This window comes from Acartia tonsa, chromosome 1 (genome assembly GCF_053477335.1).
Source record: "Acartia tonsa isolate MP-2025a chromosome 1, ASM5347733v1, whole genome shotgun sequence".
NCBI lineage: Eukaryota > Metazoa > Arthropoda > Copepoda > Calanoida > Acartiidae > Acartia > Acartia tonsa.
The window spans coordinates 24,496,574-24,640,752 of NC_137260.1; the positions used below are offsets into that span (position 1 = coordinate 24,496,574).

The following is a 144,179-nucleotide window of genomic DNA, read 5'->3' on the forward strand; positions in this document are numbered from 1 at the left end:
ATTTGTGTACCTAGACTCTTTTCAAAATTTTTGCCCATTTAGCATATGATCTTATTGCAGTATAGCAGACAACCAACCCTAATTTTGATGATCTTTTTTACTGATATTATTGATCTAAAACGTCTTTCATAATTGAAGTTTAACGTCTTTAGTACAAAGCCGTGCAATATATATAGTTCGCAATTTTTCGGGCTATTTCTTACTTTTATCCAAATCAATTATTCCTATATTACTGAATATTATGCTTCCTTTCATGCGATCTCCCTACCAATGGTCAGTCATTATACAAAAGAGAATAAATTGGGTTTTAATAAAGTTGTATGTGAGGCGTGGAGGGGGGAGGTGGGTATAGGTAGTTTATGCCTCTTACATGGTGGTCTATTGTTTTTCATGGCTATGTATACAGTTGGCTTTGGTTAAAACGCCTACTTGCGAAGATTTTGTGCGTTTTAGACAATCAAGGGAACCTTTATTTGTAAACTTTACTTAGAAATTTGTTTCCTTCTTTAAGGTTATTACGTCAAAAAAAGCTCCAGGCAAATGGATATAGGATATTATTGAAAACCAATGAGATTTAAAAACCAGGTATTTTGTATTCAATCTCAATGATTTGACCTATTGTTCTTTAAAATTAAAATCTAATATTTTTTCTCAAAAAATCAATTATATTACAAGGTGTATTTTCTTGGCATACTACTGTAAGTACTGTACTTATTTATCATAAAAAATATACATATTTTGAAAGGTTCCATTCTTCAATGTACAAGTTAAATGTCCCTGTTATTCACTTATGAATTTTTTAAAAATCGAATCATTTATTATTTTGCTACTTTTATACATAATCTTGAAACGTCTTGTGCCTGCTACCCGTAATAAAGTCATAATACGGTCATAATGTATCTATTATAGTGCACAGCACATTATACACCCATAAAGTATCCAGTCCTAATATATTCTCTTATGATATCAATTAATCGGTCAGTGAAAAAGATCTTGAACTTTAAGCGTCAAAAAAAGGGGGTGAAGTTTAAAGGTGGATATTAAATTTTGATTATTAAGAGCTACTCTATAATTAGGATTTTGTATTTTTTCTCCCGATTCCATAATAAATTGTACAAAATTGTTCATAACTCAAAATAACAAATGAAATATTTTTTTCGTGATTGCTCCATTATAATTTAAATCTTAAATCAAAGTTTAGTCAAAAGGTTTATGATCGGGTAAATTCTTTGCATCTTTCACCAATATGTTACCCTCCCAAAATTCAAATTACCCCCCTCCCCTCCCTTAAATAAAGCTTGGACGTCCTAGGACAATTGTCTAGATATAAAGTGCGACATTGCTTTTTTCGGACATTGTGACGAATGTTGTAAGTTCTAACATTTTCAAGATTATGCCAAATTCGTACAAGAATCTCCATGAACACTCTAACATGTCTAAATTTATCATTACAGCAAACGAATAAAATTATTGACGTACAGCCGAACACATCCCAAATGTACAGATTCTCTGCTTTAAACAATGGGGGGTAACACAGGGGTAGCATTTTATTATAATATTGTGGTTTTAACAACTATGCAAGGTTTTTGGTTTTGTGTAATAATAATCATTTTGATAATTCTCCAAGGTCGCATAGTTGTAAAGCCACAAGACCTGGTTAATGTCATAATCTTAACTTAAAAAGTTTTTATTTTCATTTTTTAAAAAGTTTCCATTTTCATGATGGTCGATTTATAACTTTTCAACCCTATCCTTTCTGGGTTCTCCTAATTCTTACATAACCTAGTCTAACCTAAAAAAGCATGTTGCTAGATAAATTTTCTGAATTTTAAAAACCTATTATTTTTATGCCAGTACATTACATAGAGTCTAAAAAGAGGCACATGTTGCAAAATTATGTATAGCAGGTTTATTCCTTTTTTTTTACATTATTAGATTAGTTGATTTATGTTTGTATCAACAGGTGTTTGGGTTCTGTGTTTGGCTCTTGTATATCATTATCATTATTCAGGGAGAGAGGGGATATGTTCTTGAAAACTATCTCTCAATTGTTGGCTATTAAACATTGGGGACTTTTTATTCAATCTTGATTGGATAGTACAAGCCAACAATGTTCGAACTAAAGGATTGTACTTATCTTCATCTACAATGGGGGTAAGCATTATGATCGTGGTTAAGGGCGTACATGATTTTTTTACCATAGTCTTATCCCTTTAGAACCCTGGCATTATCGTAGTTGTTTGTTGCGGAGCTTCTCTATATCTTACTATGTCCCTAAGTTGGTTGTAGATTCGTCTGAAGTAAAGAGTTTTTGCAAAGTTTGCCATGATATTATATCTTAAAAATTTGAAGATAAACAAGATAAAATATGTGAGAAAGAAAAGTAAAGTGAACAAAAAGTGTAATAATGGTAAAAAAGAAGGAATACAAATTGTTTTTATTTTCAATGGACTGTCCGTATAAATATTTTTTTCAGATATCGTAACCTACCTAAAATGTTCTAGATTTTTTTGATCATTATTTTTTGAAGTTCATAATATTCTTCTTTCAAAATTTCCATTATCAAAAATTTTTGATTGGACAGTCTTTTATTTTGTTATATAATTTTGATAAAAAGTGGAAGTAAGGATCTATCAGCTATATGTATAATTTGATAGATTACAAAGTTTCAGTTAAAAATATAATAGAAATACGTACAATTAGAGTGTCTGATGATTCCACAAAGGTTGATTTACCCGTGTCCAAATTTCCTTTCAACATTATAAAAGCATTAGTGTTTGGAGTTTGGGGTTGTTTAGTTAAATAAATATTTTTAAAGGTTATAGTATGTTTTTTTTTATTCGAAATGAAAAGTAATATTTAATATTTAGGTTAAATTATTACCAATATCTAGATTCTAAATTTATTTATAAGCCTGGTTTAGGAAAGTATGTATTTTATTTTGAGTTGACATGCTTTCTATGAAACACTGTAAAGAAACTGTCCACCTGTATCCTTTACAGGGCAACCAACCATCCTATGCAGTTCCACAATCCACACCCGTTATGGAGCAAGGTGGTAAGGCGGTTAGAACCTGTAAAACGGCCACCATCACCACCTGTATAGCATATCAAATTGCGCCATAAAAAAAAACTTTACCTGTTTTTTAACAACAAAATACTAAATTGAAAAATGCAGTTTAGCAGGCTAATTTTTTTAAATGCTTATTAGAAAAAGTTGAATTTTTATGTATAATGTATTTTAGATTTCATATGCAGGTTGACTGATTGATAAACTATAAATTGGTCCAGAGTAGGATTCTTTTTTTTTTGAGTGTGAAGAGAGAAACTCATCTAAGGACATGATCCGCATGGGGCGAAGCCACCATTTTTATTATTGGTAAAACCAACCTCCTAACCATTTATTTGACAGAATTTATTCAAACCTCTGACGCAATGGTAAATTTAATTATACATTTATATTTAGTACTAGAGGGGTTAACCCGTTAAACGGAAGCAGGTAAATCGGATGTTCCAATAGTTCTAAGATGGGGGTTAAATATTCCTAAACAAGGATGATAAAATCCATAAATATATTGAGAAAGGGAGCTTTTGATATAATTTTTTTTTGTATGTTTAAACATTTTTTTAAGCTTGCTACAATAACACTAAAATAAAGGTTCCTCAATATTGTCATTTTAGGATTTGATTATAGAGATGCTGTGCTTTTAACATTGTCCCTAACTGTTTTAGGAATCTGTATTCCAAAAGTTCAGAACAATTTTTGTACAGACATTTATGAATTTTTGATACATATTTTTTTCTGAATATATTTCCATGTCACAGATAAAGCCACAGGTTTTGAAAATTATCCTTCCTTTGAAGTAGCTCAGCTATTGACAATAATTACATAAAGATGAATTTTCCGCTAGCTTCAACCACCCTTCCTTTATCTCCCCCTCCCAGAGACCTCTACTCTACCAACTAATATCCTTCCCCGTATTTCTCCTTTTTAAGCAACACAGCTATACAATAACTAGGGTCTATACGTCAATACGTCCAAGTATGTTAAAGAAATTGATTTTATCTTAAAAGAAAAAAATGATATCTTTTTGAAACACCTTCAAATACAAATTCATTGATAATTTATCTTTCATTACGTTACTTTTCCATTCTTTTATCATGACTGTTGTTAGCTTTTAATTGCTGTGCTACATCTGGATATAGTTGTTCTAGTTGGAAAGAAAATAAGGAATTATAAATAAGTTTAAAATCTAATTGATAAATCAATAACAAGTTTAATTTTAGAATTTGTTCATTTACTGGAACTTAAAGTATAATTCAAGAGAGAGATATTTTCTTTTTACCCTTATCCCTGGCATGAAGTCCACCTTGCAACCTAATCCTGTAATTATCTAGTAAAATATAAAACCAAAATTAAATTAACGTTTTTTTTTAGTAGCGAAACTTACTTTGTAAATGATCAAGTCTGTCTTTTCATTACTTTACTTCTCCTAGAGCGTAATCACCCCCTGAAACAAAATATCAGTTAGAAAAAAGTTAACCTCTTCTGGATCAAAGCTCATTATTGAAACTGTAATATAGATATCAAGCCTGTCTTAAAGTGAATAGTTAAATTTTATCTAACATTAAAACATATTCTTAAAAAATATATATATTAAATTTCTAACAGATAATTGACAGTTTTAATCCTTGTGGTAATCCTCTTGAGAAACTTACTTATTATCTATTTTGTAAACCTTAAAGATTACTAATAAGGTTTAAATCCTGTCAATTGACCGAAAATTTTAGTGGAAAGATTTTTTTAAACAATAAAAATACAAAGAATTAGTGCATTTGGATCATGTAAAGAAAACGAAGTTGCTGGTTTCATCGTATTTTCACAGTAGCTTTTGAAGGGTTATTTTAGGTTAGGTTAGGTTAAGTAAATGTTAATGATTGCCCCGCAGAGCTAGAGCCCCCCGCAGGGGCTAGAAATAGGAGAAAGGCCACTGTGAAAAAACGACGAAACCGGCAACTTCGTTTTCTTTCCATGATCCGTTCATTTTTATTAAAAGTGACGATTTTAGGGTTACTATGCTTTATAAATCCCAACTAACTGTTACAGGAACCGTCACATAAAGTTTGAAATAGATTATACTACAATTCTGACATGCATAGATTAACAGCTATCTCTTACAGACGGACGCACGGACCGACCCAAACCATAGAAAAGCATTGCTTTTAAAAATTAGGGAAATAGAAAAACGTAAATTGCAACACAAAAAAATTTGAAATCTCAACTATATTTTTTGGTGCTTAGGTCTTTGTATACATAAATACATAATTATAGGATGATATAATTCCTGCACAACAAATGAAATAATGTCTTTATCTAATTAAAAAGATATTTTGTCCTGTTGCTTTTCTTTATAAGAAACTATATTTTTTATTTAATAATACAATTTATAAGAATAATTTTATTAAAGAAGGAAGTCAACATTCACTTTATCCTTTATTTACTAAGTATATTTGCGATTACTTTTATTTAATGAAATCTTCCAATTTTTAACATGTACAAAACGGCCTGCTTAATTGCTTCAAGATCCATGTCAGATCTATATAGGAAATAAATGTCTATAAACGAGCTCAAGTTTTCCAAGGAATATATGATTAAAACTCATAGTGCTCCAATAATCCATAATAAACTCTCATTGCCCAGAACGATAAGACCCATTATTTTACTTTATTAAAAATAAATTCATTTTTTTAATTTCATGTTGCTATTTACCTTATATTGATGTATTTAATTTCTAATCATAAAAAAGAAAATTTAAATTTATAATATGATAAATTTAAGAAAACTATGTTTTAAAAGAATTCGATTGTGGCGACATTTTGTGTGTTCAAATATTAAACTAAAATTGTAATCATCATCATTAACCCTTTGGTGATGGTAATGTAAAGAAAAAAATATAATTTAAAAAAATCTTTTAAAAATCATTTAAATTGTTAAATATTTACTTTCTTTTAGATAGTAATGCCGGGTGAGGAAAATAGATTTATTGAGAAATAGATATGCATATACAGCATGACCCTCGAAAAAGTATTTTTAAGCATCTGCAGCCTATATTTCTCAATAAAATATTAAAAGATTCATATGTACTTGTTCTCTATAATTTTCTACATCAAAGGATATCAAAATATTTTTTTTACATCAATTAACAGCCGAGATTTTTAAAGCCAAAGTTTGGAAAAAGTGTTTGAGAAACTGGATATTGCTAAATATTTCTTAGTTTTTTATTAGTATATTACTTTTTATCAACCAGTTAAAAAACAAATAAGAAAGAAGAGCAAGTTTACAATTGATACATTTTTTATTGCATTAAAAAACGTTACTTTTACATATAAAAAACTACTTTTCAAATTTTACTGAATACATTTTTCTTATAACCATTTTCCCTCAAATCTTATAATATCTCCCACTTATTAATATGACCTTAAATAAACCCCTCCCCAATTTATGCTCATTACCAGAAGGATTAGCGCAACCTTTACCAATAAATTCACGCCCACTCATCAAATTAATCTAAGACACATAAAAATCATTTCAATTGTTAAATGTTTAATAAAAGTTTGTAGCTGTAACTTTTTGGTTTTTTAACTTATTTTGATAAAATAAAAAGTGTTTGATTTCTGTTTATGTAAACTTTCAATTTGCTACTATTTTTATAAGATTTCTTTCTGTAAGGGTGTTTTTGCAATTTACACTAATCTAAAAATGCCTTTTAGAGCAAGTGAAAAAAGTGCTTTCAGCATGAAATAAATTTCTTGGAAACATCTTTATATAAGTTTTATAAAAAGTATTGAAATTATGAAGAAAACACGTCATTTCACTTTAAAAAAACATTTTCTTGAAAAGTTACTTTTTCCTCAGCCACTTTTTCAAAACTTTGGCTCTAAAAAGCTCAGCTGTTAATTGATGTAAAAAAAATATTTTTATATCTACTTATGTGGAAATCTACAGAGAACAAGGACATATACATTTTTTGATAATTAATTGAGAAATAAGGGCTGCAGATGCTTAAAAATACTTTTTCGAGGGTCATGCTGTAGAAAACTAGCCAATAGGGAGATAATTATATCGAGCCAACTCTAGTTTATAAATATGATATATATTTATATGTTAGGATTAAAAATCAACAGTTGAAGCAATGAACATTGTGAATAGAAAAGGCAGATGTGTCCTAGCTCTAAGTTCACATGCACATTTAAAGGGTGTACAATCACTTTCCCAATTTTATAACATCTGTATAGAGTGTGTTATCCTATTACTTTTTGTCTATAGCTTAAGAGTTCGGTCAATGAACCAATTGATTTTTTCACTTTATGGAAAAATCTTAACTAGGTCTTTTTTTAGATTTAAGTCTTGGGATTGTTGTAAGATATGTTTCTGCTTTTCTTACCCTTATATTTTTTAAAACAAAGACTCAATAGCAAATGATTAAACGGGGGCATTAAAAAATGAGAATGAATCATTAAAAAGATGAGGCCGTGGTTTAATTATATGCGGTCGTTATGATTTGTGCGGAATCCAATGTTTACCCATTTATAAACCCCTCCTTGCTCCCATATTTAATACCCCGAAGATTTTTTTCAGGGGGGGGGGGGTAAGAAAGGAAAAGGACAAAATCAGGCATTTACCCTTCTATATATATATATGACGTGGATAGGTAAATGGATTTTTAAAATTATATTGTGATGACCAACCTATTAAATTTTCATTCTGCTTTAAAATTCCCCTAGGTTTTTAATGACAATATTTCAAACTATTTAATCTAGTGTTATTCTTAATATTTTGTCAAAATCCGAAAGTTTTGCCAAAAAACGGTTTAAAATTAGCATTCTATATCTCTGAACAATTGTATTTTATCCTAGATCAATATATATATAGAATATATGTCTTATACACAATGACACATACACAAAGAAATTAAATGGAAGATTATTTGGCCAGTGTATGGGTTGGGTGGGGGGACGAGTACCCCTCCCCCTAATTTATACTAAACCCAAGACCCAAGGGAGCAGATGAAAGTTAAAGAGGAGGGTGTGGGGGCCCCCATATTACCCATTAGACATTTATTTTTAAGCAACCGTTGAGATTTAAGTTTTGAATACATACAATATTTTATACCCATACAATCTATTTAGCCTGTTGTTATGGAGATTTTATAAACCATTTGCACAAAGGATAAAATCAAAAGACAAGTTGAATTAAAATTGGAAGAAGCGTTTTCAAAATAAGCGAAGAAAAAATTGGTGTGCTTATCTTTTGATGAGTCATACTTTTATACAACAAAAAAATACCAATAGAAAAACAATATCTTTTATATCTGGAGTAGGTAAAATAGAAATAAAACAAGGATAGAAATATCCAAGAAAGCGAAGCTCTGAAATCAGAAGGGAGGAAGAAGATAGGAATCATCACGCAAAGTTTGAAATCGATATGATGATTTTAACCATGTATATCTTCATAAATAACTCATACAAAAAATTTGGTCCAAAATATTAAAATCTGCATGTTTTGAGTTGACGTACGGACTTTCTGATAACGATTACTACGCTTTTTGATTCGTACCTAATCACCATGCAAAGTTTGAAATCGATGTAACAATGTTAACATGCCTAAATTATCGAAAAGAGCCAACCGTTACAGACGTACGGACCGACCCTAATTATAGAAAAGCGTCGCTTAAAAAATATAAATTTTCTTGAAATTTAGGAACAAAAAAATATAATTTATAAGATTAAGACTTGAAAATGACAAAAAAGTGAATTTACATAGTAGCAAATTGGTGGAGAATTAGGTGGGCAAAATTATTTAATCTACAGGTGCCACATCCTTGTACCCTCCCTCCCTGTTAAGAAGGGATTAGACAGATGAAAAGCTTACTTACTTCTCAACAATCAAAGGAAAAATATATCATGTATGGGGGGGGGGGGGGTGGCCTGGGGTACAGTACTTACTTGCTTTACAAAAGGAAAAGGAGGGGGGGGGGACAGGGAAAGCACGTGCCCCTTTGAATGCTAAATTTTGTGTTATCTCCATTTCCTTCCAATTTAATATATTGAATACTGCACACACACAGGAATTACGAATATGGGTTAAGGTAGACATTAAAACTAAAAATAAGTTGGCTTTTTGGACGAAATAAAAACAGAAAAAAAATCATAAAAGTTAATCCTTTTTTTTTAAAAGAAAAGATTTCAATTAACTTATCAACCACATTTTGCAATATAGTTAAAAAACTACTTTAATCCAATTTTTCAGCAAGAAAATGGTAACGTTTAATATGCGTATAAATTCTTAATAACAATAACAGCATAATAAAAGGATATTTTGGAGAATGTGAGATGAGAAAATTGTAATTTACCAGTTTAAACAGTTCTCAAGCAATCAAATTAATTTGTCCACCTAAAGTATGAGAACCTTGATTTGAATCCACATGTTGAAAAAAAATTGCCAGAAGGATGTTGAGAACTTGTTGTGTAAAGACACATGTTCCTAGCAGGCTAGTGTACACACAGAGATATCACACATCTATATAATATACCTGGAGTAACTTGTTGTGTAGAGACACATGTTCCTAGCAGACTAGTGTACACACAGAGATATCACACATCTATATAATATACCTGGAGTAACTTGTTGTGTAGAGACACATGTTCCTAGCAGACTAGTGTACACACAGAGATATCACACATCTATATAATATACCTGGAGTAACTTGTTGTGTAGAGACACATGTTCCTAGCAGACTAGTGTACACACAGAGATATCACACATCTATATAATATACCTGGAGTAACTTGTTGTGTAGAGACACATGTTCCTAGCAGACTAGTGTACACACAGAGATATCACACATCTATATAATATACCTGGAGTAACTTGTTGTGTAGAGACACATGTTCCTAGCAGACTAGTGTACACACAGAGATATCACACATCTATATAATATACCTGGAGTAACTTGTTGTGTAGAGACACATGTTCCTAGCAGACTAGTGTACACACAGAGATATCATACCTCTATATAATATACCTGGAGTAACTTGTTGTGTAGAGACACATGTTCCTAGCAGGCTAGTGTACACACAGAGATATCACACATCTATATAATATACCTGGAGTAACTTGTTGTGTAGAGACACATGTTCCTAGCAGACTAGTGTACACACAGAGATATCATACCTCTATATAATATACCTGGAGTAACTTGTTGTGTAGAGACACATGTTCCTAGCAGGCTAGTGTACACACAGAGATATCACACATCTATATAATATACCTGGAGTAACTTGTTGTGTAGAGACACATGTTCCTAGCAGACTAGTGTACACACAGAGATATCACACATCTATATAATATACCTGGAGTAACTTGTTGTGTAGAGACACATGTTCCTAGCAGACTAGTGTACACACAGAGATATCACACATCTATATAATATACCTGGAGTAACTTGTTGTGTAGAGACACATGTTCCTAGCAGACTAGTGTACACACAGAGATATCACACATCTATATAATATACCTGGAGTAACTTGTTGTGTAGAGACACATGTTCCTAGCAGACTAGTGTACACACAGAGATATTATACCTTTATATAATATACCTGGAGTAACTTGTTGTGTAGGGACACATGTTCCTAGCAGACTAGTGTACACACAGAGATATCATACCTCTATATAATATACCTGGAGTAACTTGTTGTGTAGAGACACATGTTCCTAGCAGACTAGTGTACACACAGAGATATCATACCTCTATATAATATACCTGGAGTAACTTGTTGTGTAGAGACACATGTTCCTAGCAGACTAGTGTACACACAGAGATATCATACCTCTATATAATATACCTGGAGTAACTTGTTGTGTAGAGACACATGTTCCTAGCAGGCTAGTGTACACACAGAGATATCATACCTCTATATAATATACCTGGAGTAACTTGTTGTGTAGAGACACATGTTCCTAGCAGACTAGTGTACACACAGAGATATCACACATCTATATAATATACCTGGAGTAACTTGTTGTGTAGAGACACATGTTCCTAGCAGACTAGTGTACACACAGAGATATCACACATCTATATAATATACCTGGAGTAACTTGTTGTGTAGAGACACATGTTCCTAGCAGACTAGTGTACACACAGAGATATCATACCTCTATATAATATACCTGGAGTGACTTGTTGTGTAGAGACACATGTTCCTAGCAGACTAGTGTACACACAGAGATATCATACCTCAATATAATATACCTCTGGCATCAAAGGGCTATGTGTTCACTAAAATCGAGAGCTCAGTCGGCGTAGTAGTTATTGCTGTCATAAGCTATATGCAATAAAATCCTTGTAGACTGTTGGTCGGTATCTCCTTTATCTGCATATCTCCATATTTCCTTTCACTTGTCTGCTAGTTAGATATTCTATAGTTTGGTATTAGCAGGTGGCTGAAAAAAAATACTTTTTTATTAACGAAGCTATAGTTTACTTTGTATGTCCGTCAGCCAGTCAGTAACGCTAAAGGAGAAAAGTGATTTATCAGCTGCTTTGGAAGATAACAGCTGAAATTTTCATTGAAGATTCCTATGGGATTTGCGCATCTATTCTATATATTGCTTTTGTCAGCTATGCTTCAAAAGAAATACAGCATTCTTATAAAACTTTGAGTCTTTGCATATTCTCCTTATTATCTTTGTTATGACCATTAAGCATCTTCTCTATATCTAAATTTATTTGTTTGTCAATCACATGATTTTTTGTGCTTCGCTACTGATTGATGTTGTCATCCTTGTTTACTGTACTCCTTCCTTTACTTATACTTTGTAATTCAATGAGACTGTTCTTGAATACTTGAATAAATTAATCTCCAGGAGAATCTAAGACTATATGCTGCATAGCCTACCTATAAATCCTATCCTATTACCTCCTACGGTCGAGGCTGCTGTCCCATAGAGAAGTGGTTAGCGTACTACGCTGTAGTTGGGAAAATCTGAGTTCAAGTCCCCTCATAGATATTGCACTTGGATGACAAATGCTGTTGCAATTTGTCAGAATATAATCACGCAACCTTCCCTGAGATGCCCTTAGATTGTAAGGAGGGAGATTTGTAGGAAGTTAGGATCCTACCTATCAAGCAACTGTCATCGTGCTTTCCCTCGTCCATGCTCCTCATTCATATAAGAGTACCATTAATTAGGGTGGCTTAATATGGAACACCTGCCAAAACTCTAGGCCAGGGTGATGTAATAATTAAGTAGCTTTCACGATGAATGCGGGTCAGCTTGTAATGTAACATAGAATACACTCAGCTGTGCGTGAAGCTTGCCAATCTAGGATTGGTCAAAGGATTCTAACCTCCAATCTTCTCGTGCATCTGAATCCTAATTTCAGAGAATCAAGGCTACATACATACATGACACTCTAACATCAGGCCAAGGCATTCCCTCTACTCTAACTATTAATGACATAGAAGCCAACTTTTATATGCTTAGCCTAGGTTGTATAAACGAACATACAATTCCATTAATTGATTGTTGATTAAATATGTAAGTTCAGAGTTAGTTGCATTTTTAAAAGGATTCCTTAGAGAGTGATATCATGATGAGATGAATGTTGAAGAAATAAAACAATATTTATTCTTCGTTTAAAATTTTAAAATACAAAAGCATTACATTTTATGCTTAGAAATTTCTATACCATGTACAAAGAATAAAATACTAAACAATGAATAAACAAAATTTCACTATACTCTTAATGCTTAAGGAATTTTTCTACTTTTTTCTAAAGCTTTTAACTTCAATATGAAATTCATCAGCCAACAATGTAATAAATCTCCAAAGAATGGCAGCACTTTCGAAAATATGTAATCCCAAACAATTTAAATTAAGCCCTTACCTAATTTAGGGCGTGAAAAGAGCTTTCAACTTAAAAAATGCTCACATATGAATGTGTAGGAAAAAAGGAAAAATATATGATTTGAAAAATATAAAATAAGCACGCAGTCCAAACCCTGAGTGGCTACTCAATACCCAATATAATCTAACTCAACCTGACCTAATGAAATAAACAAACAAAAAACTATCCCCTCCCCTTTTATCAGTGCTAAAAGCGCCTAAAAGTCAATTTATGACTTTTAATTAAGTGCAGTTACGTTATCTTGAATTTGCTATCAATATCAAGCTTCTCTAAAAAGTACAATGCAATATGTTTCTAGAAATTATTCAAATTTTAATATGACATTTTTTTATCAATTTACTTTTCTTTTGTACTATGTCCAGTAAAACACATAAATACATATAATTCTTGAAGAACACACACATATTTAAGTAAGCATTGTGTATACATAAACCACTATATTTTAACAAGGATAACAGCATCCAAAAAAAGCCAAATATAAATACAAATGTTTGACTTAAAATTTTGCAACGCACTTGTTAATAATCATATTACCTTGAAGGTTAGCAAAAAAAGAAAAATTAAAGATACTGCCCCCAAGGGCAAAGACGTCCAAAAGGAACGGGAATGAAGGCTTGTTTACACCCCTCAAACTTTAAAATACCATTTCACCCCTCTCAAACCTTTGAAATTTTATCCCCTCAGAAAAAATTGGATGTCCTTATCCCAAGAGGTTACAAAGTTATGTCATTTCTTTTGAAATGCCTATTTGTCTTTTTAATCTACAGTACTTAACCGTTATTCTTCAAAATGTTCTAGTTGATAGGACACGCCAAACATTTTTTTGTTGCTGGTGGATATCAGAATAGCAGAAAGCTTCGCTGAAATATTCTCCTGTATTCTTAACTAGGAAAGTATGTATAATCTGATGAAAAATATGTGTTCTTGTGTTTAACAAATTAATGGCTTACTTATATGCTTGTGATCGAGAAAATGCAGCGTGTTTTAAGGTTAACATGCTTTCGATGGATTAAGGTCGGCATTAAAATACTTTTTAAATGAAGAAATGGTATAGTTATTAAACATTATATGCACTAAACGACATGTTTAATGTTTATAAGGTTTTTAAAAAAAATATGTTCTTCGCATCCTTCCTTCTAATGTCTTAATGTGCAGCCAATAGTACCTTATAATAAAAGTAAACTATCAAGTTAAAATTATAAAAAAGACATTATCTTGTATCAAATTTTTACTCTTCAATAATTTTTTTACAAGCGTCTTAGTTTGACCTACATTTTATTGTAGACAATGTACTGTATTATGGCTTCTAAATTTCTTGAAGAATAAATAACTACATATGTGGCCCTCAAGAATGTTTCAAAAAACACTAAATAACTTTCTAAAGACATAATTCAAGATGGTTCTAATGTCTGTCTATAATTTGGCTACTACTTTTGAAACACCTAAAATTGTAGGAAAATGGTTTAGGAAAGTTTAAGAATCAATACTTAATATAAAAATAGGATATAGGATGTTTGTTTGTCTGCCTCTTACAATTTATCTCCTGAGTGCAAGAGTTCATCTTTTCATGGAGAGCTTTTAGGGGAGGCTAGACTAATGCCTCCAACAAAAAAAAAATAACCAGAAGGAAATATATAGTATTTGCTTTTTTATTTTCAAACTAAAATCAATCGGCTATATATTATTAAAATTATATATAAATTTTCATATAATATATAAGTATATGAGATTTAACTAATTAGACATGTTTATCAACCCTTATAAGGTAAACCATTCAGAGAATTGATGACCTGTTATTGGATTCCAGAACTAAATTATCCAGTATGGCTTCGAAACCGATTAATGCTGGATTAGAACCTATTCTCAGCCATTGTAATAACACTGACTTTAGTCTTATAATTTTTCGTTTAAATATCCTCGGAAAGCTGTGTTTAATACGATGCGATAGATTACTATTCTACCATCCTTTATTGTCCAAAATCACCCCCCACCACAAAAAATTGTTAGATAAGATAATTGTATAAAATTGATGATTAGAGAGTGCGCTCTTCATTGATTTACAAAAAAAATGGTTAGCTAAAGGTGTAACATTTTTAGGTGGCCGAGAGACTAGACTGGTTCGTTTTTACTTAATCTTAATTTGTGCAAAAATATATTTTATTAGAAACCATTGGACCATATTACAGCAAATTATAATTCAAGGAGGTAAATCATTAAAAAAGAACATAAAAAAAACTAGGAAAAAAATATTTTGCCTCCTACTTCTCCTACCTAAGTGTCTCGCTTACCACTGTTCCGGTAGAATTCTCCTTTTTAAAAGCGAAGCTTTTCTATAATTAGGGTCGGTCCGTCCGTCCGTCCGTACGTCCGTCCGTCCGTCCGTACGTCCGTCCGTCCGAGATAGATAGCTTTTATTCGTTAATTTAGGCATGTTAGAATTGTCCTATCGATTTCAAACTTTGCATGATGATTCCTGTAGTAGTTGGGTACGATTTAGAAAGCGTAGCAACTCTATAATCATTACCAGAATGTCCGTACGTCCATTTTAAACATGTTGATTTTTCTACTTTTTTAACAACAAATTTTCAAGTGTTTTCATTATCCGTTTGATCTGATTTTTGGTATATTGATTCCTGGGACAACAAAGAACAATATTATAAGCGAAGCAACTCTATAATCAAGTCTAAAAATGTTTGTATGTCCATAAACATTATCCTGTTTTTAAGCAGTTTTTCAACAAATTTACCTACAATTTTGATTTGACATTTATACATTTATGTTTCGATTTTTGAGTTCAGATACTATACAAGTGTTAATGTCCGTTTGTCCTACCGTTTCAGTGCTTCGCTTTTATGGATGTTGTCATCCTTGTTAATACATACTTTCTCAGATGGCTAGAGATTGTTTATAACTATAAATGTACCCGCCTTCTCTAAAATGCGCCTAGGAGCCACAACTGCTAGAACTCAGTTCCTAATTTTAAAATGAATATGAACCATTCTACTAAAAAGTGTAATATACAAGTAAGGAATTTAGATTACATGATTGGACACACGAGGTTAGTTCTGGAAACCATTTTCGTATAAATATAACAGCTAACTTTTAGTCTAAATTAGTTAACAAGTTTTCTGTCATACCAACAAAATTATAGTTTTAGAATCGGCTTCAGTAAATGTTAATGCTATCTAATTCCGACTAATCTTAAGCATTTAAAAAGCATCTTTTTACTTCTTGATAGGTGAAAAGTAATGTATGAGTGTGTACACTTCAATTTTAAGAGGATAAAACATTCTTGCCCTACTTTTATACAATTTCTTTCTCTTATTATTAAATCTAAATGAATTCTAGTACAAAGCCAGGATACTAAAATTTTAATTCGCCAATATTTTTTAAAAGGATTTATTTTCTAAAATATATAAAAAAGATTTTTATAAACCAAACATACTCGGTTATCTTTGAAATTTTAGGACTTAAAAAAAAGTGTTTAAAGTTTAATTAAAAGTAATTTATTCAATAAAATAAAGAGGCTAGAGCAAAAATAAAATATAAAATTTTGTTACATATAAAATATTTTGTTTATCACAATGAAATATTAAAAACTAAATAGAAAAATTGAAACAGTTCAATCAAAATATCTTTGACAGCTAGAATTTAAATGGCTCTATTGATTCAAACTTATTACAATTGATTTTCCGAATTTTTTATTCGGTTTTTGCATTCGTGTGATTGATAAATGTTTGATTGTCATACATTTTACACCAGTTATAATCTCCCTGCTTGCTCACACAAATAATATTTATTCATGAACGAGACTATCTAATTTAAACTTAAACATTAGAATCTTTTAGTATTAATCATTAAGCAAATTTTAATTTTTCCTCCATTGTTAACCCCACCCTTCCCTCACAAAACAGGAAAATTAAATTAGTGAACGTCCTTCAGCAACGTGATTACAGATATCAAATAATACATTCATGAATGTTTTATAAGTGAGGGAGTAAGGGATTATTGGACTGGTACTTAAAGTTTTATGACAAAATTAACTTATTTGTTGGTTAAAAATATTGGGTAACTTTTCATCCAGTGGATTTAACCAAAAGAAGGGGAGATTTAGTTAATCATCATACAGGATGTATATCAATTTAATCTTTCATTGACTTATCCCTCCTATAAAATGGCTCAATAGAGGGAAATTAAATTGCTAAAAGATTGATCTATTGTCATAAAAGTAATTTATGAAATATATACATGCATACTCTAACATATTATTATTTGATGTGTTTTGGACTGTTAAAGAACACCAAAAATCCTATTATATAACTTATTATATGTATAAACACATTTAATTTTTTAACTATTTATTTGCGGAATACATATGTTTCTCTATAAAAATAGATCATCAGTTCCAATTAAGATGTATAAAATAAGAGTTAAAAAGATATATGTCCATGCATTTTGAATCCTTTTTACAGACTAAATGAGAAAAAAGTGTTAGAAAATTGTGCCCCCTGCGGGGTTTTTTTACTGCCTATATCCTCTTGGGATTGGGGGGGAATTAGCATCTTTACATAAAAAGGGGGAGGTGTTTAAAGGGAATCTTTAAATAGACAAAATTAGGTCATATTTATCATTTGCAGTTTTACAAATTAATACATATTATATAAAAAAATACTGCTTTGAATATGTTTCACGTCATGCACTTTGAAAGAAGGAACTTTTCTCTGTGTGGACACTTGCTGAAGATTTCATTTCTGGTGTTTAAAGTTTGTATGTTAGATTTGAAAGCTTTCATTATTTCGAAGCTTTCTGTCAAGCAAAGATTGCATTTTTTGGAATTTTGATTGTAAGGGTTTGCTAGTTTTTCAATTGACCATTCAATTTTATAGTTTGTGTTTTTCTGTCTTTGTGTTTTGATGAAATCAGATAGCTTTGTGCAAGCTGTGTCTCGTGCGAAAGAGGTTTTGTGCCTACTATATCTTTGCTTGAAAGTTGCAGAGGTTAGGCCAATATATTGATGTTGGCTCTGGTCTGAATCTAGTGTCACAGTGGCTCTATAGACCATGTTTGAAGTTTTGCATTTACCATCCAATGGGCATGTTTGGGGTTGTCTACAGTTGCATCCTTCAATTGTAGGTATTTTGGAATCGCCAAGGATGCGCTTATTGTGAGTAGAAATTATACTCTGCATGTTTGGCATTGTGCTGTAAGAAATCTTGATGGTGTTTCTATTGTAATATTTGTGTAGTTCTGAGCCTGGAGGAAAGTGCTTATCTACTAGTTTTAAAAACTCTTTGGCTATGTTTGTTTTAACTGCAGCGTTGTAGGGAATGGTGAACCAATTAACTTTTCTTTTGCGTTTTTTTCTCGCTGTGTTGGTTGTGTGTTGTGCTTGTTGTTTGTATTGTATGTTGTGCTTGTAGCCTGCTGTTTTCAAGGCCGTATTATACAGGTCCTTTTCTTCATTAAAAAGAGTTTCATTGCTAGACAGATCAGAAATGCGTTTTTCAATCATTAATGGTAATTGCTTAATGATGTTTGGTGGGTGGCAGGATTTTGTGTTGATATAACAAGGGAAATTTGTTTCCTTTCTAAATGGTTTGAAGCAGCCTGTAGTTAGGTCAAGGGTGACATCTAGAAAATTTACAATTTTGATGTTTGTATTGGTTGTGATTTGTAGTTTGTGTGTTTTGAAGAATTTTGTTATATCTTTTCTCAATCTTTCAATTCTTGGACCTGGTAAATTTATTGCAGCCAGTCCATCATCCCTGTAAAGGCCAATGTGTGTTTTAGGGACGAGTTTTTCTAGACCATTTAGAATGAATAGGCCTACAAGTTCGGAAATTTCAGCAGAGTCAAATCCTCCCATTGGGACATCAAAATCTTCACTGTTGTTTTTGACCCAGGCTTCGTTTGAAGAGAATAAGAAAGTTTTTCTGGCATGCATAATAATGTTGATATCATTTTCAGTAATTTGTGTAAATTGTTGAGCAAAGTTAATTGCTTGGTTTACCAGTTCTTTCGTAATGCTTGGGTAGAATGATTCAATGTCAAATTGTAGGAATGTTAGCTGGTGCTTGTTTTTAAGTCCTTTGAACCAGTCTAATGTTTGGTAAGTGTTTTGCCATTGGTTTGAACCTGTTTTTGTTTTGACAGTTTTATTTATTTTGTCAAGAATAGTTTTGCTGATTTTTCCAATTTCCGTTTTGGATGGGTTTATAAGTCTGCATTCAACATGCCCTGGAAAATTTGGTTTGTGGTCTTTGATAGTAATAAAACAAGGTGAGTCTGATAAAATTTCTGCCTTTTCTGCTACATTAAGCTTCTTAGCTATTTGTGCTGCCTCCTTGTTTGTTTGATTGACTTTGTTATTGCTTGACTTTTTATAGTCTTTTGTTATGTTGTTTCTCAGGTGTGTTTTATATGTCTCAACAGGTATGCCATACATATTGGAAGTTTTATCTGCATTGACAATAACTTCCTTGGATTGTTTGATTCTATTACAGTCTTCTTTTAGTTTTTTTTGGAAGTCATTAGCATGTGGGCGGTATTTAATGTTGGCAACTAATTTGACTAAGTCTTTCTTGAATGGTTCAAGTTTATGGTAGTTAGTGTAGTATGGTACCTTGTTAGTCTTGAAGCCGAAGGATGTTGACTCATTTGTGCTGTCATTTCTTTCCTTGCATTTGAAGTAAAAATCCCAATTTAATCTGTTATAGCCATTGTTAAGTTTGTGTATTACTTCTTTCTCGTACAGGTGACGTGGTGGGATAGGAATGTTTTTTAATGAATAAGGAAAATTGAATTTATTCATTGCTTTGGTTGTGCTTATTGTTTCCTTGAAGAAGAGAGAGCTCTACCACACAGTGAACTGTTGATGGGAGCAGTGTTTATAGCTGGTTTCCAGGAATCACAAGAGTGCTCAATATTCTTAATCACTTGAATAGAGCTTTTAATTATTATATGTATAAACACATTTAATTTTTTAACTATTTATTTGCGGAATACATATGTTTCTCTATAAAAATAGATCATCAGTTCCAATTAAGATGTATAAAATAAGAGTTAAAAAGATATATGTCCATGCATTTTGAATCCTTTTTACAGACTAAATGAGAAAAAAGTGTTAGAAAATTGTGCCCCCTGCGGGGTTTTTTTACTGCCTATATCCTCTTGGGGTTGGGGGGGGAATTAGCATCTTTATATAAAAAGGGGGAGGTGTTTAAAGGGAATCTTTAAATAGACAAAATTAGGTCATATTTATCATTTGCAGTTTTACAAATTAATACATATTATATAAAAAAATACTGCTTTGAATATGTTTCACGTCATGCACTTTGAAAGAAGGAACTTTTCTCTGTGTGGACACTTGCTGAAGATTTCATTTCTGGTGTTTAAAGTTTGTATGTTAGATTTGAAAGCTTTCATTATTTCGAAGCTTTCTGTCAAGCAAAGATTGCATTTTTTGGAATTTTGATTGTAAGGGTTTGCTAGTTTTTCAATTGACCATTCAATTTTATAGTTTGTGTTTTTCTGTCTTTGTGTTTTGATGAAATCAGATAGCTTTGTGCAAGCTGTGTCTCGTGCGAAAGAGGTTTTGTGCCTACTATATCTTTGCTTGAAAGTTGCAGAGGTTAGGCCAATATATTGATGTTGGCTCTGGTCTGAATCTAGTGTCACAGTGGCTCTATAGACCATGTTTGAAGTTTTGCATTTACCATCCAATGGGCATGTTTGGGGTTGTCTACAGTTGCATCCTTCAATTGTAGGTATTTTGGAATCGCCAAGGATGCGCTTATTGTGAGTAGAAATTATACTCTGCATGTTTGGCATTGTGCTGTAAGAAATCTTGATGGTGTTTCTATTGTAATATTTGTGTAGTTCTGAGCCTGGAGGAAAGTGCTTATCTACTAGTTTTAAAAACTCTTTGGCTATGTTTGTTTTAACTGCAGCGTTGTAGGGAATGGTGAACCAATTAACTTTTCTTTTGCGTTTTTTTCTCGCTGTGTTGGTTGTGTGTTGTGCTTGTTGTTTGTATTGTATGTTGTGCTTGTAGCCTGCTGTTTTCAAGGCCGTATTATACAGGTCCTTTTCTTCATTAAAAAGAGTTTCATTGCTAGACAGATCAGAAATGCGTTTTTCAATCATTAATGGTAATTGCTTAATGATGTTTGGTGGGTGGCAGGATTTTGTGTTGATATAACAAGGGAAATTTGTTTCCTTTCTAAATGGTTTGAAGCAGCCTGTAGTTAGGTCAAGGGTGACATCTAGAAAATTTACAATTTTGATGTTTGTATTGGTTGTGATTTGTAGTTTGTGTGTTTTGAAGAATTTTGTTATATCTTTTCTCAATCTTTCAATTCTTGGACCTGGTAAATTTATTGCAGCCAGTCCATCATCCCTGTAAAGGCCAATGTGTGTTTTAGGGACGAGTTTTTCTAGACCATTTAGAATGAATAGGCCTACAAGTTCGGAAATTTCAGCAGAGTCAAATCCTCCCATTGGGACATCAAAATCTTCACTGTTGTTTTTGACCCAGGCTTCGTTTGAAGAGAATAAGAAAGTTTTTCTGGCATGCATAATAATGTTGATATCATTTTCAGTAATTTGTGTAAATTGTTGAGCAAAGTTAATTGCTTGGTTTACCAGTTCTTTCGTAATGCTTGGGTAGAATGATTCAATGTCAAATTGTAGGAATGTTAGCTGGTGCTTGTTTTTAAGTCCTTTGAACCAGTCTAATGTTTGGTAAGTGTTTTGCCATTGGTTTGAACCTGTTTTTGTTTTGACAGTTTTATTTATTTTGTCAAGAATAGTTTTGCTGATTTTTCCAATTTCCGTTTTGGATGGGTTTATAAGTCTGCATTCAACACGCCCTGGAAAATTTGGTTTGTGGTCTTTGATAGTAATAAAACAAGGTGAGTCTGATAAAATTTCTGCCTTTTCTGCTACATTAAGCTTCTTAGCTATTTGTGCTGCCTCCTTGTTTGTTTGATTGACTTTGTTATTGCTTGACTTTTTATAGTCTTTTGTTATGTTGTTTCTCAGGTGTGTTTTATATGTCTCAACAGGTATGCCATACATATTGGAAGTTTTATCTGCATTGACAATAACTTCCTTGGATTGTTTGATTCTATTACAGTCTTCTTTTAGTTTTTTTTGGAAGTCATTAGCATGTGGGCGGTATTTAATGTTGGCAACTAATTTGACTAAGTCTTTCTTGAATGGTTCAAGTTTATGGTAGTTAGTGTAGTATGGTACCTTGTTAGTCTTGAAGCCGAAGGATGTTGACTCATTTGTGCTGTCATTTCTTTCCTTGCATTTGAAGTAAAAATCCCAATTTAATCTGTTATAGCCATTGTTAAGTTTGTGTATTACTTCTTTCTCGTACAGGTGACGTGGTGGGATAGGAATGTTTTTTAATGAATAAGGAAAATTGAATTTATTCATTGCTTTGGTTGTGCTTATTGTTTCCTTGAAGAAGAGAGAGCTCTACCACACAGTGAACTGTTGATGGGAGCAGTGTTTATAGCTGGTTTCCAGGAATCACAAGAGTGCTCAATATTCTTAATCATTGAATAGAGCTTTTAATTATTATATGTATAAACACATTTAATTTTTTAACTATTTATTTGCGGAATACATATGTTTCTCTATAAAAATAGATCATCAGTTCCAATTAAGATGTATAAAATAAGAGTTAAAAAGATATATGTCCATGCATTTTGAATCCTTTTTACAGACTAAATGAGAAAAAAGTGTTAGAAAATTGTGCCCCCTGCGGGGTTTTTTTACTGCCTATATCCTCTTGGGGTTGGGGGGGAATTAGCATCTTTATATAAAAAGGGGGAGGTGTTTAAAGGGAATCTTTAAATAGACAAAATTAGGTCATATTTATCATTTGCAGTTTTACAAATTAATACATATTATATAAAAAAATACTGCTTTGAATATGTTTCACGTCATGCACTTTGAAAGAAGGAACTTTTCTCTGTGTGGACACTTGCTGAAGATTTCATTTCTGGTGTTTAAAGTTTGTATGTTAGATTTGAAAGCTTTCATTATTTCGAAGCTTTCTGTCAAGCAAAGATTGCATTTTTTGGAATTTTGATTGTAAGGGTTTGCTAGTTTTTCAATTGACCATTCAATTTTATAGTTTGTGTTTTTCTGTCTTTGTGTTTTGATGAAATCAGATAGCTTTGTGCAAGCTGTGTCTCGTGCGAAAGAGGTTTTGTGCCTACTATATCTTTGCTTGAAAGTTGCAGAGGTTAGGCCAATATATTGATGTTGGCTCTGGTCTGAATCTAGTGTCACAGTGGCTCTATAGACCATGTTTGAAGTTTTGCATTTACCATCCAATGGGCATGTTTGGGGTTGTCTACAGTTGCATCCTTCAATTGTAGGTATTTTGGAATCGCCAAGGATGCGCTTATTGTGAGTAGAAATTATACTCTGCATGTTTGGCATTGTGCTGTAAGAAATCTTGATGGTGTTTCTATTGTAATATTTGTGTAGTTCTGAGCCTGGAGGAAAGTGCTTATCTACTAGTTTTAAAAACTCTTTGGCTATGTTTGTTTTAACTGCAGCGTTGTAGGGAATGGTGAACCAATTAACTTTTCTTTTGCGTTTTTTTCTCGCTGTGTTGGTTGTGTGTTGTGCTTGTTGTTTGTATTGTATGTTGTGCTTTTACCTGAATTGTGATTGAGGTTTTTCTTATTAGGGAATCTTGACATTAATGTTGATAATCTTGAGTGGAAGTGCCTATAAATCCTTGTCCCCTCTCTGCCTTCTGTTTTGGTATATTTACATGTGTGGTCCTACAACTATAGAAAATTCAAGGAAAAATAAAGTAATTATAACCGATTAATTGCCTTTCAATTTCACCATATAGTACTATAGTAAGGAGTATAAAACGAGGATAAAACAATAATCAAATTAATTAATAAAAAATAGGAAAATAAATAATAGGTAGTAATCTTTATAATGAGGTTTATTTATAATTTCTATAAATGAAGTACCAAACCCCCTTTCCGTATCTTAAATTTGTCTAGCCCTAACTGTAAGGAACTCTAACCCAGTAGGGCCCTGTACCAAAAGACATAAATGGTCGATTTTATAATTTTTGCATATCCCTTTATTACTGGAAGAGAGAAAGTAAGATTATAAGAAAATTTAAAGAAAGTAAAATTATATAATTAAATAAAAAAATATCCAGAAATTTGAAAAAGTGCTGTATGGCTGTATCCATAAAAGCGAAGCTCAACAGTCGGGGAAACGAATATCCTATGATTTAAAGAAGTAGGTTTTTAAAGCGATGATTTTCTATAATTATGGTCGGTCCAAGGTATGAGGTATAACCAACAAGAGAAATAAATCTTAAATAATATTTGTGGGAAAATGGAGATGTCGTCAATTTCACTATATGTTTCCCCCAACAACAGCTGAAATTACTTTTAGGTTTCGTGATTTTTTTCGAATATATTTTGTTATTGGTATAAGCTAGTCGGTCCGTCCGTACGTCCGGAACGGATAGCTTTTTCGTTAATTTAGGCATGTAAGAATTATCCTATTTTTGTATTTTTTTTCAAGGAAACTTTATTAATGTCTAGTGTTGGTTTCAAGTTATCTAAATAGAGACTTCTATGACTATAAGTCAATAAAATTCTAATAAAAAATTATAATTTTACTTTTGTTATAGATAATATTCGTTAAAAGCCTACCTTAATTAAACATCCCAAGGCATTATTTTAATATTTTCTGTTTTTGTAAAAATTTTCACTGAATTCACTTCATATTTACACTTTCATTAACCTACTTACACTTTATAAACATAAAAAAGAAGGTAGTTCAAATTAACAAAAATGTGTAAAAAAAAAGTTAGTTAAAAGTTTAGTTTTTATTTGTAACTTTTTATTTCTTCATCTATCATGATAAACCTATAAAATTGCCTAATACTTTTTACAAATTCGATAGATTAACAACTTTTAAGCAGGTAATTCTACTTAAAAATCAACAAATAAAAGTCAAAACTAGTTAAGAGATTAAATTATTTGAAGCACGTCCAATTTTTCAACTTTCTCGCTAATTAAAATATTAAGAGTTAGGCAATTAACGCCTAATGAGAATAAATATAATAGCCCTATCTGTGTTAAACATCCATACATTTCATAGTTGTATATTAAGGTAGGAGAAATAGAATCAAGCTAAATTAGAAGGTTTATTTCTTAAGATCACGGAAAATACTTCACTGAATTGGTTGTTCTTTTCAGGGAAGATTTATGAATGTCTTGGGTTGGTTTTATGCTATCGTACCTACACCGTCCTCCCCTATTAAAGTATAAAGGAAGACATGCAAATTAAAAAAGTGTGTCTTATTGGTGTGTTACTTCAACCCAAAAATCCAACATAAAGAAAAATAAAACTTGTTATGAGACAATAACTTCTCTTAAAAGCAGACAAAATTCTAGAAATACCTACAAAATAAAGATTCAGCAATTAATAGGTTGTTAAATAGGATTGTAAAATTGATTTATACTATCCTTTTTAAAACATACAATTAATTGTTGTAAATACAGTCCTTTGTTCTAGAATTTACATTTTTAAAACAAGAAAGGAACTCTTCTAACACAGCAAAGCAATAAACATTAAAAACCTGTTAGATCTGAAGTAGAACGATGTCTTCCCTTATATTTGTCTGAAGCTTAAGATCTCGCCAACCGCTAGAAGGTTTGAGATATGCATTCAAGAAAATGCATTCAGATTAATTGCACTTTGTCGTTATTTTGTCAACATTATGTTATTAATCGATATGTTATTTAATAGAACCATAAGTCAACGTAAATATTCAAAAAAAATATCATGTCGATATATATGTCATCCACGACCACTTTTTATTAGAGCCATAAAGTCGAAATAAATTTGAAATTAAAAATTGATAGAATATTTTTTTCTTTTTTTATCTAACATTTGGAAAGCTCTATTTCAGGTGATGATTACATGGCAAATTAACTGTAGTGAAGCTATGCTATTCAAATTTTATAAAAAAAAAGTAAAAATGTCTAAAATTTGAAAAATCATTGTATTACAACCTGCTACTATGTCTGTCGTAAACATCGATAGCTATAGATGGAAAGTCAGGTTTCTTGTTATTTTGATATTATTTGAGGCTAGCCATTGGCTGTATAAATTTGATTTTATCTCGTTTTGATTCATAAACTTTGAACCATAATACGACAAATATGAAGATAACACATATTTATCACCATGTTTGTCCGGCTGTCTGTTCATCTGATAATCATACAATACTAGTATTTATTGTAAATGTTGGCCATAAAGTTGACTTTAAAATGATGCTAAATAACATCATATTCATAGATATATGCCAACATGATATGAGATTTTTTATTTAATAAAGCTTTTTATTACAATTCTATCATATTCTTTGATTTTAAACCATACAGGCACAGTGGATAAAACAAACCCATAAAATACAGGGAAATGAAAGTCAGTCAAGTAAGTTCAAAAATAATATTGTTTATTTTATTCATTTGGATATTAAACGTGCCTTATATAACTTGCGGTGGATATTTTGTCGAAAGAAAATATTATCCAACAATATTTGCAAATCTAAAAAAAATGTGCAAAAATTATCCCACCCCTTCTTTAAAAAAACACCATTAACATTACTTTTACATAATTTTTGCACATTTTCCTATCCTTTTATCTAGCTTTAAAAGGGGATGACTACTATTTAGGTAAAACAACAAAAAGGTTTATTTTCTTCCTAAATGAAAAGGTAAAAGGGGTTAGACCGCCCTGATATAATTGGTCATGGACATACAGCTACCTTTTAAGATACACTCCTCAGGTTAAAAGCCATTTAAAAATCTAATATTGTAGAAAAAATATGTAAATTTTCAAAATGAAATAGATGTTTTTGTCTCGCCGTTTAGAATTTTCATCAAATTTATCTTTTAATTTCAGGGAAGCCTTATTTAGGTCCGGGTATTTTTTTCTAAGGGTGCAGCCGCTGTGTGATTTAGGAGTGAATTAACAAAGATTTAAACCTTAAAAAACGAAATTTTATACGGGCTGCTCATAACGGGAGGACGGGGTATTGAGTTATGAACTATATCATTATAGAAGATTGGATTTTGCATCAGATTTTCATGTACTCTGATATAGTGATGTTAGCTGCTGGCTAAACTAACGGTACCCCCCATTAAATCCCTTCACCCCATCCATCTCATCCCCTATCACTGGTTAGATGAACTGACCAATAAGCGAGTCCCATATTAGCAAGCTAAAATGAAGACAAATTTCCCCTGTCAATATATCCACGTATATACTGCGTCCATTAATGAGTTTGGAGATAAAAAATGAATTTGGAGTGTCCTTCTCATACTAAAATCGTATTAGTGGTAGTAGAATGTAAAAGTGACTACGAATTAGTAACCAGAGCCGGTGTTTTAGGGATAAAGAGATAGGATAAAATTCCAAATGCATCATACTAAAGATTTTAGAATAGTAGAATATCTTGAAACACTTACAACAACAATAACATTAATTCATTTTAGTGTTATTTGACTTTAAGACATAATGTTTTGCTTTTAAATATTGATTGTGATTTCTTCTAATAATTGACCATTTGCATCTTCATATTCGGGAAAGCTTTTAAAGTATTTTGGGTGAGGGAAGGTTAACCATCAAAAGAGAAATAATAGCCTTAATAATTATAAATATTTTACTTGTTTACAAATTCTAAAAGAATGGTGGGAAACGAGTAGTTATCATTGTTTTGTTTATGAAAGTTATAACTTTTATCTTATTTACCATCCCCTCTATCTTTGACTAACCCTCAAAGGATAAGAAAAAGTTTAATTAAAGGGCCGGGCTCGCGACAATACAACTTTTTACCGCTAAATTTGGGAAAAGAATGACATGGGGGTGGGGTTAAGTTCTTTTTGGGGTTTGAGGTCATTATTTACATGACATCACTGTGCAATTGCAGAATTATCAACACTTGAAATCTTATGTAATAAAAAATCATCTAGTAACTTAGGGAATATATTTGGTTGGTTCTTTTTATTTCAATTGAAAGACATAATTTTAGATTTCTTTGTTTTTTTTTAAACCTTGAATAATCCTTTTAAGGGTTGTTTTGTATATTTTTCAACATAAAATAATTGTGAGCGAGGCGTATTTTGGATAAAGAAATCTATAAACTTCAGTTTAATAATTTTTAAAACAAATCAAAATCAGCTGTTCTTTTCTGGGAAGTTTTGTTATAATTTTATCCCAAATTTATCTATATATATTAGGCTTAAAACGTGCATACTTTCATCCTAGTTATTGACATGCTTCGTTTATAGTATTATGCCTAAAAATCACAGAAATCGAAATTACACATAAAATCATAAATCAAGGATGAAATCGATATTACACTCTAATATGCCCAAGCTAACGATAAGAGATATCTGTTACGGACGTACGGACCGACTCAAATAATAGAAAAGCTTCGCTTTTAATAATTTACAATAAAAAAAACGAATATAATATTTCAATGGTTTTTATTTTATTTATCACAAAAGAGTTTGATAGTTTTTTTATGGAAGTACAATAATATATTATTCTATTATAAATATTTATTATATGGAATGGTTTTGTTGTTATACATTTTTTAAGAAACAAGGTCCATTTTTATAAGACAGTAATAATCAGAGTAATAATAATAACGATAATGGAAGGTTAAGTGATTTTTTTAACACAATATTTTTTACAAAATTGATGAGGATGTCAAATAAAATAATAATGATTGTAAAATCACTATAACGTGACAAGATGTAATAAACAAAGATGCATAACATCAAAATGAAATGAATAACTTGGATAAAAGTTTTGAATAAAAATTATAGCTGGATCTTTAAATAGGCGCAAATGTAGATAACAAATTTTGCTTATATGTTGTATTTTAACTATAAATTAAAGGCAGTCGTGGCCGAGTGGTTAAGGCGTCTGACTCGAAATCAGATGGAGTCTCTCCGCGCAGGTTCGAATCCTGCCGGCTGCGATATAATTTTATACAATAAAGAGGAACACCATCAACAATAATGTTGATTATAACTTATATTTTGTTGTATTTAATTTTGCGAGGTTTCGTCATGCATCCTTTAGACCTTTCATTACAACTCTAATCGATACAAAATATTTTGATAAAATGAACTGTGGATTTCTGAAAATAATTTACGCAGCCGGCAGGATTCGAACCTGCGCGGGGAAACCCCATCTGATTTCGAGTCAGACGCCTTAACCACTCGGCCACGACTGCTCGTATAATATTTTGAAAAAAAGGACATTAAAATAAACAATGCAGTTAAAGATTCAGGTTCCAGATTAAGAATTAGTATTTTTATAAATATTCTAAAAGACTTTAATTATAATTTAGATTCAAGTAATTTTTAAGAAGTTAGAAGTTTCTTGAATTTTTTCATTTTTATTCTAAGAATTTTTAAAAATATATGCACATAAATCTTCAATAAATATAAAAAATACAATAAAATTACTCGAATCAAAACATATTTAGAAATGCATAAAGTTTTTACAGCAGTCTTGAAGCAGTCTTACTCCTTCCTCCCAATTATCACTATACTTTGTTATAAACCCATCTAAAAAAGCAACATCGGTTTAACGGTTAGCGAGATTCTTCGCTACATTAAAAAAAATAGGATAAACTGCTGCATTTGGCGGCTAACAACTGAGATGGAAGCATGTTTTTTTTATAATATGGAGATTATATGTTGGTTATGGTCTTATAATAAAAAATACATGATTGGCAAAACTATAAAAATAAATTTTACCTAATAGTTTATCGTAGTATGGCAGCTTTTCAAAATACTTGAAATATTTGTAGGTATCTCTAAAAAATATATCATAAAAGTATAAAAAAAATATTTATGTAAACCAAACAAAAATTATTATTTTTATAATATTTCTTCACCTAGTTGGGAAAACACGGATAAAGCCTTTGGCTTTGTGAAATTCTTCTACTGATTTTACTAGCATTCTCACATCAGCTCCTGAAATATTTGCAACATTTTTAAAAACAAAATCACGCAACCTAACTTCTATAATAATCACGCAACCTTTTATTGCAAATTCTATCTACAATTTTATTGTTAATCTATGGCAGTACCTGTTAATCTATCTACTCTATTATTGTTAATCCATGGTAGTACCTGTTAATCTATCTACAATATTATTGTTAATCTATGGTAGTACCTGTTAATCTATCTACAATATTATTGTTAATCTATGGTAGTACCTGTTAATCTATCTGCAATATTATTGTTAATCTATGATAGTGCCTGTCAATCTATCTACAACATTATTGTTAATCTATGGTAGTACCTGTTAATCTATCTACAATATTATTGTTAATCTATGGTAGTACCTGTTAATCTATCTACAATATTATTGTTAATCTATGGTAGTACCTGTTTATCTATCTACAATATTATTGTTAATCTATGGTAGTACCCGTTAATCTATCTACAACATTATTGTTAATCTATGGTAGTACCTGTTTATCTATCTACACTATTATTGTTAATCTATGGTAGTACCTGTTAATCTATCTACAACATTATTATTAATCTATGGTAGTACCTGTTAATCTATCTACAATATTATTGTTAATCTATGGTAGTACCTGTTAATCTATCTACAACATTATTATTAATCTATGGTAGTACCTGTTAATCTATCTACAATATTATTGTTAATCTATGGTAGTACCTGTTAATCTATCTACAACATTATTATTAATCTATGGTAGTACCTGTTAATCTATCTACAATATTATTGTTAATCTATGGTAGTACCTGTTAATCTATCTACAATATTATTGTTAATCTATGATAGTGCCTGTCAATCTATCTACAACATTATTGTTAATCTATGGTAGTACCTGTTAATCTATCTACAATATTATTGTTAATCTATGGTAGTACCTGTTAATCTATCTACAATATTATTGTTAATCTATGGTAGTACCTGTTTATCTATCTACAATATTATTGTTAATCTATGGTAGTACCCGTTAATCTATCTACAACATTATTGTTAATCTATGGTAGTACCTGTTTATCTATCTACACTATTATTGTTAATCTATGGTAGTACCTGTTAATCTATCTACAACATTATTATTAATCTATGGTAGTACCTGTTAATCTATCTACAATATTATTGTTAATCTATGGTAGTACCTGTTAATCTATCTACAACATTATTATTAATCTATGGTAGTACCTGTTAATCTATCTACAATATTATTGTTAATCTATGGTAGTACCTGTTAATCTATCTACAACATTATTATTAATCTATGGTAGTACCTGTTAATCTATCTACAATATTATTGTTAATCTATGGTAGTACCTGTTAATCTATCTACAATATTATTGTTAATCTATGATAGTGCCTGTCAATCTATCTACAACATTATTGTTAATCTATGGTAGTACCTGTTAATCTATCTACAATATTATTGTTAATCTATGGTAGTACCTGTTAATCTATCTACAATATTATTGTTAATCTATGGTAGTACCTGTTTATCTATCTACAATATTATTGTTAATCTATGGTAGTACCCGTTAATCTATCTACAACATTATTATTAATCTATGGTAGTACCTGTTAATCTATCTACAATATTATTGATGTAAGCTTCTCTATTTTTATTTACTCTTGGATAATCATTTTGTTTCTTGATATCATCTTGGCGTAGAGATCTGGTAAGTTTACATTAAATTGAAACAAGAACAGTTATTTACATAGTAGCGTAGACATAACTGTGATAACATCAATGATGTCAAATATATATGGTATTTTTTATAAAGAAATTGACTGATATATTGTTTTCTAGTTGTTTCGCCAAAGTCTTTAGGTGCTTAGTCCTACTATTGATGGGGTCAGCAGGTATTTTTCTTAAAACAAAACAAAATTGCTCGATACAGCTTCATCCAGACGGACAGTCATTTGGTGCCCTTATATGGAAGGAGATGGTTGGAGGCAGGAAATTGGCCTAAACTATCTTTATACTTAAATTCAAAACTAAAATAGACTAAAACTACGACCCAAGGACCTATTTGAAGCTGCCTTTTAAAAGAGAACTCAATCGGATAAGTGGTTAGAGAGATCTCAATTGACAAGCAAGTAAACCATCCTATGACCCTACTTTAATGAGTGTTGAACTCTGCTTAGGTTGATTCAGGGTTTTTAATAGAATTGATTTTAAAAATTAATGTAGTTCCTTGAGTAGACATTGAATTGGTAATCTAGTGTATTAAAACAATCTTCAACCAAAAAAGTAAGTTAGAAAAAATGAATAAATTTTGAAAAAGAAACAGAAAACTAAAAATCATATTTTATGGTAAAACTTTAATAATTTAAAAGTTGTTAAAGAATATTTGCCTAGAACTCTGTATTTCTTGTTAATATTCAGAATCTTGCAAGTCAGGTCTCTAAAACAATCACACTTTATTCAAAATTTCAACTGAGCTGGATCTTTAAATCATTTTAGTGGTGAGCCAGATCGGGATGAGCCGAATTTCAGCCAATCACAGCGCGGCATTTCATAAAATGCTGTGGTCTCATTGGTGGAAAGTTGGCTCACCCCGATTTGTCTCACCACTAAAATGATTTAAAGATCCAGCTCTGGTTGCAAAATTGCTAAAAGAAAATGTCAAGCAAATGACTATTGAATTAATTTCTTTGCAAAAAGATAATCATATAATAGTTATTTCTCGCATCGTATTATAAACAACTTTCCGTGGATATAGAATGTACAAATGTATGTACATTTTTATATTCGTAGAAAGCTGGATATAATACGATGCTAGACATAGTTTTTTCATATGGATGAGAACCGGTTCCTATCCACCGGATTCGAATGAATACGAGAAAATTCTTTCTAAAATTTAATACTAGAAAATAAAAAAAAATTACCTAAGGTTACTTTCAACCAGGGAAGGGGGGATGTGGTAGCCAATGATATCAAACATTTCTTGAACCTATTATATAAATTCAATTTACATAAGTCTTTATTTTTCCCTCTAATATGGCCATTTTATTCAATTTAAGAATATTTAATCAAACAACAGAAGAACATAAGCATTAGAATTAATTTTGGTATTAAAATTGTAGGTAGAAAATTACAAATATTTTCTGTGAAACTTACCATTGGTCTATTTACAAAGGCATCAATTGTGTCATGGAGCGCTGCAGGCCTAAATAAACATACATGATATTATATGTTTTTACGTAAAACGAATAGGTAAATTTTTTACTCAAAGAATTGCGCATACTGCTTTAATATTATTATGCTGTATTGATATCACAATTGGTAATGCCTTGGCGCAAAATGGGAGCAACTCTCTGGAATGCCCATTAATCTGTCAGAATCAATAATTGACCAATGATACCTGGAATTAATTTCTATAAGATGTGGTTTAAGGTTTGAGTCCAGCAGAATATCATAACCAAAGAATTTGTAGAAATTGTAATTCGAGTTCTGACTCAATGGTCCTCCGATATCCACTTCTGCTCTAGAAGAAGAAAAATATTGTTCGTAACTGATTTATATTAAAAGAATAGTTATATGAATAGATATAATAAGTTAGATTATGATGTTTTCCTCTTGTTTGCAATATTCAAAAGATTTATCATTTTTATCCCACTTAGGCAACTTTAAATCCAAGAACTGTTAAGGGTTAATTACTACCTCATAGATTCAAGACCACACAGTACACTTTTAACTACAACATCTTCAATATCTGAACACAGTGTATAGATATTCTTGTCTACATTTTCCATGTTTTCTGCCAGGTAGTTCCATAGACTATGTAATCTAATAATAGATAGAAAATAATTTTCCATTTTTCTGTGTTAAAATAAGTTATCAAATTAATTTAGAATACATATAAAAAAGCACAAAAGCAAAAGAATACTTTAATACTTACGTCCATTTGTGGCCATCAGTAGAATCAGGGGTTTCATTCACAATGAAGTTATCTGAATCCTAAAAGAATCAATAACTACATTTTTTGTTGACTTTTTAAAGGAGAATTTCCAAATGTCTCTGTCATATTGTCAATTTTTATATTTTTTAATTGTTAATATTTTTTGTATTTAATTGCTATAAAGACACACTTTCCTCAATATGGTTCAGAACCTCTTATAATTCAATCGGGATAAAAATTGTAGATAAAAAAGTAGATTTTAGATTTGATAATGTCAAAGATAAATGAGAAATATGCATGAAAACTTAAGAATAAAATATAAAAAATAAAATTTCACCTTATTGATTGCGTAATTTGTAACATGTATTCTGTTATTGTCCAATTCGTCTAGATTTAGGTTGTACTTGTTTGTTGCAAATCTCACTAAAAATAAGCAATAAAATCTAATTAAAATAATTTATTTGTGTTATGTTCTTAAACATTAAAGGCGAATGTATATTTTTTTTAAAAACGTAATATTTTAAAACTGAATCAATATTAGACATATTAAAACGTTTGATTTTAAAATGACTTTGTTTCGGAACGCAATGCCTAGCCGTTCTCGAAATCTTATCTCGAAGCCCTCCGAATGACCAACATAGTGAAGTTTACGAATGTGTATTTATTACCATGAAAACAGTAAGTCTAAAACAAAAATATAAGAATTAATTACATAAAATTAATGGTTATTATTTTTGTAACATCGAGGTTGCGTGATTTCAATTTAATAAAAAATATGAATTTTCTAAAAAACTTTAAATTGGCACGAAACATATTAAATCGCATCAGAAATTGATAATTTTAGAATAAAATAATCAATAATATAAAGGAAAATATTCGTATATCAAAACTTAGCAGTTAAATGGTCTATTTGTTGAAAAATTAATGATTTAAATTTCTTCATAAAATTGTACCATTCTACGCTTATTTTCAAGAATTAAAAATAAATTCTTACCACATATGATGTCAAACTAAGCAGGAAGGCTTATTTGAGATCTTCCACGGATTAGAGCGCATGTATATTCAAGCAATACATTATTTTCATTCACGTAGCTCCTCACATGGGAATCATCAAAGGAAAAGTGCGCGTCTTTTTTGTTTGTTTACAAGCCACGCGCGGAGATAGTTAGGAATGCCTCGTAACACACTCATTCTCTGGGGAACTCTGGTGTAAGGAAAAAAGGGATTAATGGGTTCGAACTTGCCGGGGAATACAAGAATTACATACCGACACACACCCGTCTATTCACTGGGAATCGAACACAATACTCATCTTTGCAATATACGTGCAGACAGTGTCCACGAAATCACAATCTCACAACACATAAACCACAAGAGTTTAAAATGTCATGGCCATAAGGCCTAAAATTAATTATGGTAACTTACGAATACCACAATAACTCAAACCGCCTCAGCTACCACATAAGGACAGGAATAAGGAATGGGAAAGCATTCAACATTCATGAATTGCACATTTACCACTCACACATCTCATTATATCATGGCCTCATAATCTCAATAAAATTAGAATTACAGACCATGTAATTGCGAATACATGAATTAATATCGTTAGTACCTAAACTTTAATTAGGTACCTACATAATAAAATAGGTAATGATTTTTATACTAAAAATCGCATCGATAATTAAATAATCAACTCAAACTTTTTTCATCAAAAGAAAGAAGGATTAAATAATGACATTTCTTCTACTAAATCTTTTTGCTAGAAAAGAAAAGTAAAATTGCATAAAAAACTTCTCAACAATTAGAATTTTTCTCCGATAGAAAAATAACTTGCTTACATCTCAACATTTTTCAGATAAGATAAGTAAGATCCTTAAATCTAAACATGTTTTAATAAAATAGATACTTAAATCTAAATAAAATATGACTGTAAAAATCATCAAACTTCGGAAAATTAAAATTTCATAATTTTAAATCTTCCTGAATCAAAATTGCGTAAAATTAAAATTGCAATTGAAATATGCAAATTAAATTTACCAAAATAAAACAAAAGCTCAATATAAGAAAAGAACTTCTCTAAATGCTGAATCTGCAATTTCTCTCTGTTTTAAGAAGAAAGCAACATATACATATTCATACAGTCATAATTAAAGGCAATTTGGGGCCTCAGTTAGAATGAATCCCTCAAGATACAAACTAACATATCCATCAAATATTAATAATTGCCATGTTCCAGCTATCCTGTTGGACGTTATGACTTTCCATCACAACTTTTGATACTGCGTAATTTCTAACAGGATTTCTGGCGCAGGGCTGCATCAACTGAAACAAACATAATTAGTGATGTTTAATTCAAATCAAAAAATAAAAAGAATCATGAAATAATTCAAAGAAACTTTTAAAATCATCAGTCAAAGCAATCAAATAAAATATTTTATGCTTTAGTTTTGCCGTTTTGCGTCATGCCTGGCCGAGGAAACAGAGCTTAGGTACGGCGTAAAGCGGTCTTATTAAGCTTAATTCTACGATACTCAAAGAATATACTTAATTCAAGGCGAAAAAAATCTGCATTTTTTCTTTAGGTACATCGGTTAAAAGGTAAATAGTAATAATTTTAATATGCATGTAATATTAAATTATTTATGTGATTGTAATAAATCTTAAAGAAATATTTAAATGATGTAAAAATCTCATTTTGTTAATTTCTTATCATATCAAATTTCAATCCAGCAAGGATAAAAATATTTATATCTGCGTAGGTACCTAGGAAATTTTCCGCGAAAAAAATCCCTGGTCCCGGAAAGACTTAAATCATTGAAAGAACTTGCGTAAACGTATGAAAAAAACTTAAGTTTGCATTTCAAATGAAAAAATCTTGCGTCGATTTGAAAGTTTAAACGAAATTGTATCAAAAATTGCGTTTTTTGTCTTTCGAAAAAAAATCTGATAAATCTACCGAGAAAAATAAAAAATCAAAGTTAAACAAGAACGATACTTATACTAAACTTTGGGTAGATTGATCTTGAACAGTCGTCTCGCGGAAGTCTCGTTACTCGTGGCGGCTGTGTCATCTGACAATTTATACTTGGCAACCACGGTCCTCCCACCTGGGCGCACTTCTTCAACACGTCCCAATCTGAACTTCTTCATCAAACTTGTGCTGTCATCAACCAGCACCACGTCTCCTGGCTCGAGCAGCACCTCGTTGCGGCGCCACTTGATGGACTTGAGTAGCTCGGGCATGAGCTGCTCCTTGTACACCTGATGGAACTGACGGGTCAACTCCTCCAAGTTCTCCAGCCTCCTGGTTATGGGCTCTTTGCAACCCGTTTCAAACGTGCAGATTGCATCATTTGTCCTGCCACCTAACAGATCAGCAGGTGAAATTATCCTCCAGGTATTGACGTCTTCTCCTGCAGTGGCATACGTCAATGGTTTCGAATTCAACACTCTAGCGGTCTCAGCACACAACACCAATAAATCATTGAAGGTTACAGTAGCACCAGCCAACTTCTTGTTCAACACACGCTTGACCAGCCCAACCTGCCTCTCCACAGTGCCAACGAACGAATGTGCTGCGGTGGGCACAAGATGCCATTCAAAATGCATCCTGGTATCCTTCAAAAGTTCATCTAGAATGCGTTTGGTACCAGCCATATTGGTACCACGATCTGTAGTAACTCTTCTAGGCATGTTATAAAACGCCTGAAGTTTCCTCAAGCCGACCAGCACGGCTTCAGTAGAATAATCGGTCAACACATCAATAAACACAGCCTGTGTAAATCTACAAGCTACAATCAACAACCAGACTTTGTACTTAGTCTTGGTATTCCTGGTGCCAACGCCAGGTTTCACAACTTCTATGGGCCCCGCAAGGTCCATGTGCACCTCTTGGAAGGGCACTGACGGCTCCACACGGTCTGGCAGGATATTAGCCATTGCGGGACTCGAACGCTTGGCATATTCAATGGAACATGCAGCACAATTCTTGACCACTTTCATAGCCTCCATGCGGCCATGGGTGATCCAAGCATATCTTCGGCTTTGCGCCAACGTCTTACGGTGGCCTCCATGTCCCAGCTCATCGTGAGACTGTTGGAGGATGAGCTTCGCCAGCCTGTTGTGGCGGCTAAGCAAGACAACACCTGGGCTGTCCTTCATAACTTTCCTGGGGCCTCCAGCTGCGGCCTCAAGAGCTTCATCACCTCTGGCGGCCATTTTGAGTATTGTAAATGACCGAAGAGGAAAACATCCATCATGACCCACTATGGGCCAACAAACCTGGACCTTGTGATGATACGGTTGAAGGGAGTCGAATTTCCCCTCGGCGTCCATGGTCATCTCCTTCTCTTGGTTGAAGGATGTCAAAAACAGATCACAAACAGAATCCATGTAAGTGTTTGTGAAAGTATAGTTCTCATAATACCTAGAACTATCATTGTTGCTAACACCATCCTCATTTGTTGCAACACCACGTTTCTTGACAAGCAACATTTTAAAGCAGTTGGCAGCCTTAATAACTGCAGCTACAGTCCTTCTTGCCTGCCTGTAGGTCCTTCTTGCCAGCGACCTCCAGAAATCATTGTCCACTGCTTGTGTGAACATTACCTTGAGCTTCGCCATCTTTGGATTTAGCTCACTCTCAGGAATAGATGCATTAACCTCACCCGCCGTTTTAACGGGCCACTGGTCCTGTTCCAGGCGCAACCAGCTTGGACCTTCCTGGTATGTAGATCCAGGTTGTACATCCTCAATTGTACACAAACCTCGCGTAGCTAAATCGGCGATGTTGTGTTGGGTTGGAACCCATCTCCAATCTTCAGGGCTCGTCAACTGTTGTATCTCAGAAACACGATGACTGTTGAAAACATTTAGCATAACACTGTCACTGGATAACTGCGCCAGGGCACAGCTGCTATCACTAAAAAATACTTTGCCAGAAATGCTGAAAGGTAGAGCTCTGACAACTGTATCCACAAGCCTTGCCAAAATCAGACAACTAAGCATTTCTAACCTTGGTATAGACTCTATCTTCACTGGTGCGACACGTGACTTGGCGCAACACAAAACTACATCAAAACCTTCAGCAACTGGCCATCTCAGGTAGGTGATGGCTGCATAGGCTGAGCTTGATGCATCACAGAAACCAACAACCATTGGAAGCCCCAATGGCGTATCAGGAACCATCGAACGTCTGAACGACACATTTCCAAGTGCCCCCCGGTCCTGGAGGCTGCTCACGAACTCTGACCTCAACTCTCCAGGTATGAAATCATCCCAGTCACAGCCATGTATGCAGACTGAGCGCAAACATAGCTTGGATTTAAGCAGCAATGGTGCTGCAAGACCCATTGGGTCATATAATTGTTGCACGATTCTCCAAACTTCTCGTTTAGTTACCGTCTCAGGTAGACTTCTCCAGAGATCCTCCAAATCCAGGTCCTCCAGCAGCTTTCTACCCTTAATCTTCGCGCCGTGGTTGGCTCTGACAGGTAAGAACAATATATCCTGTTTAGGGATCCAAACAATGCCCAAAACTTTCACACTGTCAACATCATCTCCAGAATAAATAACAGATTTAAATCTGAAATTTCCAGGTTCAATCATCTGCTCCAGCTCTTGGACCAGCTGGACAGCTTCAGGTTTACTGTTATGACCGCTTAAACAGTCATCCACGTAAGTACAAGTCTCCAATTTGACCGAAGGAGGATCTTGATACAAAACAAATTCAGATCTGAGTGGCTGCTGAACATCTCTCCACACATCTTGCTGGGCTACAACGTCAGAACCTCTAATCTTCTCAGATCCATAAACATCTTGAACATCCTGCAGGGATCTTCCACCAAAAATACGACCAGTGAGTCTGAGGGCGGTCACGGCCAAGGCTTCACCAAAATTGATGGTTCTGGTGAGATAAACCTCTGGCTCTCCATCAACTGTATCAGCGAAAAAAACACGTTTCAGCTGAGAATCTTCATAGGTAGCTAACAAACTATTATAAAACTTCTGAATGTCAGCCACGAATGCACACTTGTAACTTCTGAACCGAATAAGATTGTGCATCAGGGAATATAATGGAACTGGCCCGTCCATCATAATACTATTGAGGCTTAGCCCCTTGCAGCAGAGGCTAGAATTGGCGCATATCCTCAACGGCGTGGAAATGCTTTCTTTATATGCGCAGACTAGGCTCGAATAATACACAGGCCCAGTATAAGACAGATCTTCTGGCGACGCTCTTGTATACACGCCACGAGAAACAGCTTCTTGAAACACTTGACAGAAAGTGTCGTATTCGCCTTTTTTGACCATCCTTTGCCGGTCACGTAGGCAAATCTTGTACGCCTGCTCTGAGTTATCAAACAACACACTTGGCGGCGTCTTATAAGGATATGAGGCCGTCCAGATATGGCTCTCAAGATCCAACGTCAAACCTTCTTCAATCAGCTGCCGCTTACGCACGTCCAAGGCGGACTGCCCGGCGGCAATGGCGGCGCAATGACGGCAGTTCTTACAACCGCTGCACATTGATGGCGGCTGTATCCCCAAACTTTCTGTAGACAGGAACTCCATCTTGCTGACCTCCAATTTAGTAGCTTTACAAGCGACAGGATTAGTAACAGTCCTGCCATCCGCAGACACAACTAGATAACCTGTACCAAATAAGCTTCTGTACAGTCTAGAATCACCAACCATTTTATCTGCACACGGGAACATAGCTGGTGTAAGATGACCGATAAGAATGTCAATCTTACCGTCGACCTTAGAGAAATTATCAGGCTTCATATCAAAAATTTCGGCGGCGGCTGCAGGATCAATAGAACGTAACCCTTCTTCAGTACCAATGCTGGGCACTACCGCCGCCTCCAGAATATGGCAATTCCGGTTGCGGTCAACCAAGCAGATTTTAACTGTAGGACATGCTTGGCTCTTTCCATCTGCCAAAGAAATAGTAGCTGTGCGACCAGTTGATGGCAACTCTAACTTCTTGGCGATACTTCTAGAAATCAATGTGAGATTTGCTCCAGAATCCCACATAGCATTGACGGTGACTTGACGTTTGTCAGCCGCCAATGCTGGGAGCTGCTGCAACATCAGCATATAATTGTTCTTGCTGAACAACTGTGATTCATAAACTGCCGCAACTTGTCCACTAGCAACAGACTCATGAATTAAACTATTATGAGGCTGGTTGCAGCTGTCTATGGTACAGCTGCCAAGTCTGTCGGCCTTGGGGCAATCAGCAACCCTATGCCCTTTTTGCAAGCACAACAAACAGGCTCCTATCTTCTTGATGAAATTCTTACGTTCAGGAACAGACAGATCCCTAAACTTGGAACACTTAAACAACAAGTGTTCAGAACTACAACCTTCCGACGGGCAAGGCTGTTTCTTCTTGGTCTTAGCTGGAGACCCAGGTTTACCTACGGCTGTAGCTGCGGCCGCAGGATTACCTTTCTTCTTGGAGGGGGTGTCTACATCAGTCGAGCACCTCATCAAAATGGCGCCCCTCTGTTCCTCAATAATCTTCAACAACTTTGGCACGTCTGGGACATCCATCGAGCCCAACGCTAGGTTGAGCTTATCTTGAAAATCACGGGGCAACTTCTTGGATAACATCTCCAGAAGGATCACGGTCAACCACTGGCTTGTGGTAACCTCATCATCATCATCATCTTTAGTCAGCTGCTCGAGCTGGCTAACTGCACCACCAAACTCTGCTAACACAGTCACAATCTGGTTGGAGTCCGACGGTTTAGACTTCTTCTCCCATTGGTTGAAAAGGCAGAGCATCTGACGTGTCTTGGACTTGAAACGCGCATCAAGGTAAGCCCACTGAGATTCATGCGATTGAATCTGAATTAACTGGAGTCTCAGCTCTTTATTTTTACAGACCTTTTCACTGCTCAACAATAACTGTAAATATGACGGGTCCTGTCCTACAGTAAGCTTTTTAAAATTGTCTTTGAAACTTACGTAGGCTGCTTCCTGGCCGTCGAAGGAGGGAAGTAAACGTTCGTCGACACGATTCATATATCCTGGCGTGAACATAGAACCGGCGCCGAACTGTGGTGTGCCAAACGGTGACACAAATGGCGATGCTGTCGAGGCACCCGCCATCGTTGTGGGTGGCTTCACAGGTTCAAGCTTAACCTCAGCCAAACGTTTCATCAAAGCAGACAAAGTGTTTATAATTGGTTCAGGTAAGGGAAAATATGACCCTTTAATAACTTTCACAATCGCTAAGCATCGATCATATAGTTCAGCCTTATGGTCAGGCAAATTATCACCAATTAAATCAACAACACTTTGAATGTCACTAAGCTCTTCTATAGCATCAAGAGCATCCTTCAAAGCACTATAGTCTTTTTGCACAGTAACTATATCAGAATAAATGTCACTAAACTCATCAAGCTCTTGGATTCTCAAACCAAGCTTGCTAAAACCGACCATGATGCTATCGAATGTTTCGAACTTGTCATGGACAAGGATTGACTCCTTAGTGAAATGTCTAACGTCAAGTTCTGAAGAATCACTGACCAACTTCATCACTCTACTTAGTTCACTGGTTAGGGCCTCAACGGCTGGGCGCAGCCGCTTTCCCAATTGTTCACCTTTATTCTTTTTAGGACCCATGATTGTCACTAAAGTTAACTGTACTGATCATGACTATAATAATGTGTGGTAAGGTATCACAACCAACACATTCACAAAACTTCACAGATTCTTCTTAGCCGCATCTGTTCTGTCTTGTTTTCATTGTTTCGGAACGCAATGCCTAGCCATTCTCGAAATCTTATCTCGAAGCCCTCCGAATGACCAACATAGTGAAGTTTACGAATGTGTATTTATTACCATGAAAACAGTAAGTCTAAAACAAAAATATAAGAATTAATTACATAAAATTAATGGTTATTATTTTTGTAACATCGAGGTTGCGTGATTTCAATTTAATAAAAAATATGAATTTTCTAAAAAACTTTAAATTGGCACGAAACATATTAAATCGCATCAGAAATTGATAATTTTAGAATAAAATAATCAATAATATAAAGGAAAATATTCGTATATCAAAACTTAGCAGTTAAATGGTCTATTTGTTGAAAAATTAATGATTTAAATTTCTTCATAAAATTGTACCATTCTACGCTTATTTTCAAGAATTAAAAATAAATTCTTACCACATATGATGTCAAACTAAGCAGGAAGGCTTATTTGAGATCTTCCACGGATTAGAGCGCATGTATATTCAAGCAATACATTATTTTCATTCACGTAGCTCCTCACATGGGAATCATCAAAGGAAAAGTGCGCGTCTTTTTTGTTTGTTTACAAGCCACGCGCGGAGATAGTTAGGAATGCCGAGTAACACACTCATTCTCTGGGGAACTCTGGTGTAAGGAAAAAAGGGATTAATGGGTTCGAACTTGCCGGGGAATACAAGAATTACATACCGACACAGACTTTTTCATTCAGGTACAACTGATTTAACATCATTCATAAAATTTATGATCAAAGTACAGAAAATACGTATTGGATCTTATGATATACTGGATTGATATGTTTTGACTTAAAGTGTTCAATTATTGAAGTAACATTTATCAATAATTATATGTTAACTTACAACATCAAAATCTATTTTGAAAATAATCTATATTAATGTAGAAAAGCTTTTTTTCTTATCAATTGGATATTCTTTTTATGCTTTTTATCCAAAAACCTCTAGATTGTGAAAACATCGACAGACAGACTTTTAATGCAACAGGTCAATTTTATTTCAAATATTTTTCCTGAATTCTACTTTCAATTTGACAGATTTTTTAGCTCACATTTTTATAAATAGAATTTAACACCTTATGAAATCAAGTACGTTCAAATTCAATTGATTTTTATTCCTAAGTTAGAAATGGCTATGTTTAAAGTCTTTGATAACTTTGATTGGGCGTAAACCCAAACTATGCCCTTGTCAATAAACATATAGTAAGTATCACAACTAAATTATCACATTTTCAAACACTTTGACTCAGACATATGTCTACTAGAAATCTATTCAATAGATCTTAGACGATGGAAATTTGAAACTGTCGGGTCAATATTTCTTTAATATTCCCCCTAGTTTCTAACTGTCCAAAGACGTTTATAACAATTAGGGAAAGGGTTGAATTTGGACAGGAAACCTAAATATTAAAATCTTTTCTAAATTTATACGATCCTGAAAGTTAATATTTACTGATATTTTCCAATAAATTTTTTCGTTTCGTCAAAATTTGGAAAAATAGCCAATATGGCTGTCTAGAAAAAACACGAAACCTCTACACCTAATATTTTCTCAGTGTTTTTTTTACTTTTTATACAATTTTTTTAAAAAATTAAATATTGATGAGTTTTTTATTTTTATAGAATGAATTATAAAAAAAATAATATTGGTTGATTGGTTTTTGCGATATCAGAACTCAGAACCATATCAGTTTTACTTTTAAACAATTCAATAAATATGAAAACTTTAAAAATTAAATATTGATGAGTTTTTTTTATTTTTTTAGAATGAATTATAAAAAAATAATATTGGTTGATTGGTTTTTGCGATATCAGAACCATATCAGTTTTACTTGTAAACAATTCAATAAATATGAAAACTTAGATATAAAATTTGTATAATAGATAAGACTTTTAAATAATTTATTCTCCCCTTTCTTTATTCCAAAAATCTCGATTTTTCTTTCATTGTCATATCCTAGTATTTATTATGTGTATTTGTATTGTCGTGTGAGTATGTGAGAGGGTTGTAAAGGATAGATAAATTACCACCCCCCCCCCCCTCTCCCTCACATAGCTGTTAAGACTTAAGATTTTTTGTTTCAGGCTTTCAGCGTATCTACTCTATAATAATCCACCTTCCAAAGATCCAACACCCTACATTATCCAACCCTCCACCCTGCTTACTGTCTTCTACATTTCAACTCAACCATATATCAAACTTGCTAATATCATAAAGTGAAAGAAAAGTTAAAAAATAAACCACCAATAACCATTAAATAATGTATTAATCATTCTAACTCAAGTAATATGTACTAATTTATTATTTAACCTAACATACTAACAAAACAATAATCATAACTTTTTTTACTTTAATGAAATAAATAATCTAAATAAATAAATAAACTATGTTGACTTAAATAAAATGAAAATAAATATTTTTATTTTATTTGGATTGGAGTTAGTTTTGTAAATTGTAACGATTTGTCCTTGTTCTCTAAGGTCTCATATTTCCTGTATCATGAGTTGACCCTTAGCTTTATGCGGTCATAAATGTTCCCCCCCCCCCCAAAAAAAAAACGCTTTTATCAATATACCTTGTATATTGGGGAATATTAACAAGGATTAAAACATCCATAAAAACTAGTACTGAAACTTTATGACAAACGGATACAGGAAGCAAATGCCTACATTACCAGAAATGAAAAAAGCTATCCGCTTTCTTACGGAGATTGACCAGCCCTAATTATAAAAAAGCTATTGTTCTGTAAGATTAAAACGATTTCTGAAACTGTATAACAAACGGATAATAACACAAACACTTAAATAGTTCAGAATAGTCGACAAATAGTCGACGGACAAACTGACCCTAATTATAGAAAATTATTGTTCTGTATGAACTTGAAGATCTCATATTTCTCATGTGAGTTCAGTTAAGTTGACCCTTCCAGTTTCCCTTCCTTAATCAGGTGACATAAATTTTTCCTCCCCGCCCCCCCCCCAAAAAATAAATATTGTACAGCGATTAAGGCGCGAAGATATGTTAATTTTATTTACCATAAAAACGAGTACTTTTATTATCAAACTGACATTATTCTTTTATTTTAGTAATTATGGGAAAATTGAAACAAATTTAAAATGCACGGAAAAATGTCTATAAAAATTTTAAAAAACTTAATTATGAAATAGCTTCGCTCCAAAAAAAATAAAATACTGAAGGGAAACAAACTAATCTCAAATCTTAAATATATATGAACATAGCTTTGTAAGTATGTCTGTCCAGGCGATAAATTTAATTCAAAAAATAGATATTTATCAAATTATCACATCGTATTATAAGCGTATGACCGGAAAGTAAAAACGATTTCTTTCAACTGAAGTCCAAAAAAACCGTATATAGTTATTCCGAATTTTACGATTTGTATTTAATAAAAGATAGACAGACAAAAAGAAAGAACTAAAATTATTAAAGTGATTATCTAAATTTGGTTACTATCATCATATCTTTGTAGTTTGTATAATTGATCAAAAAGCCTTCATAAAACTCCTAGGAAAGTTTTTTATCCGTGGAGATTAACAGACATCCTATTATTTTATTCTTTGGTTTTCAATGATAACTATGATATATAGACAGAACAGAAATGTACAATCGTTTGATTATTAAAACCAGTTTTTTTAGCCCCGAGGAGCCGTTTAACTATGAAAGAAATAGCTATCTGTCTTAAAGAACGAACGAATTAAAAAGTAAAAACTTTGTATATTTGTTTTATTCAAAAAGAGTAGGTTTTATTGCAATTAGAGTCTTCCAACTAATTCACTTACAATTTTGCTTCATATCCGTGTCATGTTATTTAGTTGACCCTTTTTAAAAAAATTTAAATTTCCCTTCCTTGCGAAAGAATGTTTTTAAAACTTAAAACATATGAAATGATATTATCACAGATATTATCATCAATCTATAATATAATTGGCCAAAAAGCCTTCATAAAGTGTTATAAAGCATATAGAGAAGTTATCTATATTCCAACTTTCAATATGTAACTTTGAAGCAATTTTGTTTGTTTTCTACATTACCGAATACTTTGTGAAATCAATTCGTCTTAAATGTAACTTTTCTTAAAAATAGGTTTCTAAAACTTGAAATATAATTTTTAACTTTTCTCACCAATGAATGATGAAAGTATAAATTTAAGAACAATTTGAAATATTTACCCTCTAACGGCTAATTTATTTACTATAATTTCATCGTATTAAATCCAAATTTAATCTTGTTTCTCCCCCCCCCCCACCCCAATTATTACCATACCATTACCAGGTTGGTTACGATATTATATATTTGTTTTTTATCCGTGGACCGTGTGACATGAAAGATTAAGCATCAAATCCTCCCCCCCTCCTCAAAGGGGAAATTAGCATAATTCTTACATGTCTACCTAATAATTATAAAACATACATAAGTAGCGAAGCTCTAAAATTATGAATAATAAATAGACCATTTGGAACAATGTATGGTTGTCTTTTGAAGCATTAAGCTAATAGAAAAACGTTAAAACTTAAACAATTGAATTTACAATTACATAATCCTAAATTTGCCTAAACTTAAAATTGTTTATTAATTATTTCTTATCAGTTCAGCATTTTGATTTTTGATTATTATTTATTATTGTCAACTGTCCTATCCCCTCCTAATATTTATGTTTTTCCCCCTTTTTTTTTGGGGGGGGGGGGGGAGCTAAACAGATATCCTATTACCTCCTAATATTTATTACATACAACACCAACCCCAATTTTAGGGGGTTACATGGGGGGGGGGGGGGGCGCGCATTACCACTCCGCCCATATTCATAATGAGCGGTGAAAATGGACAATTCAAAACATATGGAAAATAGGAATTAGCGAAGCTTTTCTATAATTTGTGTTGGTTATAAACGTCAGTTAGTATTACTATTTTATATAATTTATAGACAGAATACTTACTTTATAATTATACTTATGCATTTATGTTAATGTTCCCCCCCCCCCCCCCCCAAGAAACAAAACAAAACAAAACATATGGAAAATTCAAAATACTAGGAATTAGCGAAGCTTTTCTATAATTAGTGTTGGTTATAGACGTCAGTATGTTAGTATTTATATAATTTATACTTATAGACAGAATACTTACTTATAATTTTGATTATACTAATGCATTTATGTTAATGTTTTGCTTTAATGGATATTGTCATCCTTGTTAAAAATATTTCACACATCCGATCCCATTGAAGATATCTAGAATATTATAAATCTTAATAATTTCTTGGAAACCAACAACAAAGAAAAATTTGTAGGGGGTAATTAATGATTCCTTGAAATTTCATTTGCTTACAGACCTTTGAAGTGACAACATTTGAACATTTGTTTTATTTTTGCTATCGTTATTATGGCGGAACAAGGACAGAGAGTCACAGTTGGGCGCAGGCGCAAGCCGGTAGCGATGGATGACTTGGTTCCTTACTTCCCCCGTACACTTACCTGTACAGATCCAGAACCAAGTTTATACCCCGACCTGATGCCTGGATGGTACGCCCATTATCAGGTCCTTCACAGATCTTTTAAAGATATATCTAACCTGCTTTACAGGTCGGGGTTTCAGAGTGTTCGGAATATGCAGGCGATCAGACTATTTAGTGAAGGAATTGGTATATACCAATTCCTTCACCAAGCCCTTCCATCTTCTCAGCGTACACGCGAACAAAACCAACTTGTTCTGCAGCAAATGGAAGCAAAATGCAACGGTTACCGTGACGACGTTATCCAGGCGTTAGCTGTCTATGACCGTGCGATAGGATTAGATGGCACAGTAGATCTATCAGATGAAGACGAATATCCCGATATCTCCGGCGATGTAAATCCATCTTCCGATGATGGAGATATTGACGCCATCCTGGAAGTTCTGGAACACGAAGGTGGCGCGAGCGAAGGTGAAGGTGATGACTCTGATGAGTCAGTGATCATTATCGATTGAGTTGAGAATGAGATCGCATTCCTGTGAATATTTAGTTAGATTCCACATAAATAACATAACTTGACATATATATGCTATAATAATAAAACTATGAAAAATAATTTTCTTATTTTTATTTAATTTAATTTGTAATTGCGATGCTGCTCTATAATTTGAATTATAATTGAAGAAGTAAGCTCTGTTTGTCTGTAGCTAAGGATCTCGCTAACCACTGAACCTATATGGTTCTCCTTTACAGTACAGCTTCGTATAGGTCCTTAGATGGTTTTATTTGTGTACTTATTTTAACTTTGAATTGAAGACATAAATTTAAAATTATCAATAGCTATAGCATTAACTTTAACAAACAAAAACATTTAAAGTGCCACTAGAGGCCTCTAGGGGCGTAGCCGCTAGTAAACTTATAAAGAAGTAAGCTCTGTTTGTCTGTAGCTAAGGATCTCGCTAACCACTGAACCTATATGGTTCTCCTTTACAGTACAGCTTCGTATAGGTCCTTAGATGGTTTTATTTGTGTACTTATTTTAACTTTGAATTGAAGACATAAATTTAAAATTATCAATAGCTATAGTATTAACTTTAACAAACAAAAACATTTAAAGTGCCACTAGAGGCCTCTAGGGGCGTAGCCGCTAGTAAACTTATAAAGAAGTAAGCTCTGTTTGTCTGTAGCTAAGGATCTCGCTAACCACTGAACCTATATGGTTCTCCTTTACAGTACAGCTTCGTATAGGTCCTTAGATGGTTTTATTTGTGTACTTATTTTAACTTTGAATTGAAGACATAAATTTAAAATTATCAATAGCTATAGTATTAACTTTAACAAACAAAAACATTTAAAGTGCCACTAGAGGCCTCTAGGGGCGTAGCCGCTAGTAAACTTATAAAGAAGTAAGCTCTGTTTGTCTGTAGCTAAGGATCTCGCTAACCACTGAACCTATATGGTTCTCCTTTACAGTACAGCTTCGTATAGGTCCTTAGATGGTTTTAGGCTATTTTTCTGCCCTTTCATATCCCTTCGAATATAGAGCCTCTAAATGCTAGGGGCGCAGCCGTTTGTATCCAAGGAAGAGACTCGAGAGACGTTTGATATAGTTATTTGATATACTTAGGTAGGTAGGTAGGTAGGTTCGAATATAGAGCCTCTAAATGCTAGGGGCGCAGCCGTTTGTATCCAAGGAAGGAAGAGAGACGTTTGATATAGTTATTTGATAAAACTTAGGTAGGTTAGGTAAGCGTTCCACGTATTTAAAATTATCAATAGCATCGAGACTCGAGACTCGAGAGACGTTTGATATAGTTATTTGATATACTTAGGTAGGTAGGTAGGTAGGTTCGAATATAGAGCCTCTAAATGCTAGGGGCGCAGCCGTTTGTATCCAAGGAAGGAAGAGAGACGTTTGATATAGTTATTTGATAAAACTTAGGTAGGTTAGGTAAGCGTTCCACGTATTTAAAATTATCAATAGATAGCTATTTCTTGCATCGTTAACGAATAAAAGCTAACTATCTCGGACGAAAAATCAACATGTTTAAAATGGACGTACGGACATTCTGGTAATGATTATAGAGTTGCTACGCTTTCTAAATCGGACGGACCGACCATAAGAATGAATAAAAAAGTGTATTATTTCGAGTTTCTTATCACATTTATTTTTATCACGAATATGAATATGAAATGAAATGAATGAATTTATGAAATACAAAATGGAAATGAAACAATGAAATTGAAAAACGAAAAAAAAACAGACAGACAGACAGACATATTTACATTTAGAAATATAAAGTAGATTTGCTACTAAAAAATGAAACAATGAAATTGAAAAAAAAATTAAATGAAAATATTAAAACTAAAGAAAAGGGGTAGTTTCACGAAATGCATTTGAACTTAATTTAGTGAACCGCATATTTTATCCTGGTTAAATGGGTAAACTACATTTATATGGCATATATTTGAAATGAATTCAATTTTCTACCACGTAGTTTTTAAAATATCAAGACCTTAAAATTGTCTTTTTTGTGATATATGCAATTTAAAAAGACGATTTTCAAGTCTTGACATTTTAAAAACTATGTGGTAGAAAATTGAAATTTTTTCAAATATATGCCATATAAATGTAGTTTAACCATTTAACCAGGATAAAATATGCGGTTCACTAAATTAAGTTTAAATGCATTTCGTGAAACTACCCCTTTAAAAAATCTGCAAATTTAGTAAATAAAGTATTATAAATATATCAAAAATAGTATATACAAAATTTGAAAATATCCCCCCCACCAATAAAAATAACCGCGGGCGCTCGGCCCCCTAGCCATATAACCTAACCTAGCCTAACCTAATCCAGTCATTTAGTCGGGGGGGGGGGGGGGGGGGGGGATAATTGGAATTCTAGTAAATAAAGTAAATATATCAAAAATAGTATATACAAAATACAAAATAGATTTTTACAATTTTTATCCCCCCCCCCCCCCACCAATAAAAATAACCGCGGGCGCTCGGCCCCCTAGCCATATAACCTAACCTAGCCTAACCTAATCCAGTCATTTAGTCGGGGGGGGGGGGGGGGGATAACAACACAAAATAACAATAAATTAACAGTAAATATCAACAATAATCAATAGAATTGAAATTGATTATTGTTGATATTTACTGTGGCGTGCGCACCTATTGTCAAATTGAAAATAGGTTGCACACGTTGAGGTTGACGTTCTTGCTGTGGCGGGGGTGGGGGAGGTGGATTGTTGTCGGGAAGGGGCTCTGGAGGGTCGTCCTGCTGTTGAGGGTGGTCCGGCTCTTGAGGATGGTCCGGTTGTGGTGGTTGATGGGGAACATTGACATTATTGTTGTTCCCCATGTTCCCCATCTGTTGGATAACCTGTTGACCTTAATAAATTAAATCAAAATTAAAATTAAAATCTCTCAGGAGGGTGGTCGATAGATCGATGTACATCCCCAGTGATTTTCCCTTCTGTAGATTACAATTAGTTCCATAAAAGCCAAAAAAAATACATTTTAATTAAAGATCCAGCTTAGATTTTTTGACGCATTTTTTGGAGCTTCTCTTTTATGGATGTTTTCATCCTTGTTTTATAATAATCATGTAAGCAATTCTGTATGATATTTACTATTAATTTAAAATAAATGGTTATTTTTTCCAAACCATAAAATATCTCAACGCAATTAATTAATTAAATTAATTCCAAAAGGTGAATTTATTATTTTAGAGTAAGGTTACTGGACAAACGTATTATATATAATACCTACCTAATTGTCTTGCAGCATTACGGCGTCGTTGTCGTCGAACTCGACGCTGGTCATCAGGCTGGGGTGCAATAGCAGCCACAACCGGATCATCTCGGAGGGGGGCCTCAACAGGAACAGGAAGAGGAACAGCGACACCTTAATAAATTATAAATGTATAGAGTCGAAGCAAAATTTTAAGTAAATTTGTTGGAAAACTGCTTCATACAGGATAATGTTTATGGTCATACTTACATTTCTAGGACTTAATTATAGAGTTGCTTCGCTTATAATATTATTCTTTGTTGTCCAAGGAATCAATATACCAAAAACCAGATCAAACGGATAATTAGATCACATAAAATTTTGTTGTTATAAAAGTAGAAAAATCAACATGTTTAAAAGGGACGTACGGACATTCTGGTAATGCTTATAGAGTTGCTTCGCTTTCTAAATCGTACGTAACTACATCATGCAAAGTTTGAAATCGATAGGACAATTCTAACATGCCTAAATTAACGAATAAAAGCTAACTATCTCGGACGAAAAATCAACATGTTTAAAATGGACGTACGGACATTCTGGTAATGATTATAGAGTTGCTACGCTTTCTAAATCGGACGGACCGACCATAATTATAGAAAAGCTTCGCTTTTAAAAAGGTAAAAAGGAGAACCCGATCGGTTCATCGGTTAGCGAGATCCTTTAGTATAAGGATTATTTATTCATTATATTACACTTTGTGGAATAAGTTATAACTATAAAAACAAGGATGACAACATCCATAAAAGCGAAGCTCTGAAAAGGTAGGACAAACGGACATTAACACTTGTATAATGTCATGTTTATAATTGTTTATGGTTATGGTTATGGATTTACGGACATTCTGGTAATGATTATAGAGTTGCTTCGCTTTCTAAATCGTACGTAACTACATCATAATAAATAAATAACTAAAAATAAATAGAATTCAATATATATTATACCTTGACGTCGTTCAAGTATTCGCTGGCTCCTTCGTTTCGTGCTGCTGGGTACTCTAGATTTCATTATTCGTTGATCGTTCAGATATTTATACTGAAATAATAATTTAATAATTAGTATTTTATTTTTCATAATGCAAATGCAGATATAATTAATTTCAATTTCAATTCAATTTCATCAAAACGTTCACAATATACGTATAAAAACACTGCAAAATCAAATATTAAAAAATAATTAAGTTTATAAGTTTATTTTATGCGTATATAAAAACTAATTACGCATTAAAACAAAGAGAAAGGCGGTCAAAAGGTAGAGAAAGCCATTAAAATAAAGGGGTTGTATGCAAAAATGTAATTTCCTCATTACCTTCCGATAAGCCGCTGAAATTTATTTTGCCTTTTCTCGGCAGTTTTCGGCGGTTGCGCCGCCGTTTCTTCTCCCCTTAGTATCCAAGTAACTTGAAGTTGGCTGGCCCATCTCTCGTTCGTCGCCAACCTACTATTTAACTTTAAATTACAAATTTGTAAAATGTAAATTATCTTTATAAACCAACCTAATGCCGTAAAATCAATCTTCGAATAAACCAACCTAATGCCGTAAAATCAATCTTCGATATTTATTATTTAGAAAATGTTAAGATTTTTAATTTGTTAATACTAATAGTCTAATAGCATGAAAAAATTTTATCTTTACATACCCTTTAAAATAAGTGGCATCCGAGAGGTCAATATCCAAACATATATGGGTGGGGGAAAAGGGTTTTACATGTAAGTAACAGTTAACACCTTTATAGTCCCCCCCCCCCAAAATAAAGGGAAGGGCAATGGGCTGTTTATTTTACTCTAGTCTCCCCCCCCTCCCCTTTTAAGGAGGGTTGCTATATGAAAAGAAAGGGTTGAACTTGATTTTGAATATAACCCCCCCCCCCCCAAAAAAAAATACAAAGAATAATCCCTTTATTTATTTAAATTTTCCTTTATAAAAATTTTCCATAATATATATATGACGACACCTTTATTATACATAGAATATATGAAAAGAAAGGGTTGAACTTGATTTTGAATATAACCCCCCCCCCCCCCAAAAAAAATACAAAGAATAATCCCTTTATTTATTTAAATTTTCCTTTATAAAAATTTTCCATAATATATATATGACGACACCTTTATTATAACCCCCCTTTATTTATTTAAATTTTCCTTTATAAAAATTTTCCACTAATGCTGGGTGACGGGAGAGAGTTTTTTTTTAACTTTTAAGAAAGGTTTATATATATGACACCTTTATAAATTATAACCTTATATTATAATGGCCGATAAATTGATGTACACTCCCAATGATGATGCACAAAATTACCCCTTTTGTAAATAACAATTCATAGTTGAAACGTTTTTACACTCAACTTAATGAAGCAACCAAGTCCCAAAATTCCCCAAAATTGTTGAGCAAACCAAAAAGAAAACGTTGGTATAAAACTTTGTTTTTAAAAGATATGAAATGATACAGATATTCATCATATCATTATCATCAATCTATTCTATAATTGGCCAAAAAGCCTTCATAAAGTGACCTCAAAGCTGACAATGTCAATGGTAATCCTTGAATGTTATGTAACTTCCAATATGTAACTATGAAGCAATTTTGTTTGTCTACATTACCGAATACTTTTTTAATTCTATTCATCTCAAATGTAACTTTTCTTAAAAATAGGTTTCTAAAACTTGAAATATAATTTTTAACTTTTCTTACCAATGAATGATGAAACTTAAGTATAAATTGAAAAACAATTTGAAATATCCAGCCTCTAACGGCTAATTTATTTACTAAAATTTCATCGTATTAAATCCAAATTAAATCTTGTTGGTTCCCCCCCCCCCCCTCCTCCTAACCATTACGTTATGATGGGTGGAGAAAAAAAGATTACATATAATTATATTCAAATAAGAAGTGTTGAAAAAGGGGGGTGGGGCAGGTTTCAAATAATCTTTAATCTTTTAATCTTTAATCTTTTACGGAGGGTAAATTAAGTGTTAAATTACCCCTTCTGCAGATTAAGCATCAAATCCTCCCCCCTCCTCAAGGGGAAATTAGGAGAATTCTTAGTCTTACATGTCATATAAATATTTTCCAACACAGATTATAGTTATACCCCCCCCCCCCACACTTTCTTTTATGTGTGTTTATTTTATCCCTTACTATTCCAAAAAATAAAATTATGGGTGGAGTTACTGTTAAGTTGTTAACCCTTTTCTTCCCCCAATCATCCAATGTAAGCGGTAACCTGGCCATTCTCACCACCTTAGGCTTAAAGTCATAAAGTCATAATTAATATTAATCTTTTTTTTTAGTTTTAGTTCAGTTACAACATCGTTAGAGAATGGCTGAGCCTGACTCTAATAAAGTTATAGGTGACGATGATGACAGTGAGGTTGTCCAAGCTATGCCTGACTCTTCAGTTACGCGTACTCGTAGTTTGCGTGAACGTAAGACGATCCCCGATGCAAGCATACCCGATGTTTTGGATGAGGTTGACCTTGATATGTTGGAGGAAAAGGAGGGTTTGGGGTCCCCCCCCAAAAAAATAACCCCCAGTGATAACATTAGGTAATAATAATATTTTCATTTTATATTTAATAATGTTATAAAAAAACTAAAAGGGGTAGTTTCACGAAGTTTATTTATTAAGCTCAAATGCATTTCGTGAAACTACCCCTTATAAAATTAGTGGGTTTCGTCGTATTTTTACTTTTTATTTACTATTAAGCTCAAATGCATACCCCTAATAAAATTATAATAAATGGGATTATGAAAAGTAGTAACTTTTTATCTTAGGGTAGGTAAATGTTATTTATTTATTTAATTTTCAGTTGCACTCCAGGGTCGGTAATGTTGGAGGAGAAGGAGGGGTTGGGGACCCCCACAAAAAAAATAACCCCCAGTGATAACATTAGGTAATAATAATATTTTCATTTCATATTTAATAATGTTATAAAAAAACTAAAAGGGGTAGTTTCACGAAGTGCATCTACCCATGCTAAAAAAAGTATAGAAATGGGATTTTTACAGTAACTTTTTATTTATTAAGCTCAAATGCATTTCGTGAAACTACCCCTTATAAAATTAGTGGGTTTCGTCGTATTTTTACTTTTTATTTACTATTAAGCTCAAATGCATACCCCTAATAAAATTATAATAAATGGGATTATGAAAAGTATTGTATTTTTACAGTAACTTTTTATCTTAGGGTAGGTAAATGTTAAAAAAATATCCTTACTTACTTTTGGTCAGGTTAGGTTGGGTCCTCCATCCATCCTCCGGGGCGCATTCCTTCCATGTTCAGCAACTCTCGGTGCTCTACACACCAAGAGAGGCCATTTTTTTTTAGAATATAATCCCAAATTTGGTAAATTTGGTGGGTTCTAAAAAGAACCAGAGAAATTGAAAATTTATTTATTTATTTAATTTCAGTTGCACTCCAGTCACTTCAAAAATAGCTGATCCACAACGGAAGCGAATAATAAAGTTGTGTTCACCTCCAAGGGTCAAGAAAAGAAGAACAGAGTCTTCTCCACAATCGAGGTAAAAAAAACAAGTAGCCAAATAATTTTTTTTTATTTTGTCCAGAGGGCAAGGGAAAAATAATATTAATTAATAATTAAAATAATAGGCTATTTTTTTAAGGTCAAAACCTGACAGCCCAGAACCTGAAAATCCAACTTCACCCCCCAAACCTTCTCCCCAATCGAGGTAAAAAAAACAAGTAGCCAAATAATTTTTATATTTTGTCCAGAGGGCAAGGGAAAAATAATATTAATTAATAATTAAAATAATAGGCTATTTTTTTAAGGTCAAAACCTGACAGCCCAGAACCTGAAAATCCAACTTCACCCCCCAAACCTTCTCCCCAATCGAGGTAAAAAAAACAAGTAGCCAAATAATTTTTATATTTTGTCCAGAGGGCAAGGGAAAAATAATATTAATTAATTATTTTAAGGTCAAAACCAGCAAGCCCACAACCAGCTTCACAAACAACACCAGATACATCACCAATGCGCCCACTCAACGTAACGCCGCCGCCGTCTCCATCACCTACAAGTACAACAGCCACACCTAAAGCCGCAGCTGGAGACACACCTTCTTCAGCACAGTCATCCCCAGCTGGAGAAAAGCCAAAAGGGAGAGGTGGCCGTACAAGTACAACAGCCACACCTAAAGCCGCAGCCAAACCTAAAGCCGCAGCCACACCTACAACACCAGCTGGAGACACACCTTCTTCAGCACAGTCATCCCCAGCTGGAGAAAAGCCAAAAGGGAGAGGTGGCCGACAAAAAGGATCCAAGAATAAACCCAAGATGAACAGTGACAGTACGGAACATATGTTCATCAGAGGTAAGCTTAAATTAGTATAATTAATATCAATAACATAGGTAGTAACATTAAAAATTTAATTGACAGGATGTCTATTTGTCTGTACTTAAATAAAATACATTATATTATATTTATAATTAATAACCATACAATCTCAACCGTAAATACATAAATTTCTAGAATACTAGTTTGTTTTACTTTACCTATAATATATTAAATTAACTGTTCTATTGATTACCTAGACTGCGTGGGTACAGTACAAGGGGACACACACTCGCTCTATGACCGCCTTGATGGGAAGAGGATAACATATAGTAATGGTGATAAGGTACAAACATAAATACTAAAAATAATAATAAAATGTAGAGGGGGGGGGGGCAAAAGTGACACTTTTTGAAAGCAAAACTAAAAGTCAAGAAAGGAACACAACTAAAAAAAGAGTTACAGGTGTGAGATTATTAAATAAAATGTTTAATAAAATTAAAATTACTTCAGGTTTATGTCTACTTGGTTAAAGTGCTTGAAGATCATGCTTACATGATCCCCAACTACCCTGGAAAGGGTCAGAATAAGACCCCGTGGGGGCGGGGGTGCAAATACTGTAACTTCCATACCTGGGATGGCACATACCACGTGAAAGAATACCCCAAAGAGGGAAAACCATTAGAGAGATTTATACTGCAAGAAACTAACCTTCTTAGGTAATAATATTAAGTTGACATAAAATAACATGATGTATTAACGCAACGTGCCGGAGCCGTATAATTTTGATGCGGCTCCGGCTCCGGGGAGCCGTATTTGGAAATACGGCTCCCGGCTCCGGCTCCAGCTCCGGCTCCTACCTTAAAATTAATATATCAATTTTTTTCCATTATTGAATTTGATAAAATAAGATAAATAATATAAAATATTTTGCTTTTATTTGATTAAAGCTATATAAAAGTAGAAGGATGTGTGTCTATTTGTTAAGTAACAATAGTTTTTCAGTTTATTATATGGAAATAGACCGTTGCCAAATTATAATATTACTTTAAAAAATCATTTTTACCTAGTCCGGAGCCGGAGCCGTTTTTAACAAAAAATACGGCTCCGGATCCGGCTCCACAAAAAATGTTGCTGCTCCCGGCTCCAGAACACTGGTATTAAGTATTCATAAACATTGATTAAAAATATATACTGACAGACAAGGTGAATTATAGAGTAGCTTTGCTAAAAAAAATAATATTAATTGCTTACCTGTTTAGGAGGTTTAGCCGTCACTGGATCATTGACCACAGAGATGTTTACCGAGAGTATAGGAAGGGAGTGAACCTGGCCAGCTTTCAGAGGAAGTTTCAACAGGCCCAGGCAGATGCTGAAGTTATCCATGAAGTCAAAATATACGTCACTGCCCTAGAAGCGCTGCGCCACATAACAGGAAAACTGGTTAATAATGAAAGTTTCCTTCGCTTTAAGGTAAATGTATGTTTAATATTTTTGATCATATTTGCTGTTATCTAATGTCTCATACCTATATTTTTTTAAACAAAATTAATTGAAAATGATTGCTAAAATCGAAATATATCTTCATGTCAGTTAGAATAGTGTATTTTTTAAAAATAGGTTGAAAAACATACTAACTTTAAAAAATTCGCTTTAAGGATACGGATGCCAATGCCTTTGACCATATCGTCGCCAAGCAGGTCGGTTTACTTGAGAAAGGCAAGAAGCAGGATGCACCCACCAGCAAACAGCTTCATAACTGGCTGCAGGGGCAGCACAAGTATTACATGGAATCCTTCAAGAAGATTTTAGAAAATAAAGGTATTAATAACTATTAACTATTAAGTATTATAATTTATAAACTAAAACATTACTAAATAATTTCAAAATCTGAAAGAAATAACAAATAATTAATTTAAATTATCTTCACTTCCGCGGGTGTGTACATTGCCGAAATCGAAGGAAAGGTGCACACCTGCGGAAAAAATGTTAATATTTAATTATTTTAAATAATCAATATTATCTTTGTTTCCGCAGGTGTGCACCTTTCCTTCGACTTCGGCAATGTTCACCACACCGACTTCATTGCAGGTAACCTAAATAAAATAAATAAACTATTATTATTTATTAATGCAATTACAACTGCAGCAGCTACATAACCTGAATTAAATAAAGTAAAGTAAACTATTATGAATGAATAATATAAAAGAATTACTAATTTTTCAGTAACTGCAAACTATACCGATGCAGACGGTCCCAAAGAATTGTTGCTCGCCTGTGAACAGGTATAAGTTTAAAATTAATTCTTAGAAATTTAGAATGACCACAAATACCTAAATGATAATTTGATTAATTACTTATGTTTAGATGCCTAAACCCGATGCTTCCGGCCGCAGCATCTACGAATATTTCGAAGAACTGTTGAAAAGGTTTGGGCTTGAGCATTATCAACTTCTCAGCTCCACATCCGACTCGGCTGCCAACTGTGTAAAGGTAATGAAAAATTATAAATTATAATTATAAAATCATAACTATTTAATAGTTTTTTCTCGCATCGTATTTTAAATGGCTTTCCGCGGATGTAAAATGTACAATTGTAAGATAAAACCAGTTTTTTTAGATGAATATTTGAATGAATACGAGAATTAATATTATAAAACAATACCATTAGAAAGTAAATCATTAATTTATTTTTCATTCTTTAGTCCGTCAAGATACTCAATGAAGAGCACGGGAAAACCCCCACAGAGTATACAAGTTTCATGAACCATGAGGGAGTCAGTGATGATGATAGTGATAAGGAAGACACACCTGAGGCTGATAGTGAAGATGAAATCCCGTTGGATTTGTTTATAGAAGATTTAGATGAGGTTGAGGATGGTGTTGTAGAAGCCGAAGGTGAGGGTCAGGATGGAGATGAAGAAACCCTGGCAGGAACAAGACAAGGCGATGGCGGCGATGGCGGCATATCAAGTGCGATTTTCTACAGGTCCATCGCCATCAAAGATCCACAACAAAGAGAGGGTAAGTAAAGTTAAATTAAATTCATTCCCAAAAAATTCAATGAATTACATTTAATGATTTACAGGGGTAGTTTCACGAAATGCATTTAACTAAATTATATTAATTTATTAAATTATTTCTTTTCAGCAATCACAAATTTCGGGAAACTAATAGAAGAGAACATCCAAAGAACAATGAAATGTGATGAGCAGAAATGTGGACTTATAGTGGGAGGTGTTTGCCTCAACCACCAAGTGGAGTTGGCGTTGAAGCAGGCTGCCAAAGTTGTAAGTAAATTAATTAAATGATTAATAGAACCAACTAAATAACTTATACAGTAACTTAAAAAGTTAAATAATAAATTATACAAAAACGTGAAAATTAACAAATATTATATTTTTTTAGAAAGGGAAGGGGTACAACAGAACCATAATTAACCTGGCAAAGCTGGTCAGTAAAATTATGAATAACAAGAAGCTGCGTCGCATTTTGGTAGAGAGTGGACAACGTATGCTTACCAGATACGTGGAGACGAGATGGAGCTCCAGAATGAACATGATAAAGCGGTTCTTAGAGTTGTTTGACAACAAACCACTACTTCAGAAGGTGAAAAAATCCGTGCAGGATCAGAAAGGTAAACCCAAAAAAGTTAATTATAATTTAAACAACAATTTAAAACTAACAAAATTACCAATTTAAATTTCTCTCTGTCCCTTAATTAAACAAAAGAGAAAGGTAACAAATAGAAGTTTATTAAAATTTAAACTAAATAAATTATTTCTTCTCTCGTTCCCTTAATTAAAAATTAGAACTGTATATATCAATAGAATTAATTTTTAATTTTTAATTTTTAATTTTTATTTTAGTCAACAAGAAGTTTGACAATCTGTGGCCAACACCTGACCAGGTTCTTGCCCTCAGAGAAGTCCTGGAAGTGTTGGAGTGTGTGGATACCATGCTGACAATTCCTGCACAAGCCCATGAGGCCACAATCGTCCAGATGTTCACCATGCTGGATACGGTGTTCTTTACCCTACGGACAAGTATGCCTGGCAACTTATTCGCTAGACGTGTATTCAAGTTCCTTCACCTGAGAGTTAACAAGATTGTCCGTACTAATGCAGGATGGCAAGTCTGTCTCTACCTACACCCCCTGTCACGCAGTCATTTGGAAATGATTGCGAGTGGCACACAAAGCTTTACGGTGACACAGGATGAAGCAAAAACAATTTTACAACAAGCACCCAAAAATTGTAGGTTGTTGGGTGAACGGCTACACCGAATCTCACTGAGAGCCAACCTAAGTCCTGAAGAAAAGGCAGATGAAGAGGCCGACCTGCGTAGAGCTAATGCGGATGCCGACAATGAGGATTCCGAAGCTGACGAGTACGAATCTCCAGAAACTGCACCTCCCACAGGTAAAGATATACAATATTAATTAAAATAGATAATAATAATAACATTAGTTAAATAATTCAATTATCATTTTTATTAATTATATTTATGTATTACAGGCATGATGACACCCATCCAAAAGATGTTTTGGAACAAACAACAAGAGTTCAAAGAAATTCAGGCTCAAGCAGCAGCCAAGAAGAAAAAGAAAGAACAACGTGACAAACAGAAGGATCCCCTGGACGTCATGAAGAAACACCTGAAAGCTGGGCTGAAGGATTGGAGTAACATAGAAGAATCCAAGTTGCATGCCTTGACATACGGTTACCAACGTGAAGTCGCTAAGATAAAGGAGGAAATTGCGAAAGTCAAAAAATCTAAGTCCAAGGATTTCGATGTTGAAGAACGCCAGAAACTGTACAAACAAGGAGCAATGACCGCAACCCACAGGATGCTTACTGCCAGGTATGAACATGTTGCAGAGAAGATATGTTATCCACCTGGACTTGTCAGTTTGATGACCAACTTCAACAACTTACCTGTTTCTAATGCGAGGTGTGAGAGAATTTTCTCACACCTCAAATTAGTTTACTCATCGAGGCGGTATAACCTAGAGAAAGAAACCATCCACGCCATCATGTTCTTGAAGATGAACAAGCTAGTCCCCAAGAAGTCCCAAGCATTTTGGGATAGGCAGGTAAAAGTTACCAAGAAGACAGCAACCAAGGAACTGGAAAAGTGAAATAATTTTTGTAAATATGTTTATCATATTAATTATGTTGGAAAGAAATAAAGTAGAAGTAAAGTAAAACAAATAATTTAATGAAATAATTTTGTGTTTTTTAAATATCTGTATCATTACCATTATAAAATAAATGTTGTAATAAAACCCAAAAAACTGTTTATTGATATATTTTTTTTTTTGCAGTATTGTTATTTAATTTAACAAGGATGAATAATCAATAAGTAGCGAAGCCAAAAACATTACTCAAATCATACTTGTCTTGTGTCTTTATGCGTGGATGGTCTCTTGCTCGAGGTTCTAGAGTAAATAAGTTGGACATCAAATGAAAGTAAATACTAAATATCCAAAAATAAATTTGAATTTCAATTAAAGGGTGATGGAAAAAAATAAAAATGCGTACTTGCCGCTTCGCTTATATTATTGTACATTCAAACATCAGTAAACCAAAAATCAGACCAATCGGATAATTAGGTCACATAAAAATTTGTTGTTAAAATGTAAAAAAAATACGGACATTAATGTCAGAACTGAATTATCAGAATGCGAATATATAAGAGTCTAAGCAAAATTGTAAGTAAATTTGTTTAAAAACAGCTTGATAATCAGGTTTAATATGAGCGTACATTTAAAACCGAGTTTCAACGCAAAAAAAACGCGGAGCCGAATCTAGAAATACGGCTGCGGATGTGTGTATATTTGGTAACATATGGTTTTTAAGTTTAATTTAAGGAAATAGACCGTTAAATCATATTATTACTGTAAAAACTCACTTTAACCTAATGTGGAGCCGAGCCGTTCTGAACGACGTAAAAAAATGCACGGAAATTCTTTTCGAACACAGGGATTCAATATTTTTAGGTAAGACTTATCGATAAAACACACCCGATACTTTGTAATTTTGGAACGATATAAAAAAATAAAAAATAAACATAATTAAAAACAAAGTATGGAGCTTGCCGAATTATTCACAGTATAAAATCTGTGCGTTTAAAATTGAAATTACCAAAAGGCAAAATAAGAATAATTAAGTTATAACGAACAGACTTATCACTTTATATTTACAAATTATTACAAAATCCTTACCTTAATATACAGTAAATGATTATGTGTACTGCCTTCCGAAATAGAAAACATAGCCTATTATTTTGACGTGTATGTACTCTTATGACATTCACTCAAAACAATAGACTACAATAATTTTTTTCGGACGACAGTACAGAATTAGATCTTCTTGTGTTGACACTTGACTAAGACTTTGTTTCTTTCTTCTTTTTTTTTATAACTATGCAAATAATATTTATCACTTTATTTTATTGTATTAATATAATTCCATTTGAAGTTTTCACATTGAATATTAAATTTTTTATTATTTTTCACTTTTCTTTGTATCTAACTAACGCGTAGTATGACGTGTCAATACACTCTGAAATTCAAATAAGGACTGAAGAACTGTGTGTGTGTGCACGAGGTGCACGAGGTAGAAATGTACATGGGTAATTAGAAACTTCAATATAATTTATTTCGTTATATTTACATTTTTTAAAATAAGATTTTTTAATATGTTTTGACCACGGTAAATAATAAAAATTTGTTGGAGGAATTTTTGTGTATATATTTATCCCTGATATAACAGCATACACCGGAAACGGATGATATCAAATAACAGGGAATCTATAAATATATTGTTACAAATACAATTACAAACTATTATAAGTTAACTTTAATATATTTCATTATCGTTATATACTTTTTTTACGTAATGCAAAATTATCCTTTTTTAATATTAGGAAGAATTTTTATTTTACCCTGTAAAAAAAGCAATGAAAAAAGTAAGACGTCTAAAATGTCGTATTCTTAACAGGTAGACTTTTTGGAGTAAGGAAATTATGTCATCACATTAATTTCATAGAAAGAACCTAAAAGTCTAATATATCTAGTAAATTTTATTTCGGAATTGTTTAACGAACATACTTAATTTAAGATTGCGTGATTTATTTCGAAATAGAAATATAAAACGTAAAAATTTATTATTTTTCAAAATCTTCTATTTATTTACCAAGTACTTCGTATATAAATATTAAGAAATTTGAATATTTAGAAAAATAGAAATAGGGATGTATTTTTGAACGAAGTGAGAGGGGAATTAATATCCTATTTTTGAAATAGAATTCTTGCACACGTATATAAATATTCCCCAATTTCAATATTTTCATATGTCTAAATTCCCTTCCAAATTTACTCGAAATACGATACGTTTAGGGTTTAGAATAGTTAATATTTAAAATATCTAGTAGACACATCATTGCTTTGACTTTTTGAGAGCATTTGATATAAATTTAAATGAAATTATATCTAACCTAGTCCATCATCATACATGTAAATTCTGAGTGGATTCAAACTTGTTATCAACACATAGATCCTAAAAAACAAAAACAGGTATTTTATTTTTGTTGATTTGATGAAAGTTGAATACATATCTACCTAATATCATATTTAGTTTGTTTGAAAAGATGAGGGTTGATTATTAACCCTTAACAGTCGGGAGGGGGGCGTTGAACGCCCCCCCCCCCTCTCCGTTTTTTTCTATCTCATTTTCTGTGTGTGAAAGATAAAGAGCCCAAACTGCGTGACTTTTTAAATATGGTTATGACACAAAACTGAGAGTTGAAATTTTTTGAATATCTCCATCCTGGCGGGCACAGGATGCCAGCAAACCTGGCAGGGTCATCCAGGTAAAGAGCAAAAATATTTTTTTGACTAAAACAAAGCATTTTATCATACCAAAATACTAAAATATCGTCTAGTAGTACATCCTTATATGAAATACAGGTGTTCAAGTCACTTTCAGGTTCCAGGTATGATCCTGCAAGTCCTGATCCTCTAGGTCTCCAGAAATCTTTAAAAGGCTCCTGTGGCCGCAAGTTTTGACTTAGAGACTTCAAATTTCAAACTTAAGCTTTTCTTACATGTCTACATAACGTATTAAAATTACATACAGATCCGCCGCCGTTATCCCGCCGACTGCGGCAGCTGGCAGCTGCCAGCTGCCAAGTACAGCTGTGACCGCTGAAATTTATATTTTGATATTTCTAATGTAAAATTTACATAAAAATAAACATTTTCTGGAAAAAAATTGTTCTTTTAGCTTCAAAAATAAGAAAATTACAGCCGTTTGAAATTTTTAAGTAAAAAAAGACCTAAAAACAAAGGTTGTTAAATGAAAGGGTTACGGAAGCAAAAATTGATTTAGACTTATAAAAGGTCAGAAATTCATTATCAAACAAGGTACTTGCACAAAAAAATTTAGCCCTCTAGCTCTAATAGTAACTGAGATAATAAGGGGACGCCCCCCCCCCCGCAACCAATTAAGGTGCGGCAAGGGGCCTGACTGTAAAAGGGTTAATTTACCTTATATTACATTTAGTTTGTTTGAAAGGGTAAGGGTTGATAGTATATCTACCTAATATCATATTTAGTTTGTTTGATTAGATGATCTACCTATTGTGGTATTTAGTTTGTTTGATTAATTGTGAGTTGATAATATATCCTATTTAGTTTGTTTCATTTGATGAAAGTTGAATACATATCTACCTAATATCATATTTAGTTTGTTTGATTAGATGAGGGTTGATAATATATCTACCTAATATTACATTTAGTTTGTTTGATAAGATCAGGGATGATAATATATCTACCTAATATTATATTTAGTTTGTTCGATAAGATGAGGGATGAAAATATATATCTACCTAATATCATATTTAGTTTGTTTGATAAGATTAGGGATGATAATATATCTACCTAATATCATATTTAGTTTGTTTGATAAGATGAGGGTTGATAATATATCTACCTAATATCATATTTAGTTTGTTTGATTAGATGAAGGTTGATGATATATCTACCTAATATCATATTTAGTTTGTTTGATTTGATAAGGGTTGATGATATATCTACCTAATATCATATTTAGTTTGTTTGATTAGATGAGGGTTGATGATATATCTTTGAACACAAAGGGCTTCTTCAGTTTCAGGAACCTCATCAAATTCTTTTATCACCCTACAAAAAAGAATATAGAAAGTAAAACAACTAAGAAATATTAGAAGGGATATGTGTCTATTATTAAAAGTCTTTTACATGAGTGCTAAAATAGATTTGCAAAGTTGAACCACTTTTCATTTTTACTTGATTATTCAGTACAGCAATATAGATATTTTCATCCTTGATTGATTAAAAATTCTTTGTATTAATTTATTAACCTACCTAACACCAGTTCCATTGTTGCCCCCAGGGGGTTTGATAATCCAGAGGGCGTCAGGTTCATGTATCATTCTTTTTTCCAAGGCTCGCCTACAAAATGTTTTAATATCTATAATACAAAGTATTGATGTCTGTCCGTCCATCCGTCCGTCCGTCCGTCCGTCTGTTCTTCTAAAGGTGTTCATTTATTCTAATTTTTTTTCATCCAAAATTTAAGAATTTTGTTATTGTTGGCCTACATATGAACATAATTCTTCTTATAAAATTATCTATACCTGTCATCGGGTAAAATGAAAGTATCTTCTAGAAAATCAAAATCTTCATACCCAAATTTTGTTCTCATTGCCTTGATAAAACAAAATCTTGCATTTATGTGTATTCTTACATGTGATAAAGAACAATCAAAATTTTGTGGAAATTTGATACTTTTAACTAAAATTAAGGTCAGGCATAATATCATAAAATTTATTTCTCTTACAAGTAAAAGGTTATTTATATATCATTAACTAACCTAGATGGCGTACATTGCAAATTAATCCTCACTTTCAACACTTTTACATACAAAAATATTGCTAAATCAATAATAACTATATAATAATCTTGAAAGATATACACCTTAAAATGTGCAAATAACCAGTCTTTTCTTGCAATTTGATGGCAGCTAGGAAACGGGGTAACTTTCACACCTAAGAATTTTTTTGTCTGATCAATCATTACAAGAATATAATAAACATTTTGCCAAATTTAAAGCTACACTTTTTAGATTTTACAATATTTTGAACCATTATATGAAATCCTCTTTACTACAGTAAGTATGAGTTTTTTACTTAATTTTTTATATTTTACCATCAAAGCCCTTGGTTTGACGAATCAGGTAAAATTGTTGACATTTCACACCATATGTGACTTCTTTCCCCCCTCCCCCCACCAAAAAAAAAAAATGAAACATGGGGTAATACACCTTTCGCGGTGTAAGTATTTTCCCCATGTTATCCTCCTCCCTCCACAAAAAAAGCATGGACGTCTTTGTCTTTAAAATATATAAGGTGCATTTTTAGACACAATTGTAATGAAGCAACGAAAATGAAAACAATTGTATTAAAACTATTTCACAGCCGCGGGTATTTAACACGAAACTATTTAGCCTCTCATTTTTCTAATCTTATGCTATATGTACTACTAGCGGCTTCGCCCCTAGCCTCTAGGGGCTTTGAGACTAAGAAATGTTTTCAGTATTATCAATAATGTATTTCAATCAAAAAAACTTTTTCTGTCATAATATTTAATTTAGAAAACAATTTTTTACCCTTGATCTAAAGGGATAACACAATGGCCAATAAATTGATGTACTTCCTCTATGATGACACACAAAATTACCCCTTCTCTAGATTATAATTAATGGTTGAAATGTTTGGACAGTTACCTTAATGAACAAACCAGCCCCATGTCCCCTCCCTCCCTGATTTTGTCCACATAATAAATTCTTTGAATGCTTTAAACACTCTGATAATCTGGGATCAAGGATAGCTTTTACATATTTTTTAGGAACTTAGTTTCTGTATAAGTAATGTACGTTTGTCAGTAATACTGACTTAGTATGTACATATATATGTTTAAATCACTCAGAATTAACAATATGAAAACTAATTTTGAATTTGTGAGTGTAATAAGTCATACATTAGCTAATTAAGAGATTATTTAATTATATTTGTTTCAAGAGCCGGAGAAAAGTAGGTTTCATGAAATATAAAATTTAAAAGAAAAACAAAAAATTGATTAGATTAACAAAAAATCTATCTCTATTTCTGAAAATATCTTTAGTTTTTCCTTAATGTATCTTTTCAACTAAAATAAAGCATTCTTTCTTAGAATCAATACAGATACTGTCTAATAAATTAGAATTTTTAAGTGCGAAGCTATTCCACAAACAACAAAAATCATATAATCTAACTATAAATAATGATAAATAATAAGGTAAAAGTGATGTCCAAGAGGGGGGGGGTAAGGATTACCTCCCGCCCCCCAAAAATTTGATTTATGCATTCCCACCTGAAAAAAAATTAACCCGCTAAAAATTTATTTTGGATGGGGAAGTAAATGCAGCCTTCGGCCCATCACACCAAAAATTAGCGTTGATTTCCTTGTATGCTTATAGTTTTTTTAACAAAAACGACTACAATCAACGGTAGAGGAGTTATTTAAAAAGCTTTCATAAGCCAAACATAAGAACATAGAATTTAAAAAATACAAATACTAAGAATAAGAGGACAATGACCAAAAGAAATTAGAAAATTCTGACAATTTTATAGAGCTGAGATGGGTTCTAATCAAAGCTACGTAAAATACCCAAAATATTATAGATATTATTTATGCCTTTTATGACGCAGTATTTGATTGCAGCCAGACTGACAAGGTTAAACATTAGAGTAGCTTCGCTACAAAAGAAATGAACCTGAATGTTCTTCTGTAAAAGATTTGCCATCATTATGATTATTGTTAAAATGTTGGGGTAACTAAAATCAAATTATAAAGTTAATTTTTCTTTAAAAATACAAAATATACATAAATTTATACCTTATTTATTCCTTGGAGTACGTTATTATTTTCTATCATAATTTTGCCTGAAACAAAATAAGAAGCTATAAACTACAAACTAAATCTATAACGGACAAATAAAACACTAAAATACTATAAAAATATTAAGATCTAATAAATTTGGTAAAAGTTATATAAAAATTTGCTGTTGAAAAACAACTGCAATACAAAATTTGAAAGTTATGGCATCTTAAATTTGTAGTTATGTTTATATAATTCCTTTTCATTGCAATCCTTTTTTTACTGCAGAAATTTTAAATGATAATAAATCTGTATCTAGAACTTAATTTCTTTTTATTCGTATAACCTTTTACAGCTACCTTATTGTTTAATCCTTCTTTTTCGTAACTAGTAAAAATTTCCCACTAAAATTGAGCGCAATCAAGTTTGACTGAAAATTAACCCAAATTTGCTTACTAAAAATAATGTTAATAAATTGTTTTTATATACATTCAATAAACACTCTAAAATCAAAAACTAGTAACATAAATATTACATCCAAAGAGAAACTTTTGTGCATTTAACTTTTCCGCTTGTTATTCAAAAATTTTCCCCGGTATTGCATCTTCTACCGCATTGGCATGCTTTAATTGTTTGCAATGAAGAGGCAAAAACCTTTTCTTATGGATGTCACATTTTTATTGCAGTTAAATTTTGATCTAAAACTTCCCAAAAGACTCACCTGCCCCTCGATTCAAATTAAGGCTTTTTGTTCTAAAAGATCTACGAGTGGAAGGTTCAGATTTCTCCTTAGTAAATGCGGTAGGAATGTCTAAATTGTTTTCAAAACTGGGCTTTTCCTAAATAAGTTTATGAGACAATTTTAGGAAACCATTTTAATTCAATTAGGAGATAAACATTATATATACATAGTTTTAAAGCAATATATCTACTGTTTATCTGATGCATTAGGAGGTAATTTATGTAAATTTGACTTTAGAAGAACATTTGAATTATAAAAGATGCAAAAAAAATCTCTTTGTCCCCATAGCGTTACTGACTAACTGACTGACAGACGACGTGAATTATATCGTAGCTTTGTTACTAAAAGTACACACAAAATCCCTAGTCTATATATTTTTTAAAATTGACGGGGCTAGTAAAGTATTAGGTGTCTATTATGTCTAAACTAATAAAATACAACAAATAAAAAAAATTTAAAAGCAAAGGTTACGGCTTTACATTTTTAATTAAAAATGAAGGAATGAAGACATTTTATGCTTATTTATAGCCATCAAAAATCAATCTATTCCCTGAAATTTATCTTTTTATATTCCGTGATTGTAAAACTGAAACTTACCTTTCTCTTGTTGTGGACTATTTTAACTAGATGCCTATTTGAAATCAATAATTTTATATATTTTTTAATATTTACTGAAATGTACAAAGAGATTCTTAATGTTATTTAACATTATACTTTTTGAACTTGTTTACATTTATGGTCTAAAGCTCTTTCTAATTAAGCTAATCTTAACAATTAAAATACATATATTAGAAAATTCTTTAGCTACACAAATAAAGATCAATTTTGTCAATATTTGATAATTTTTGTAAAAGATTTAATATAAGCTTAAATTATTAAGACCAAAAAGTAAACAACGATTTAAAAAAATAAATAATTGAATTATTGTTCCTTAGAGCATTCGGTATTCTCCATAAACTATTTCGTTGGTCAACTAGGAATTCTTCAGATCTTAAAGAACAAATTTTAAACTAAATTAGATTAACCTAAATATTTTTAGTTTTAATGTTTTTAAAATGCTTAAAAAGATGTAAAGGAATTTATTGTAAAATTGGCTTGAAAAATAAAACTTCTTACATTAAATCCTTCTTTTTATTTCGCATTTTGACTCCATTTATTTCTGATGGTATCTAAATACAAATAAACGAATTAAGGTTTTTGCCTTAAGATATTATATTTCACCCTAGAAAAAATACACCTACCCCCTAAAATAATACATTTTTACCTATGTTTTCCATTAAAACTAAAATTAGAAGTGCAGGTTTGGCTACCCTACCTTCACTCCCCTTTACATTGGTTTACACCCCATTGGTACACCCCTCTAAAACAGTCATGTGGGGGTGTCAAGGTCAAAGGCCACACTTAAATTTAAGGAAGGTGCAAAAAAGATAACACCCCGCTTGTAGTCTATAATACACTCCCTAAATCTAACAATCCCCTCAATTTTGCTTTAAGGAGATGTCAAAATTAGTCAAAGGGGCACACGCCACTAAGACCACAGTTATCTAGTCAATATAAATAATTGAAATTCTATGATCTAAAACAAAAAAATACCTTTGCTTTGATATTTTCCGAGCTTGGTATTTGAACTAGGAATGGTGGCATATTCGGAAATATTGAATCTTTCACAAGAGAACACATTTTTATAAAATTTACTTAGTCTGAAATTTAGATAGTGATATTTCATATATTTATACTTTAAAGTTTTATCTAATGCAGCTACGTCTGGTTTGAGACATCAATTGTAAAAGTAGAGGAATTACATAGTTTATAAATATGTATAACATACACAGTTAGCACAGGATATGCAATTAACGGTTTGGTTGTCTGATTTGTGTAACTTTGATCTGAAATTATCTAATATGATTAAATAATACGTATTCGTACAATTGATGCATTAGACGACAACGTACAAATTTACGAACAAGGTCTTTTAATATAGTAAATGTGCTAAATATAAAATCAAAAGACAATTTAGGCCTCTTAGACAATTTACAGATGCTATCATTACGTCAATTGAGACTTTAACTATAATTGACACAGGTATGTCTAATGCTTGATTGAAATTTCTGTTACGGTGCAGTGCTAGTAAATTTATGACATAGCATAAAGGAACATACAGACAATGTCAATTATAAAGTAGACTTGCTATAAGACTCTAACTTGATTTGACACGTAAATGTTCTGTTTCATGCTTGGTTAAAATATCCGTCACGGCGCGGCGCTTGTAAAGTAGGAGATAATCTAAGAACTTACAAATTATTATTTATAGCTTTGCTTGATAAGATTTGACACGTGTATGTTCTGTTAAATGCTTGATTAAAATCTCAGACACAGTACGAGGTAAGTTAGGAGATAATATAAGAACATACAGACAATGTCAATTATGAAGTAGATTTGCTATTGGACTTGATTTGACAGAACCTAGTAATAGTGTCTAACTTTTTATCTTTGTGACGTAACAAAAATCGAAGGATGAGAGGGGATGTGGTTAAGGAAACCCCTAAAAAAGAGATGGATTTTTGTTACGTCACGAAGATAAAAAGTTAGCTTTGCTATAAGACTTTAACTTGATTTGTGTGTTACATTTGATGCTCTATTAAAATCTCCGTTAAGGTGGCATTAACGCTTGTAGATAGTATACAGACTTACGGATAAAGTATTATAGTATAGCTACGCCAGACAAAACTCTAACTTAATTTGACAACTTTAACTTGAAATCAGAAAAAGGATAAGATGAGTGTCAATTCTTGTAGAAGCGCAGCTACTCTACAATTTATTTATATGTATTCAGCCATGTTACGTCATAAAAATGAATGATTATCCATCTCTTTTTTAGGGGTTTTCTTTCCCCCTTCTCCTCTCATCCATCATTTTTATGACGTCACATGGCTATTTTTGTGACACTTTGTAAAGCTTCAAAAACTTAAATCTGTTACGTTTTTTAGTTTACATTTTCTACATTATTGTAATGGCCATGCTGTCTACAAATGGATGTGTTCATCTTTGTTGAAATTCATGTTTACAGTTTTGTTTCTATGTGTATAATTGCAGGAAAGAAATACACCAATAGTTCAAAATATAACTTTTTCTTACTCTTGAAATAATTAAAAAAGGGTCAAAAATCTGTTTTTCATTTTTTTTGGGCTAAAATATTTATATTAAAATTCATAAAAACTATTGTCTTAAAATAAGTGATATTTCATAAATAACTTTGAACACTTAATAGTGGTTTTCCATGATTGATTCCCATTATTGAAATAAATCGACCATCAAATTCACCTCATCATTTCTATGTTAGTTATTTGTGTAGTTTCCGCCTTATTTCCTAATTATACATGCATGTCTGTCCATGTAAAACAAATTAAAGGCTCAAAGTACAACTTCATATATATCAGAGGACCTCAGAATTCTTCATGTTGTAGTACAGAAAACTGATCATGAAACAGAAAATAATCTTGCTGAAAGCAGGTTTGGAGCTGCGGGTACAGCCGCTAAAAAGCCGCTAGTTCAGGTGGCTGCGGCTGGGGGTGGCTAAGGATGTCTGAGGCTTTGAGGGCTGTTCAGGGATCAGAAGGCTAAGTCTTCTGTCGGCTGAGGCTTCAGGCGGATGAATTTGAAACTTGGTGACTGAGGGCTTATTGAGGATTCGAGTGACTTAACATATCTTTCAGACACAGGGCTGCGACTGAGGATTAGGCTTATGAAATGAATTAGAAAGCCGCAAAGCTCATGGTGGCTGTGACTACTGCTGCCGAGCCTGGATAATGTTAGCTTGTCTTAAAACGAAGCTGAGAAAATCTAATTCGTACAATACGTACAAACCGACTCGAATTGTAAAAGAGCAAGGTTCTTAAAATGCATAATTTTATGCACAATTTGTTGTGTTACTAAACATCTTTTATTTCTAATTACAATAGAGCTAAACCATATAGAGTAACAACATGTATGTGAAAATCTTAAATGAGCAAAAGCTAATTCCATTTAGAATCTATTATTTTAGTCCCTGTCAAGTTCACATTTGCCTAACGGATTATTTTTACTTTTTCATAAAAAATACATTATTAGTTTAGTATCCAAAAACATTTTGATTTTCTAAATCTATATCTGTTACCTTTTAGTGTGAGTAACTAAGAGTAAGACATAAACAAATGTTTTTTTGCAAGCTAAGTATATACGTAATAATGAGGTAAAAAAATTGTTTTTATTTAATGCAAAGTTTTTATACAAAGCTTATCTAAAACTTATGATAAAGAGAGGGGGTAGCCATGCGGGGGTTGGGCACAGCAGATATAGGCCCTGCAGATACTAAGCATGAGGAAATATGTTTTAGAAGTAAGGAAGGGGGGGGGGTAGATATACCACACTTTTCTGGGATCTTGTTGAGTCAAGTATCAACTGTTGGGAATATCAAAGGATGACTCCATGCAAAATTTGAGCCGGATCCGGCCAAAACCGGCCGTGAATTTTATGAAAAACCGGTTTTTTTCCGGTTTTTAAGGGGTATCTGTAAATCGATTCAGCTGGAGCAAAACCGGTTGGAGGTACAAAAAATTTTACTTCACATGAAATTTATCCAATGCAATTGCCTACAAAAATGTACTTCATCATCAACTTGATTGGACAACTCTTTCCCCTCCTAAATGTCCATTAAAACCTCGGAAACGGCAAAAATCGCCAAAAATCACGCCTTCGGCGGCGAATAACGGCTAAACGGTCAGCCGGAGGCGAATGAAACATAAATAAAGAAATGTCCGCCTCAAAAAGTTGTTCAATATCAAAGAGATGCTTGAAGTCTCTAAAACGACTCCTTCCCCTCCTTTAAGGGGATAAACTGAAAAAACGTGATTTTCAAAAGTATGCCCACTTCGTGGGTGTGGGGGGCACTGAACCCGTCACCCCAGGGTCACCAAATATAAAGTCTAGGCGGCCCACAATGCTGAATTTTCACCAAGTGAAAGTCTTGTGTCATTATATCTTATGAGAAAAAAGTTATTAATTAATTAAAATTTCAAATTGTGATTTTTTGATGGATTTCTTTGATGAAATGACAGGCTGGTCAATTTTTAGGCCATTTTTTGCGGTTTTTGGGCTGTCACGTCCAAACGGTTTGATATAATCTCACGGGACCTTTTGCCCAACCTAAGTCTGGTTATTTGTGAGGTCTAGGAAAAAAAATCAGACTTATGCAAAAGATTATAATTATAATCTTTACACAGAAAAATGGCACGAGGTGAGGGTTTGAGGGGGCAAAATGAGCCAACCAGCGATTTTTGACGGCGCACAGCGACGTTGTGCTTCATCCAATCCGGGATTTTTTTTTCTTAGACCTCACAAATAACCAGACTTAGGTCGGGCAAAAAGTCCCGTGAGATTATCTCAAACCGTTTGGGCGTGACGGCCCAAAAACCACAAAAAATGGCCTAAAAATTAACCAGCCTGTCATTTCATCAAAGAAATCCATCAAAAAATCACAATTTGAAATTTTAATTAATTAATAACTTTTTTCTCATAAGAGATAATGACACAAGACTTTCACTTGGTGAAAATTCAGCATTGTGGGCCGCCTAGACTTTATATTTGGTGACCCTGGGGTGACGGGTTCAGTGCCCCCCACACCCACAAAGTGGGCATACTTTTGAAAATCACGTTTTTTCAGTTTATCCCCTTAAAGGAGGGGAAGGAGTCGTTTTAGAGACTTCAAGCATCTCTTTGATATTGAACAACTTTTTGAGGCGGACATTTCTTTATTTATGTTTCATTCGCCTCCGGCTGACCGTTTAGCCGTTATTCGCCGCCGAAGGCGTGATTTTTGGCGATTTTTGCCGTTTCCGAGGTTTTAATGGACATTTAGGAGGGGAAAGAGTTGTCCAATCAAGTTGATGATGAAGTACATTTTTGTAGGCAATTGCATTGGATAAATTTCATGTGAAGTAAGATTTTTTGTACCTCCAACCGGTTTTGCTCCAGCTGAATCGATTTACAGATACCCCTTAAAAACCGGAAAAAACCGGTTTTTCATAAAATTCACGGCCGGTTTTGGCCGGATCCGGCTCAAATTTTGCATGGAGTCATCCTTTGATATTCCCAACAGTTGATACTTGACTCAACAAGATCCCAGAAAAGTGTGGTATATCTAGGGGGGGGGGCTCAGGGAAAGAAGTACGCCTTCTTTAGGCTTCAAGGGCAAATACCATTTTTGTACATTGCATTGCTTTAAAAAGAATTTTTATTCATGCAATTATCTTCTAAAAGCTTTTCGTGCTTTCTTTGAAATTCGATGGACATATTCACACTTGTTTTTTTTCAGCAAAGTACAACTACAAAAGAATGTTTGCTATTCTTTTTTTTGCCATGTACACTAACATACACGGAAAACAATCATTAAACTGGCCAAAAAAACGAGATAAGGTGTCAAAAAAGAAAAAAAAATATTTAGAATACATTATGTTAAAAATTTTCATAATGAGATGTTATTTGAACAAGGATGACAACATCCATAAAAACGAAGCTCTGAAACGGAAGGACAAACGAACATTAACACTTGTAGAGTTCCATAACTGAATAATCAAAATATAAATGTATAAATTAGAAACAAAAGTTTAAGTAAATTTGTTGAAAAACTGCGCTAATACAGGATAATGTATAAGGGCATACTTACATTTTTAGGACTTGGCTTTGCTTTTGACATTGTACTTTGTTGTCCTAGCAATCAGTATTCCAAAAATTTTTATATACCACTGCAATAATATTCCAATTCCTTAATTCCTTTTTCCTGCACAATTATGATTATTTGTAATTTTTTTTTAATCTTAGCTATTTACAACATTATCGATTGCTAAAATTTTATATCAAAAATAAGAAGTTGTAAGATGCAGTTATGAAATGTAATTACAAAGTAGTTCTTGTCCTGGCAAGTCTCACTTTCGTTTTCTTCTTTCAATTTTAAAATCTAAATATCTTGACATTTGGAAAATTCGGTCAAATTAAATTTCTGAAAGTAATATTTAACCGGAATAAAACAATTACTGCATTTTTTAAAAATTGGAAGAAAACAATTACTGCAACTAATTTTTAAAAACTTTAATTTCTGAATATGTTTTGTATCAAGAATGATCATTTTAGTTATTAGTAATTACCTCTTTTTTTATTTGATATTATTTTGATCAACTTTGGAAATGAATCAGAACATAAAATGATTTCAATAAAAGGCTTCTATAACCCTAGTGTATTTTTATAGGTTTTAACAAATTCATTTTTTATATTATTTCACATACATATATTAAAATTACAAAAATATGATAGAAAAAAAAAATATTTTCTTTGCGTCATATAAAATGTAAATTACTAAAAGCATAATGTTATCAATTAGTTTGAAATGTCTAGACCATTTAGAATGAGGAAGTAACATTTTTAGAATATCTGCCTTACTGTCTGTTTGTCCGTCTGTTCTATGTATGAATGTGTATAAGGTGACCTTCCCTATCGCGTCACAATGTGTATATTGTATAGACTTACAATTATTGATAATGATAATTAACACAGCAACTTTTATATTTTATAGTTTATATTATCAATTTCTTTTAGATAGACATCAAAGTTGAGACCTTTTTACCTGGATTTAAAAGATTTAAGAAAAACTAATTTCAATTACAAATTTTTATGAGTTTGATGTTACTTTTTTTATGCTAGATATTCTTATTTTATGTGCTATTTTTTCGTTTGTACATTCAGTTAAACAACAATCATTGGTCTTTTTAAAATAAACGTTTTTTGATTAAAGGTATCCATTACCTGTAGTTCAGATTTATCAAAAGAAGTTTTTTTTCCAGACTTGTTTTACTTTTTTTACCTTACTTATATACTGTATATAATCACTAAGATAAGCAAATATTTTGTGTTATGCTATCCAAAAAAAAAGATTAGTTTTGAGCCAGGCTAATGTGCAAGTTGACCTGCCCAACAGTATCACTAAGATAAAACTGAGACGGACGGTCAATACTTGACAAGTTTTTTCATTAGGTTTTTTACTGGTGTTTTCTTAAAACTACCAGGTGAACTTCTATAATTAGCAAGAAAAAAAGTACATTTTGAAATTTTTTAAATAGAGTTTTGCATACAAATTCTAAATTTTGTGTAAATTTTATATTTACACAATTCAAGTCTGTTATTGTTTTATAAATAAATGTTAAAGTATAGATGTATAACCCAGACAACTACCTGGACCAAGTGGTGTGGATCTTTTTCACTTGCTAGCAAATTTCTTTCTGCTCTTTTGTAGCAACTTGGCTGAGTTAATATTTCCGACGCTATTGGCTGATAAGTCAGCACCCTATGGGTAAAGTTACATATAGCTTGTACTCCTTTTATTCTTTTACTTTAATGTTTTTTTAGATAATTTGTTCCATTTGCCCTGAATTGAATTTGATCAGAGTTAGATAAATTAACTAAACTATAGTATATAAATATTACTATTAGGTTGGTATGAATGAAGAAACATAACAATGTTTCACTCTTGCTTGCCCCTCCTAGTATTTTTCCTGATACCGCCATTTGTATAGTACAATGTTTACTTCTAAATACTCCGTCGATTTTACCCCCTTTCCTTCTCTTTTTCATACTTTACTTTTCACTTTAAATAGAAGTTAGTCTTCTATTTCTTTTTCTCTTGTCTATTTAGATAAAAAATACCACTTTCTCGAATCGGAAAGTTTTAATCACTAATCAACTAAATGCTTTTTAATTACTGACGCTTTTCTACATTTAGAATGTTGCCGTACATTCAAATAAAACATAGTTTTTTACATAAATTTATCATAAGGCTAGCAAGCCATCTGACACTTTTTGGACCTCTCGCAACAGAAAATGTCTGTTTGTCAACATTATTGTTTGGTAGAATCGAATAAATCACATACAGCTCAAGCTCAACAAATAGCATAGATGTAATAATTCAAAAATATAAAAAATAATTACTCAAATCTAAATCCTAATTTCAGAGAATCAGGAGACTACACACATACATACACAACACACCAAATATGTCAATTTGATCTACTGACATTATAATTAGATCGACTTAATGATTGAAAATGTGTAGATGAAAAATATTCAATCAAGAAAATGTAGTGGTCAGACCTAAAACTGAGTAGCTGCTCTCCCTTGGAAATTCATTATAATTAGTTGTAAATTTATAATTGAAATAAAATTATATGTTTTTGTTGATTTGAAAGCGAAGCTTCTCTATAAGCAGCAGTTAGCCTACCGCACGTGTTCCACGAATCCGCCCACCTCAGTACAAAAATATTCAAAAAGTTTTAAGTAAATCAAATAGTAAGTATATAAATAAAAGAATAAGAATAATAAGTCTTTATTTACTTTTTTTTGCAAAATTATAAAATTTTCATAGAAAAATGATAACAAAGAATAATTTACAAAAATACAAACATTTATATGACATATAATATCATTATTATAACAATTGTGACATTTATTGATTAGAAATTTTTTTAATTTATGTAAAAATATTAATTATTATTAAAATGTAAACTTTTAAAAACAAATTCTCAAACCAATAAATAAATATAAAGTACATTTCTCTGAATTAAAAACAGTGCAAATAATGAAAACTTGATCAAAATTTAAAGTTTGAATATATCAATATTACGAGATCATTATATTTTTCAAATAAAAACTGTAAGATTTTTCTTTTACTTTTTAATGTTAAAAATTCACGAAACTTAAAGGTATGTGCTTCATTTATTAAAATAGTTATAAATGCACAACATTATTTGAACTAAAATGCATTGAAATAAAAATATTTAGGTACAGATATAAAATTTCTTTTTGGTTTTTATAGTTCTATTTTTTGTATTTGATAATAATAATAAGAATATAAATTCGAAGAAGAAAAAGTTGAAACAGGTATATTTATTTTTACACATAAAATTGCTAGTAAGATAGTAAATAGAGTTAGAAAATAATGATGCTCACTGACAAGCAGAATAAGAAAATTTACAACAAGTTGCAGGATCATGGAATTGAGATATTAACAATTGTTGTCTCCAAGGCTTCTAGTAAATCATCAAAATTTGGAAACTCTAGAGGCCTAAATAATAACATTAAGTAAATAATTATAGTAAAAAATAAAGAAATCGGGATCTTAAGGGATAAGACAATGGCTGATAATAAGATCTAATTCTACAATTACATCCAAAGTTAAAAAAGGCAAAATTATCTATTGAAGATTAAAATTAAGGGTTGAAAATTTTAGACTTTGATAGTTGATTTAATATGAGTTCTCAAAGTTTTAAGAAAGCGTGTTTGTTCAGCATTGGGTACCATTAAAACTTATAGTTGAATGTCGCCTTCCGCCCTGTAAAAACCCCCTATTCTTTTACTTATTCTATTAAAAAATGTTTTACAAAATCAAGCAGATATTTCAATTACTCAACATTATTACATATAAATCATCTAAAATGTTTTATCATTAATATAAATTTCTCTAACATCTTTGATTTTACTTCATAATGCTAACTAAATTTTGATTTAAACTAGGATTTTTAAACTTTTTAAAAAGTTAAAAACCCTATAAATTTAACAATTACAAAAATCATTATAGTTACTGAAAATCAGATTAAAAACAAACATTTACATTACAAAAAGCTATAAATAAGAATCTAATTTCAAAGGACTTTGCATATTCAAATGAGATTTTGTTATTTTATTTTTGCATTTTCAAGTTCTTCTTCAACGGCTATCATTAGGTTATCAAAACTTGGAAACTCATGTGGTCTGAAAAAGGTTCTTGGTGTAGTAAAAAAATAAAAGGTGCCAATGAAATCAAAAAATGTCAAAAAGCGATTTCTACACACCACACAAAATTTCTCCTATGATAATTAGATGTGCAATTAGTCGAATTTGACAAATTAAGACAAAAGACTAAAACAAAAGATGAAGAGAACCGATAGAAAAGTCATAGGGAATTGAAGATTTATTGAACTCACTACTATTAGTTTACCTAAAGATTCTTCTGTTTCTGTGAATATCCGCACACTCGTGGATGTCATGGATCAATCTATAATATCAGTTATTAGCATATATCTAAAGGGATAATACAATGACCGATAAATTGTTGTACTTTCCCAATGATGATATACAAAATTACCCCTTCTGTAGATTAAAATTAGTGGGCAAAACGCTTGACCACTCAACTTAATTAGCCAACAAATCAATTTTCACTTAAGTCCCAAATTTGTTAAACCAACGAAACACGTTATTAAAAAACTTCGAGGACTAGTGTAATAAACAGGCTATTGCTGCATCTCTCTCTCCCTCTGAGTTATTAGAGTCTTTCTTTATTACTTGCTTTACAAAAAATCCCCATTGAAAATAGTTTTATAACAAATCCCTAAAAATTTTGTGTTTTTTTTTAATATGAAACATGTGAAATAAGATGGTATATCATTTTATGCAGTGTTTTTGTAAAAGATAAAAAAAAATTGTAGGATTTTACATTGAAGATAGAATTAAGTTTGACGTGCGTGTGTTAACCGCTTTTTTAAAGTCATATCAATATGTTCCCTTAACACCTGGATGACTGCAGGTGTCCTATGGCAGTATGGATAGTAAAATTTCTTTTCATGGTTGTGTATTATCTTAATAGTTAATAAGATTAGGTTAAATGTAAATAAACTTGGCTACTCGCAATAAGCATCTATATTGTACTCACCTAGTAAGTGTATCCATGGTTGAGTTTGCCTCCTCAATATTCTTGGTCTTTGATCTGATATATCTATAAGTCAACAAGGACAAGTTGCTGCGGATCCGCTCAAATTCTGGATGCACCTGGAGGATTAGATATTTCTTCTCCTGGTATAAAATAACACCATCAACATGATGTTTTTAGTAATGTGTGCTTGTCTGTATGTGTGTGTTTTATATCAGAAGGAGAAGGGATAATGCACTTAAAGATAAAAACAAGTATCAAAGCACTGAACTGCATCTTGAATTTTGACTTTACAAATAACTCCATTAAGTGCTTTATCACTGCCTTACATATTTTTGTTTCATATATTAAAAAGATTAATTTTCAATGTTTACGATAACAAGTAACAATAAATTATTAAAAATTTTATGTTTATGAACATATTAAATATAAAGAAAACATTAGAAAATCTTAGTTTTAAAAAATTTGAAATTGAATTTAATTTGCTTTTTTCAGAGGTTTATTTCTATCCAGTAGCCACAACTTTAACCCTGCAGTGATTTCCTAAACTTCACTTAACCTAACACTAAATGATAAGTTGGGATTTCAGTTGCTCTATCAGAATTCAGAAGGATAATTTTACATATCAATATTCAATAATCAAAGTAAAATTATAAGTAAGTAAATTTTCTTAGGTTACACCATGAAGAAGTCAAAAGAAGAAATTTCCACTGATGATTGGAGAGAATAATTCTGCCCTGCCTTTTGTATCAATATAACTTTGATATTTTCATAGCACTATTAAAAGTTTTGGATTTTGTAACAATTATTATTTTTTTATGACAAAAAATATTAATTTGACTTAACCATAAAGATTTCAAGTAAATAGATATCATACCCAAATATATAATAATAACCGTTGACAAATCCATTAAAGCATGCAGTACCTGTTTTACCTGGCTCACATTTACAGTGATAGGAGACAGTAGGAGCAGAAAGAAATAGAGACACCCAAGCTTCTTGTCATCACCGATCACGTGACCAATCTCATTCAGGGTGTTTGTGAACTTATCCTGATAAAAAAATTTATGAAAAATGCTGATATATTATAGACATTATTTTCGCGTTTTCTCACAAAAAACTGCATTTGAATTCATAAAAAGACCCAATCCATTCGGAGTCAAACCATCAAAAAGTCGTATGGGGTCTTATTTCAAGGAATATACTAAATTGGTTTATTTGATGCATGGCTATATTCGTATTGACTGTGACATCCAATAAAAAGGATTATAAAGAGGATGGGAAGGTATTTTTAAGACGAATTTGAAGTAGCCCACCAACCCTCGCGATATTAAGGCAATAGGCTGGGGCGAAGCTTAATAACCTTAATTCGCAGGGGCGAGATTCTTCTTCGATTTTTAAGTGATCATCTAGAGAATCCTAAGAATTATCCGTGTGTAATGGGATGCGATACTCTAACACCCAAGGATATTAGGTTAAGTAACATTAATCAAACAACCTTATATATTCCCTCTACTCTTACTATTTAAGTTGCGCACCTGACATAGCAGCAGTAGGAACAATTTTTAACGTCTTTAGTTATGATGCAGTGTCAGCCCGAGATTCGAACCTATCGCCTCCCCGGCGACAAGCGATTAGGGGCGAAGCTTTTTCTTAGTGTTTAATAATTAAACAAATTTCCTACCTCATCCTGTTGAGAGACAGCCCATGGAGAAGTGAAAATATCCAAATTCAGAGGACTGAAGCTTTTTACTTCACTAAAACATAAAGATGAACTTATAATTTGTAAAAATCATGTGAATTTGTCTTAAATATTATTTTTTAAATTAAATTTTAATATTATTTAAAACTACTAAAGAAATGATAAAATACTTACTCTAGTCCCTCTATTTGTTTAAGAATTTCTTCAAAGACCGGATTGAGAGTCCCTGCAGCCCTGTGCTGGTTCAGAAAGGTTCCCTTATCCCGGTTTCCATGGATTATGCCCCTAAAATATAATGTGAACAATAACTTCAAAGATTAAATATCGACGAGTCTTACTATTAGAAGTCACTTAGACTTTACCAAAGTATTTGATTGGTACAGATTTATTGAAGATTTTCTCAATATTTAATTCTTAATTCTATTTAATGTATTTGTATGTGTACTGTGTATGTGTAATCCCAATCTGATTTTCTCAATTTTTAATTCTTAGTTCTATTTAATGTATTTGTGTGTATTTGTAATCCAAATTGTAATCTAATAATCGTAACTCGAGTTTACAATTTTATTTGAAGATTGTTATAATTTATTCAATATTCCTAATTGTATAACTGAGCCCTCCATAGGTTCTAAAGTTTTGTCTTTTCAAAATTAAAAATTTCAAGAATTTCAATGGCTAGCAAGGTGAAATCTTGTTTACCTGATAAGAATTTCTATAGCTGGTAAGATGAAATCTTGTTTACCTGGTAAGAATTTCTATAGCTGGCAAGGTAAAATCTTGTTTACCTGGTAAGAATTGCTATAACTGGCAAGGTGAAATCTTGTTTACCTGGTAAGAATTTCAATAGCTGGCAAGGTGAAATCTTGTTTACTTGGTAAGAATTCTTATAGCTGTCAAGGTGAAATCTTGTTTACCTGGTAAGAATTTCTATAGCTGGCAAGGTAAAATGTATCATTTTTAATCTGGTCTTAACATCAATATTGTGCACACATTCAAATTGAAACAACCTAAATACAAAAACTAAATTCAGAAAAAAAACTATATGTTTATGTTATATGTATTTTATTTTTTTTAGGTTTTTATGTGAACAGTTTGTCCATGATTTTTACATAATAGTTATCAAAATGGCCATGTTCAAAACATTGACCTCTTATTTTATAGTTTGTTTAATTAAGAGAAAAGCTATACACTCAAAGATTTCTTAAATTTTTTTTTGTAAATTACTTTTCTAATCATTTCGGGTTAATAAATAAAATATCTATAAATAGCGATTAACTGTAGTATTTTAACGGTCAGAAAGATATTGAATATATGTAATAGAACACATCCTTTTAATTCGAATAGTTTCTAAATTTACAAAATAACTGGTTGTACAGAATCTATGATTATAGCTTCTCCCCTTGTTATAAGAGTGTTCCATAACGATAAATAATTACAATAACATATTAACTCATGCTCCATTAGTATGTTTTCAATTTCCAACATGTGTGGTGTAAGTTTCAAAATGTATCGTGCAATAAATATGTGTCCCATAAACATAAATGGCTACTCTCAAAGGCCAAAAACAAAATCTACCACCAAACTATAAAAATAGCATCAAGATGACCGCTGCAACATACTTGCTAAATTTGGTGAGCTGTTTAAGATTCAATTTCTCAAAGCCAGGTAGAAAACTGATTGGCAGAATCTTCTCTGTTACAATACATGACCGGCGGCCCTCTGTTAAGGAGGCGATAAAACCTGTGACGATGCTCATGAACCTAAAGAAGGTGAAGTTAATTATGATAAATAACAAAATATAATTACTTGGCAGAATTGATCTTTGTCAAAATGACATAGTGAATCTTCTCAACCAGGAAATAAAAACCAGAAGGAATTCGTCGGGTAGTAAAAATAGTGTTCGTTGCTGTTGATACAGACCCTAGAAATTCTGTAAATCTTTGAATAAACCTAAAAAATAGAATAATTGTAAGGAAACAAGGATGAATACATTCATAAGTAGCGAAGCATAAAAGTATTAAAAGACACCACTTAAGAAACATAATAAGTAGATGCTTAGCTTATTAGTCTGGAAATTTAAATATGATAATATAATCAAAAAAATTTAACTTGGGCCAAAAATACCAAAGATATATATTTTTTTTCATTATGACTCAGAACTAGTTCTTATCCAGTGGGTATTAATCAGTTTCGAATCCATACTTGAAAGTAAACTATCTACAATTTCAATTAAAAAAGGCAACATTTGCATTACTGGCAGTAGAGCAGTAGAACAGACTTAAGGACAGACAGACACTAAAATCAAAGAAAGAATTTTTTTTATATTTAAGAAAATTTTGACCTAGGCATTCTTCTAAGAACAGTCCACAATGTTGAAAACATATGATCACGCTTGGCCATTAAAGTGTAAATTTTAAACTCTTCTTCAATGGTTAACCCCAAATCTGAAAAAATTCTAATTAAATTTAAGATTTACTGTATAATACTTTTAGCAATCCTATTTGCTTCACTTCTACCCTCTAAGGGAGGGTAGTTGATCAGGAACATAGCCAGAAACTACATCACGACATTTATAAAGCTTCCATAAATAGTATAAAAATTAGAACAGCATTTTCCGAGAACTTTAGCTCCAACAAAAAAATGTATAGTATAATAAACAGTAGTAGAAATTTTCATAGTATTAAAGTTCTATTAATAATTAGAATTTTAGAATAATATTTACCTAAGGTTACATTGTCCTTGATATCAACAAAACTACTTCTGGCAATATTTGAAGAGGACATTACTTTTTCCTCGTTTTCTAGAAAACAAATTTGAATCAAAATAATAAGAATGTAAAAAGTTAATTTTAAAATACAGTTGTTTGAGTAATTTTAGTTTAAGAAATTTTATATATGAAAAGTCAGGGATCTAAAGGGATAAGACAATAGCCGACTTATATTGATGTACATCTCCAATGTTAATACACAAAATTACTCCATCTGTATATTTCAATTATTGGTTAAAACGTATGGACACTCTATTTAATAAATCAACCAATCAAAATTCATTAAAAGTCCTAAAGTTGTAAAGCCAAGGAATAAGAAATCGTTACTTTAAAACTCTGTTTAAAAAAAGCCCATTGTCCCCTCTCTCTTTCTCTGATGAAAAGTGCATTCAATCTATATGGATTAGTTAGATTTTGATGTGGGACATCTAAAATTTAATTACTTTAAAACAGGTAATAAATAAATACCTTTTATTTACCTTTATATTTTTTCTGAGCTTCCTTTGGCCATAAGTTTACTTTAACGGATGACATATCAGGTACTTTTTCTAATAAAATGATTGTTTGAAAATATTCGTTTCTTGTTTAGTTTATTAGTTTCCTAATCCTAAGTGGAAGTGGGGGTAACCCCGAGAATTATTTTTTTCCGGGGCCATATCTTTTACCTAACTAAACTTTTCAAAATTCATGAAACGGTCGATCCTAATGCTTTTAATGTAGGGCATCCTTTTATACTAAGTAAATTGTAAAATTAAGGACTTTAAATAAAAAAAGGTATAAATTTTAGAGACAAACCTGTTTTAGACCTCCTTTCATCATCTTGAAAAACTTCATTAACAAGACCAGCCAAATCTATCCCAAATTGTTTATTTGTAACTTGATTTTGTTCTGTGCCTTGAAAATCAGACCAAGAAGAGGTTATAGAGCTAATCATGTCTGCGGATAATTCTACAAGATTTTGGTCTAGGGTTAATGAATATATTTATTTGAAAGGACTTTCTTTCTCTTAATATTTGTAATGTTAATATTAGAACTAAGAGGATGAAAGTGCTTACTAGGCTTAACTAAATTAAATTTTATAAGCTATCCTTTATCTGTACCATTAGTCTTTAATAACTCTGAATTCATTAATTTTCTCTTTTTTACCTTGTAACATGCAAATACTTTTATGTCCCAAAGATTCTTTTCATTCTTTTATAGGTACAAGTCATGTGAGTAAAGTTTGCCGTTGGTAAATTATTTAAATACCTTTGATTTTCTCTTCCTAACCTGAATAATCTTTATTCTAGTTCATTTTACAAAGCTTCACAAATAGATGCTATGTAATGATGTAAGGGTAGAAAATTTTATGAAATACATAATACATATATATATCTTTCCTGTTTCTAAACTGGATTCTCCTTTCAGTCCAAAATTTCCTTCTTCATTTGTGGTAAGAAATTTATCCATTGTCTCATCCTTTAGAACATCTGTGTTAGTTTGGTTACAGTCATATTGAGATTCTGTTGTTGGTTGTGGTATTTGTTCTGCTTCCCCTATGTCGTCTTCTTCAATGCTCTGTTACAACATTGTTTAATAGTGGAATAGTTATCAATCGCATCGTAATACAAACAGCTTTCCCTGATTATTAAATTAACACATTGTAAGGTTAAAACCAGTTTTGTTAACCCCGATTGGCCGAATACCCGGGCTTACAAAACTGGTATTAAAATTGTGATATTATTTTATTATTCGGTGAAAATTGTCTATAATACGATGCTATTCATAATTTTTCAGTATGGCTAGAAAGCGGTTCTAATCCAGCGGATATTAATCGGTTTTGAAGCTAAATTGGAAAATTTATTAACATTTTAATGATAACTTTTTGAGTTTAACCTTAATATTTGTTCTTTTAATTGATAATTGCAAAGCTGAACTGAAATACTGCAAGAAATTAGCGTAAATACCAATTTGCTCACTTGATGTTGCGTAGCTATAAGACTCAGGTCTGGTCCACAGGAGTCATTAATAATGCTGCTATGTCTGGTACATACCATTCAAAGTATACAGAATACATTTGCCTATTGAAACCTTGAAACACATGAATGAATACCAAAACCAATTAGAACTCATAGAGAAAAAAATAAAAGAGAGGAATCGAAGCAACTAGAAGACGAAAATAGGCAGTGGGCCTAGAGGCCTACTCAGCGCTGTTGCCGCGCTAAAATTTATTGCTATTCCACTACTTTTCAAATGGGAGGATTAAAAATTATAAAAAAAAATATTTTTTTACTTTTACTATTTCCATATTTAGGGCAAGAATATTAGATTAGATATTTTCGTTTTAATGTTTTAATTAAAGATTACATAGAATTTTATTTTTATTTAAAAAAATTTGTTCATGAAAGATGAATCCTTCTATTTCTAAAAAGGGGGAAATTTTTTTCATAATGAACATTCAGCTGATTCTGACCACCCACGGCTGTTTGCTAAATATCGCTTTTCTTTTTATTCACATTATTATTTATGATTGACTTACAAAAAGCCCTGGGCGGCTTTTGATTTTCGTCTGCTTCTAAATTTAGGGATGGGGAAGTAGTATTTTACCATGAAAAAGGGGTGAGTATTCATCCTCTTATCCTTTTTACTTATGTTAGAACTTCAAGACAAATGTCGTACAATCTAGTGTGTTAATAAAATGAATACAAACAGCCTGCAATCAATGGTATTCGCCCTTTTAGGTTTAAAAAAAATTTACTGATTTCAAAATTTAAAGGATTTGTTTTCAACCAAAATAATGAAAAAACTGAACCAATGAATGATGGGAAGCAGTGACAAATAATTTATCAGCATTTTATGTACTGTAAAAAATGAGTGTAAAAAATAAAAAGTCAAAAATATTTATTCTATCGATAGAAACACCATGTCTTTGCATTTTGAATCTATTAACCCTTAACGGTCGGGGGGGGGGGCGTTGAACGCCCCCCCATCCGGTTTTTTCTATCTCATTTTCTGTGTGTGAAAGATAAAGAGCCCAAACTGCTTGACTTTTTAAGTATGGGTATGACACATAACTGAGAGTTGGAATTTTTTGAATATCTCCATCCTGGCGGGCACAGGATGCCAGCAAACCTGGCAGGGTCATCCAGGTAAAGAACAAAAATATTTGTTTGACTTAAACAAAGCATTTTATCTAACCAAAATACTAAAATATCCTCTAGTAGTACATCCTCATATTAAATACAGGTCTTCAAGTCAATTTCAGGTTCCAGGTATGATCCTGCTGGTCCTGATCCTCCAGGTCTCCAGAAATCTTTAAAAGGCTCCTGTGGCCGCAATTTTTTACTTAGAAACTTCAAATTTAAAACTTAAGCTTTTCTTACATGTCTACATAACATATTAAAATTTCATAAAGATCCGCCGCGGTTTTCCCGCCGACCGCCGACTGCGGCGGCTGGCAGCTGCCAAGTACAGCTGCAGCCGCTGAAATTTATGTTTTGATATTTCAAATATAAAATTTACATAAAAATAAAAATTTTTTGCAAAAAAAAATTTCTTCTAGCTTCAAAAATAAAAAAATTACAGCCGTTTGAAATTTTTAAGTAAAAAAGGACCTAAAAACAAAGGTTGTTAAATAAAAGGGTGAAGGAAGCGAAAATTGACTTTGACTTACTTAAGGTCGGAAATTCATCATAACACAGGGGACTTTCACAAAAAATTTTAGCCCTCTAGCTCTAATAGGAACTGAGATAATAAGGGGGGGGCGTTGAACGCCCCCCCCCCCCCCCCGACTGATTAAGGTGCGGCAAGGGCCCGACTGTTAAGGGTTAAGTAGACTGAGGGGAGGTAAAGAATATGTGTTAAATCTGCATAAGTATAATTTTTTTAACATAAAAGTAATCACAAATAAAAAAAATCATTTTTTACAGCGTAGAAATTTTTTTTTTAAAGTCAAAGAGTAGATACAAATTATAACAAACAAACTTGCACCTAATTTTAATTAACAGGGAAATGGCAATAAGCGGCAAATAAATTTATGAACTAACAAGAGTTCATTCGTGGAAGATGAATTAAAACTTAATAAAAATTTATAATTTTAAGCCAGATTAGTTAATTCATCTACCTAATCTACTCTAAGGAATTTAAACTATACAGTATCCTTATAATAAAGTAACAGGATGTTTGTGTGTTTGCGTGTTTGTGTGTTTGTCTGTACCGAAGGATCTCGCTAACCGCTGAACCGATCGGGTTCTCCTTAACAGGGTAGCTTCTCATAGGTCCCGGGAAGGTTTATAACTATTTTCTTGGGGGGTGGGACACCCCCAACCCCCCCAAAAATTTTCGTCCCCCCCCCCCAATTTTTTTTTACTTTTTCTTTTAAAATCTAAAATAAGAAATTGAATTATTATATTCGACTCTCTCCTCCTCAAGTGCCCCTAGAGGCCTCTAGGGGCGTAGCCGCTAGTCTATAATACAAAGTAGAAAGATGTCTTTCTGTCTCTTTGTTTGTACCGAAGGATCTCGCTAACTGCTGAACCGATCGGGTTCTCCTTTACAGGGTAGCTTCTTATAGGTCCCAGGAAGGTTTATAACTATTTGTGGGGGTTGAAGGTGGGACACCCCCAACTCCCACACAAAAAAAATGAAAAACGCCCCCCCCCAAAAAAAAAAAAAAAATATATTTTTCTTTTTAAAACTAAAATTAAAATAGTGGGGTCGACTAACCCACCCCCTCAAAATAAAATGAAAAAAAAATTTAAATCTTTTCTGTAAAATCTAAAATATGAAAATATTTAAAAATTTGCATTTTAAAGAAACGAAGTTGTGGGAGGGTGGGAGGGGCAAAGACCAAAAAACAGGGATCTTAAGGGATAAGACAATGGGCGATAAATTAATGTAGGGCCTTAATGATAAAAAAAACACATTAGATTAGATCTATTCTTTAAAACATTTGGTAACCATACTTAACAAAACAATCAATAAAAATTTAATAAAGTACCAAATATATTTAAGTCGATTCTGATTTTAAAATTTTGGGTACCAGTGTAATTACCAGTCAAATGGCCCCTCCCTGCCTGCATTAAAACGCAATCAGACAGAAATAACATGGAGGGGCCCAGCAACCCAAAAACTGCAAACTAATGATATTTATTGTCATGTTTTATCAGAGTAGCCATTCATTTATATATTGGAACATATCAAAACAAGTCACTGTGGGCTACAATTGAATCAAGACAAAAGTAAGTGCCGAGCCCTGGGACCTATGTAGGGTGAAAATATACATAAATCCTTGATGATTCCAGGTGAAGACAAAATATTTCAGCGGGGTCTTTTGTTTTTTTTTCAATTTAAAGTTCTGAAAAAAAATTGAAAAAAATATGAAAATCTTGAATAAAAAACAAACAAAAAATGATTTGTAATATTTTTTTTTATTTAAAGATACAAACAACTTATATAAATACTCTAAGCTTTAAAAAATCACAATTTTCAAGTTTAGACTTTCAATATAAAGATTTGTAGAAAAAACCTAACAACAAATTCTAACATATTTTTGATCAACATAGCAATAAAACGTCTTTTGCAAAATCTTTATCATCAAAAATAAATAGCACTTACTAAAGACTTTTTTTCATTTGAACTTATACTTTTCACATTAATTAACTTTAAAGATTGATTTTATTAAAAGAAAGGTTGCGTGATTTTTTTATTCATAATTAATTGCCTAATTTTGAGATTCAGATAAAAAACCTTACTGCTTTATATCATTGGATACTCTACTAGCAGCGGCTACGCCTTTAGAGGCATATAGGGACCCTTAGGTTGGGGGGGAAGACGAACCCCCCTTACAATTACAGTTTTTTTTAATGAAAAAGTTAAAAACATTTATTTTGGAGAGTTGATTCTCTTGGGATAGTGATGGTACCCTTCCCCAAAATAGTAATAAACCTTATCAGGACATATAAGAAGCTACCATGTAAAGGAGAATCATATTGGTTCAGTGGTTAGTGAGATCCCTTGGTGCACAAAGACTCACATAGAACCTGTTACTTTATTATAAAGATACATATATACACAGAAACTCTACAATCAGAGTATGTCTGTTTGTTCATCTGTCTGTATAAAAAAATTACAGAATATATTTATTTGGTACTAGTGGCTACGCCCCTAGAGGCACTTGAGAGGGGAAGAAGTGGTTGAATTCTACAACTAGATTTTTATTTTAGACTTAAAAAGAAAAAGTTATTTTTTGTGTGTGAAATGGGGTCCTTTTTTAGGGGTTGATTTCTCCTAGGATGGTGGAGGTACCCTCCCAAAATAAGTTATAATCCTTCCAAGAACCAATGAGAAGCTACATAGAAAAAAAAGAACCATTGATCATTGTTAATTACTATTCATGGATCTAAAGGGATAAGACAATGACCGCTAAATTGATTCACATTCCCAAATATGATACATGGAGGATAACCCTTCTGTATGTTTCAATTAATGGTTGAAATGTTGGGCACTTAATTTAATAATCCAACCAAACAAAAATTGCAACAGGTCCCCTAAGTAGTTAAGCCAACGAATAACAAATTCCTATATTAAACTATGGGGACTAGTCTAATAAACAGCCCATTGTCCCATCTCGCTCTGATTAATATATTTTTGTATCTGTATGTTACACTTGCTATTTTCTTTATTTGTATTCTTTTAAACTTAAGAGCTTCACTAATTATAGATGTTGTCTTTTTCCCTTGTTAAATCCAATTACCTAAATCTGGATATTCTTTGAGGTTGATAATTACAATTATATTTTAATAAATGGAAAAAGAACAATTTAATCATAATTCAAGATAAAAATTATTTTATCACTAGCGGTTTTGCCCCTAGAGGCATCTAGGGGCCCTTGATAAGTGGGGGGGAAGTTGACCCCTCCCCTACTTTCAGTTTTAGTATGTAAAAGAAATTTTTTTTTTAAATGTTGGGTAGGAACTAATTTTTTCTAAACTCAAAACTTCTCAGGACCATGAAAAACTTGAACCAAGAAGAACTATATCAGTTAAGCGGTTACAAAGAATCTTCGGTACCGACAGACACCCTCACACACACACACACACACAAACAGACAGACACAGAAACTGTTACTTTTATATAAGGATTAATAGACACTAAACTACTCCTTAATATGTTGATCCTATTATCAGTCTAAAAGATAGGTCAATAAAGAAGAACAAAATTGGTCCAGCGGTTAGCAAAAACTTTAGGCACAGACAGAAAAAACACACGGACATCCTATCTTTTTTATACAGGGATATAACTTTTAAACGATAGGAAATTTTTTTTTTCCAGATGATATTTCTCTCCCTGCTTTAAAGCACTATTTATGATACAAAATAGATTGATATCTGTTTGTCCATCTTTCTGATGCTTAAGAACTGATATGGTTATTTTTTTACTTTACTATGTAGCTTCTCATTGGTCCTTGGAAGGTTTATAACTTTTTTTGAGAAAGAGAAGAGAAATCGCCCCTTAAAAAGGACCACAACACACAAAAAAAACTTTTTCTTTTTAAGCCTAAAATAAAAATATAGTTGTTGAATTCAACCCCTTCTTCACCTCTTAAGTGCCCCTAAAGGCCTCTAAGGGCGTAGCCGCTATAGCAAACTAAATATATTCTGTATTGTGTTTATACAGATGGATGAACAAACAGACATACTCTGATTGTAGAGTTTCTGTGTATATATGTATCTTTATAGTAAAGTAACAGGTTCTATGTGAGTCTTTGTGAACTATGGTTCTCCTTTACATGGTAGCTTTTCATATGTCCTGGTAAGGTTTATAACTATTTTAGGAAAGGGTACCACCGCTATCCCAAGAGAATTAACTCTCCAAAATAAATGTTTTTGACTTATTCATTAAAAAAAACTGTAATTGTAAGGGGGGTTCGACTTCCCCCCCAACCCAAGGGCCTCATATGCCTCTAGAGGCGTAGCCGCTGCTAGAAGATTATCCATTAATATAAAGTAGTAAAGTTTTTTTATCTGAATCTCAAAATTAGGCAATTAATTATGAATAAAAAAATCACGCAACCTTTCTTTTAAAAAAATCAATCTTTAAAGTTAAATAATGTGAAAAGTATAAGTTTAAATGAAAAAAATTCTTTAGTAAGTGCTATTTATTTTTGATGATAAAGATTTTGCAAAAGACGTTTTATTGCTATGTTGATCAGAAATATGTTAGAATTTGTTGTTAGGTTTTTTCTACAAATCTGTATATTTAAAGTCTAAATTTGAAAATTGTGATTTTTTTAAAGCTTAGAGTATTTATATAAGTTGTTTGTATCTTTAAATAAAAAAAAATATTACAAATCATTTTTTGTTTGTTTTTTTATTCAAGATTTTCATATTTTTTTCAATTTATTTTCAGAACTTTAAATTGAAAAAAAACCAAAAGACCCCGCTAAAATATTTTGTCTTCACCTGGAATCATCAAGGATTTATGTATATTTTCACCCTACATAGGTCCCAGGGCTCGGCACTTACTTTTGTCTTGATTCAATTCTAGCCCACAGTGAAGTGTTTATTTTAATTAAGTTGTGAGTAATAAATAGAACAAAATATGAAATTCAGCGCTGGTTGCTGTATGTGGCAGGTGCCAGCCGCCGCACTCGGTGGTCGGCTGGAAAACGGCGAAGGATATGTACATAGACCTCCAAGGGGGGGGGGGGGGGTAATGGGGCAATTACCCCCCCCCCAAACGAATTTTTTTCATTTTACCCCCAAAATTTTTTTCATTTTACCCTCCCCCCCCCATTTAGGAGGGGGTATTTACCCCCCCCCCCCAAACAATTTTGGGGGGGTAAATACCCCCCCAAAAATAAAAAATCTCTAACAAAAAAAATTTTTAATACTAAATTTTTAATAAAATTTAAATTACCCCCTCCAAATATTTTACCCCGGGGGTAAATTTTGGGGGGGGTAAAAAAATTTTACCCCTTCCAACAGATTTCAGAGGGGGTAATTACTCCCCCCAAGCAAATTTTACCCCCGGGGTAAAAATTTTGGGGGGGGTAAAAAAAATTTGCGGAGCGCTTCGTGCGCCATTTTACTCCCCCCCGAAACCGAATTACCCCCCCCTTTAAAACTTTTTTTTTAAAAAAGCTTGGACGCCCCTGGATATGTATGAAATTTTAATATGTAATGTTGACATGTTAGAAAAGCTTAAATTTAACATTTTAAGTAACTAATTTAAAAATTGCGGTCACAGGAGCAATTTAAAGATTTCTTGCGGACCTAGAGGATCAGGACCTGCTGAATCATACATTGATCCTAAAATTCAAAGTAAAAATAAATATTTATGCTCTTTACGAGAATGACCCTGCCAGGTTTGCTGGCATCCTGTGCCCGCCAGAATGGAGATATTAAAAAAAAATTCAAATCTCAGCTGTGTGTCATACCCTTATTTAAAAAGTCACTTAGTTATAGCCCTTAATTTTTTACACACAGAAAAAAACAGGGGGGGGGGGGAGGGGGCATTTAACTAACTCTAAATAATTTTACATTATAAGCTTCATATTGATTTTTAGTAAAGCTTTACTTTACATTCTAGGCTTGAAGAGGAGAAAGCCCAATCTGTCCCGATTTTGTATCACTTTTAAAAGTGCGATTCCAGTTACGTCATATACGTTTCGGGAAAGAAAAAGGGAAAGGGGGAAGAAAATCTCTTCAAAAGAGATGGGAGAAAAGGGAAGAGATTTCCTTCCCCCCTTCCCTTTTTATACGACGTCACAGGAATCGCACTTTTCAAAAGTGATACAAAATCGGGACAGATTGGGCTTTCTCCTTGAAGTGATGAATATAAAGCCAATAAAAGGTTATAGTGAATAAGAAAAATGTTTTAAATGTTGATTTCTTATATATTTTAAATAGAAATATTTTTCAAAATATACTTTTAACAAGGAAAAAGATACTTTTAAATATCTTATGAATTTGGTAAAATCCTGCAGTAGAATGCTGATTTGTTTAGCTTATATAACCTAGGAATTATGAAACTTGTAAATATGAAGTAAAGAATGACAACCATAATACTAAACTACAAACAGGCATATAAAGGAAAGGTTTCTGAAAGATTTTTAAACTCGCAATCGCATAAAAGTTGTAAGATGCAGGGATAAGACAATGAAAGATAAATTGATGTACATCCCCAATGATCAACCAACCAATCAAAATTCAATAAAAGTTCTTATTCGTTGTTAATCCAACGAATAAGAAACCATTATTATAAGACTTTGAGGACTGTGTGTTATAAGAAAACCAATATCCCCTCCCTCACTGTGTAAGATGAATGTCCTAATCCCTGGCATTGGATGACTCATCAAATTCCAAATTTGGTCTTTGCCTTTGATCCACAAGGTCTATTTACAAAAGTATATGTGCAATTTCTAAAATCTTAATGCTTTTTTTTGCTTTTTGAAAAGAGGAATATAGTTTTTTTCATTTGTATTGCCCCAAGAACCTCTAAAACACAAGTCTCCAAATAGTTTTGTGAGACTGTCGTAACTAAAAAGTAAGTAATAATAGTAGACTTTGGAAAATTGTATTTATTAATTTTTATATCTTCCCTACCTATTCTTTTTACAACTAAATTTCACAAACATCAGTTTGTCGAAAGAGAATTATAAAAACAACAAAATCTAAACAAAACGTGTATAGTCATTCAAAACGTTTCTAAGCAATAAAATTAAAAGGAAATAAAGATAAGGCCCAAATTATTTTCATTGGAAAATTTAAATTTTACACTTTAGAGTATTTATTACATTGATAATTGTTATTACTAGACCATATATCTTTGTTGAGGATGTCATTGTCTATAGCATCAGTTACAACCTGTCAGACAACCTTTCCTTTGATTGTAGCCTTGTTTGCAAGTCCTAATATGTGCGCCCAGTTTATTGATACTGATAATAACAAATGTTTACAATTCTACTCGAGCCATTCTCCTTTCAAAATTAGTAGCGTTCTCTATTTGTTATTAAAAAATATAATAGAGTAGCTTTACTGCTTAATAACGTTAAGAAACATTTTCTAATGATTTTTCACTATCAAATTCCTGTGTGTTGAATTTGCTTTTGTTTGTTCTGGTTTTATCTGGCTGCCCAGTGTTGGCGCATTTCTTATCTGCTCTTTCCCGAATTTTTCTATCAAAAATTCATTTATTTAGAAAAATCATCTTTTTCCCAATGTTTTATAACAAACTTTAACAATGTAAATATAGGCGAATAATTTAAACCTATTTTCAACTTTACTTTTATTCAGAAAAAGTAAAAAAAAATAGTTATGGTGACTTTTAAAGGTTTTTTCCTTGGGGGGATGGTGGTACCCCCTCTTAAAATAGTTATAAACCTACCCAAGTCCTATCAATAGCTACATTGTAAATTAGAACCAGCATTTAGCAAGATCCGTCGGTACAAAAGACAGACAAACATCCCGATACTTTTATAAAAGGATATAAATCTTTTGAAAGAAGCATTGTATATCAACTGAAGTCGTTTTAGAGATCTTAGTCCAATAAATGATTATCAATTCCTGTATTTCGGCTCCGTCATCGTTTCCGGAGGTTCTAAAATATCCTCTGTTGTGTCGGAGGTTTTCATAGCCTCACGTTTCCGTACAACACGATCCACTTTCTCGGGACGCATACCGACCTAAACAGATTATCTTCAGTTAAAATTAAACTGTAAAAACGGTGCCACAAACAAATATAAAAAATCTGACACCAATTGCCCTTTATTTTAGACTATATAGCGGCTTCGCCAATAGAGGCCTCTGCAGCTAATTTTTTTCTTAAGGGTTATTCTCTAGGGGAGGCTGGTGGTACTCTATCCCAAAATAGTTATTAACCTTCCTAGGACCTATGAGAAGCTACATTGCTAAGGAAAACCATATCAGTTCAGTGGTTAGCGAGATCATTCGGTACACACACAGACCCTGCTACTTTATTGAATTGATTTTATAATATAAATTGAATAAGCAAAAATAAGTTCGATCGAGGCACGTCTGACATTCAGAATCTAAAAATCTTTAATTAAAGTCGTAGATTTCAATAATTCCTATATAAACAAGGATGACAACATCCATAAAAGCGAAGCTCTGCAACGCTAGGAAAAATTAACATTAACACTTGTAGAGTGTCAGAACACAATAATCAGAATATAAATTTGTATAAAAGTCTTCTTTCTGGTAACGATTATAGAGTTGCGTCGATTTTCTAACTCGTACCTAACTGCTATAGGAATCATATTCATTATACGAAGTTTGAAATCGATAGGACAATTCTAACTTACATAAATTAATTAAAAGAGCTAACCGTTACGGACGTACGGACCGACCCTAATTATAGAAAAGCTTCGCTTAAAAAAAATTTTTTTCTTGTTTTAAAGTTTCATAAGAATAATAGATAATAAACTTTTATACACTATTGAATGGAAATAGTTAGAGATAAGCTTTTAATTAGTAACACGTCTATTTTTTTACGGTATATATAACATGATATATAATTGATTTAGTTTGCAGTAGATTGTTATGGGGTAAATATTAAAAACACCCCTAATAATAATTAAGATATCTGCTATTCAACTGCAAAAACAAATCATAATTAATTTTCTCGAAAATAATATTAAAATATTCTCCTACTAAAAGGCTTCCACGCTCTTAAAAAATGATATAACAAATTATGACTTTGTTATCATTTAATATTTATGTGAAAAATGATTAATTACTCATATCTTTCCATTTCTTTATCTTTCATGGCAAGTTAAAAAATTGCAGAAGGAAATAGAACTTGTTTTCTAATTTTTGATAATAGTTATTTTGCCCATCGTATAATAAACGGCTTTCCGCGGATATAGAGTGTACAATTATAAGATTAAAACTAGTTTTTTAGCCCCGAGGTGCCGAAGGCACCGGTTAAAAAAACTGGTTTTGATCTTATGATTGTACATTTTTATATTCGTAGAAAGCTGGATATAATACGATGCTAGACATAGTTTTTTCGTATGGATGAGAACCGGTTCCTATCCACCGGATTCGAATATATACGAGAAATTCTGTTTCCTAATCCTTCCATTTGCCTTGTTTTATTTTGATACTCATTCAATTAAATTTTTTCTATTCACATTATATATACTCCCCATCTTATTTATTCCAGGTAAGTCAATAAACATCATTGTAATACCTGAATGCACTTTCTGTATCTGCATTTCTTACAATTTGTTCTATTAACAGAATCCACAGTACAGCTATCATCACCCCTGAAAAAAATATTTCAATTACAAAAAAAGGGCAACTGAAAACAACAAGGCCGTTATCAGACAGGCAAAGTAAGTTATACATAGAGTGTATTCCCCACCAAAAAGTAAATAACATTTAAAAGGCGAGTGAGAACAAAATTGGTTAGCCCTTTGGATGTAACTTCATGCTATTTACCTTATAATTTTTTATTATAAAATATTAATAAATTGTTTTAAAAAATCCAGACTACAGCAATGATTTGACAAATTTATTTAACAAATAATTTCACCCAATACAATACATTTTCTTTGCCTTTTTTTGCTTTGTTGATTGCGTACTCGTAGCTTCCTTATAATTAAACTAGATGATTGCCAATGGCTTTAGAGGAAAGAAGTCATCACATATAGTTTTGTATAAAGATGAAAAAGAAGAAAATTTTGGAGGAGGAATAAATACATTCTATGGCATTCTATCTTGGGATCGTTGATCTACCCTCTCCCATTGAAAGGAAAAAAGTTTTTCGCCTGTATACAAAACTTTCCTGATATTAGAACCAAACTCTACAAAGTGTCTGAAAAATGAGCCGTGTGACGTCAATAGATCCATCTCTTTTTAAGGGGTTTCCTTTTCCACTTCTCCTCTTATCCCTCATTTTTATGACGTCACACCGCTATTTTTCTCGGTCACTTTGTATACTTAAAGCTTTGTTATCAACATTACTGCATAGATACAGTCTCACAGAAGTCTTACCCCTTTTATATAGTTTTGCATTATTTTCATGATATTAAACAATGAAAATACTTTTTCTTGTTTTCTTTGTTGTTTCTAATTACTCCCTTTGTAATACTTTCAAATAAAAAAAAGCTTTTAACATTTAAAATATATTTGGACACGATGATTTACTTTTACAAACCGGCGCGTGCACATGAAATTCCTTAGAGTGAGTATTTGTTAAGGGGGGAGGGGGTGATAGGGAGTGCTGCGCTAGATAATTATACTTGCAATTTCTTCTTTTTTAATTTTCGAATTGAAAATTCAGTAAAATATTTTACTATAAGCAAGCTGCGAAACAGAAAAATGAAATGTTACGTTCATTTTAGTTAAAATAACAAGATATAAAAACTCAACATTAAAACATATTCTGTTCAGTTTTATAATTGGGTATATAGACAGACAGACAAAGTAAAATGTATAGTAAATCCCATGACAATACATATATTTTTTAGACATTATTTTTTATTTATAAATATCATCGTTATTATGAAAGGGAAAAGAATATATATTATATTTATACTTCTGTGCAATCTGAACATTTTATACTCCGAATCATTTGATTTTAAGCGAACAGAGTAAACTTTTTAGTTTTGTGAGAGGAAAATCGAATTACATAAACAAATAAGAATCAAGTTATGTGCGTTTTATTTTCTATAATACAAAGTAGCTTGATGTCTGTCCGTCTATCCGTCCGTTCGTCCGTCCGTCTGAAGCTTAAGCGGTAACCACTGAACCGATCGGATTCTACTCTTCAGGGACTATATCTAATGGTCCTGTGGTGGTTTTAGGCTATCGGGGGGGTGGGACACCCTCAACCCCCCCCAAAATCATAAATCCCTCCCCCATTCTTTTTTTTTGTAGAAGATTTCCTTGGTCCTTCTTATTTTATTTTTTTTTTACAAATTTCACCTTAACTTTTTTTTATCATCTCTTGGGGCAAAGCCCCTAGAGGCTAGGGGCGAATCCGCTAGTATTTTATAAAGTGTGTTGGTCTTTTTGTGTCTGTTTACTTAAATAGACTTCGCTATCCTATTTTAAGAAAATATCACAGTGATCCTGCGATGGTTTTAGGCTATTTTATTTCATAAATTTTCGATATTTCTATTCTGTTTTATAGCCCATCCCAACCCATTCTTGAATATACAGCCGCTAGATGCATATTTAAAAATAAAGTTGTTAAGGTGTCCGTTGAGATATAACAATAACCAATGTAATATTTCTAAATTTTAGTTTAGTTGCATATTGGTCCCAGAATGGTTTTAGGCTACTCTATATCTACATTTAAGTTTTGAGATGGTTAAGGCCATCAAATAATAATCCCATAGTTGCTAAGTTCTCACTCACTATATGGAAATAGTTGATAGAAATGTTATCAACTACAACAAGTTGTTAACTAATCCTAGAAAAAAAAAGAACTTCAATACTTACTCTACAATAGAAATTATCTTTCTTTTTCCTTTTATAAAGTAGCTGTGTTTCTTTTATATTTTTAAAAGTGAAGCTTTTCTATAATTAGAGTCGGTCCGTCCGTACGTCCGTCCGTCCGTCCATAACGGATAGCTTTTTTCATTAATTTAGGCATGTTAGAATTGTCCTATCGATTTCAAATTTTGCATGGTGATTCCTTTAGTAGTTTGGTACGATTTAGAAAGCGTAGCAACTCTATAATCATTACCAAAATGTCCGTACGTCCATTTTAAACATGTTGATTTTTTTACTTTTTTAACCATAAATTTTTATGAGAACTAATCATCTGATTGATCTGATTTTTGGTTTATTGATTCCTGGGACAACAAAGTATAATGTAATAAGCGAAGCAACTCTATAATTAAGTCCTAAAAATGTAAGTATGTCCATAAACATTATCCTGAATCAAGCAGTTTTTTACCAAATTTACTCACAATTTTGCTTTGACCCTTATGAATTTATATTATGATTATTCAGTTCTGACACTATTCAAGTGTTAATGTCCGTTTGTCCTACCGTTTCAGTGCTTCGCTTTTATGGATGTTGTCATCCTTGTTATGATATCCTTATACTAAAGTAACAGGATGTTTGTCTGTCTGTGTGTCTGTCTGTCTGTGTGTCTGTCTGTCTGTGTGTACCGAAGGATCTCGCTAACCGCTGAACCGATCGGGTTCTCCTTAACAGGGTAGCTTCTCATAAGTCCCGGGAAGGTTTATAACTATTTTGGGGGAGGGTACCACCACCCTCCCAAGAGAAATGACAAAAAAATCGAAATTTTAAAAAACGTTTAGGAGACTTCAACGTCAAATGAAGAGGTATCGTACGTAAAAAATTATAGTAGTAACTTTATCAAACAAAAACATTTAAAGTGCCACTAGAGGCCTCTAGGGGCGTAGCCGCTAGTATATTTATATTTGAACAATTTGTACAGGCTTTTTACTCTTTGAACTTACACACAACTAATTGGCTTAGGAAGACGTTGTGCAATAAAAATAGAATTTTTAAAACTAGCTTTAGCTTAACAAAAAATGTTTCTATTTTTCAGATTTTTATTTACTTTTATATTGCATCGCTTTAAACCCAAATCTTCAAAAATCTAAGATTATATTTATTGTAATAAAGCTTTAAACTTAATTAAATATTTTAAATTTTGGGTTAAAGTAACATTATAAAATGATATATTTAATTATTTGATTAGGCTATCATGTATTTTTCTCTCTATAAATCATGTATTTTGTCTCAATGTTGCAAAAAACTTTTTTTTTTAATTCCACAAATTTCCTACTTAAAGGAACTAAATGACAATATTTTTTTGTCTCGATTAATAAATTTAGTCTGTCTTGGTAAGATTTCTATAAATGATGGTCAATGCTTATATAAAACAAGGATGACAACATCCATAAGTAGCGAAGCACAAAATTTCGTGAATGGGACTGACGGTCATTGTTGTTTTTTTTCAAACGACGGGAAATTTAATTTTGATATCTTTAACTGAAAAAATTTTGAAAATCGATTAATAAACACCAAAGATATGGGGGAAAATGTAAAAAATATAAAAATAGCCAAAAACCTGCAAAAAGGCAGTCTGACCGTCATTGTTGATTTCTTCAATTGACCGGAAATTTAATTTTTATATCTTTAACTGAAAAAATTTTGAAAATCGGTCCATAAACACCAAAGATATGGGGGAAAATGTAAAAAATATAAAAATAGCTATAAACCTGCAAAAAGGCAGTCTGACCGTCATTGTTGTTTTCTTCAAACGATGGGAAATTTAATTTTGATATCTTTAACTGAAAAAAGTTTGAAAATCGGACCATAAACACCAAAGATACGGGGGAAAATGTAAAAAATATAAAAATAGCCAAAAACCTGCAAAAAGGCAGTCTGACCGTCATTGTTGGGTCTCTAAACGACAGAAAATTTAATTTTGATATCTATAACTGAAAAATTTTTGAAAATCGGACCATAAACACCAAAGATATGAGGAAAAATGTGGAAAATAAAAAAAATAGCCTAAAACCTGCTAAAAAGCCGTCCGACCGCCATTGATGTTTTATAGTTAATTGTGCTCCCTAATGATGGGAATGTTGTCAAAAAATTTCAGCTTTCTATCTTTTATAGGGGCTGAGTAAATCCCATTTCCCCCATAGCGTTACGGACTGACGGACGGACTGACGGACTGACGGACTGACGGACGGACTGACGGACGGACAAAGTGAATTATAGAGTAGCTTCGCTACTAAAAATTGTACAGCTCGCACTACTAAAATACAAAAAAATAGGGCATGAAAAAATTCAAAATTCTTGCATTGCATAAAATGAAGAGAAATAATGTAATAGGAATTTATTTCCCTGAAATTGAAAATTTACCGATCGTTGGCCTATCCTTGTATCCCTAATGTTCAATAACCGTGTATGGTGTTGATTTGTCAAATGTGAAGTGCTCGACCATTCATTGATGACAATGTGCTATTGGTCTTTTAACCATGATCAACATTTGGCAATAAGGGAATTACACGTTAAATTATAACCAAAAGTAGACAGATACGCCAACTATAATCAAAGCAAGTGCTCGCATATTTGGATAACATCCTATAGACAACCAGTCATTTGATTCATGTGGGCTTTTTACTGTAAGTCATAACTAAAATTGTTCATGGGGTCAAGGCATTCCCACGTTCTTAAGACAAAATTAAGGCTCCTAACTAAGAGGAAGAATGCAGGAAGCGAAATAAATCTAAAATAATATTTGGTTGGCAGATACAAAAATAGTCAATTTTACTATGTATGTGTAGCCCCCCTAACGACAGATAAATATCTCTTATAGATTTCATAATTTTTCTCTCGAATTAGTTAATTACGTTATTGGTATAATCTGGAATGAGTGTAAAGACTTTCCTGTCAATATTCTAAACATACAATTGCAGAAATTTATGACATTAAATCTTATAGACCTATCATAAATTTCTGTTCAATGACAAATCTCTAAATCCCTGAATACGGGGGTGGTTTCAGATAGGGATGGTAGGTCTTTTAAGGCTTACGAGTTCAACAATTTTAACTTATTTTTCCTTATGTGAAGACTTATGATTTATGTTTTAGCAATTTCATACTTTAAAAGTTGAAAGAATGAACATATGTTTCCTTTGCTTAAATAACCTTTTTCTAGTAACCGTGAAGTTGGTCATCTATAATACAAAGTAGCTTGATGTCAATAGGTAGTTTGATGTTCTTAAAATAAGATGTCTGTTTTTATGTTCGCTAAGATCTCGTAAAGGACTGGATTTTTGATTGGTCCTGAGAAGAAATTAGACTATTAGACTATCTCCAACCCATCTAAAAAAATAAAACTAAAATAAGATGCTAGGGGCGCAGCTGTATCTATCTAAGCAGTAGACTTTCACAATCAAATAATCTTTTGATTTTTAATTTATCAGAAATAGTTGGAACCACCTAACTGAAAAATAGAAAGTGAGGGGTAGCAAAAAATGACATGACAATTTCAAATACATTTATAAAATTACCCTTGGAGACATAAAAAGCATTTTTTATTTCATTGTCTTAGCAAAAATTGTTTTGACTCTAAGAGACTCTATTAATTGATACAAAAGATTAATTAGGATTCATTAGGTAACACTTTGACTTTGTATGTGATTTTGGTTATTCAAAACATCACATCTATCCTATAGATTATGACTTCTTGGGGGCCGGTGACGCTTTGGGTACAAGTCCTCTCCACGCCACCTCGAACATACTCTGCGTTGGAATTACAGTGTAACGAGAACAGATCTATAGTATAGATGTATACACAGACAACTACCTCCCTTCCTTTTTCAAAGACATCTTTCTTTTGCTTCTAAAATATTTTCTGCTACTTGGCTGTGTAATATAAGCAATACCATTGGTTGATTTTCAATGACCCAACAGAAAGGTTGCACAAGACGGCTGCGATGGGGAGATACAGTCATTGAACCCTTTTTCCCTCTAGTGTTTTACTCTAATATAACGAGCTCAAACGGCCAGGTATTAAGTAAGGTAACATCCATTAGACAACCAACTTTTTGATTGCACGACCTTTTTCTATAGTTCTAATTGTGCATGACAATAAGTTGAGACTGTTTGGAGCCAAGATACTTCCCACACTCCCCTCATGTCCAGTTTTTTTTTTAAATATGATATTTTTGTAAAGATTCTCCTAACTAATTGGCGATAATTTAATTCATTGCAACTTCTTGACTTAAATTTTTTATCTTTCGTTTAAGGAATTTATGAATTTGTTTGTAAGTTCGTAATAATGTTATTCCTTGGTTTTTAAATAAGTATTATTTTAGCATATTTGAAATCAAGTTTTCATGATATAAATAACCTGTTATCCTATTATATAAAGTAGTAATGCTTTTTTGTCTAAAGCTTAGGATATCAATAACTACTAAACCAAGTTGATTGTTTAAACCCTTCTCTGCCCCTTCGACTGCAGAGCCCCTAGATGCAATGGGCATAGCCACTAAGCTATTATGTTAAAATGACGATTAGGCTAAATAATTCTAAAGCGTATATTAAGTTCATTTCAAGCTTACATATATTTTTCATTTAAGTATGTTTTCATCCTGACAATGTTAAATAGATTTGTATTTAATTTCTTTATTAGAATCTGAATTTTCTTTTTAAAAAAGGTTAGAAACAAATTGTTGGCTGTTTTTCTACAAATTTTGTCTATTCCGAAATATTACAATTATTTTATTTAGAACTTTTGCTTATACAATTCAAATAATCTATTTCATTACCAATTTGACCATTTAAAGTTTCTATAATAGCTGACAGACAAATGTTCTGCTTCTTTTGATCTCTGTAAGCCAATGTACATATGTGATGTATATGAGGAAAAAAGGGACTTTTTGTTACTGTACAAAATGTTTTTTGCAACTGTACAAAATTTTACGGTTGAATAGTTTTAAACTTTCAAATGATTTTGCAATGGCTGATTTTGAATATGATTTCATACCTAAAAACAAACAAGAATTTAACATTAGAAGCGAAGCTGAAAGCTGAAAAATGAAAACTTACAATTATTTGAATAAGTCCTTTTAATATATAAGAAATATGACTTTATTCTAACGTGCCATTTTTCAGGATTAAGACAATTCATTAGTCATACTTGTGAAGTTAAAACTTTGATTCGGTAAAAAAAAAACTCTGAAAACAACTAAACCAGAAGTTGTTTACTTATCAGAGAAGCCTAGGTAAAGTTTAAAGCAATTTAGGTGAAATCTTTCTACCCTCATAAAAAATTTTACAGAGTGGGAGAGGGATTACCCGCACACCCCTACCTGAAAAACAACTTGTTAATACAGGGTTCTAGAATATTAGAAAAATTGTCTTACCTGGAACATTTGAGATATTCTCTCTGGCTACCAACAGTACGCCGGAAAAATGCTCTGAAAATAAGTTAATTACATAAAAACATTAATATTCCTCTAATCTCATGTAACATATGTTTTTAAAATGATATTGCGTTTTTAAATATTTTTTTTGTTCATGATATCTAAGTAATCCTCAAAGAACTTATTTGATGAATCAACTGAAAAGCTATGAAAATTTATAAAAAAAAAGCATATCAATTAAATTAATATGATTTTGAAAATACTTCCTGAAGACAAACGTACTTTAAAAATGCTTTAAAAATATTTGAAGAAAATAGTGAGAGGACAACATAAAGATTTAGTCAAGCCAAGCAATATAGAACACACTTTCACATTTAGTTTTTTTGTGTGTGACAAAACCAGAATTATTTATTAAATAGCTGTAATGGTTTAATATTTGACACAGTTATATATAGTTACAAATGGAATTAGCAATAATAGATGTATTAAACTAGATATTTCAGTTGTATTTAGTGGTCATTCACAGGGTTCTAAATGGATAAGAAAATGGCCGATAAATTTATGTATATTCCCATTTATGATTCACACAGTTACCTCTTTTGTAGATTAAAATTAGTAGTTGAAACGCTTAAACAATCATCTTAATAAACAAACAAATCCAATTCACTGAAGTACCCAAAATTGTTAACTTAACGAATAAGAAAACGATTTTATAAAAATTTGGGGACTGGTGTAATAAACAGCTCATTGTCCTCTTTCTCTCTGGGTTATTCACCTGCAGAATACAAATCCTTATGCTATTAGAATTTCAATAGTTTCTTTCTCCTGTATGACCTATGAATTGAATAAAAGTGGTCATTGATGACGTATTATAAATATGTATACTTGCTGTTTTATGAAAGTTTGGTTATGTTTTCATCGACAACAACATTAAGCATTGAAAGCTATTCTAATCAGGACTTTATGACTAAAATTCCCACTGTCAAAATGAAATTCAACTGTCCTAAATCTTCCCAATTCGTTTGATAGTGGAACAATAGCTCTACGCTACATTTACTAATTGTATATCTATTTTGTTAGATCTATTATAATAAAAAAAATCCATTAGGAAGTCCCGATACTATTTCAATATTTTTAGGAGTGGTATAATTATTCTGAATTATTGTGAAATACTTTTTTTTAAACCGATTAATAGCACTTCATAATTGATTATCATTGGAAGGGTAGCTACTCTACAACGATGCACTTTCCGTACACCCATAATTCGCCATATAAAGTTATCTTCGTTGTTAATAAAGTACCACGCTATCTACATATAAACTTTCATTTACACATAAAAAAAAACATACATGAACACAGGCTTTTTACTCAATTTCATTTGATTTTTTTTCAAATCTCAATTCAGCTCTACATTGTCAAAAATTGTCTCAACGGTTTTCGGGGAAAAAAAAAATTTTGGAATTATTAACCACATCTTTATAGCTAAACATTTAATTCTTCACAAATTAATAAATGCTTTTTTAGTATCTATACATTTCTGTTCATGTAACAAGAATAAAAAGAATTAAGTTATAAAAAGAAGCACAGCAATGCTACTTTGGATGCCTTTTTACCTTCAGTTTGTGTTCTTGTGTGTTTGTGGTTTTCCAAATATACAGTGTGTTTTTTTTATGAGAAATTTTTTGAAAGCAATTTTACCCCACTTATAGTTATCAGAATTTAATGATTAACGGCTTATTTTCTTCCTTTTTTATAACCATTTATAAAACATTTAAAAAATATTTCAGTTTTTATTAAAAAAGTACAGTAAAATCAAAAATTCAAAACTTAGGTGTCAACATCTCAAAAAGGTTTTAGCGCATTTTTCTTGACACAATAAAAACTGTCCCGAATTTGTATTAATTTTGAGGAACATGACTCCAGTGACGTCATATTTTTTTTTCCCAAAAAAGGGAAGGGGGGAAGAAAATCTCTTCAAAAGAGATGGGGAAAAACCCCTTTTCTCCCATCTCTTTTTTCTTCCCCCCTTCCCTTTTTTTTCTTTCCCCCTTCCCTTTTTCGGGAAAGAAAAATATGACGTAACTGGAGTCGTGTTCCTCATAATACAAATTCGGGACAGTTTTTATTGTGTCATTTTTCTTAAGCTCAATTCTTCTACCCTTTGCAAGAAAAAAAAATGGATTTTCACTAGTCAACTTTGGGGGGCCAGTACTCCCTCCCTGATTGAGATATGACCTTCAAACTTTGAAATGTTCTAGTACATGTCCCCAAAAGTATCTGTATCAATTTTTAACTCTGTATCTCAACTTTGAAGTGTTTTGCAGCCATTCTTGCAAAGGGTAGAAGATTTACGCATGAGAAAAATGTGCTAAAATTATTTTTAGATGTTGACACCCAGGTTTTGAATTTTTGATTTTACTGTACTTTTTTAATAAAAACTGAAATGTTTTTTTGATGTTCTATAAATGGTTATAAAAACGAAGAAAATAAGCCGTTAATCATTAAATTCTGATAACTATAAGTGGGGTAAAATTGCTTTCAAAAAAGTTCTCATAAAAAAAAACACAGTGTATAAAGCATTTTACATAATTATTTTTTTCTATGCATAATTCAGTTTTTAATAAACTCTTGAAACACCCTGTAGATTAATCTTGAATTTCCGAAAAAAAATATTTTTTTCTCTTTTGAAACTCAAATTTAAATTGGGATGAGGTCGACTTTTCCCCCTCCTACCTTAAGTGCCCCTAGAGGCTTCTAGGAGCGTAGCCGCTAGTAAAAAAAAGTACGGATAAAAATTTAAAACTGTAAATTATGTTTTGAGATTTTAAAATCGCAACAAATATGTGTACATGCGTCCATTCGGTTTAGTAAGATTTGGTACAGAATAGCTTAAGGGCATTTTAATTTTGTACAGTTTTTGAAGCACATTGCTTATATACGCTTAGCGGCTTAATGGTCAATTCAGAGCATTTATGTTGTGTACAATGAAGGCTATATTAATTAAATGACAATTCAATGAGATGGTCATCATGTTGGATCGTTTAATTAGGTTAGCAAACAAATTAATTTTAATAACAAATAATTATTGCCTGGTATAGTTCACTTTTCAAACTGTACAAATTCCGATTAAACATATATATACTGTCAAAGTGTCCTACTGTTGCATGCCAAATATCAAAGCTATCATCGCTGGTCACAACAAGCATATCCTAAGAAAATCAGATACTGCCACCAATCCAACAAGACAGTGCAATTGCCGAGGTGGTCAGAATGCTTGTCCTGTAGATGGCCAATGTCTAACAGAATCTCTTATCTACAAAGCAGAAGTCACCAACACAACTAAACCAGCTACATATATTGGCAACACAAGCAACACTTTTAAAACACGTTTCACTGGTCACAAACAATCTTTCAACCAAGCAAAATATCAACACAGAACAAGTTTATCTTCCTATCTCTGGACTCTTAAAAGGGATAACATTGACTTTAATCTGAAATGGTCAATTATTAGTCAAGCTCCATCCTACACTCCCATCTCTGGTTCCTGTAAACTGTGTAATCTTGAGAAAGTTAACATCATTCATAGCAAGGACAACAATCTCCTAAATAAGAGATCTGAGATTAACTGTAAATGTAGACACAGAGAGAAGTTCCTGTTGATCAATCACCTGGAAGAAAATGGAACCTAATACTGCTCGATTCAAGATAGTTTTTTTTTTTTAAATATTTGTAATTTAAATTATGTCATGAAAAATCCTCTAATGTTTTTTGTAAAAATCATTGAAACTTTTGAATTTTGATTTTATTGTCAGTATCAAAATGTTATTGTAACTGAAGAGTATCATTACGAAACACAGTGTATTACCTATAACTTTTTGTTATTCATTCTATGTTAAATCATATATATCTCCTTTCTGAGCTTAGCAGTGAAGTAAGTTGAGAACTCTGACTTTCTCCGTACCTGTATTTTTGATGCGAGTATTCTCCTGGTCCTACAGTTGAGATCTCTTTTACGTGGAAAATCAACACATAGAAACTCAAAATGAAAAAGTTTCATTTTAAACATTCACTAAAAAACATTCCTCTTGGAAACCGAAAGCAGTACCATTCCATCATGATATCCAAAGTTGAAAGTCTTATTCAAAGAATGAGATGGAAGTTAATTGCAATTAAAAGTGATACAGTGAATCAAGAAAACCACTATGGTTTTAAAACAACAAACACTGCACCCCAGATTGATGAGCTGAAACCTTTTGAAGATGATGTCTACAAACTAATAACATCTATAGAATTTAAAAAGGTGAATAATGAATTCCAATCATCATTACAAGAAACAATCAAATCAATCAAAGATTCAAAGGACATCATCATTGAATCAGATAAAACCAGAAATTTATATTCTATCTCACCAAATGAATATAAAAGTGTCCTGAAAAACAACATCACAAGTGATTACAAGAAATCAGACGAAGCTAATGTTAACAATGTAAATAAAGAAGCAGCCAAACTAGCCTCAAAGATAAATATAGCTGACAGAGTTGATGAATATACCAGAGCTGAAGCATTTTTAACAGTTAAAGATCATAAAGCTAATTTCCCTGACCGAAAGGAATACAGATTGCTCAACCCTGCCAAGTCCAATCTTGGAAAAGTCAGCAAGATCATTCTAGATAAAGCAATTCAAACCATCAAAACTGCTATAAATTTAAACCTGTGGAAAAATTCTGATCAAGTGATAGAATGGTTCAAAAATCTACAGAACAAAGAAAACCTGACATTTTTCAAATTTGACGTTGTTTCTTTCTATCCATCAATCAGTAAGACCCTTTTTGATCAAACAATAAATTGGGCTAAACAATACTACAATTTTTCCCAAGCTGAAACTGAAATCATTCATAACACCAGAAAGTCATTTTTGTACCTTAACCAAACCCCATGGATCAAACAAGAACAATCTGATTTTGACATCACAATGGGAAGCTATGATGGCGCTGAGTGCTGTGAACTGGTAGGCTTGTTCATTCTCAATAAACTATGTAACATCTTACAACAGCCTAATGTTGGTCTTTACCGAGATGATGGTCTAGCAGCTGTGTCAGGTTCAGGGCCACAAATCGAGAGAATGAGGAAACAAGTGTTCAGCCTGTTTAAAGATATTCAATTGAAAGTGACAATAGAATGCAATATCACCAGCACAGAATTTCTAGATGCATATTTTGACCTGAAAAACAACACTTTCAAGCCTTTTACAAAGCCAAACACGGATATCTGTTACATCAATACAAAGTCAAATCATCCAACAAAAATCAAGAAAGAAATTCCAAAAATGGTTTGTGATAGAATATGCAAATTGTCTTCTTCAAAAGAAATATTTGATGATGAGAAAAAACCTTACAAAGAAGCACTTAATTCTGCTGGGCATGATACAAATTTTGAATATACAGAACATCCACCAAACCAACGAGTGCCAAAGTGCAGAAGAAAAAAAGTCATTTGGTTCAATCCACCTTTTTGCCAGACTGTTAAAACAAATGTAGCACAGAAATTTTTGCTTCTAGTGGATAAACACTTCAAGAACACACCACTCCATAAGTATTTTAATCGTTCAACTGTCAAAGTGTCCTACTGTTGCATGCCAAATATCAAAGCTATCATCGCTGGTCACAACAAGCATATCCTAAGAAAATCAGATACTGCCACCAATCCAACAAGACAGTGCAATTGCCGAGGTGGTCAGAATGCTTGTCCTGTAGATGGCCAATGTCTAACAGAATCTCTTATCTACAAAGCAGAAGTCACCAACACAACTAAACCAGCTACATATATTGGCAACACAAGCAACACTTTTAAAACACGTTTCACTGGTCACAAACAATCTTTCAACCAAGCAAAATATCAACACAGAACAAGTTTATCTTCCTATCTCTGGACTCTTAAAAGGGATAACATTGACTTTAATCTGAAATGGTCAATTATTAGTCAAGCTCCATCCTACACTCCCATCTCTGGTTCCTGTAAACTGTGTAATCTTGAGAAAGTTAACATCATTCATAGCAAGGACAACAATCTCCTAAATAAGAGATCTGAGATTAACTGTAAATGTAGACACAGAGAGAAGTTCCTGTTGATCAATCACCTGGAAGAAAATGGAACCTAATACTGCTCGATTCAAGATAGTTTTTTTTTTAAATATTTGTAATTTAAATTATGTCATGAAAAATCCTCTAATGTTTTTTGTAAAAATCATTGAAACTTTTGAATTTTGATTTTATTGTCAGTATCAAAATGTTATTGTAACTGAAGAGTATCATTACGAAACACAGTGTATTACCTATAACTTTTTGTTATTCATTCTATGTTAAATCATATATATTTGTTTCTATACATAGATCTTGCAGTTAATTATGATATAAAAGACCCTCCATTTCTATCAATGAACGTTTTGTTATTCAACCAGTGGGTGAGGTTTTGAGAATTTTTGTGGTTCAAAAGTGGCATATTTCTGAATAGGAAATTCGGATCCCTGACAAAGAAAATTGTATCTTACTTTAGTCAATATATTTATGTAGTTAAAATGTTATTCGAAAATTTTGCAAAAATAAAAAAAGTTTCATAAATTTTATGTCTACATTTTGGTAGCAACGACTACTTTTTACAGACATATTGTCGGCATAAAGAATTTAAATTGTATAATGCTAACAGTTTTGACAGGAATAGAAAAATTAATTATTAATGTCAGCTGGTTTGGAACGGGTTCTCAGCCATACTGAAAAATCATTTTCCGCGAATTATTGAATTAAAAATCATGAAATTTAAACTGTTAATTTATTTTTTTCTGTTCCCACTCCTAAATTGAAAATTCATTTAAGAATCGCTATAAATTTCAAATCTTATTGAAAATAAAGAGAGGACTGTCCTCTTAAAAATAAGCATCACAAGTCCAACAGGTCAGTGTAGGAGCGAAAGTTGTTTTAAAGGAAAACAAGTTTTAAACAGAAGATTATAAAAAAAGTTTACATAACATAAATATTAACATATACTTATTATATTCAATTTAAATGATAGTTATTTTGACAATGGATTGGATATAGAATACGTGAATATATTGACAGGGGTGAATTTGTCTTCAATTAAGGCTTCTAATGTCGACCTCGTTTATTGGTCAGCTCGTTCATTCAGTAGGAGGTGAGGGGATAGGTTAAAGGGGCTGGACGGGGAGTATCTTTATTTAAGCCAGCTGCGAGTATCACTTACTTAGGTTACATTAAAATCTGGAGCAACATCCAAGTAATAAGACGTTTCTCAAACAAAGCAAAAATTTACCTGCAAGAATAGCAAGAAATAGATCCATAGTGTTGCACAGAAGTAGCAGGGCTTCCACATATTCGACAATCTTTAATCAATGGCCTACGATGTTCACATTTGACACTATTTTTAAATTAATTAAAATTTGACTATTGAATTGTTTATAAACCTTGGATTTTGAAAAAGGTTTAGTTAGGTTCTATTATTTTATGCAAAATAGCAGCAATATTTGCTGTTGACTTTTTAGCAATAATTGTTCTCTTATATATTGATGCTGCAATATTTGATAGTTTAAAATTAAATTTTGTTAAAAATAAAATGTGGGCATCCCTGGAAACCCATTTGTGTTGGCCACCCTGTTTCTTTGCCGCATCCTCTGGTGATGCGCAAGCCTCGTCAGCTGATGTTTTGGAAGATTCATATTCTGAGGAAGCTCCTCCCTGTCCAGAGGAATCTGAACTCTCAGAAATTCTACAAGAGAATAGGTAAGGTTTTTATTATAAGCATTGATATATTAAATTAATATGTCTTATACAGTGTTGCAATCAATATTTTATCTAATGACAATACCTTTTATTTTTTAGGGACGGTTGTCTCCTCCTCCCTCTTCCAGAAACCTTACCTCTGGTACCACTTGGAACATCCTGTACGAAAAACATTCGTTTCAATATTTATACAATTAGCAAAAAAAGGCATACTTATAAAAATTACTTTTCTAAATCTCTTTTGTCAATGTTTTATCTTATCAAAAAAAATTGTAAAAAGAATGACTATTTTTGAAGAAAACGCAGGGCAAAAATAATAAATTAAATAAAATAATTGAAACCCGCTTGTGTGCATAAAAATCAATTTCCGTAAAGATGGTTTACACATCTAGCTGAATTTTAAGTTACTAGCGGCTGCGCCCCTACGGGCATTATATATTTGAAGGGCAGAAAAATAGCCTAAAACCATACCCAGATATATTTTTTTTTAATTAAATAGCCTAAAACCATCTTAGAGCCTATATGAGGCTTTACTGTAAAGAAGAATCATATCGGTTCAGCGGCGGTTAGCAAGATCTTTCGCTACAGACAAAAAAGCTTTTCCTTTATATTATAGGATAATATTACTATTTTTCTGGAGCTTGCAAGCGGCTGCCGATCCATGGAAAAAAATATAGCTAGATAGATTATATATATTATTGAAACAATTGGCTTTCTTCCTTGCTAACAAGCGGCTGTTCCATGCTACTAGAAGACTCCATAGCTTCAAGTATTTGAGCTCCATCCTCAAACATAATGTAATCATCTTCAGTGATATTATTTGTATCTTTATATGTTGTGTTGGGATAGTTGCCACCTTGGTCCAGCATACTTCCTTGTGGTTGGGGCTCCAGTAAAGTGTAGCTCGGCAAGGGATAGGGCTCCTAGATATAGATACATAAAAAAAAGTTTGTTCTTTTATTTGATTATCAATGACATATTTTAAACCTTTTTGCCAAATTTTTATCCTTTTTCTTATAATCAACTAAAAACTAATACTTAAAAATACCCTTGTTAGAAATAAAAGCAACAAGTTAACAATAACTTATTGATTAGTTCTAATTTTGGCCATGAGTTTATGTCGACAAATAAACATTTAATAAATTTTTATGAGACGATGTATTATGTTGATATCATAACAATTCCAAAGTTTAGCACTATATATCCTTGAACTTACCTGATGGTTATAGTGTGAATTATCAATGATTACAGGCAGCGCCAGGTCCATGTCTCCGGCCTCCAGTTGGATGGAAGAATAACTCGATGCATCATGGTTTACATAAGGGTGGCCACTCATATCATGGTGGCTGTATGGAGAAGTAGATACTTCCATATCCTGCTCAGCAAAAAAATGGTGTTTAATCAAAATTAAACTTATGCCAATAAAAGGAAGTTCTTTATAGTGCCAATAAAAAATGACGTCATATTAGAATAGTTCATTATTAGAATTAGAGTTGTTTTAGGATTTTTTATCCTAAAGTTTTAAATTTAGTTAAAAAAATCAGTAGAGCAGAACAAAGAATGTAAGAAAAGATATAAAACTTTGAAAAAAAGCTTGGCGAAGAAAAAAATATCTGTGAAAACAACTAAGCATTACAGACTGACTGCCAGACCGAAATTTAAACACCCTTCCTGTTGCATAGAATCATTATGAGTGTTCTTGGCTGGTCTCTCAGTCAGGTTTGATGGAACATTCCAGTTGGAATACTCTTGTGGCCTTATAGCCATTATTTTAGTCTGAAATTTAAATAAAATGTTTAAATATAAATAAACTTAAAGTATCAAGACAGGTCTAAGGATAAGTTACAAAATGTAATCAAACATTTCCAAAGCTTAAGTACCTTATACACAGGGCTTGGCAGCCGCGTATCAGTCGTCTGTACGCCTAAGGAAAATCAGCCTTTTACAATTTTAAAAATCAGTTGGAAACAAATTTTGACCAAAATATGGCAATCTCTCTTCTTAAAATTTAATTTAGTCTCATTAGACCACATTTAACAACTTAAAAAACTTTGTTGGAATAAACAGTGTATGAAGGGTCAGTACAAGATTTAGAAAGTTTTTTTATGATTCATAATATGTGCGTTAAAAATGAGTTATAACCATGGACACTAAGAAACAAATCCAGTACATGCCAGTTAAGTTTGGTTACAAAACGCATTTTTGTAATGTTTATTTGAAGGGACATAGATTTAATCTGATATAATCTAGAGTGCTTATTTAATCTATTTATTTGTGATAAAACAGATTTTTTAAAAATTTAATATTGTTTATTTGATTGTTTTCTGTGTGTTTATTTCATACTAATGATACCTATTAGTTTCTGTTTGGTTTTGCATAGTATATCCCCCCCCCCCTATAAATAAAAACAAATTTATGCCTTTGAAATTCTAAATATTCTGCAATGACCAAAGCTTTAATGACCGAAAATCTTGAATCAGATTTTAAAATTTCATTTTTACTTGTGTTCTGAAGTTTGTTGTACAAATAATGAATATGAATTTATAAATTTTATATAACAAATATAGATACACTGTAATGATATTTTTTAGGTGCCTTTAAACTTTAAAAATATTGTATTGGAGTCCTAATTCAGAGGTTATAATCAAAATTGGCCATTAAAAATAATAAATCAAAAAGACATGCTTAAATTTTTTAAGTTGCTTTTTTAGATAATTTATTTACAGCAATACTAATGGAAACTCAGATCTACCATGTAAGACAAATGATGTATAGACATTTCTTGTTATTTCCCCTGTCATATATTGGTCAGTTCATTCGTCCAGTACTTTTTACTTTATTAGAGAACATGAAATTAATGTTGGAGAAAGTTTGTCACAAATCAAATTTATTAAATATCACAATGAGCAGCTTCTACCAATAGCGAAATTAATTCAGGAAAAAATCACAAAACCTATACATGTTTTTCAGCTGTCGTTGGGGGGCAACACATCGTAAAATTGACGACCTCTCCATTTGCCCCCCAAATATTATTTTATATTTATTTTGCTTGTTGATTATACCTATTCCTGCACAATGAGTAACATTAACTATGTGTTGAATTATAATTTCAATATGAGAATTTTTACAGTGTTTATGACAAATGTTTTAAAATCAACAATGCAAAAAACTTTTTCTTATATAACATTTATTTATTTGTAAAGAAACATATATTAATGTAACAGGTGTATTAAAGCAAAAAATGTATATTTTTCATTGTTACTTAAACTTAAATATGTTTTTAGAAAAAATGAATCACTTTTCCAATAAAACAGAGTTGATTATTTTACATAAATTGAGGCTAAAAAACTGGTTTTAATCGTATAATTGTACATTTTTATATTTGTAGAAAGTTGGATATAATACGATGCTAGACATAGTTTTTTCGTTTGGATGAGAAATGGTTCCCATAAACCGGATTCGAATGAATACGATAAATAACTATTATTGATAAAAAAGAGCCATTTTTAAAACTTTAGAAGGGAATTTTCATGTTTTTAATTTAATACTCTGTAACCGTGTAAAAGCCATTTTCCAATCATTTTAGATTTGTTTCATAGAGGAGCTTTGATAAATAAAAAATGAATGAAAATTAAAAAAATAGATCTTGACTTTATATATTTCTTGAAACCTAAGAATGGACGTAACTCGTTTTTTAAATCTTTTAAATCCTCTTTAATCCATGCGGGGCTCTCCTATGACTTTCTTATCCTAATTTTATTAAAATCTTAGATTATTAAATATACCATAATTTTATAAATTCATTGTCTTAGAACTTTTTTTAGTACATCTCTTGATTGTGCTGTAGAAACTTTAAGTGTATAAATATTTCCACCAATAATTTTCGTTTACTCTATAATTGAGAGTGCTCGTCAATTTATTTTTCATTGTCATGTACCCTAAGATCCCTGAATTAAAAAGACAACAATAACAAGCTGCACTTTTTAAAGAAGAAATGTCTAATAAATTTATTTAGGTAATAAAGGTACTAAGAAAGAGAGGGAATGTCTGATTGAGCCAATAGGAGAATCGCATCGGAATTTACATTGGATCTCATTGGTTGAAATTATGTACACATTTTCCTACGAAGGCATGTTTTTTTTCATTTCATACATACATAAAAGTCAGCTGTTAACAGTATATTTTCTTAGTAGAAAGCTTTGCGGAATCAGAATTAATTGCCCAAAAATTTCGTTTACAATTTGAAAGCTTGAAACAAAGTTGGATTCTTAAAAAAAAAGTTAGGCTGGCAACTCGCTGGTGAGGCAAAATTATTTTTGTGAAAAATCCTCCAAAATCGAATAAAAAAAATTACAAAAATGAAATAAAATCTTAAGAGGGTTATTAACATTTGATTTTATTTAATTTTTGTAGATTTTTAATGTGCTTTTGGATGATTTTTCACAAAAATAATTTTGCCTCACTATCGAATAGCGAGTCTATCATTTTTTAAGAATCCACATCAGCTTGAGTCGAAAGTAAACAATACTTTTGTCTGCTAGGAATGTTCTCTCTTAGATTTGACGAAAAAAGGGTTCAGAATATTCTTCTACTCTTCTATTTCTATTATTTAGGTGTTAAGTGGATAAATAATCCTTAATACTAACAAGGATGACAACATCCATAAGTAGCGAAGCACAAAAAATCGTGGATGGAAATACGTAAAAGTAGATTTAATGTGTATTTATTAAAATCAAGAATAAATTTATTGGAGAAAATAAACACGAAACCTTGTTTTATTTTTAATGATGACGACAGTCAAAGTAGATTACATAAAAGATTCTCATAACAATACACAGATATAGAATCTCAACGACAAAGATTTTTTTATCCAATCTTGACAAGTGAGGTATTTTTGGAAAGATGAATATATATAGAAAACGCCTATGAAAATTAGAAAATCCGCAGAAATCATATTTGCAAGTTATTTGCAAAAATCTGCAATGCTAATTTGCAAAATTAATTTCATGCCTTAAATGACTTATTTAGAAAAAATCTTTTTATGAAATGTGTTTATTTATAAGTTTAGAACATACTTAGGGCAAAAAAAATTTCTTTAGTGTTACTTTTTTCACCTTATATATGAAAAAAGCAGTTTCTCACATTTTATGATAAAAAAAGGTATAGAAACAATAAATATGATTTTTTCTTGATGTAAACACAATAATTGGCATAAAATCTATCATCCTAAATGTAAAAATCAGATATAGAATCCTTTTTAGAGCTAATATAGTGCAAAAAGTAACCAAGACATTTTTGCAAAGTATGAAAATCTGAAGAAAATAGTTCTTTTTGCTTTTGATATACATATCAGATAAATGTATATAAAATTAGTGATTAAAAACTATAAAACATGTTATAAGTTTTTTCAACACTGTCATTGATTAAATTGCACTTTTAGGTTTAAGAATTACTGAAGTAGTGCATAAAAACTCTTTTAATGATGTAATTAAACAAAATAAATGCCAAAAAACCAACTACAAAATGGTCTACTGCATTATAAAAAACGCCTAATTGTTGATTTGAATTTATTTTGTTTAATAACTTAATAAAAAGAGTTTTTATGTGCTGCTTTGGTAATAAGTAAACCTAAAAGTGCATTTTAATTAATGATGGGGTTGAAAAAGTTATAACTTGTTTTATAGTTTTTGATCACTAATTTTATATACATTTATCTGATATGTATATCAAAATCAAAAAGAACTATTTTCTTCAGATTTTCATACTTTGCAAAAATGTCTTGGTTACTTTTTGCACTATTTTTGCTCTAAAAAGGATTCTATATCTGATTTTTACATTTAGGATGATAGATTTTATGCCAATTATTGTGTTTACATCAAGAAAAAACATATTTTTTGTTCCTGTACCTTTTTTTATCATAAAATGTGAGAAACTGCTTTTTTCATATATAAGGTGAAAAAAGTAACACTAAAGAATTTTTTTTTGCCTTAAGTATGTTCTAAACTTATAGATAAACACATTTCATAAAAAGATTTCTTTTTAAATGAGTCATTTAAGGCATGAAATTAATTTTGCAAATTAATATTGCAGATTTTTGCAAATAACTTGCAAATATGATTTCTGCGGATTTTCTAATTTTCATAGGCGTTTTCTATATATATTCCTCTTTCCAAAAACACCTCACTTGTCAAGATTGGATAAAAAAATCTTTGTCGTCGAGATTCCATAACTGTGAATAGGAAAAATTATTTTTATACTAATATCCCAAAAAAGTTTGAAAATGGGACCAAAAACGCCAAATATATGGGAAATATGTAAAACATATAAAAATAGTCAAAAACCTGATAAAAGGCAGTCCGACCGCCATGGTTGTTTTCTTTAAACAACGTGAAATTTAATTTTGATATCTATAACTGAAAAAATTTTGAAAATCGGACCATAAACACTGAAGATATGGAGAATATTGTGAAAAATACAAAAATAGCCTAAAACCTGCAAAAAGGCAGTCTGGCCGTCATGGTTGTTTTCTTTAAACGACGGGAAATTTAATTCTTATGTCTATAACTGAAAAAATTTTGAAAATTGGACCATAAACACTGAAGATATGGTGAAAATGTGAAAAATACAAAAATAGCCTAAAACCTGCAAAATGGCAGTGTGGCCGTCATGGTTGTTTTCTGTAAACGACAGGAAATTTAATTTGATATCAATAACTGAAAAAATTTTGAAAATCGGACCATAAACACTGAAGATATGGAGAAAAATGTGAAAAATACAAAAATAGCCTAAAACCTGCTAAAAAGCGGTCCGACCGCCCTTGATGTTTTATAGTTAATTGTGCTCCTTAATAATGGGAATGTTGTCAAAAAAATTCAGCTGTCTATCTTTAATAGGAGCCGAGAAAATCACGTTTCCCCTATTCTGTCTTACACGGACGGATGGACGGACGAACGGACGGACATTTCGAATTATAGAGTAGCTTCGCTACTAAAAATGGAGGAAAATAAATAGAATGAGTGTGTGGAAAGTTGTAATATAGAGAAAGGGCATTCTCCTAAATTGCTCACTACTTTCAGGGCCCAAACGTTGAACTATAGTTTTAGAAATACGATCTCTCATTCATTGGCTCAAATACTTTTTTAACATTATGTCCACGTTCCAAGTTCAGGTGTTTCTTATCAAATTCTTATGAATGCAAAAGACGTCATTTGAAAAAGAATAACAATATTTTTTTTCTATTTATGTTTTCCCTTTCTATATTTTATTTTTTATAAGCTAGTGGCTGCTTTTTGCCAAGAGTGTAAGTAAATTTAATATAATATCTATGTGTTTGAAAAGCAACCTTTTGTATATCCATTCACATTTTTCAGTGTTCGATAGGCACTGTGAGAAAGCATCAAATATTTACCATTGAGCACCATACAAACTTTGGCTAAAATCTTATTGACACAATACTTGCATGAATATTTTCTTGAAATGACAGACTTCAAAGCAAACAACGTCAAAATGAGTAAATAATAAAAACACATGTTCATCAGAAAGAGGTATTCTGTGACTGAATTTGGAGGTATGGTTCTGTTTTTAAAAGTTTTCCAGTAGCAGTACTGAGCTGGCAACCTCTTAAATGCCGTTTTTTTTTTAAATTGAGATATTAACCATAAAACATTATTAGAATACATTGTAATGGATTCAGAGTAATGTAAGATTTGCTAATAATAATGGTAATAATTTCGACCAAGATATCAGATAAATCATTATTTAAACAGCATGTTGATTACATGCCAGCCATTACTGCTCTACCAAAATTCTTTAAAATCCGAACAGCAGTCTCAGCCACACTCTCCACCATTGCATCATAAGCCTCTCTCAACCGAAGCAATCAGTTTTTAGAAGTAGTAGCCGCAACCGCACTCAACTTAACTGCGCTACTTAGAGGAAGCTTAGCGGATTGAAGGAAGAATTAGCTACACTAAACCGTAGCGAACCTCAGCCCGATCCTCAACGGCAGCTATCAAATTTAAATTATGTCACCATCAGCAGCAGCCATTCAAGACCCCAGTCAACAGTGCCCTACTTACAATAGTGTAAGTAACAATGATTTCAGGTTTAATTAAGGGAGTGAAACCACTTAATGTCCTTTTTATAAATGCTCATTTACTTCTGATTTAAAAGTATAGAGTACAAATGAAAATAAAAAAATAAACAATTAAAATGACAAATGGGTATCTCAGAAACAAGGATGATAACATCCATATCTAGTGCAGCTCAGCAATCAACTAAATAATAAGTTAGGCTTCCTACCTGTATTTGCAATAAAATTTGCTATACCCCAGAAGTTCTGTTGACAAAGATTCCGAATTTTTTTCAAATATTGTCTAAGAAATCTCTTTCATTTCAACATATATTTCTCATGGACGGACAACATGAATTATAGTAAAGCTACATAACTAAAAAAAGGTAGTAATATTGTCTGATAATTTGCAGAAAAATGCAGTTTAGTTCAGACATTATCATTATTTTTTTCTCATTTACCTTTGTAATAAAGGAAGACTATTTTTTCTCCAATATTCAAACACTTAAAAAAGTTATTAGTGGTTCAAGAATCATTTTTTTCTTCTCATTATTGTGTTTCACAACATGATGAAATTGTCATATAAAAGAAACTCAAAGTTATTTAGAAATGATTAGGCCTAAAGGATTGAGTAAAGCTCAAGATTATAATTCCGATTGATATTTTATTAGTTAATTTCTCAGTACCTTTATCCGTGAACCATGTATTACTCTCACAGTAGTAGTGTAAAATATTTTTCTTTTGTCTGGTTTTTCAATTTATTATTACCAAAGTACGATTAATCAGAAATAAAGGGATGGTAAAGTATATTTAAGAGAATGTAAATAATAAATATCAATAATGTACTTTTTGAATTATATGAAGTAAGGTATATTTAGGTATTTACATGTTTTCGGCCTTGTCTTTAGTGGGACATCTATTTTATTTTGAAGAAGAAATAACAAAATTATATTTTACATAAAGGTAAGTTTTTTTTTGTCAGAAATTAATGGTTAAGCTAGTTCCCTAAATATCTCTGAAAAAAGCCAAATTGCAAAATTTGTGGAAAAAAATGCCTGGACTTTTTAACCTCCAATATATCACGGTGCACTTTAAATGGTAGATGACAAAAGCTTACCCTTCGGTTGTAAAACAAATTACAAAAGCTGTACAAAATGTACTTTATACTGTGCAGACTTGTAAATTTCATCTGTATGTTGTAGGGTGAGGCGGGGCATTACCGGTAATTTTTTCGGTTTTTTGAGAAAAAAAATGGGGTAAATATTAACATTTTTAAATGGGACCAAGACCATTAGAAAGCTTACGGAAAGGACTATCAGGTCCTAATAGGACGTTATCCTAGGACTTTTAGAAGTTTGTCATAATTGGACTCAAAGAAATTACCGATAAATGCCCCATGGTGGGGCATTGTGGGTAACGTCTTTTCAACCTAAAAAAAATCGATGAAAAACGGCCAAACGGCCAGTCAAACATAAATAATCATAATTAGTATAGGTTATAGGGATTATCCACAAAAATTTTCATAAAGATCGAACTATTTCTTCTATGTCAAAAATCATTTTTTTAAAAAGACGAGAAATTTCGGGTTTTTTTTCCACAAAAATTTTCTTAAAAAATAAAATTTAAATTTTTTTTATATAAAAAAACCTGTTCTATTCACTTTTTGACCTAATTCTTAAAAAGCCAATATTGAATTTTAGATTTTACCAAAGAAAACCTGAAAATTGATCTTAAAATCGAATTTGAATTTTTTTTTCAACATTACCAAAAAATACCCCGCTCGAACTTTAGTCATTTTTGAAAAAAATATTAGCTCTACATTTAAGCTCTCAAAAGATTTGGAAAGAGCGGGCAATTCTTAGTTCAAAAGGTTTTTACGGATCAGTTCTAGGTCTTACCAATTTTTGTGTAGGTCGATCTTTATACACCTAGGTGAAAAAATTTTTGGAAAAAAAAATTTTTCGTCCGACTTTGAGCCCCAAAATGTACCCTTAAAATTCATCTCACAAAAATTTCATTATATACTTTTTTGTAGGCAATTTAATAAGGAACAAATTTGGTTTTATGTTTTTTTCTGTCAGTCGATTAGAACATGGAGAAAAATGTCATTTTCTGAAGGTGGGTAAAAAATTACTGGTAATGCCCCTTACCGGTTAATGCCCCGCTTGACCCTAGTTTATTAGATTATTACAAAACCCGTTTAGGCCAAGATAATATCATTATCAGGAGAGGCAAAAATGGAATATGTTATTTCAAAAATAATATCATATGAGATAATACCATTATTAAGAAAGGATAAAATGAACCTTTTTTTGGTTAAAATAGTTTATATTTAATTCTTATAATACAGGTTTAAACTTCTAAATGGCATACAGAAATGGATATATTATCACCTGGATGTTGCACCAAATTCATTTACTTTGATAAATTAATTCTTGCAGCTAGATAAAATAGCGAAAACCCCTATTCACCCCTTTATCCCATCCCATTGACTCCCCACCAACTTTATGAAACAACTGACCAATAAATGAGGTTCATGTTAGCAAGCTAAATTTTACTCTGTCAATAAAGTAATACTTAAGTCTTTGCTGCTTTAATATTTTCTGATTTCTGTAAAGTTTATACAAATTCTCTAACTTAAATTACAATCAATGATGCAAGTCTATCAATAAAGTAATTCAAGCTTTAAAATACATACTGTACAAAAACAGAATTAAAAACTTGAAAACCATATAATTTCAAATACAATTTTCCTCCTATTTTCTTTTCTGTGTTGTTCAATACGTAAAGTACGAATCGGCAAAAAAAGAAATTTGAAAAATTGGTATAGATCGGTGGAGTCTAAAAGGGTCCTGAATGTCCTGCTTGTACTGTCAGATATCTTAAATTTTTACGTGTTCCTTTTTTGACGACTTTTTATACAGTTTTGTACTATGAGAGGTGTACTTGGAATTTATAGTTGGGTGGGGAACACGAATATAATAGTGTGTTAACACTTTATGGACGAAATGGGCAAACTTTCTATTAAAAAGTTATGAGCTATTTTTTTAAAGAAAATTTAATAATAATGGGAATAAGATATTTAAGAATATCGCATTAATATTGAAAGAGGACTATGAATAGAAAAATTAATATCATTATGAATCTTTTGAAGCGAAGCTTTTCTAAAATTATGGTTACTTTGTCCGCCCTAAGCCCGCAGCGCTCGGCCTTCTTGCCTGCCTAGCCGCAGCACTCTGCCCCCTTGCCTGCCTAGCCGCAGCGCTCGGCCCCCTTGCCTGCCTAGCTAGAAAAAAAACGCCGATAGTTAATTTAGGCATGCTAGAATTACCCTATGAATTTCAAAATTTGTATTATCATTCTTAATCTTAATGCATTATTTATAGGTCGTAGCAACTCTAAAAAACTCTATATAATCTTTAACAAATGTCTGTATGTCACTTTCAAACATGATTTTTGAAACGTTGATTTTTAGGACGTTTAGGAACAATGTAATAATTAAAGCAAATTGATAATCAAGTATAAAAATGTTGAAAAAAAGTTTCAGCCTTTTATTTTTTATAGGAGCCGAGAAAATCACGTTTTCCTTAAACTAATACATACAGACAGACGGACATACGGACAGACGGACATTTTAAATTACAGAGTAGCTTCGCTACTAATAATCAAGTATAAGAATGTTGACAAGAAGTTTCAGCCTTTTATCGTTTATAGGAGCCGAGAAAATCATGTTTCCCCCAAACTAAGACATACGGACAGATGGACAGACAGACATTTCAAATTATAGAGTAGCGTCGCTACTAAAAATGTTAATTCACAATTAACAAAGATGACAACATCCATTATTAGCGAAGCACAGATGTATCCTATTGTATAAAGTAGTAAGCTTTTTTGTCTGTAGCTTCTTATTAGTCCAGGGAAGGTTTTAACTATTTTAACTATTTAAAACAATAACTCTTATAGAGTTTCAGAAGCAGAACATTAATTTTTAAGTCTAAACAAAATTATACATAAATGTGTTGCAAAATTGCACATATATAGGATCAAAAAAAAGGGCATACTTTCATTTTTAGGATTTTATTGTAGAGTTGCCTTGCTTATAATACTTTACCTTGTTGTCCTAAGAATCAATATTCCAAAAATCAGATGAATAGGAGAAGCATATTATACAACAACATGTTGTCAAAATGCTAAGCTTTATAAATTGTACCTAACTGTCATGGGAATCATCATGCAAAGTTTGATATCGATGGGACAATTCTAACATGCCGAAATTAACGAAATTACGGACGGACCGACCCTAATTTTACAAAACTCTCTCTTATTTGACAAAAAGGCGGGGTAGTTTATTGTTTGTTTTTAAAAGCGAAGCTTTTCTATAATTAAAGCCAGTCTGTCCGTCAGTCCGTCCGTAACGGTTAGCTCTTTTTGTTAATTTAGACATGTTAGAATTGTCCTAGCGATTTCAAACTTTGCATGATAATTCCTGTAACAGTTAAGTAAAGATTTATGAAGCGTAGCAACTCTATAATCCTTACTAGAAAGTCCGCACGTCCAACCTTTTTAATGTTTTTTTTATATCTTATAATTAATCTTTATATCTGATTTTTAAAAGCGAAGCTTTTCTATAATTAGGGTCAGTCTGTCCGTACGTCCGTCCATAACGGATAGCTTTTTCGTTAATTTAGGCAAGTTAGAATTGTCCTATTGATTTCAAATTTTGCATGGTGATTCCTTTAATAGTTAGGTACGATTTAGAAAGCGTAGCAACTCTATTATTATCATAAAAATGTCCGTACGTCCATTTTAAACATTAAGATTTTTTTACTTTTTTAACAAACGGTTAGCTCTTTTTGTTAATTTAGACATGTTAGAATTGTCCTAGCGATTTCAAACTTTGCATGATAATTCCTGTAACAGTTAAGTAAAGATTTATGAAGCGTAGCAACTCTATAATCCTTACTAGAAAGTCCGCACGTCCAACCTTTTTAATGTTTTTTTTATATCTTATAATTAATCTTTATATCTGATTTTTAAAAGCGAAGCTTTTCTATAATTAGGGTCAGTCTGTCCGTACGTCCGTCCATAACGGATAGCTTTTTCGTTAATTTAGGCAAGTTAGAATTGTCCTATTGATTTCAAATTTTGCATGGTGATTCCTTTAGTAGTTAGGTACGATTTAGAAAGCGTAGCAACTCTATAATCATTACCAAAATTTCCGTACGTCCATTTTAAACATAATGATTTTTCTACTTTTTTAACAACAAATTTTACTTTTTAAAAGCGAAGCTTTTCTATAATTAGGGTCGGTCCGTCCGTCCGTAACGGATGTTTTTTTTCGTTAATTTAGGCATGTTAGAATTGACCTATCGATTTTAAATTTTGCATGGTGATTCCTTTAATAGTTAGGTACGATTTAGAAAGCGTAGCAACTCTATTATTATCATAAAAATGTCCGTACGTCCATTTTAAACATTAAGATTTTTTTACTTTTTTAACAACTAATTTTTATGTGATCTAATCATCCGATTGATCTGATTTTTGGTATATTGATTCCTGGGACAACAAAGTATAATGTAATAAGCGAAGCAATTCTATAATCAAGTACTAAAAATGTATGTATGTCCTGACATTATCCTGAATCAAGCAGTTTTTCAACAAATTTACTTACAATTTTGCTTTGACTCTTATACATTTATATTATGATTATTCAGTTCTGACACTATACAAGTGTTAATGTCCGTTTGTCCTACCGTTTCAGTGCTTCGCTTTTATGGATGTTGTCATCCTTGTTTAACAACAAATGTTTATGTGATCTAATCATCCGATTGATCTAATTTTCGGTATATTGATTCCTAGGACAACAAAGTATAATATTATAAGCAAAGCAACTCTATAATCAAGTTCTAAATATGTAAATATGTCCATAAACATTATCCTGTATAAAGCAGTTTTTCAACAAATTTACTTACAATTTTGCTCCGACTCTTATACATTTATAATCTAATTATTCAGGTCTGACACTATATAAGTGTTCACGTCCGTATGTCCTACCGTTTCAGTGCTTCACTTTTATGGATGTTGTCATCCTTGTTTTAATACCGTTTCCTATTACATCTAGGTATAATGTTATAAGCGAAGCATCTCCAAAATCAAGTCCTAAAAATGTGGGTATGTCCTTAAACAGTGTCTGTATTTTAGCAGTTTTGCCTACAATTTTGTTGACAAATATACATTTATATTCTTCTGCTTATTTAGTTCTGACACTCAAGGGTTTATGTTCGTTTGTCCTACTGTTATGGAGCTTCTCTTTTATGGATGTTTATGGTTGTTTTACTGTAGGTCAGGCATTATGTTATAATACAAAGAATTTCTATTATCAAGCTTTATAATATAAGATAAAATCCTAAAACCTAATTGGACAACAATTAATTTAGGTTAGGTTAGATTTAGTCATATTAGAATAGGTATTTTAAAGAGGTACTAGCTAGGAGCATGGACTATATCTATTTTTCTCAACAATATTCCTAGTTTTAAAGAGTTCGCTTATCAGGCAGTCTAATTTAATAAGCTTAACATGTCTAAATATGAAATCCTTGTTATAATCGAAGCTTTTCTACAATTAAGATTGCTCCGTCTGTCCATTATTGTTCTTTCTATTTCAAACTATGCATGTAGAACAGTGGGAAAAGGAGAAAAGGTGTTTTAAACTGTTTTTAAACTATTTTTGAATGGGGGGTCAAAAATATACTAGGACACCTATAGAATCAGACTGCAGAGCCCAAATTTGAATTAAGTCCCCAATAAACTTTTTTTGGGGGATTTAAAAATTAATTTTTACTGTTGCTCTGGTCATTTTTACCAGATCAAAGGGTCTTTTTTTACTTCGTGTAATATTGTAACTTAGTGAACAATTTTATATAATTCACTTTATACTGATACAATAAAAAAAACATTACTCTGTCCAATGGAAATAATTTTTTTTCTAAAACAATTAATTTCATTGAAAAATCTGACATAATACAATAAAAAACATAATGCTGAATTTAAACCAATTAGAAATTAGAATTTCCGAAAGAGTGTTTTCACAAAGTGACTTATTTCAAACGTAGTTAAATAATTTTATTTAATAAAAATGAAAAGAATGAAAACCCTACTCATAAAAGATACATACTTTTTAAAAATATTTTTAAAAATATGTTTGAATAATCTTATTTTATATCATATTTGTATATGTGACAAAAATAAGTTTGTTGTATTGCATAAACATTTGTTGTCATCTTAATTTATTTAACCCTTTACAGCCAATTTTTATGTGTTTTAATGTATAATAAACATGAAACATTTTTATTTTAATTCATTGATATATTGTAAAGAATTAATTTTCAATTAGTATTGATAGATAAAATCAAAAGACCTAACTTTACTGTATACTAGCATACAATATTTACGAAGCAAGACACTCTAAAAGCTGAGTATTTTACCTACAAAGGGAAGAAACATCACGATTCAGTAAAAATTATTTAATCCATAGTAAAAAATAAACTTTAAAATCCTAATAAAAATTGATGTGGGCAATTGTTCTCATTTTTGGCTTTGCAGTATGATTCTACAGATGTCAAAGTATATTTTTAATATACCTTTTAAAAATAGTTTAAAAACAGTTTAATTGAAATGAAAAAATCAATCAAAACATTTTTAATTATTAATTTATTACCTATTCTTTTTCAATTAAACTGTAGGTAATTTTGATGAAATAAAATCTTAATTTAGAAAAGCTTAAATTAAAATTTTTTTTTTATAATTTTCCCAACAAGAAATAACGTAAATTTTTCATAAATAAAGAGATGAAAAAAAGGAAGTATATGATAAAAAAACATTATAAGTGACAAAATTATTTGTTTATTATGATACGGAATTTCGGTTAACTATTATTATGCAATAACATTTTTTATTAGAAATATTAATATGTACTTTATTACCTTTTCATGGAAACAAAGACAAGACTGGGGGCTCTACTTATAGTCAAACAAAAAGGGGGAATTGAACCCACCATCTAATTTGTTATTTAATAGATACATTACTTACAATTTTATGATAAGAAAAGGTAAAATAGATAATTTTGAAAGCGAAGCCATTCTATAATTGGGATCAGTCCCTCCTTACGTCTGTATGTCAGTTTGTACGTTTGTACTTTTGTACGTTACAAGCAGCTCTTATTGTTAATCTAGACATGTTAAAATTTCCTATTAATTTTATTTTTTCAATATCTAAGCGATTTTAGTATTTTTAGATTAAATCTTTTTTTGGCTATTTTTATATTTTTCACATTTCCCGATTGTATCTTTTGTGGTCTGATTTTAAAAACTTCAGTAAATAAGGGTATTAAAATTGAATTTTCCATCATTGTAAGGTATCTGTAGATGACAGGGCAAGTAACTTTTTCTTATTTCACATATTTCTTCATTTCTTGATAATGATAACCCTTTGTTCTTATCATCCTTAACCCTTAAAAGTAAGGCCCCTTGCTGCGCCTATTAGTCGGGGGGGGGGGGGGTGCAACGCCCCCCCCCCTCTTATTATCTCAGCTCCTATTAGAGCTAGAAAGCTAAGAAAATTTGTGCATGTTCCCTGTTTAATAATAAATTTCCAACTAAAAGTGAGTCAAAGTCAATTTCAGCTTCCTTCACCCTTTTATTTAACAATCTTTGTTTTTAGGTCCTTTTTTATTAAACAATTTTAAAAGGCTGCCATTTTCTAAATTTTGAAGCTAGAAAACTATATTTTTTCTTCAGAAAATGTTATCTTTATGTAAATTTTGTATTACAAATCTCAAAACATAAATTTTGGCGGGCACAGCTGTACTTGGCAGCTGCCAGCTGCCGCAGTCATCAGGTAAACTACGGCATATCATAATGAAATTTTATTATGTTATTAAATGCCCCCCCCCCCCCTTCAGTTTTTCATGTGTAAAAGATTGAAAACCATAAATAAGTGACTTATTACATATGGATATAACATATACCAGAGACTTAAACAAAGAATTTGCCTTACAAAGATACTAAATATCCTCTTTTAGTAAATCCCTATATGAATTATAAGTATAATTAAGATACATTTTCTTAAATATTTGCTTTTCTACCTTAGAAATAAAAAAAATACTTTGACTGACTTATAGTCTAAATTCATTATTAAACAGTGGCCTTGCATAATTCATTTTAGGACTCTAGCTCTGAAAAGAGCTGAAATAAAAGCAAGGGTGTTCATGCCACCCCCCCTCCCTTCCCACAGATTAGGGTCTGAAAAGGGGCCCGACTGTTAACCCTTAACGGTCAGGGGGGGGTTGAATGCCCCCCCCCCCCATCCGGTTTATCTATCCTCTTTTCTGTGTGAGAAAGATAAAGAGCCCAAACTGTATGACTTTTATAAGTATGGGTATGACACATAACTGAGAGTTAAAACTTTTTGAATATCTCCATCCTGGCGGGAACAGGATGCCAGCAAACCTGGAAATTTCATCCAGGTAAAAAGCAAATATATTTTTGTGACTTAAACAAAGCATTTTATCTTACCAAAATACTGAAATATCCTCTAGTGATACATCCTCAGATAAAATACAGGTGTTCAAGTCAATTTCAGGTTCCAGGTATGATCCTTCAGGTCCTGATCCTCCAGGTCTCCAGAAATCTTTAAAAGACTCCTGTGACCGCAATTTTTTACTTAGAGACTTCAAATTGCCTTTCTTACATGTCTACATAATGTATTAAAATTTCATAAAGATCCGCCAACATTTTCAGCCGACTGCGGCGGCTTGCAGCTACCAAGTACAGCTGCGGCCGCTAGAATTTATGTTTTGATATTTCTAATATAAAATTTACTTAAAGATAAACATTTTCTGCAACAAAATTGTTCTTCTTGCTACAAAAATAAAAAAATTACAGCTGTTTGAAATTTTTAAGTAGAAAAGGACTTAAAAACAAAGGTTGGTTAATAAAAGGGTGAAGGAAGCGAAAATTGACTTTGATTCACTTGAGGTCAGAAATTCATTATCAAACAGGGGACCTGCAGAATTTTTTTTTAGCCCTCTAGCTCTAATAGGAAATGAGATAATAGAGGGTAGCGTTGAACGCAACCCCACCCCCACCCCAACCCCAATCATAAAATCATAAAAAATGTTGTCAAAAAGAAAAATTTGCATTTTATAATGAACGTCTGGAATTTCTGGTTGACTTTTTATATCGTACAGGCACCCTACTACTACGTTGGAAATCAATAAGACAACTCTAAAATTGCTAATGACAATAAAAGCTATCCGTTATTAACAGATCAACCAACGGACCATTTATAAGCTTTTTTTATTTACACAAGTATCATAAAAAATGTTATTAAAAAGTGTACATGGACGCAAGGATTTTTTATTAACAATAAGCGATAATTGTTACCAACAGAAAGGCGGACCAACCTCAACTATACAAAAGCTAAACTTTTAGTGATTATAGAAAAGCTTTCTTTAAAAAAAAGTTGATTAATTTAATTCATTAAAAATGTCGCACATTACTGAGTTTGCGTTTTTTGAGATAGACCAAATTACATTCAGGACCCTTTTAGACTCCACCTATAGATCATGTTATATTTTTTTTGTTAAATTTTACCCAAAAAATGTAAAAATGTCCTAGAAATCACTATTCCAAAAATCAAAAGAATAGGATAATGATATATTACTTAATAAAAGATTAGTGTCAAAAAAAAGTTTTAATATTAATTGCTATTCTTTCTAATGTGTAACTAACTGCTACAGGAATCATTACGCAGAGTTTAAAATAGCAGTTCGACAGTTTAATTTTAGAGAAGGTTCGCCTTAAAAAAACCTTTTTTCAAAGTTATAAGAATATACATCTTTATTTGTCCAATGAATGATAAAATAAACAAACTGTTTCTAAGGGTTGCTTTGACGTCAATCCTTTAAAATGCATGCCTGAATACATGACCATTGCTGACTCAAGGTTTAAGAATAGTTATTTATCACACCGTATTATATTAGACAGCCTTCCGTGGATATTAAAATAACAATCACTTTTAAAGTATCTAGTGTATATAATATGTATATTCTTCAATTAACTATATATAAAACTGATGAAATTAACAAAAATTGTATACTTATCTATCTATGCAAATAAATACTAGTTTCGCAATATTATATTTTACACAAATTAAAGATAACAAGGATGACAACATCCATAAAAGTGAAGCTCTGAAACGGTAGGACAAACGAACATTAACACTTGTAGAGTGTCAGAACTGATTATTCAGAATATAAATATACTAGCGGCTACGCCCCTAGAAGCCTCTAGGGGCACTTAAGGTAGGAGGGGAAAAAGTCGACCTTATCCCATTTTAAATTTGAGTTTCAAAAGAGTAAAAAAAATATTTTTGGGGGTTGAGGGGGTGAAGGCACCCACCCCAAAAATAGTTTAAAACCTTTCCAGGACCTAATGCTTACTACTTTATATAATAGATAAAAGTCGAAACAAAGTTGTAATAAAATTTAGTTAAAAATTTATTAAATACATGATATTGTTTAAGGACATACTTACATTTTTAGGAATGATTATAGAGATGCTTCGTTTATAGAATTGTACTTTGTCGTCCTAGGAATTAGTATTCAAAAAATCAGATCAATCGGATAATTTTATCACATAAGAATTTGTTTTTAAGTTGCTACGCTTTCTAAATCGTACCTAACTACTACAATAATCACCATGCAAAGATTGGACTCGATAGGACAATTCTAACCTGTTCAAACTAACGAAACGAGCTAACTGTCTGTGACGTACGGACTGACGCTAATTATAGAAAAGCTTCGTTTTTAAAAACCAAGGAATATAAACATTTAAAAAATCCAACTAGAAATTGATAAGTAGCGCACATCTTTCCATCCGTAATTGGAGAACATAACTTTTTGAGCAAAAAAAGAATTTTTTTAACCTTCCTTTGTGTTTGTACGCAGGGCTATTGACCGTTATGAATAAAATGAGAAATAAGCAGGTTGGTTTTAAATAAAATTGTATTTAATTTTTTTGTTGCTACACTTGATAAGAACTTTCAAAGCAGTACATATCTATCTATACATAGATACAAATAGATTGATTAATTTTTTTTATAAAAATCTATTAGGTATGAATTTCTGTTTTTGTAGGATTAAACTCAGGGATATTAATAACTAAGGGATAAGATATTAGACGATAAATTGATTTATCCAAATTCAAACATCTTTGACATTTATCTTAGTAAGGCTCACATCTTCATGCATTCCTTGTTGTTAATAGAACCCCCCTACCCCTTGATTTTGGATTAAGGTATACATCACTGAAATGTTCTAGTTTTATTAAAAAGTTTTTAAAATAATTTTATTCAAATCATCATTGCATGATTAAAGGCCCCAACCAAACAATAAAAATCATCTATATAACACCGATTTATAGAATTTTTTTTTGAGAATTATAATAAAAATTACATCAAAATGTTTAACTTAATTTCTTATTATTTTTTGGTTAGGTATAGTTGTATTTAGGGAACCTCCGAAATATTAGAGCCTCGCTGGACTTAAATTTACTATCCAATTTCAAAATATAAGATGCTACCCAAACTTAAATGTCATTACAACTAACCATTACCCTGTCCCGTTTTAGAAAAATTTTGTTAAAATTTTTGCCCCCAGCCATAATATGGTTGATTTATGCAAAATAATGATCCATGCAAAATATTTTTTCTGTAATGCAAAAATTGCGATGGTACAAGCACTGCAAAATTTTTAAAATTTGCAAAAAGACCTGTTTTTAAAGCTCTTGTACCATCTCAATTTTAAAGATTTTTACAAAATTTCAATTCTAGTGTGTCAAAATAAACCTGAAATTTACCAAAAAAAATGGGGGCAGTCTCAATTCTAACATATGAAGGACAAAGGTGTAGCAAGTAATCTTTCAAAGTAAAAATTGCCAGATTTCATACACAAATAATAGGGTTAGGCCGGATTGGATGGATACAGATATCCGGCTGATTTATAATTCTGGATATCAAGTATTTAGGTTTATATTGACACACTAGAATTGAAATTTCATAAAAATCTTTAAAATTGAGATGCAACAAAAGCTTTAAAAACGGTCTTTTTGCAGATTTTAAAAAGTTTGTACCATCTCAATTTTAAAGATTTTTATGAAATTTCAACTCTAGTGTGCCAATATAACCCTAAATACTTGATATCCAGAATTATGAATCAGCCGGATATCTGTATCTATCGATTCCAGCTCAACCCCGTTATTTATGTATGAAATCTGGCAATTTTTACTTTGGAAAATTACTTGCTACACCTTCTTCCATTATATGTTAGAATTGAGACTGCCCCCATTTTTTTTGGTAAATTTCAGGTTTATATAGACACACCAGAATTGAAATTTTGTAAAAATCTTTAAAATTGAGATGGTACAAGAGCTTTAAAAACAGGTCTTTTTTGCAAATTTTAAAAACTTTGCAGTGCTTGTACCATCGCAATTTTTGCATTACAGAAAAAATATTTTGCATGGGTCAATATTTTGCATAAATCAACTATATTATGGCTGGGGGCAAAAATTTTAACAAAATTTTTCAAATCCGGGACAGGCTACTAACCATATAGTGATACTAGACTGACAACAAGACGTACTTTCAACAGGTTTTTGGACATATTAGATAGGAGCAAAGAAATAGGACATTTGAAAATAAAATTCATGTGTAAAATTTACATTGCCGTTACCTTCCAAACAGTTAAACTTTATTTTAAAAGTTTTACTTTTTATTACAATTTTCAGTATTATATTGCATACGTTAAAAGCTCAAGACATTTATTTTTAAATGTAATAATTTTTCGTGTTTTAGATTTTAAAGAAAATTAAAAAAAAAATTGGAGCGGGAGATTTTTTGGAGGGGGGGGGGGGTTAGTCGACCCCACTATTTTAATTTTAGTTTTAAAAAAAGTTGTGGGGGAGATTTTTCATTTTTTGGGGGGGTTGGGACCTATGAGAAGCTACCCTGTAAAGGAGAACCCGATCGGTTCAGCGGTTACCGAGATCCTTCGCTACAAACAAACAGACAGACATCGTTCTACTTTGTATTATAGATATACATACATATATTTGACCATAGACATTCTTGTGTGTGTGGGGGGCTAGTAAAGTGGTCCCCCCCCCCTCAATGTTTAAATCTTCTTATTTTACCCCCCCCCCCTCCTCCTTAAAAATTAAAAAAAATATATATTTTTAATAAAGTGTACTTTAGTTCTTGTCTGCCACATATTTTACTATGTATTTTTAAATTCAGTCTTTTCAATACAACTATATAGATGAGTAAACGATTTTGGGATTTCCAAATTATCTACTTTTTTGTTACGCAGATTAAATTTATAGTAGAGCAGATACTCTTAAATTCGCTTTGTCCGTCCGTTCACTTTCAAAGCTGTCGATATTCTGCCTATTTGCAATTTCAGCGTTTTATGTCGACTTATATACATAAATAAAAAGTGGTCGTGGCTGAAATAATAAGGAAATAAAATTTTTTCTCGTATTTATTCGAATCCGGTGGATAGAAACCGGTTCTCATCCATACGAAAAACTATGTCTAGCATCGTATTATATCCAGCTTTCTACGAATATAAAAATGTACAATCATAAGATTAAAACCTGTTTTTTTAGACGGTGCCTTCGGCACCTCGGGGCTAAAAAAAACTAGTTTTAATCTCATAATTGTACTTTCTATATCCGCGGAAAGCCGTTTATAATACGATGCGAGAAATAACTATTAAAGCACACCATTACTACTATTTATGTGGATTTTAAGACTTTTAAAAAATGTAGTCTTGGCTGACATAATATCGACTAATATTGATGTTAACATATAATAATTCCTCACTTTTTATGATAATAATGATGAATTTTTATAGCTTGTCAAAAAATTAAGCCAAATTAATATCATTTTATTTAAATTTAATGAAAACGAAAATGCTCAATTACTTCAAGCGTAATATTGTCATTTTGTTGTGTCACCATTTAATATTTCTTAAATCTTAATAATACCATAAATCAAAATATAAACATACTAGCGGCTACGCCCCTAGAGGCCTCTAGTGGCACTTTGAATGTTTTTTTATTCAAAATACCATTATCTAATTAGAGAAATAATTGGTTTATGTTTCGTTCAAGTCTCTTTTTCGGGAGGGTTAATTTTTTTCTAGGAGCGATTTCTCTTGGGAGTGTGGTGGTACCCTCCCCCAAAATAGTTATAAACCTTCCCGGGACCTATGAGAAGCTACCCTGTTAAGGAGAACCCGATCGGTTCAGCGGTTAGCGAGATCCTTCGGTACAAACACACAGACAAACACACAGACATCCTGTTACTTTAGTATAAGGATTGAGCAAGTGCGTGCACAGATTTCTAAAGGAGGGCTGTGTAACGTGAAGGAGTTTAAAAGAGGCAAATAGCCATACCTAATATTTTTATTATTGGTGTTTTATACGCCATCAGCTATAAAATCCTTAGAAGCAAATTTTTCACTACATAGCTAAATATGATAAGATATCTATTGTAATATTTCTTAAACGGGCATAGTGCAACACTTTTATTTATGTAAAGACGTTTAAAAGAACCCTAATTTTAAGTCACCGTTTATGGATGGTTTTAAGAGTAAACAAACATCCCACTCAATATTTATTTGTTTTTCTCGTATTCATTCGAATCCGGTGGATAGGAACCGGTTCTCATGCATACGAAAAAACTATGTCTAGCATCGTATTATATCCAATTTTCTACGAATATAGAAATGTACAATCATAAGATTAAAACTAGTTTTTTTAGCCGGTGCCTTCGACACCACGGGGCTAAAAAAACTAGTTTTAATCTTATAATTGTACATTCTATATCCGCGGAAAGCCGTTTATAATACGATACGAGAAATAACTATTATCATATTATATAAAGCCGTAAGATTTTTTTGTCTGGAGCTTAAAAAAATGCTGAACTGACTGAGTTCTCCTTTTTAAAAGCGAAGCTTTTCTATAATTAGGGTCGGTCCGTCCGTACGTCCGTCCGTCCGTACGTCCGTCCGTACGTCCGTCCGTCCGTCACGGATAGCTTTTTTCGTTAATTTAGACATGTTAGAATTGTCCTATCGATTTCAAATTTTGCATGGTGATTCCTTTAGTAGTTAGGTACGATTTAGAAAGCGTAGCAACTCTATAATCATTACCAAAATGTCCGTACGTCCATTTTAAACATGTTGATTTTTTTACTTTTTTAAATAGCTTTTTTCGTTAATTTAGGCATGTTAGAATTGTCCTATTGATTTCAAATTTTGCATGGTGATTCCTGTAATAGTTAGGTACGAGTTAGAAAGCGTAGCAACTCTATAATCATTACCAGAATGTCCGTACGTCCATTTTAAACATGTTGATTTTTTTACATTTTTAACAACAAATTTGTATGTGACCTAATTATCCGATTGGTCTGATTTTTGGTATACTGATTCCTGGGACAATAAAGTACAATATTAAAAGCGAAGCAACTCTATAATGAAGTCCTAAAAATGTAAGTATGTCCATAATCATTATCCTGTATCAAGCAGTTTTTCAACAACTTTACTTACAATTTTGCTTTGACTCTTATTCATTCGCATTCTGATTATTCAGTTCTGACATTATACAAGTGTTAATGTCCGTTTGTCCTACCGTTTCAGAGCTTCGCTTTTATGGATGTTGTCATCCTTGTTAAGTGAATGTTTACAAAGGTCCCGAGATGGTTTTAGACTATTAAATTTGTAGTTTAAGGCTGTTTTTTTTACTGTTTTCTTACCTCTTTCGAATATATAGCCCCTAAATTCTAGGGGGTTAATCCGCTAGTTATTTAAAAAGAAAGAAAATGGTCAAATTGATCTAAGTTTAGTTAAAATAATAGTAAACTGACACCAGAAAAAAGGCTGGAGGCGCCTTGCCTAACTTATCCTTGCTTAAAAAATTAAAGTCAAGTTTCGGTCAAAGATAAATTGTAAGCAAATTTTATTACAGGCGTTATAATAATTTGAATATAAAAACATAAAATCATTAAGATCATTTAGTATTTGGTTAATCTTTGATTTTAATTAAATACTGCCTAGATAATTTTTCATTATATTCCTTATACTTAGCAATTTAAATCTTTAACTTTATTAGACAATTTATGGACATACATAGTTTTAATGCCAACTATCCACGGCATACATTTATCACTTGTGGTACAGAATATTGTTTACTAGCACTGAATCTGAGTATATCCAAATCCTAACTAGTCTTGTCTTCTTTTACTATAAAGTTTTCTGCGCACAGTATCATCGTGAACATTTACACAAAAAGGTTAACTTACAAAATTGCTGCAAATTTGAATTAGCAAAATAAAGAGAGTCAAGAATCATAAATCACTTTTCTACATTTAGAGTTATTCCCTCCCAAAAGAAGAGCCATGATCATTGATTGAGTTACGTTAAAATAGTCCTTTCCATTTAAAACTTTAGATAATTTTTAGAAAGCATAGAAACTATATAATCATTACTAGAAAGTCGTTTTGAGACATATCTTTTAGCTTTTAAATTTTTTTGGTATAATAAAATTTATATCATTTATTTTTTTATTTTAAATAATGATCCTCATGACAATTAGACATTATATTATAAGCAAAGCATCACTAAAATAAAATCTTATTTATAAGCTGACACTTTATATTTGTGGGTTTGTCTGACTTATGGAGCAAAAAAGTACTTTTTATTATGCTACAAAATAAAGTATTGCTAAAAATAACTATTTGTTGTTTCTGAAAATAACTTTAGGAACATACAATAGAGTATGTTGAATATGAAATAACAAGAGGGAGGGGGAGAGGGGAGTGATTAAACGATGATACATAAATAAATAAGCGTAACAAATAATTTGCAATAATATAAAAACTTTAAGTGGACCATTAAAAGAATTTTTAATGCCTTTTTGTAAAAGAATTAATCGTTTAAATTCACAGAAAATAATAAAATTATGACGATTTAATAATGTGTTTAAGTCTGATAATTATTGGTATAAATTTAAGCCTATAACAACTAATAGAAACCTTTAAATGCTTCAATAGCTTGACAACTAATTTTTAATTTGATTTTTAATGTAATCAAAAACTAAAGTCAATTTATTTTATTTTCCTTTCCCTTTATTCCAAAGTGGTTATATCATCCTGTGCTTTCATAAGGCAGTTATGAATTTATGAAACAACATTTAAAAAGAGAGGCCGAAAAAAGGAGAGAAAAAGAAATTTAAAGAGAAAATAACAAAAGGAGAAAAGATATTTAATAAACTGAAGGGACACATAAAAAAAATACAAAAAAAGATAATGAAAAAATTTATATAAAAGTGGCTGTCCGCTATGGTCTGACATATAACTGAAAAGTAATATAATGATCAAGTTTTATCAAATTTTCATCGATAATTTGATACTTTAGTAAAGAATTTATACGGAGTTCCAATTAAATTACACTGTGATTAAAAGGCGTGATGATTTAAGTATAATTTACTATTTGTAATCACATAACAAAAGCGGGAGGAAATTGTTAAAAATTATACTGTGATTTGAAGTAGTTTAATAACTATAGAAACCCCTGAATGATAAGGTTGTATGTATTGCCTACTTGTTAGATACTTGTGGCTCTGTTCATAGATAGATAGATAGATAGATACACAGCCAACAAAATTCCAGTTTTAAACATTTTCCTTTTAACTTTCAAAAATTGACCAGTCCTTTTTTATATTTAAGTGTTCTAAAATTGAACACACGCGATTAAAGTAAAACAAGAAAGGGGGAAGGGGTTAGGTAACTGTATGTCCCCAACCCATAAACCCTGTGCCGATGTTCAATTGGTGGGTTTTCAATATCAGCTAATAGCGTAGGAAATATTAATACAGTCAAGTCGCTACAAACGAGCAGAAAACAATTTGCTAGCAGATAAAAAAGGTCCCCAACACTGAATCCAAGTAGTTATCTGGATTATCTATCTATACTTAGGTATATATTTAGTATATTTTGAGTGTTTAAAGAAAATAAAAAGTATAAGGGTGAAATAGCTGGACAAATTGAAACACAGAAAGCCTAGAAAGAAAACAACTTGATTTATATTAGCAGAAACTACTTGCTTCATCTTTTATTTCCTATTTTCACGAACCATTATCACTGATTAAATTTAGAAGTGTTCACATATAAAACTTACCAGCTATATGAGAAGGGAGGTCGAAGAAAGCAACGTTTTAAATAAAATGAAAACTGCGCAGGTTTCACGCCGTGTGCAAGTATTGAAAGACGCCTATAGCTTCCTCAGACATAGAAATATAACCACAAAATAATTTAGATTAAATAAAAAGTTTACAGTTTACATATTTAGAATATTAAAATAGTCAAACAGGGGTTAAGTGGAATCTCATAAAACACACAAATCATATTTAAAATCTTTTATATCAGAACAAATATGTAAATTAATTTTCCTGAAGAGAATATTTACTTCGCCCCTTCCCCCCCCAAAAAGTCTTTAACCTATTTATATTTTCATTTATCTTAATAACTCTTTCTTTCCTTGATAGCAATACAGTCGAGTTCAAACAGTAGACGGAAAAAAATGACAAGTATCACTAACTTTCATAGCCGCGACTCAGTTTTGACAAAATTAAAGGATGATCATTCCTTCGGTAATTTACCTAATACCACATATGGAACGCAAAAATATTAGGGTTTAGGTTACGCAAGGGTAGCCCTGCAGGCATTGTAAAAGTAACGTAAGAGTAAGGCTACAAAGAGTTGAAGCCCATGAGAAAAAGCACCATTTTTTCTTTCCATTAACCCTTAACGTTTGGGGGGGGGGGGCGTTTAAGTCCCCATCCGTTTTTTTCTATCTCATTTTCTGTGTGTGAAAGATAAAGGGCTAAAACTGAGTGAATTCTTAAATATAGGTATGACACTTAACTGAGAGTTGGATTTTTTTTAATAACTCCATCCTGGCGAGCACATACTGCCAGCTAACCTGGCAGGATCACCCAGGTAAAGAGCAAAAATATTTTTTTTGACTAAAACAAAGCGTTTTATATTACCAAAATATTAAAATATGCTTAGATAGTAAATCCTCATATGAAATATAGGTATTCAAGTCATTTTCAGGTTCCATGTATGAACCTGCAGGTCCTGATCCTCCAGGTCTCCAGAAATCTTTAAAAGCCGTCTGTGACCGCAATCTCTGACTTCGAGACTTCAAATGTTAAACTTTACTTACATGTCTATATGACATATTAAAATTTCATAAAGACTGGCAGCTCCAGGTACAGCTGCGGCCGCCGAAATTTATGTTATGGAATTTTTAATATAAAATTTACATAAAGCAAAACATTTTCTAAAAAATGTTATTCTAGCATCAAAAATAAGAAAATTACAGCCGATAAAAGTGCGGCTGGAGGCCCGAATTTAATACTAATTTTTTTTTTATTTATTGAAAATATCAGTAGATATGTAAATCAATAGTTTAACCATATTTTATCAACAGTAACACCAAGGCAAGTAAAAAAATGACATTCTCTTTCACAGTAGTTTTCTATGGAGGATCTATGCTCTAGCGGCGCGGCGCAACTAAATAAATGACAGTGTCATAGTGTCTAGCTGAACCCACAAAGTGGGATAACAATTCTATAGAAATAAGAAACTTAATTTTCAGATTATGATTTTTTTGTCTTCTTATTCGTTATTCTATTGTTTTTCCCCAAGTCGTTGGGCGGGTTCCCTCAAAGGGCATATTCGAGCACTATTCCTCTTATTTTGAAAAAAAAACATAAATATGGGAGATAGGGTGTTCTGTGCACAAAAGGCATGAGTCGTTTTTTTAAACTAACTTCCTTAGACCAAAGTTGAGAGATTAAATATTCTATAGGTTTCTCCTATAAAAAAAAACATCACTAATGTGGAGGTAGGGATCCAAGATCAAAATATTGGAGTTTCTTAGGAGAAACCTGTATTTAAATCTGAAATAAAAAAAAATACCGAATCCTTATTTGGTCTTGGGGGCAATCTTTAACTCATCTTTAATTTTTGTACTAAGATAGTGCACCAAAA

General features: G+C 31.9%; 5 protein-coding genes, 1 long non-coding RNA gene and 2 other non-coding genes across 8 annotated transcripts; 3 read left to right on the plus strand and 5 right to left on the minus strand.

Annotated features, from left to right (window-relative positions):
• Positions 1-28,730: 28,730 nt before the first annotated feature.
• Positions 28,731-70,660, minus strand: LOC145315606 (tubulin monoglutamylase TTLL4-like). Its single transcript, XM_080155586.1, has 21 exons — positions 70,631-70,660; positions 70,013-70,130; positions 69,310-69,356; positions 69,188-69,248; positions 67,351-67,421; positions 67,011-67,081; positions 66,739-66,825; positions 66,430-66,534; positions 64,830-64,891; positions 34,328-34,413; positions 33,991-34,049; positions 33,753-33,878; positions 33,454-33,576; positions 33,210-33,258; positions 32,978-33,042; positions 32,444-32,493; positions 32,283-32,307; positions 31,664-31,761; positions 29,964-30,042; positions 29,824-29,882; positions 28,731-29,631 (listed from the first exon to the last, which is right to left on the minus strand). Exons 3-21 carry the CDS (start codon positions 69,346-69,348, stop codon positions 29,546-29,548), a joined length of 1,401 nt encoding a protein of 466 aa, XP_080011712.1. The 5' UTR covers positions 69,349-69,356; positions 70,013-70,130; positions 70,631-70,660; the 3' UTR covers positions 28,731-29,545.
• TRNAS-CGA (transfer RNA serine (anticodon CGA)) lies at positions 28,955-29,036 on the plus strand. Its single transcript has one exon. It is a non-coding gene; the product is annotated as a tRNA-Ser (tRNA).
• TRNAS-CGA (transfer RNA serine (anticodon CGA)) lies at positions 29,213-29,294 on the minus strand. Its single transcript has one exon. It is a non-coding gene; the product is annotated as a tRNA-Ser (tRNA).
• On the minus strand, positions 51,325-53,052 carry LOC145332658 (uncharacterized). Its single transcript, XM_080177669.1, has 3 exons — positions 52,982-53,052; positions 52,020-52,154; positions 51,325-51,638 (listed from the first exon to the last, which is right to left on the minus strand). Exons 1-3 carry the CDS (start codon positions 53,043-53,045, stop codon positions 51,370-51,372), a joined length of 468 nt encoding a protein of 155 aa, XP_080033795.1. The 5' UTR covers positions 53,046-53,052; the 3' UTR covers positions 51,325-51,369.
• Positions 54,067-57,018, plus strand: LOC145315613 (uncharacterized). Its single transcript, XM_080155597.1, has 3 exons — positions 54,067-55,583; positions 55,847-55,930; positions 56,448-57,018. The coding sequence occupies exons 1-3, from the start codon at positions 55,357-55,359 to the stop codon at positions 56,560-56,562; spliced, it is 426 nt and encodes a 141-aa protein (XP_080011723.1). The 5' UTR covers positions 54,067-55,356; the 3' UTR covers positions 56,563-57,018.
• Positions 56,802-62,709, plus strand: LOC145315595 (uncharacterized). Its single transcript, XM_080155576.1, has 13 exons — positions 56,802-57,368; positions 57,590-57,675; positions 57,843-58,048; positions 58,592-58,802; positions 58,988-59,150; positions 59,367-59,420; positions 59,556-59,614; positions 59,697-59,822; positions 60,035-60,353; positions 60,480-60,619; positions 60,738-60,966; positions 61,199-61,750; positions 61,847-62,709. Exons 1-13 carry the CDS (start codon positions 57,029-57,031, stop codon positions 62,467-62,469), a joined length of 3,108 nt encoding a protein of 1,035 aa, XP_080011702.1. The 5' UTR covers positions 56,802-57,028; the 3' UTR covers positions 62,470-62,709.
• Positions 70,661-70,962: 302 nt separating the features above from the next.
• LOC145332668 (uncharacterized) lies at positions 70,963-71,735 on the minus strand. Its single transcript, XR_013884257.1, has 3 exons — positions 71,627-71,735; positions 71,150-71,202; positions 70,963-71,023 (listed from the first exon to the last, which is right to left on the minus strand). It is a non-coding gene; the product is annotated as an uncharacterized LOC145332668 (long non-coding RNA).
• A 7,694-nt stretch (positions 71,736-79,429) lies between these two features.
• Positions 79,430-116,732, minus strand: LOC145315622 (uncharacterized). Its single transcript, XM_080155609.1, has 23 exons — positions 116,601-116,732; positions 116,148-116,304; positions 115,649-115,854; positions 115,017-115,088; positions 114,776-114,917; positions 114,465-114,547; positions 107,142-107,195; positions 99,461-99,536; positions 97,813-97,931; positions 97,337-97,424; positions 87,646-87,823; positions 87,062-87,229; positions 86,746-86,814; positions 86,222-86,299; positions 85,841-85,943; positions 85,119-85,259; positions 84,414-84,506; positions 83,674-83,784; positions 83,482-83,554; positions 82,724-82,849; positions 81,801-81,940; positions 81,090-81,146; positions 79,430-80,177 (listed from the first exon to the last, which is right to left on the minus strand). Exons 1-23 carry the CDS (start codon positions 116,696-116,698, stop codon positions 80,102-80,104), a joined length of 2,508 nt encoding a protein of 835 aa, XP_080011735.1. The 5' UTR covers positions 116,699-116,732; the 3' UTR covers positions 79,430-80,101.
• Between the last annotated feature and the right edge of the window lie 27,447 nt (positions 116,733-144,179).

Excerpts from the sequence above, each read along its gene's own strand:
- LOC145315613 (XM_080155597.1), top strand. The coding sequence starts at position 55,357 with ATGGCTGAGCCTGACTCTAATAAAGTTATAGGTGACGATGATGACAGT. Across the intron at positions 55,584-55,846 it reads ACCCCCAGTGATAACATTAG|TTGCACTCCAGGGTCGGTAA; the intron begins GTAATAATAATA and ends TTTAATTTTCAG. Across the intron at positions 55,931-56,447 it reads ACCCCCAGTGATAACATTAG|TTGCACTCCAGTCACTTCAA; the intron begins GTAATAATAATA and ends ATTTAATTTCAG.
- LOC145315595 (XM_080155576.1), top strand. The coding sequence starts at position 57,029 with ATGCGCCCACTCAACGTAACGCCGCCGCCGTCTCCATCACCTACAAGT. Across the intron at positions 59,421-59,555 it reads CCACACCGACTTCATTGCAG|TAACTGCAAACTATACCGAT; the intron begins GTAACCTAAATA and ends CTAATTTTTCAG. Across the intron at positions 59,615-59,696 it reads TGTTGCTCGCCTGTGAACAG|ATGCCTAAACCCGATGCTTC; the intron begins GTATAAGTTTAA and ends ACTTATGTTTAG.
- LOC145315622 (XM_080155609.1), bottom strand. The coding sequence starts at position 116,698 with ATGGCTATAAGGCCACAAGAGTATTCCAACTGGAATGTTCCATCAAAC. Across the intron at positions 114,918-115,016 it reads CCGTCCCTAAAAAATAAAAG|AATTTCTGAGAGTTCAGATT; the intron begins GTATTGTCATTA and ends ATTCTCTTGTAG. Across the intron at positions 85,260-85,840 it reads GTTCTTAGAAGAATGCCTAG|GTTCATGAGCATCGTCACAG; the intron begins GTCAAAATTTTC and ends CACCTTCTTTAG.
- LOC145315606 (XM_080155586.1), bottom strand. The coding sequence starts at position 69,348 with ATGATAGAAAATAATAACGTACTCCAAGGAATAAATAAG. Across the intron at positions 67,082-67,350 it reads GGTTATTTGCACATTTTAAG|GCAATGAGAACAAAATTTGG; the intron begins GTGTATATCTTT and ends TGTTTTATCAAG. Across the intron at positions 33,879-33,990 it reads ACTGATGGCCACAAATGGAC|ATTACATAGTCTATGGAACT; the intron begins GTAAGTATTAAA and ends ATCTATTATTAG.
- LOC145332658 (XM_080177669.1), bottom strand. The coding sequence starts at position 53,045 with ATGAAATCTAGAGTACCCAGCAGCACGAAACGAAGGAGCCAGCGAATA. Across the intron at positions 52,155-52,981 it reads AATACTTGAACGACGTCAAG|GTGTCGCTGTTCCTCTTCCT; the intron begins GTATAATATATA and ends TAATTTATTAAG. Across the intron at positions 51,639-52,019 it reads TAATGCTGCAAGACAATTAG|GTCAACAGGTTATCCAACAG; the intron begins GTAGGTATTATA and ends TAATTTATTAAG.